The sequence below is a fragment of the Schistocerca nitens genome, chromosome 5 (assembly GCF_023898315.1).
Source record: "Schistocerca nitens isolate TAMUIC-IGC-003100 chromosome 5, iqSchNite1.1, whole genome shotgun sequence".
Taxonomy (NCBI): domain Eukaryota; kingdom Metazoa; phylum Arthropoda; class Insecta; order Orthoptera; family Acrididae; genus Schistocerca; species Schistocerca nitens.
Genome location: NC_064618.1, coordinates 176,001,084 through 176,145,262, shown reverse-complemented (window position 1 = coordinate 176,145,262; position 144,179 = coordinate 176,001,084).

Below are 144,179 nucleotides of genomic sequence, written 5' to 3'. Positions count from 1 at the left end.
GACTTGAGTGCGTTTCTTGTTCAGTAGACTACGTGAAATCCCGGTTTCTGTAGCGTATTTACCATTCTGTAGGATGATTTGAATTTGTGTGTTACAGTGCACCCTTTTCTATTGTGAATCATGTCACATGTATTACTTTTATATGTGTTTATGTGTGTATACTATAGCATCTGCCTTGTTTTGTATGGATTGTGTGTTTGCTATTAATTTTCTTTTGTTTTGATATTTTGGTTGTCTTCGTTTTATATAATAGTTGTATCCACTACTTTTTCTGTGAGACGTATTGTTTCTAATTCTTTTTATACTTTTCTTTGTTGACCAGGATTTTGCACAATCTATGTATTATATGTTGGAATGTTTTTATGGTTTGTAGTTGGTTTAAAGAGGCACTGATAAGGGTGACTGCTGCTGTTGCCTTTCTGTACATATCACATTCTTGCTCATTTTCATCTCTATTTTTATGTCCAAAATATCTTTGTTTTTATGTTTTCTTTCTTAGGTGACGTGATTAACTTTGTATACACTGTTTACAACTGCACGCAGTTGATTTCATTCGTCTATTGGTTTATCTAACATTTAGATTATATTAACCACAAATGTTTAACAATTAACAAATTTGTATGCTATCTTTGAGATTATTGTATAAAAGACTGTATTTTCGTTGTGATTTATAAATATTTTTGCCAATCGTACTGATTTTTTGGGATCAAACTGATACGCCATATTATTGTAAGTACTTTTCCTTTGCAAGCTGGAAACTATTTCAACTATTTCGATATCTGATTATTTGATGTCTTTTATTACTTCTCCAATATTACAATTGGATGTTTTTTTTTTTTTTTGTATGTGTGTAGGTTCCCTTCGATTACTTTTATTGCATCTAGAGTTGGTACTGAAGTGCACACATTGTCCACATTAAAAATGTGTGGAACTGTTTTGCAATGTACAGGTTCTTATTTTTGCTGCACGATCATTCAGGTATTCACTGTTTAGTTATTCTTAATTTCTTAGAGTTGTTCTATGTTTCTGTATGTTGTGTTTTGCCACATAGTATGGCGTTGATCATTATATTCATGACTGGTCAAAAGGAATATTACGTTCATGAATTTTGGACTGGCTGCTGACCTTTTGTGTTACGTGTTGTTTCTGTTTGTCTGTGAATGTACGTTTGATGTGCATGAAGTACTTTTATGTTAGTCTGGAAATCTGCCATTAAGTCAGATTTAATTTCTTTATGTCGGAGGAGAACAATTCTTAGACTTTTTCTTAGTTTTTATTGATCAGCACTTAAATGTTCTGTTTATCGACTCTGGTGACAGAAGTGCTTGGAGTGCAATTTTGCTTTTACTCTTCTTGTGGTGAAGTGCCTTATTGTAGTGAGGCAATTTATTATACACTTTCTTTAGAGGTTGATCAAGTTGTTTATTTAATTTATCACCAATTCCCATTTTGGCCCTATATTTACAATGTCATCAGCTTGTTTCTCTTCCTCTAATAGGATGCTTAATGTTTGTATAACCAGATTTCCTACGTGATACTTGTCTTGATACTGATACCGTGATCGACCTCTTTCTCAAATAGTCATGTTTAATTCTCTGTTACTTATGTACCTGAGAGGTCTACAACTTTTGAGTTCAACATGTGGTGATGCATTTTTACTTTGTTGTATTTATATGCAGCTCCTGTTAATTGGCAAGTGTTTTAATTTTGTACATGCATTTGGTCAGTGTAAACTGAAGTGTTGATGTTCAGATGCGTTCAGTTTTCCGTACCATAAAAATCACCGCTGTTTGTTGTCAATTAATGCAGATTACTCGAGATGTTCGTCATACAGCTTGCTGCTAAGCATGGCTTTCTTGAAAAAGGGGCTTCTTCATTTTAATTTTTCAGTTAAGTCTCCTTTTCTGCAAAAGATTTCGATTTTTGTGGTTACAATGATATGTCTCCGACCTGCATGTGAATGTATCATGGGATTACATTACTTATTTTGCATATTTGATTCAGTCTGATGTGCTGGGTAGTTCTGTAGTATTCTTGATACTCAAGAGATAGAGAAGATACCTGGTACAGCTGAAATGTCAACATTTTTTGTGATGCTTTTCGTCATTTCGTCGTTGCTTCTATGTTCCTGGGAAATGATATGTCTAATGCTAAAAAACAGGAGCACCTGCGTTGTCATATGCATTTCGCTTTTTTTTTTCTTTTTTGTACGAAGAACATTCAATGGTCGGTAATGGAAGTTGATTTGTACATAAAACTTTCATATAATAGTGACAATGTTGTCCTTACACTACAGTCTTACTTTCATACTTTTTTTGTTAGAAACAAAGTTTTGTAGCACAATTTTTAATGTTTAAGAACTATTTGTTTCTACTTACTATTTAAGGCTTTAGCAGCACCTTTTTGCCCTCCTGGACTTGTATTGAGGTTGTTTGCCAACCCAATACGTTCGATTTTCGGGGTTATATGAACACATTTCGGCTAAACATCTCACATTTACGGTTCACAGACATTTTTTTTTTTTTTACTGTCGCTCTGTGTTTCTCATTCATTTGTAATGACTAACATAATCAGTGAGTTTTTACTTGTACTGATACGGTCGTTTATTTCTTTCTTGTTCATTGCAAGACTATTTGTAAGTGGAAGATTCGCAAAGTATAGTGAACAGGGGAAGTTATGTGTTAAGTAGAAATGTGTCTGTAAAACTCCAAAAACCGAACATTCTGTGTATGTAAACCGTAAGTAAAACTCCACGGTGGCAGATATACAGTGAACAGAAACAAGCGGTAGTTAAACCTCATAAAAAAGTGCTACAAAAATCAGTTTCTCACATAACAACGGAAGAATAACAGAAAACTGTAATGTAATACTAAAGCTTTATTTATCATATAATGTGATTATTGTACCATTAGTTAAGTTTTTCTGTTGGATAATGAAAGAAGCGAACGTGCCTCTCTCTGAGCCACTCCGACCGATAGGTGTCGAACTAGCGGCAGCAATCCTCGTTCTATATTCCTCACCAAAAGTTTTGGCTTGCAAAAAATTTTCGAGGTCTCTTTGTACAGAATATTTTAAATTCTTTTCTCAAATCTCTCTTCGCAGTTAAGCCTTCACACTCCCCTAGATTGGGAAATTTAAGAAAGTCAGTATAGGCGTTTGGTGAAATAGGGAAATTTTTTTAACGCTTGGGTATAGAACGATGGAAACAATTGGCAAAAGGCGATCACAACCTCCAAACTAGCAAATTACGGATATGCTGTCTCCGATCTTTCGCTGCAACTGTTCGCCATTGTTTCTTTCATCGCATTTCACGCCATCTCCACCCTCATTTTCGTTGGCCCCTTATGCTTTTCTCTCCAACGGCCGCTGTCTCCTACCACTGTCTCCTACATCTAATTTACATTGTCTCTTGTACTAACAGCATACCCCACTGCCACTACCACCTCTTTCAATTAAAATGTCTCCTTTTGTCATCTTTCCCAATGCCTGCACCATTCCTCAGCAATTCCAAACCTCTGGGGGTCTACCTAATTGTCCGCTACAAGGTCTCTACCGATGTCTCTTTTTCATTTTCACAGTCTACTCACACTTAGATCTTACTGATACTTACTCTATACATCCCTGGTTTTGTTTTACTACACTGTCTGTCACCGACCATAACTGTCTCCTCTCACTTTGATTTCCACCGCTATTGCCTTCATCTATCCATCTATCTCCTCCACTACAACTTTTATCTCCCATCATTACTGTCTCATTCTCCGTCACTGGCACTTTCCCGATGTGTTGGACCGTCTCTGTCTCCCTGCTACTCTCTTTCAGCACTGAAAGTGCGAATATGTTCGCATGCCAAGATCTTTGGTGAGGAAGGCGGCATGAGGATTGAGGCTGCTGGTTCCCCACTTACATGCCAGAGTTTTTTGAAGTAGAATATATTCGCCTTTTCTGTGCTCTTTTCTTTTACCTGCTACAGCAGAATGTGATGCATACGTGAAATAAATACTGTAAGTATAGTTTTGTCAGTGTCTTTGCATACTTCGAACCACTTTTACGCTTTGATACATATAAACAACCAACAAGTACACATATTGAAAGGACAACGCCAAATAGATTTCTTTGCACTTTTCTGGATGCTCTGCTCATCCATCACAATTAATCGAAGACGATACGTATCTTAAAGGAATAAAATTGTTACTAACATTACTGAATTTGTAGTCTTTCCAGATCTACATAATGCCAAGCCGTGATTGATGCATTCTTGGCGAGAGCAGTTCTCGCAAATCGTTGTCAAATTCCATCATTTTAGGTCGCACTGTAGCTAATTCTCCCCCTGGGGCTTTAGGTATTGATGAAGTGACATGACCTCCTGCATTTTGATTTGTGTATTGTAGCAGTGCTATTTTAATGTAGCATGGGGATTTCCGTGTCTTGCAGGACTGAAGGTACTTATTTGTACCTGGAAACAAACAAAAAATTAATATGGTAACTGCCTTTTTTTCTAGGTGATAAGACTTAATGTCTACCTCTCGCACATCACACACAATTTATATTATGCTTACACTAAGCCATGATGTAAACAGCAAAGCTATTTTGTTATTGTAATTTGTTGACCACACCATTTCCTTTTTCTGTTTACGAGACATGCTAATCAATTCTAATGTGCTATGCATGGTAATATGGTGAACAATATCTGAATACGACTTGAATTTATTTTTCATTTTACCTGTTGAACTCCACATCTGTAATAGTTTCGTCCCTACTCACTAGGCTGTGTTGAACTCTAATTGGAAAAATCTCTTCCTTTGAGAACTACAATTTCACTGAAAGTGGACTCTCCCTTAACTTTGATTAAACACATTATATACAGGCGCGTAGAAGAAATAGAATATCTCCAGCAATTAATGAACCATATAAGTGAATCACTAGGGTAGAATTTAAGTCTAGAATAATAGCATAGGAAACTGAAACAAACGCAGTATATTTGGAGAAACAAATGATTTTATAGTAGTCGAAACATATCTGAGTAAAAAAAAAAGAAAGATATCATTAGCTGCTTGGTACCTAATCAGCGATGGTCCATACATTTGCAGGGCTGACTGTATTGTGTCAACAGTTTTATGTCGCAGGGACCTAATCATTTATCTAAAGACAATACTCGCCGTAGTTGGAGGGTCCGAACGTACAGCTTCTTTTATGTCCACTTTTTAGAGCATTAATGCTGCCAAGTGTGATCGAAACCATGTCTGACGCATGCTGTATGACAATGTAACAGAAAATTTGCTGTATATTGTTAAGATATAATTGACATTCCATTTGGAAGTACCTTGACAGTGCCGAAATTCGTTGTTACCGTCAAGTGAGATACTCCTACACAAATTCCTTCTGTCATGTTATATATACTGGTTCTTATAGTCACGTTAGCTTACGCTCTTGTTTCACTGAATAAACATAAAAATGGGCGTCACACCTGAAACATGTTACACTTGACGGAATATTAAAGAGGCACTTTTAATAGCTGAAGTGGTGTCAATAACTCATCAAACAAAGTTATTTCATGTTTTCCACAATACACAATCATAGAAATCATACTTTCTTGGCAAACACGGTTAAAAATTAGTAACAGGAACATCCTAACTTCCCAAGGGTATCTTCCCAACGTCATTTCAAATATTACTTGAATGAAACAAATTAAACTACTTCGCAGTTATAGTAAATCTGAATAAAAGTAATGACAATTTTACTCAGAAAACTTTACCCACACGATGAATGGAACTCAGCTAGAAAAATTGCACTATATTAATCGCTTACGGAAACTATTTCAGTCTTGGTGGACAAAAAGAGTTCTTGAGGCGCATTGTGAATGGCAGCATAGGAAATAGCACTGTCAGTGTGAGCATGGAATTCAGAGACCGTCATCTTTAACCGCACCATAACGTTGTTTTTCTAGACGAACGAATATCTTCATGCTATCTCTGAAATGGTATCCATTTAGTTCTCCCTCTGTGAAATTAATGTCGAGGGCTCTCATAAATTTACGTGATAACAACGGATCCTTTTCGTTTCACCGAGGCATACACGAGAAGAGCGAATATAAGATCTCAGGTCATATAATGATACACAGTTTTCTTGCTAAATGTTACCTAATTTCCTCTGGTTTCACCTTTTATGATAATATGAAAGGTTTGGATCCATTTTTTTAAATGATCGCAATAAAAAAGTGTTACCGTTATCTACGAATATGTTTTATTTGGTTTATATTGCAACAAAACAGATTTAAAAATGAACCAAATTAAATAAGTAGATTCTTCACTGTACAACAAATGTAATATGACGTAAATAACTTCGGGTCCTGCGCAGAGCATATGAGGCAAACGTCGGTCGTAGTTACATTTTAAATTAGCTATCATGTTCACCCGTGACTGCGTGCGATCTCAGTATCCTCTGTATTTTCATTTGGTGTAGTTAATATTTAATGGAACAGCTCAAAACAGGATAAAATCTTTCACGACAAACATTTATTTTTAATGTGTTCGCTCAGTGCAATTAGGACCGGATGAATGATGAATGCGAACTTGAGACACAGGAGTTATAATTGAAATATGCACGTTATGGTTAGCGCTAAATGTATTACATGATCAGTGCTTTTGGTGGACGAGATGATAGATTCACAATCCCGCTTTTATATTACGAGATGCTAATTAGTACGTAATGGAAACCTCAATTACAGGTTTAATCATCAGCCCGAGACCATGAGAGTACTACGTACTCTGTCACATGTTCCATTCACAGCAACAGTTTTGCTAATGCTGATTACTGTTGTGAATTTTGTCATGGGCTTTGCGCATATATAGCGCAGCTTTGAAATGAACGAGAAATTACTTCAAAGCAATAGATAATTATGTGTTTCATTTCTCACGCGTTTTTTGGTATATCTTGGCTAATTAATACTCATGTCTCCTTCCCTAATATGGAAGTACGAGGGAGATACCAATAGTACTGATCGATGTATTAATACCTGTAATAGTAATGTTCTCCACCCTTCTCATAATTTCAAAATATTACATCTCCAGGAGGGCGATAAAAAACTGTATATCGTTATATATGTTTCACTCATTAATAGTATTTTCTTTTATATTGCTACCTAGGCATTCCTAACGCATTCTTATTACTTCTTCCATCCAGCCTACGAGTAAATGGCTTTCAAAGTAAATTACTTGCAGGTTTTTCTTTCACAGGATGTTGGTGTAAGTAGAAAGGGATAACAAGATAGCTGCTCTTGGTTTACTTTGATATCATGTTGGTATGCTTATATATTAAAGACTATGAGCTTAATTTTCCACCTGGTAGTTCAATAACTTCATTCTGTTTCTAACGTAAAATTGATACGAAATACTGATATTTTGGAGTCAGAATGACATGTCATGGAAAGGGATCAGTTATTATGATGAACAGTTTCAGGCTCTACACCACAATATGCAGACTAGTGCTATGTTCTGTAAGATATCTGAGTGACCAAGGAGGTACACGAGGCATGTTGTTTACGTCTCTCTCATATTCTTTAGAGGACTGTTGTTAGAGTTTTAACACTGGTGTACAGTGCGTGGCCAAACTCTCGAGGTTGGGTGATATGCCAGAATGCTGAACTGATGGCAGGTCGCTCTACTGCCGAAACTTCAGCAGTCACTTGGACTTTATCATAAAAAGGAGGTATTGTTTCTAGAGGGGAACGGGGGAGGGGTACCCTAGAGTCAACTTACACCACCATCTCTACTTGCTCTCTCTCCTTGCTGTGTTTTGCGTTATCTTCGGTGTTCCACATTATCAACCGTAGTAAGATCAGCTAAAAATGAGTTCTGAACGTTTTAAAATCCATTTTATAAAACGTCGAAGAAACTGCTCTCTTTGAACAGCTGTTGTCGATTGAAAGCAACCTTTAACCAATGGGAGTAGATAAAAGGTCACACATCTATTTCTGTCAAGATCAGCGGAAGGAAATACTTAGTGGTGGAGGTACGGTACACTTACAATTCATTAGGTGGAAACACCTCTGCTAACGTGGTTGGCGTGATCTTCACCCAATAGTTTCTTTTGTTTTATTACACTGTCCACTCTTTCTGTCAATTCTGGACACTGTCTTTAGAATTCATCACAGAATTAAAAACACAGTGCAGGCAAGAAGTAAACTGTAAGCCCAAGCAATATATATTCTGGTTGCTCTTTCACCAACTTTCGACTTAAACAAGCCCTGCCTAATGACAACGGCCGATTACTTCAGAAACGTATTTTTTTATGCAACTACATTACCTTCGAGTGGCAATATTTCTGAACAAGTGCTGATTTGGACTACTTTGGGAAATTTAGTGGGTCTGCCAGGATTCACTGTGTTTGTAACGAACTGTGTCACATGTCCCACTCACAGCAACAATTTTACGAATGCCTGTTACTGTCGCCAATCACGCCGTGCACGTTGCACCACAGCTTCCAAATCCAACGACATACATGGTCACACATTACAGCACAGTACTGGATTTAAGCAGCTTTTTACGTAAATCTTAGCTAATCCATCCAGAGATCAAGCAGATGAGAAGGAATATCTGAAAGGAGTAGACTGTATACGCACGATGGGATTGATGGCAATTCTGAATAAATACCAAACCGATAATCACCAGGACTAGAAGGAAAAAATTCGAACTGATTAAACACAGAGGAATTTCCTTAGAACTGAGACTGCTACATCTCTTTAACAGGTTTTTGGTAAAAAATGAGATACCAGCGAACACGTCATTTGAGTATACACTGACGCGAAGTACAATCGCAATAGCAAGATGGAATTTTTCTACATAAACTAAACTCCATAGCCGTGTTTCTACATCAGAAACATGATGTCTGTTAAGATTTCGTGCCAGTCGCACAACAGTGGCGGTAGTAGCGCTACTATCAGGATGAAAACCAGGTTTCCTTGAAATATACTTTGTAGCGGGCGTGATTTTTAGTTACCGTTGAGACTGATCGTGGTGAGATAATGTTAGCCAAGAATGCCTTTAAGGCGACAAAGAGTCCATCATCAACATCTCAATGGGTTTGAACCACGTCGTATATTAGGGCTACGAGAAACTGCAGGTTCCTTCTGCTATGTTGCAGAAATACTTGGTGGTAATGGAGCTACAGTACATGCTTGCTGGCAGCGGTGTGAGATTGTACGGCGACAAGAAGACCGGGTATCGGACGGCCACGTGGCACTACTGAAAGAAATGATTACCATTTTCGGCGTATGGCTCTGTCGCACCGTACTTTATCTGTAGCGGAAATTTGAGCAGCTGTGAGTGCTACAGTGACACAACGAACTAAAAAAATTCGGTTACCTCAAGGACATTATCGAACAGATGCCCTGTGGTGTCCATTCCACTGATCCCAACACCATCACCCCCTCCTTGCCACTTCAATGGTGACAAGAGATGGCTCACTTGAGGTCTGTTGTGCTTTACGATGAAACTTGGTTCTAGGCGGTACCAGTGAGGGCCGTGTGTAGGTTAGGAGGAGGCCAGCTGAGGACTTGCAGGCAATCTGTCTGCTTACTAGACACATGAACCTAAACCTGGAGTTATGGTCTTGTATGAGATTTCATATGAGAGCAGGAGCACTCTCGTGGTTATCCAATACACAATTGTTGCTAATTTGTACGTCAGTCTGGTGATCCGACCTGTTGCGTTCCAGGGGTGTTTCCCGACAAGACAATGCCCACCCAACTACCGTTGCTGTAATCCAAAATGCTCTATGGGGCGTTGACATTGCCTTGGTCTAACCCCCATCACCAGATCTGTCTCCAGTCGAATTGGGGCATCATCGGAAGACAAGTAGTGTTTCATCCACCATCAGCTTTAACTGTCCCTGTATTGACCGACCAAGTGCCACGGGGATGTAATTTCATCCACAAACAGACATTCGGTATTTGTACAACAGAATGCATGCATATTTGCATGCTTGCATTCAACATTCTGGCGGTTACACTGCTTATTAATGTACCAGAACTTCACAGTTACAATGGCTTATGTAGGGCTTACCTGTGATACTGCAATATAATCACTGAAATTTGTTACCTAGCAAACGTATTCCTGAAATTTCATAGCTCTACATGAACTACCTTTTAGTGTTGCGATTTTTTCCGTCAGTGAGTGATAAAAGCGAAACAATTAATAAATTTAACTACAAGACTATCAGTATTCCGAGTACAAACCAACAGAAAAATAACAGATGAAAGACTTAGAAATATCTAGGATATTTAATGGAGGAATAAGCAGTTTGTGAAAGGAAAGGTCATGCACGTACGATGTTTTCCCACTGAAACGGATAACACAGTGGGGAAGATAAATCAATCTGGAATCCCACCTAGAATTTGTGGCTTATGAAAAGGTATTTGATAGAATTCACAGAGGTAAGCTATGGCAAATCATGGAGGAATACCCTAAAATAAGTCTGATCTGTCGTAAAATGTCCGTATATGAACACCAGAAATATATTCTACACGCGTAAAGTGGTAACAGCGCCAACGACCTTGCCGCAGCTCTGTCGCGCGCTGTTGGTAAGCGGGGTGCACTCAGCCTTTGTCAGGCAAACTGAGGAGCTACTTGATTGAGAAGTAGCGGCTACGGTCTCGGAAACTGACATACGGCCGGTAGAGCGATGGGCTGACCACATGCCCTCCATATCAGCATCAGGTGACGTCTACGGGCTGAAGATGACTCTGCGGCCGGTCGGTACCGTTGGGCCTTCATGGCATGTTCGGGAGGAGTTTAGTTTGGTTTTTTAAAGAGATAACACCTGAAAGACATCCAAACAAGGTGAGAAAGGAATTCTGCTTTTCACCAATGTGAAAGGGTGAAGGCGTGAAAGCATTTCTGATACAGATAAGTATCTAAACAAATCGCAGCCGCAGTGGTTAAAGTATGTCATGCATTGCGAAATGGCACTATCCAAGATGGGTGCGAAAGCAGCTGTGGTTGACCAAGCGCCATAGATTGCAACGGAGAACAACAGCTGCGGAGATTTGTGCTGTAGAGCAACTGACCGCCGAGATGAACCAAGGGACTACCAGCACTGTCCCCTCGACGACTTTTGCTGCAGCCTCAGGATCATGCAATCGTGCCGAATGCTTTAAACATCGGCGATGGTTACTAGAATTTTCACTCGAGTACCGTAACTCGACGTCGTGTGAGTAGCGACTGGCGACCTTATCAGTCGAATCACGTTTTATACTCTATCAGGCTGATAGCCATTGGCGTGTATGGCCCTGCAAGAATCTTCGTGAGGGTCCAGACGGGAGGAGGGAGCGTCATGATCTGGGGAATGTTTCCTTGGCATGCCCCATGTGATCTGATCATACTGTATGGCACAATGGATCAACACGTGAATGAATCTATTCTTGGGGCAATCTCCATCTTTCTATGCATTTGTTTCTTACTCGTCACGATGGCATCTACCAGCAGGACTATGTAAAGAGTCACACAGCTCCCACTATACGTCCGTAGATCGAAGAGCAACATGATAAGTCTATCGTACTCCCCTGGCCACCAAACATACCCAATTTAAACCAAATCGAGAATTTTCAGTGGCAATAAAATTCACCATCTGCCGTGTACTTTAACATATTATTTTATTTTATTCTGAAAGCAGCCAGTCTCGGCATTTAATTATGCCATCTTCAGGCCCCATACTCTTCTAACTAAATAACCGAAGCGTATGGGGCCTGAAGATGGCTGAAACTCGTTGCCTTCTGGATAAAATAAAATAACACAACACCTTAAAGCACACTGCTGTTGGTGAATTTTATTCACATTGACTGTTACTTAACCAGTCCATGTTCCCTGGTCATTATGGACCAACAGAAATCGAGAATTTGTGTGACCACCTCCATCTGGCTGTTTGCGCCATGGATTCTCAACAGAGAAACCAAGCGCAGCTGGCCACGGCACCCTCTACCAGGCACTGTTTTGTGAATAGCAGAGTAATCACGTAGATGTAGATGTAGATGCAGATGTAGATGGGTTCGACATGGCACACATTCCAGAACTTCACTGACCTCCGAGCTACACGTCTTGTAACGGTCTGCGCTGCAAAATGTGGTAATCTGGGCGTTTGACAGATGGCCATGTTAATGAGAATGGACAGTGTAGATGACATGATCAGTGAATGGAAAAGAGATATAACACCATCAGGCATAAATACCGGGAGGAGTAGACATATCAACACGATGTTATTCACTGATGACGAAGTTATTATACAAGGCAGCGAAGATAAATCACAAATGACGTTACAAAGTCAAATGGGTCTGAGCACTATGGGACTCAACATCTGAGGTCATCAGTCCCCTAGAACTTAGGACTGTTTAAACCTAACTAACCTAAGGACAGCACACACATCCATGCCCGAGGCAAGATTCGAACCTGCGACCGTAGCGGTCGCGCGGTTCCAAACTGAAGCGCCTAGAACCGCTCGGCTACACAGGCCGGCAATGACGTTACATAAACTAAATGAAATAAGCGCCACCTGCAGTATAAATATATTTGTAACATTTTTAGATATTCACCCAGTATGACCAAAATCCGTCCTCGATAATACACCGATGGAACATGTAGGCAGTTCCCAGTATTTAGGATGCGACAAATCATATAAATATATAGATATACAGAAAAAAATACGTACCAGCGTGCGTGTGGAACTATTAGCAGAACACTTAAGAGTAACAGAAAGAAAAGGTAACCACTTAAATTTTATAAAATCATGGCAGTCCCCACTACATTACATTGGGCTGAAATTTGGTCGCTGTAGAACAATGATTTACAAGAATTAAGAGTGAAACATCTAATATATGAAAATGGCGGTGCAAGGGAAGACAAAAATGTAATAAGGGAAGAGTTATGGAAGCAACCAGTAACAGGAAAGGTAGTCTACTATAAAGACAAATAGAACGATCATGTACTTCATATGGTACCACAGAGACTTCCTAAGCTAGCAATAGAATATAAACTACAGGGCAAGGGAAGTGTGTAAAGAGTGTAGAAGAGATGGTAAGACCAGACAAGGCACTAGGCATAACATGGAGTAGTAGAAGACTAAGTAGATATTGGCAGATTTACACGCATCTCTTCTCTACTTGCATGAAAGTACGAGTGAACTACAAAAAGCACACTTAGATTTAGTAATATTGTTGCAACGCTCTCTAACGAGTTTCGATTTATACAAAAATTTTCGTTTACTCTGTACGTAAATGTGTATCAGGAGAGGTGACATAAAGACAAGTGGTGGAAAACAACCTCGCTAGTAGATTGTGTAGGCACAAATGGAAATATGTAGTTACAGCTTTGTATGAAATACTCGAGATATTCAACAGGTAATAATGGTGTTGCTTCTGTAGCGATGGAAGCAATGGAGATGTGAGATGCTTGAAGAATAAGAACTTGCAGAATAAGAACTTAGACATTTGATGAGCAGATGATGGTTAAAGTAACAGCTATAGCAAGCAGAAATCTACAGGTACCAGTATTCGAATGCTGGCCCCTATTTTGACCAGAACCGAAATTTTCCTGTAAGTCAGGCCTGAAGATGGCGTAGCAAATGGCCGAAACTGGTAGCCAAATAAAATAAGTTTTGAGACTAGACGACTGAAAGGTGTTTGATATAACATTCTATGTCAAACAGCCGAATCCCGCAACGATCTCTGAAAAGATGGACATACAGAGATTAAGTCCCATTGTTATTATAGCATTGTATTGTACAAAAAGTTGTGTTCATCTTTATCCACTATTTGCCATCGATTTCAAAAACCGAAAGACTTCATTCCTCAGGCACAAAATGTGAGGCTGGTCGTGCACAGCACAATACTATTAAAGGGCTACGTTTTTCAAAAACCTTCTTGTGGGCATGTAGAGTTACGTGGTGTCAAAACAAATTGCCTGCCCTCAGGCGCTAAAGTTGCAGTGGAGCTTCACTCAACTAAATAGGTGTAGAAGTATCTGTACAGTTAAATTTCTAAAGTGCTCAACAAAGGTGCACAGGAGGCAACGAGGGTTTGGCCTAACTGGGCAGTCTTAGGGGGGGGGGGGGGGAGGGGGCGGTTTTACTCATGCACATGTAAATGTCACCCCATACTCCCCCCTGATCAAGCTACAGGAAGGCACGAAACAGCAGGGCTGAAAAATCATTAACGCCGTTTCCTGCTTAGACTTACATTGAAATTTCCATTGCTTCATCCAAGTAATCTTCCGCAGCAGATGTGAACGACCATTTAGATTTGACACATTTCAATTGTGGAACAGTCTTGGTAGCACAGTTCATTATTAAATGCTACACGTTTCGAAACATCGTCAGACATAGGTTATGGGATAATGTACAGAGATTATGAAAGTAAGTAACACATAAAAGTGTAATACACGATTAGGACAAACCCTGTATGCGCTATTATTTTAATTCCTACATGTACTTTTAGTTTTAGACTCAACAAACTGAGAAAATTGACTGTATATAATAACAGAATTCTTATTTCATAAATAAGCCATGTGGTAATATAGTGAGTGTTAAACTGGCTATAGCTTATTAAATGGTCAAAGCAGTAAACAACAGATGTCGTAATCATTAACTGCAGACTATTCACATCGACGAATAAATAGATTTAAGATTTCTTTCTCTGCAAAACGACATAAGAACTTTCATGGAAGAAGATACTTTAAATGCCGTCGTTGGCTACAACTAAAATGACAAAATGTTTACCGATCTATATCAAGGACACAATTTAAAGTTAAATGACAATAAAATGTACATCGAAGTATAACAGTAACACAGCAGGTGGAAACTATTCAACTACATGAGCTTCGTGTACATGGGATGCCAGTTATAGCACGTGTTGCTGCACCCATAAGTATATTAATACAAGAAGTTCCAAAACGTATGCGATGAAATCTAATACATGTGACGTAACATCAGAGACAAAAGTATTAGATTCTATCCATCAACAGCATCAAGGGTGTTTTCTATTTTTACTTTTTTTCATGAATGAATTGTACGTCTTGGCACTAGTGAATAAATATAAAATCTTACTATTCCCATTTTACTCTTAAAACGTGAATAGGTTATCACAGGCAGTTACTACTGACGTTTCTTAATAAACAATAATGGGAAAGTTAGTACAAGCAGTAGTAACGACAGTTCAGTATGTGTTTTTTTTTTTTTGTTAAAAAAAGAAGGGTCGGTACTGTACTAATTGTGTGTAGTGTATGTATTAGAAAATAGTGGAAGTGAGAATATCATTACTGTACGTAACGCGGTGTAGAAATTCAGGCTACAAAAAGATTACAGTAAAATGGTTAAAAAGAGGAAAGTGAGGGTAGATTTGTTAGTCTAACATACAACGGCCCCCATATTGATAAAACTATAAAAGTCTTGCATAAACTTACACATGTCATTAACGCATGATGTAGGACCAAACTCGAAGTATTTTTGGTAAACATGACGTATGTAAGATACGGTACAGTGATTGTGGAAATTTTTACATTGATCGGAAGGGGAGGAAGTTGTTCACAAGATATAGGGAGTATTCATATCCCAGCAACGCTAGGGCTCTGGGATTGCGTTTGAGAGCGGAGAGTAACAACTTTCTGCCTTTCAGAGATGGACTTGAAGTTTTTCATGTCAGTCAACCACAACCAGTACTAAACGAGAAGAGTATTTCAGTAGAGGCTGGTTTCTAGACATATTCTAACAAGGGAACCTCCCCATCGCACCCCCCTCAGATTTAGTTATAAATTGACACAGTGGATAGGCCTTGAAAAACTGAACACAGATCAATCGAGAAAACAGGAAGAAGTTGTGTGGAACTATGAAAAAATAAGCAAAATATACAAACTGAGTAGTCCATGTGCAAGATAGGCAACATAAAGAAGAATATTAGCTGATGAGCGCCATGGTATCGTGGTTAGAGTGAGCAACTGCGGAACGAAAGGTCCTTGGTTCGAGTCCTCCCTCGAGTGATAATTTTACTTTCTTTATTTTCGCAAAGTTACGATCTGTCCGTTCATTCATTGACGTCTCTGTTCACTGTAATAAGTTTAGTGTCTGTGTTTTGCGACCGCACCACAAAACCGTGCGATTAGTAGACGAAAGGACGTGCCTCTCCAATAGGAACCGAAAACATTTGATCGCAAGGTCATAGGTCAACCGATTCCTCCACAGGAAAACACGTCTGATATATTCTTCACGACACTGGTGACGGCATGTGCGTCACATGACAGGAATATGTTGTCGACCCACCTAACTTGCACACTTGGTGAATGGGTAAAAAGATTCTTCTACCTTGCCCGATTTAGGTTTTCTTGTGGATGTGATAATCACTCCAAAAAAAGTGATGAAAACATAAGATTTTGTCACATAAACTGCATCAAATGAATGCAACAGTTTCAGAGTCGCACAGTTTTCCCTGTGCTCTGTCAAAACATATGTTTTTTACGTTTTCAAATGTTTCCGTGCGTAGACCGTCAAATTCTGTATATGTCCAAGCAAATCTGAACATGTCCTGGAATTTTGGAGAGCGAAGTTGATTATGTGTGAGTGCCTGAACTTTGATAATTATCTGAAAATAAAAAATTAAAATTTTCACCCGAGAGAAGATTTGAACGAAGGACCTGTCGTTCCACAGCTGCTCACGCTAACCACGGGACCACGGCGCTCGTAAGCCAACGCTCTCCTTGATGTTGCCTACCTTGCGCATGGACTACTCAGTTTGTATAGTTTGCTTATTTTTTTTCATAGTTCCACACAACTTCTTCCTGTTTTCTCGACTGATCTGTGTTCAGTTTTTCAAGGCCTATCCCTGTGCCAACTTATAACTAAATCTGAGGGGGGTGCGATGGGGAGGTTCCCTTGTAAGATACCTTAAAAATAAATTTCAATCTTCTGCCAGAAGCACGAACAGTTAACAGACAGTCCAATTTCGTATTAGCCGGGAATGATCGATCAACTGGTCGTTCCTGTTGCATGTTCCTTGGTTTTTCTTCAGCTCTAAGAGATGGAGCCACGAACTGTGCTGACCATTAGGTACCGCGGCGTTGCACTAGACTCTTCCTCATACGTTCATTTCACACCAAGTGATTGTGCCCCTACCACCAGACATCGCTAATGTAAATGTCTGTCCTACCAGGCATGCTCAGTGCAGTTATGACGATCCTCTTGTCTACTTTACAGTACCGGTGCTAAATCTGCCACTTCTAGCTGTTACATGCTGGAAATAAGGGCATATTTACAATGTGGAACACAATTATAGATTACCTCATGACATTCGTAGGAACGTGTTCAGTTATCCCCGTTTTACTTATGTCTCTGGTCGCAACTCGATACTTCATAATTTTAGACTCATTATTATTACCATTTTCTAACCCGGATCTCTTTACCATGTTGCATATACTAACGATATTCGCATTGCACACATCCTCAAATATATTTAAACCATCAATTTGTACAGATTTGGCCTTTTTATTCAGGTAAAAAACCCAAATAATCTGTTGGTACTCCTGTCTTTAGTAATCTTCACGTTATAATTTGTTAAAAAACGGTTGTTACTAATGTCTTGGCCCGAAACTAGTCATCGAATGAATAAAAAGTAATAGTTTGCGACATGGGTTGGTTTTTCGCTCTACTGATTAAAAGAAATTCCAGACACAAGCTACTCCAGTACCCTGGAGGTTCGTTTTATTTTCGTTTTATGCTCTGACATTGATTGCATATTATAAGTGTACTGCATGTGTGTGCTATACAAATTGGAAACTGGAAATTTGTGCTAAGGTCTTATGGGACTAAACTACTGAGGTCAATCGTTCCTAAGCTTACACACTACGTAATCTAACAAACTAACTTACGCTAAGGACGAGACACAACCATGCTGGAGGAGGACTCGAACCTCCGACGGGGGGAGCCGCGCCGACCGTGAGAAGAGGCCTCGCACCGTGACAAGACGCCCCAGACCGCGCGGCTACCCTGTGTGTGTGTGTGTGTGTGTGTGTGTGTGTGTGAGAGAGAGAGAGAGAGAGAGAGAGAGAGAGAGAGAGAGAGAGAGAGAGAGAGTGAGCGAGCGGATGCCATAGCATAAAGTGGAAACATCCAACTATTAGCAGTTGACATCGTCCAATACTTCCGATACAACTCCTATATTTGAATAACCTCTGATAGTGTAACACTTCTGACACTAAATGTAACTGGGCTTCCTCTTTTAATGCTAGTCAATTGTCAGGATGAGCAGTACTGCAAAGGGCATTTGATTCTAAAGCAATATGTCAGGGTGAAAAACACTAAATAAATTACTTTTTCTCTCTTAACAACGTGTCGGCAGGGTGGGTTCTTCCTTGGCTCGGGTATGAGGTAGAATGAAACCGCATTTTTACATAAGATAACTTTTATTGAAAGTTTTGTACAACTGTTTCCTTACTGGATGTTCAGGCTGGGAGAGCGGCAGCTGTGTCGTTTGCGAAGCCTTCTGCTGCGGCAGCGGCGGCGTCTGATTACGCGTGGCGGTGTGTACCTCGCGTCGGCGTCTCGCCCAGTTGACTGGAGATGCGGTAGCGTGCTGTGGCCGTTTAATTATTGAGAACGAAGTAGTGAATCGGATGGTGATACCTCGGATGTGGCGTCCCAGTGTTTCTCTTCTCTATGAGGCCGCGTGTGACAGTGTTGTGCGTCGGCCAGCGGAACGGCGCGGCGAGGAAAGGCCAGCGTCCCGGACTCGAACAACGGACTCCAGCTTGCCAGTCTTCGGCTGTCAGATCTTCGTCCCAGGTCACAGGTGACTGCTGATGTGAGGCCGTCTCCTTACCGTCCTCACGAGTCACCCGGGTACGTAACAATCAGTCTTCAAAAACATTTTGACTTCTGTCTTCTGGCGGCGAGGCTGCTGCTTGCTATTCCATCACAGCGGCGGACTTGGTACTTCTGTGTACGATGTAGTCTCTTCTTGCATGACGGTCTTCAACACCGGAACTGACTGAAAACTACTCTTGTCGGGCCCACTGCGTCTCGCGTATTTATTCACTTCAGTTCACTGGAGGTGAAGGACTTCACGGTCATTACCTCTTCTGTCACGTTGAAAAGCTTCTCGAAGAATGTTCTTAACGTCGGTCATTGGGTCTTGGAATGTAGGAGAGGGCCTTTGATCACATGTGACAATTGAGAAACACGTGAGCCGGTCGGGCGATGCCCTGACGGCTGGCTGAATCGACAGCTTCCGCTTATGTGGGGAGTGCCTTGGCTTCTCCTGACGTGCTTACTTCATGATGATTGGATCTTCTGTCACTGCTGCTCTGCCCGCTGTTTGCCAGTGTGTAATTCTTCTAGACTAAACGAAGTTTTTCATTTATTTTCTAATTTCTACTTCACTTCACATTGATTTTACTAATTTATTTACCTATCTTAAGTACCACTCAACAATAGTAACGGAGATGCATCGCAAGCAGAGAGTTGTCACTGAGTTACGTTTGGCGGAAAACGAGAGAATGGTAGATATACATCGGCACTTGCAGGCTGTCTACGGAGACTAGGCAGTGGACGTTCACACGGTGTGTGTTTTGGGTGGGGTGTCTGCCATTACCGCAACAAGATCACGCTGACCTGTCCGATCTCCCTCGTGCCGCACACAGCTGCGACTCCTGCGATGTTGGAACGTGCGGACACTCTCTTTCGAAATGATCAACGAATCACAGTGAAACACCTCACAGCTAAACTGGACATCTCTGTTGGTAGTGCTGACACACTCGTCCTGCAAGATATGTGCCCGCTGGGTTCCTCGCCACTTAACAGAGGACCATAAAGAGCAATGAAGGACCATTTGTGAGGAATTGTTTGCACCTTACGAGGCCGAGCGTGATAATTTTTTGTTGAACATCGTCACAAGCGATGAAACGTTATTGGCCTCTTCTTTCTCAAACGAGATTTTGCATCTTTTGAATTCTATTTATTCAGCCAGTGAAGCATTACGTGGATGAAGGTTACTGATGCAGCAAGACGATCGGTAGAGTGGTAGCAGGCGGGCATACAGGTCTTCACAATAAGCTGGCGTATGGCCGTCTTATTGGACAGAGAATATGTTGAAAAACAGGGTTTTCTAACCTAAGGAGTGTGGAATAATATGGTATATTGGAATTCTAATAAAATCAACCTGCTAAAAAAAAGTGTTGCCTTACTTATTCAACAATCCTTCTAACATTTTACGATGTCCTCAAGTAGGAAATTCATAACCAGTTATTAGAATATAATAATATCCTCTCCGTTTGCGACACACACACACACACACACACACACACACACACACACACACACACACACACACACACACAGACTTGCTCTACTAGATTTATGAAATATCACACTTTGTCCAAAAATGCACAGCGAGGTACCACGCAGGAAAGAAATCCCCGTTAAAGATAAAAACAAGGTGGAATTAAAGAAACACGAACAAAGCCTGGCAAATAATTCCCTGCAAATCTGTCGGGCGCTACCGTATAAAAGGATTTTTTGCTCAGTATACATCAGACATCGCAAATGCGTACAACATTAACATCACACATGTAATGTCCTCTGGATCCTGTGAGATTGGAGGAAAGTATTCCATGACTCACCAAATAACAACAAAAAATTTAGTTAAGAGTTGTAGAATTTCTGTTTGTGACTGAGGACAGTTTGTCGACCAAAATTGCAATTTACGCTATTTTCTGACTAATAATTATAGCTATTACAAGTATTACGCTTTTTAGGTTGATTAGTACTTCCAGGTACATGTGGGTAGAGCAAGTCGGTAATATGGGGTTCCTTTGGGAAGCAGGTCAAGTGTTAAAGTTTGGATATGTGCACAAAAAACGATTAGCCTCTACTTACAGGCAAAGTCCACTTGGCGCTGCAATTACGACATTGCAGAAAGTCTCAGGTAGTAACGTTTGTGACGCAGGAAGAAAAAGACAACCAAAGCACTGGTGTGTATACGTATTAAGGTATCACAAAGAAAGGTACCTCCACTAAGACGTTATATCCTGTACGTGTAAGAACTCTTTCCTGGTTTTGGTATGATGAATTCACCTCCAAGGATTGTAAAAGTAATTCTGATGGACCATACCAATATGAGCCAAAACTTTTGTAGAAAAAGAGACATGACGATGATCCTCTCCAGCTCTAAGGTCTGAAATCCACTGCTGTAGCATTTGCAGGCTGTTAATGGAATCGGAGAGGATACAATAGGAACTGTGCACTAGGTGGTCCTCTGCCGCCCTAGTTCGGCCTCGGTTTGCCTCCCCATTGGCTGACAGTGCCGCGATGGAGTTCCCGGCGGCCTGCCGTGTGTACACTCAGGGGCCCCACAGATACCTGCGCCGCCCGGGGCTGTTTGCCAAGTCTCTCCTCCGAACACCGATTAGGGTCGTGGTAGGGCGTGTATCTCCGCCGTAGACGACGCTAAGCCAGTCTTCTGCTGGCCACCGTAGACAGTGCCTTTGAAGTTGGCACCGAGTCGCTCTTATTAGCAACCATTATTACTTACATTCAGTCACACAATAAAATCCTTATAGCACGAGAAATTAGAAGGACCGATGTATGTTTTACTTGGTACAAAAATTTTCAATAGCGAAAATCGAATAATCCGCCTTCATTTTTGTCAACCGGTTTCGACAGCTACAACCATCACCTTGTGGTACTTCAAACATTTTTTTGTTGCAAAACGTTTTCATTGTGACTGAGAACGTCATGTCATGTTGTCATGTCATGTTGTCATGTGATGATGTCATGTAAAGTCATCGTCTTCAAAATTTTTTTTGCTACAAAAACCTTTCATTCTGAATGAGAATGTCATGTCATATTCTCAATATGGTGGATAAGACGTAGCACATACAATGGTTAGTCAGAAAACATGGCCATGGCCATATATATGTAGCGCTCACAGATGATTATTAACACTTAAGTTTCACAATATGCAGTAAAACAGATTCGTAAATGTGCATTTAATGTATGTTGTGATTTTTTTTAGAAATAACGAACATCTATGACTGCTACCGAAAGGGACATGAGTATGTCCACATGGTGATTTCTGAGTATAAATGTTTTCTTTGTGATAATTCTTTGTATTAGGTTGTTGCATAAGTTCGTAGCGTTTTTGTTTTCCATGTTGGTACTCCGGTCACTATGAGTTTCTTCATCGATTGTCATGTTTTTGTTGTTCCCTGTTGCTATCTGAGTTTACATATTTTCATTTGGAGACAGTAGGTGGAGCTATGTACGCTAGGTAATGGAGTGCCGAGTGGAGAAATAGAAACATTTCCGACACATCCTGAGTTCAACAGATGGCTGGCAGCAGCGATGGAAGCCAGAGACACTTGGGCCGCTCGTGGGGATAATGACATTGGGCAGATCACGACCAGAAAATGATTTTCTCGTTCTAACGAGGATCGTTCTGACATTAGTGATTGTCCACGTCCAGAAAGAAAAATGGTTCAAATGGATCTAAGCACTATGGGACTTAACTGTTGAGGTCATCAGTCCCCTAGAACTTAGAACTACTTAAACCTAACTAACTTAAGGACATCACACACATCCATGCCCGAGGCAGGATTTGAACCTGCGACCGTAGCGGTCACGCCAGAAAGACCTTCAGGTTTTGATTATCGTTTCAACGTATTAATCCACAACGATCCACGTAAGTTCATTGGAGAACAGGCAAATGTGATAAACTGTCATCATTCCAACATTGAGTTACACTGCATGCAATAAGGAATGCTCAAAAATCGAGTGTATCGGTACTGCATGATGTATGCCACAATAACAAAAAGTAGCGGGTGATTATACGTGCATCACTGATTGATCGTCATCAATTGACTCGTGAGCAACAACCAATTATACCTATCCTGTATCATTACTGGTGACGAGAAATGGCGTCTTTATGCTAACGTAAAGAAAAGAAAGTAATGCTTGAGCCCAAACCAAGCGGCAACTCCCCGAACAAAAACCTGCTCGCATCCACAAAAGGATCTAAAGGAACAGCGACAGCTACGGATTGCTTCCCTGAGGTGTAAACATCACAGCTGACATTTATTGTCAACAACTGAGACGTCTTGCAGACGCAGCCCAAGAACTACAACCAGTAAGACTGCGTGAAGTGATGCTACTCCGCGGTAACGCCCACCCGCATTCTGCTGTATTGATAAAAAACGATACACACGAATTGGATTGCGGAGTTATTCTGCACCCACCTTATTCAACTAATCTTTCGCCTTCAGTTTTTCACCTTTACCGCTCTCTATCCGACAACATTCAAGGAAATTCAGTTCCCGATGAAAATGCGCCCCGAACATGGCTTGACAAGTTCTTCGCCTCAAAACCACTTGATTTCTACATTGGCGGAATCGAAAAGTTACCGCAGCGTTGGCAGACTGTTATAAATAGTCAAAGAGACAATATTATGGATGAGAAAAGTTCCTGTTACGTGTACCTGTTGTGTTTAATGAACTTATGGAAAAACTCTAGAAACTTATGCACCAGCCCAATATAACATGCTATATTTCATACACCACAATGAACATGTTTTGTAACAAAAGCTTTTTGAATATCACAAGACGATAGTTTTATCTGCAGAAACATGTTGTTGTGCGATCTAAGCTCTGAAGGTTTTTCGCTTCAATATAGTTGCGTTTCAATAGGTTTGAAAGCCATGTTCCGTATCCACTGATATTTTCAATACTCGCATGTTGTGTTCTCCAGAACATACAGATCACAGTCTACACAGAAGAGCACCATGCAACCAACAGCTCAGGTGCAGCATTGTTAAAGTTAAGCTCCAAAGAGCTCGCACTTGAGAAAACTTGTTACACATATGCATTACGTCATACAAATAGTTCCCCAGTGGATATTCACGCACCAAACGTGGACATATGCAGATTTACGACTCTTCTCTCAAAGCGACCACACTACAGTCGAATTTTCGTGATTTTGTTCTAACTTATGGTACCTGCAGTTCAGAACTAAAGTGTATCTCTCGCAATGCAGTTAGATGCAACTGTCAAAAATACGCAAGAAAATCGACTTTCAAGTTTCCCACAATTTTTTGTATGCTAAATTAACGTGGTGTTCTTTCAACAAGTATGATGCTGGCATAATGCATGGGCGGCCTGGGTTCCTGGGCTGCCTTCCTCGCGAATCAAATTCTTAAACAAAGGAGCATTTCCATGAAAAGAAGGAGACAAAATGATACGAAAATATTTAATTTGTAACTTATTTTTTAATTGTACAATCTTAATTGACAATCTGTCACAAAAGATCGTTAATGAATACTATTTGCTTGTGTGCGTTGTATAACTAAAGATACGGGGTCTTGCTTGTTTCATAAAAATGACACAATTATAATGAGCATATTTTTGAAGAATTTTATATTTAAATCAAGTAGATATTCGAACTGAATGGAAAAGCACGAAAAAATGACCAAAATGAGACTCGATCTAGAGATTACGTCTCGTGTGTGTGTGTGTGTTTGTGTTTGTGTTTGTGTTTGTGTGTATGTGTATGTGAACGTGTTCATCTGTTATATCTGAAATTGAAATAAGATTTTTATATATATATATATATATATATATATATATATATATATATATATATAGTGCAAGAAAAGGTAAACACATTCAAATCGATATACTCACCATCCCGAATCCCGAAGTTCGCGGAAAATAGACGAAATCTAAAAAAATACAAAACGACGAGAATCGAATCTACAATCTCTACGCTTTCTCTAGTCGAACTGCGCTACTGGATACTCATCACACTGACGTAGACAAGTTGGCACAGTTCCAGGGGGCCCATTGCGCTGTTTTAACACATTAAACATGCTGGGGGCAGAAAGGAGGACATCTTAGCTCCAGAGCTTGGGGCGGGGGGGGGGGGGGGAAGTGGAGGGTGGGTGGGTGGAAGGAGGCTCGGCTCTGAGCACTATGGCTCTGAGCACTATGGGACTCAACTGCTGTGGTCATAAGTCCCCTAGAACTTAGAACTACTTAAACCTAACTAACCTAAGGACAGCACACAACACCCAGCCATCACGAGGCAGAGAAAATCCCTGACCCCGCCGGGAACCGAACCCGGGAACCCGGGCGTGGGAAGCGAGAACGCTACCGCACGACCACGAGATGCGGGCTGTGGAAGGAGGGACGGGAGCGAAGATGTAAGGTTTTTAATTAGGGATGTTTTTGGGTCCCTCATGACTCATTAGACAGACCATCATGGTGCACGCCCGTTCATCGACTACTGGTGGCTACGTTCTATTGTACAGCACAGTCCATGATCTGCACTCTCGGCCACAATGAAAATATGGTTCCATAGAGAAAATGCTATCCCATGTGTTACCCCTCGTCTCATAGAATTTGTTTTTGAGCATAGTTACAACACAGAGAAAGAGGGTTTACCTTAAAGGAAATTAAGAAGATCAACTAAAATAAATAGTCCACCATGAAATACAAATTCAGTACAAAATTCATTTCATCCCACACACTTAAATTTTGTTTTCTCTATTTCCTTGAAGGAGACAGAAAACACTTTTGGAAGCGAGGAGGTCGGTCACTCGTCTCAGAAGGAGGACCCTTTATCAGAGAGCGAGTCGGCCGCAAATTTCTGGAGGAGACAAAAAGCAGAAGCGTTCCCGTGCCGACAGTTATACTGCCGCCGGCAGGCAGATAAAGGCCCGCCTACAGCCAGAGCAGGCCAGATACCTGGTGGGGTGAGGGCAGAGAGGTAGGGAGAGAGAGAGCGAGAGAAAAGGCTCCCCTCCGCGGAATTGCCCGGGCTTTTGTGCGCAGATGCAACTATTGTGGGCCGAGATAAGGAAGCGAGATGAGACGCGCCGGATGGCAGTCAACTGCGATGGGGATCTTTCCCTCTCATTTGCGTGTGTTAATCACGTGACGCAGGCCGCCGCCACCGCCCGCATGCCGCGCCTATCTCAGGCCACGGCGCCGGTGCGGGGTTAGGCTGGGGTGGCCCCAACCTCCGAACCAGACAGCCGCCTCTGAGCTGTTGCGTCCGCAATCACAGCGCCTGGCACTGATGCTGGGTCGCTGTTGCATTCACGGGCAGGCCGCAATTATTTTGCTGCACTTCTAAATCACGTAAAAAAATACATAGAGTAGAATCTGAAGTAAAACAAGCACCTGGAGGGCGGTTATATGATGCACATAATTTTTGTATTTAATTCTCTTGATCGCAAAATTATTTGAACAAATTAACGGTTTCGGTTATGCAGTATACATCTTCAGAATCAAAGGTAAAACTGAAAGACAAAAGCTTTACTGTCTATTAAATTAAGAGAAGAAACATAACTGCTATCCATACACATTATAAAAGTGGATGTGTGTGTGTGTGTGTGTGTGTGTGTGTGTGTGTGTGTTCCACATGTCCTAAACCACTGGACTGATTTCAGTCAAATTGTTACACCTATCACTAGTTGTCATGCAGCTGTCACCCTGGGGTTAAGAACTACCTTCCGATCATAGTTCAGCAGACAGGCGTCATAATGAAATGAGCGAAAAACTGCCGCAACAAGCACAATGCTTAAATTAATTACCTCTGTGCTGCTATAGTTCAATTCTTTTATCTTGGCGGTTCGCGCATTCCCGCCCAGACGCGGGAGATAGCTGCGTTGCCAGTTGTATGCGTCAAGAGAAGCAGCGTCATAGTATAGTTCCTAAACTTACGTTTAGGGGGGGGGGGGGGGGCGGTAGTGCGCTGTTTATGAAGTAAAGCCACCATGGCCACATTAACCCTTTCGCTGCTACAGGGACGAGCTCCCCACATTCCGCGATATGCGCGATTTTGTCATCATTCCATTGCTCGCCTGTGCAGACACATGGTCTTTCGACTGCTTTGACACATTTTACCATTCGATTTCACAAAAACAATTTGGCCCAAAAAATTTGATTTTTACACATCTTCTTGACTGATACTTTCCCCCCCATAAATGACTTAATTTTGTTTCGATGTTCAACGCAGTTATTGTGCAGCATTAGATGTAGTAAACCATTGCACGAAATTTTGAAGAGTTTGCAGAGGTAAACGTCCATAGCGTATACTTTCCGTATGGTGGATTTTAGTTGCCACTAGAAATTTCAAAAAATTACATTCAAACGAATAAAATTCATGAAATAAGACACTTCGATATTGTTTTTAAATAAAGAAAATATTATGCTCCGATCAAGGATTGAACTTGCAACCTTTCGCTTTGCAGCCATTAACTTTAACCATTGCGCTAACGCAGCTCGTCATTTCATATAACTCCCGGAGTACTTTAAAATATCACGCAAAATACCGACAAACACTGTTGGTATGATTATGAATTACTCACGTTTCGTCGAAGTACAATAGGAAATAAACAAGTACCGCTGTTCTTTATTGCGAAAAAGCGGTTAGTGAGAATGATACAAACACCTTTCCTTGCTATCGCCTGAATTAGGAGGCTTATTGCTTGTTTGGTTTAATTAATTAATAGAATATGAAGCAACTGGTATAAAGAATGCTTTTTCCAAACTTTCTATAAAAGAAAGTCTGCTATCAAGACATTGCTTTTGTTCAATTACTTTATTTATGGCTGAACGTTTCTAAAACTGAAGACACTCGTCCGTGCTCTGCACTGCAGTCGAGCTCTGGCTACGTCGTTCTCTGTTCATTGGCTGATTGTGTTTTGTGACGCCAGATGCGCAGAACGAACCTAAACTCGGCCGCCGTCATAAATAACGCGCACTTTAACGCATTTCGGAATAAATTTCGAAGACAGTAGCCACTTATGCCGCTGAAGGTACACACAAATTTTTGTAATTTTATGACACACGGACCAGGAGATACGACGTCATAAACACTGAGATAATGAAAATTTGTCCCATCGTGCATAATGTTTAAATTTATTACTACTTCTTTGCTAATACTCGGAACTTTTTTCGCAGACAGTATTCACACATTCCACTGAATGTACCTACGCAAATACATGTTTTTACGACATATGGTTCGAGAGATATGAAATTGTAAATACGGAGATGAGTGAAAAAATGCTCTATAATGTATGAAGTTTTAGTACATTTATTCTTTGCTTCTAAAACACTCCTGACATCTGCCAGCGCTATCGACAGTTTTCAAATGCGTGGTAGGCGAGAACTGTAGCTGTCAACAGAACTATGAAGAGGCGCTGCCATAGAGACGTTTACAAAATCGCGTTGTAGACACGCGAAGCAGCTGTACTTACGCATTTGCATGTTATGGGCGTTTATTTATGGAACTGATAGAAATGATTTCGAAAGTGATTTCATAAATACGCGGAAATGAAATTTTTTCGGTATTGCACCAAAAAAAGATTTGTTTTGGTTTACGTTTCTAATATAAAATTGCCATAATGAATACCCAGCAATGCCGGGTTTGTCAGTACTTACAAAATAACCCCGATATACATCTCATTCTGTAGCACTGCAAGCTAAGTAAAAATAACACGAGTCAAAGTTACAGTGGACGCTTCAACCATTGGCACCTAGCGACGACCGCTACATTTCACTACTTTCTCACCGTAAATTATGCTGCCTTTCATTTATTTTATTGAAACTTTACTGTAACTTATATTTTTCTGTCACTCCAAATTTGCTATTCATTTTCATTTTTATTACCTACTGTTCCAACCACAATGTAATTGGAATACCAGAAACAGACTACTATGCATCTCCTAAAAATTTGTTCGATCTGCTTCACTTACAAGTAAGTATTTTAGAGTCATCTCAACATATTTGATTTTAGTATGATTTCTGTAAACAAATTTTGCTTGTCAATATTTGTTGAATTCTCATCATCTGTAATTTGTCAGAAGAATGATAGTTTATATTATATGGATAAATACAATATAGATTATTTACATAAACTGAAAATTATTTTAAAACCTATATTTACCTCATTTTAATTACTCTATGTGATCATCTGTGCATTCTGCTTGCATAATTAACCTCGAGGTTAGCATTTGAACCAGTATATACTCGTTGAAGCATGCATGGCAACTTAGACTCGTAATTTTTACACTGTTATGACTTGTTGGAGAGCAGCAGAATGAGACGTACTTCGTATTTCGCTTATAACGTCTGTTTGCTTTTTTCGAAACTCTTACTGTATTAGACACTAATAATTTGTGCTTTTACTGATTTTGCATATTGGTCGATTTGGCGGAGAGGAATAAACAGAAAGATCATCGGTTCCATCGGATTACGGACGGATGGGAAAGGAAGTCGACCGTACCCTTTCAAAGGAACCATTCCGGCATTTGCCTCAACCGATTTTGGGAAATCAAGGAAAACATAAATGATCATGACTGGACGCAAGTTTGAACCGTCGTCCTCACGAATGCGAGTCCAGTTCGCTAACCACTGCGCCACCCGGTTAGATCTTTTTTTTTTTTGTATATCCTGGGGACAGCTATTGTATTGCTGAATGGGTAACTCTCTTCAATGAAATTTGCAGCCAAGACTATTCAAAAATATGAAAAAAGATAACTAAGTGTCAAAATATTATATCTCGATAGATGAGTGGACGTAAAGGTTCGAAAGCATGACAGTAGCTGAAAAGTTTGTGAGACAAGTGTTGCATGGGACAACGGGGGCCATACTATCATAATATCACGGTGGTTTTCTGTTGCTAGGTGTGTTCGCATCAGAGATATGAGGGTCAACTTCTTTTTTTAAATGGGATGCTATAGTTTGGTACTTATTTTCGAATAGTGGCAATCGAGACGAATCCAGTGATGTCTAATAGTAAGATCTTTGAAGTTCAACGAAAGTCACAAAGGTGGCATGAACGTCCATTTACAAAGATGCTCGAACTGATGACCATTGGTATAAATTCAGTGCTGCAATCTTCTTAGAGGGTGTTTCAAAAATGACCGGTATATTTGAAACGGCAATAAAAACTAAACGAGCAGCGATATAAATACACCGTTTGTTGCAATATGCTTGGGACAACAGTACATTTTGAGGCGGACAAACTTTCGAAATTACAGTAGTTACAATTTTCAACAACAGATGGCGCTGCAAGTGATGTGAAAGATATAGACGACAACGCAGTCTGTGGGTGCGCCATTCTGTACGTCGTCTTTCTGCTGTAAGCGTGTGCTGTTCACAACGTGCAAGTGTGCTGTAGACAACATGGTGTATTCCTTAGGACAGAGGATTTTTTCTGGTGCTGGAATTCCACCGCCTAGAACACAGTGTTGTTGCAACAAGACGAAGTTTTCAACGGAGGTTTAATGTAACCAAAGGACCGAAAAGCGATACAATAAAGGATCTGTTTGAAAAATTTCAACGAACTGGGAACGTGAGGGATGAACGTGCTGGAAAGGTAGGGCGACCGCGTACGGCAACCACAGAGGGCAACGCGCAGCTAGTGCAGCAGGTGATCCAACAGCGGCCTCGGGTTTCCGTTCGCCGTGTTGCAGCTGCGGTCCAAATGACGCCAACGTCCACGTATCGTCTCATGCGCCAGAGTTTACACCTCTATCCATACAAAATTCAAACGCGGCAACCCCTCAGCGCCGCTACCATTGCTGCACGAGAGACGTTCGCTAACGATATAGTGCACAGGATTGATGACGGCGATATGCATGTGGGCAGCATTTGGTTTACTGACGAAGCTTATTTTTACCTGGACGGCTCCGTCAATAAACAGAACTGGCGCATATGGGGAACCGAAAAGCCCCATGTTGCAGTCCCATCGTCCCTGCATCCTCAAAAAGTACTGGTCTGGGCCGCCATTTCTTCCAAAGGAATCATTGGCCCATTTTTCAGATCCGAAACGATTACTGCATCACGCTATCTGGACATTCTTCGTGAATTTGTGGCGGTACAAACTGCCTTAGACGACACTGCGAACACCTCGTGGTTTATGCAAGATGGTGCCCGGCCACATCGCACGGCCGACGTCTTTAATTTCCTGAATGAATATTTCGATGATCGTGTGATTGCTTTGGGCTATCCGAAACATACAGGAGGCGGCGTGGATTGGCCTCCCTATTCGCCAGACATGAACCCCTGTGACTTCTTTCTGTGGGGACACTTGAAAGACCAGGTGTACCGCCAGAATCCAGAAACCATTGAACAGCTGAAGCAGTACATCTCATCTGCATGTGAAGCCATTCCGCCAGACACGTTGTCAAAGGTTTCGGGTAATTTCATTCAGAGACTACGCCATATTATTGCTACGCATGGTGGATATGTGGAAAATATCGTACTATAGAGTTTCCCAGACCGCAGCGCCATCTGTTGTTGAAAATTGTAACTACTGTAATTTCGAAAGTTTGTCTGCCTGAAAATGTACTGTTGTCCCAAGCATATTGGAACAAACGGTGTATTTCTATCGCTGCTCGTTTAGTTTTTATTGCCGTTTCAAATATACCGGCCATTTTTTAAACACCCTGTATGATAGATTCAGTGATATTCCTCATCACTTCGCCAACCGCTGTGGCCGAGCGGTTCTAGGCGCTTCGGTCTGGAACCGTGCTGATGCTACGGTCGCAGGTTCGAATCTTGCCTCGGGCATGGATGTGTGATGTCCTTAGGCTAGTTAGGTTTAAGTAGTTCTAGGTCTAAGGGATTGATGACCTAAGATGTTAAGTCCCATAGTGCTTAGGGCAATTTGAACCATTCCTTATCACTTCGGCACTTTTCGAAGCACATGCTCTGACAATTCTCTCTCATGTACCGTGCGAATAGTAAATTTTCGGGGAACATGTCGTATCCATCTAACGTGCCATTAACATGTAAACACCATTCGACGGTTTCGCAATACAACACAGACAGGAACGGTAGGACTAGTATCGTCGAATCAAGCGAATGTGAATGATGTATTCCTTCGAAGAACAAGTCGATACGCTTCTCATTTGCGCAGAATTCCAATGAAATTCAGTGAGAGCTAGAGACTTATACGCAGAAAGATACCCGCAACGTGCTCACCCTACACGTTGTACATATAAATATGCGTTTGTAAATTGAGAACAACTGTATCCTTAACGCATCGGAACCATATCCGGGAAAGGAAAGTTAGTAACGATGAAACGGAAGTTGGTACTCTTGCCACAGTGACTCAAGAGCCTTGTGTTTGTCCGTGTCAAAACGCAAGCGAATCTGGCATGAGCCAGAGTAGTGTTGTTCATGTTCTGCATCGCCATCACTATCATCCTCACCATATCAGTCTTCACCAAGAATTAGCTGTTAAGGATGGTATGCGTAGCATTGAATTCTGCCGATGGGCTCAACTTCAGCTTGAGAGTGAAGACGAATTTATTAACTTAATTTTATTTACTTACGAGGCTACATTCACTAACCATGGAAATTTTAATTTGCACAACATTCATTACTGAGCAAATGAAAATCCACGTTGGCTGCGGCTAGTTGCACACCAAAAACTATGATCGGTGAATGTACTGTGTGGAATTCTGGAGGACAGAGTGATAGGCCCCTATTTCATATAAGGAAAACTTTATGGTAGGAAGTAACGTATACCACGTTCCTGCAAGAAACATTAGGTCTGTTATTGGAAGAACGGAATGTGGTATCAACAAGATGGGTCTCCGGTACATTTTTCGCTGTTGGCTGGAAATGTGTTGCAGAGACAATTTCCAAATCGTTGGATTGGACGCGGAGGAGATATGTCATGGCCGGCTCGTTCGCCATACTTGACGCCTCTAGCTCTTTTCTTGTGGGGATTCGTAAAACACATTGTCTATAAAGACGTTCCAACTACAACTGAGAGAGAGAATTGTCAGAGCATGTGCTTCGATAAGTGCCGAAGTGATAAAGAATACGATTCAATCAATGATAAGAAGATTGCAAAAACAAAAAAAAAAGAAGTTTCAAATGGCTCTGAGCACTATGGGACTCAACATCTGAGGTCATCAGTCCCCTATAACTTAGAACTAATTAAACCTAACTAACCTAAGGACATCACACACATCCATCCGCGAGGCAGGATTCGAACCTGCGACCGTAGCGGTCGCGCGGTTCCAGACTAAAGCGCCAAGAACCGCTCGGCCACACCGGCCGGCAAGAAGATTGCAGCATGCATACCAATGGCCATCACTTCGAACACCTTCTGTAAATGAACATTCATGCCACCGTTTTGACCTTCAATGACCTTACTGTTACACATCACTGGATTCGTCTCCATAGCCGCTATCAGAAAATAAGTATGAAACTGTAGTATCCCATTAAAAAAAAAGTTGTGCTTCATATCTCTGAAGCGACCGCACCTAGCAACAAAAAACCAAAGTCATACTATGGCCTCCGTTGTCCCATGCAACTTTTGTTCCACAAATTTTCAGCTCCTATCATACTTTCGTTGGTGGTTGGGAGGGTCCATTCTTCCAACGTTTCGGACAGACACAGATTGTCGTAAACGTAGCAACGCTCTTGGTGTGTTGGTGGAGGGGGTGGGGGGAGACCAGATTTTTGGGGGTTGGACATTGAGTCTGGAATCATTTAGCTTCTGATAGAGTGTGATACGTCATGGATGGGCACCCTGCTTCCTCCGTTACTTCTCATGCGACAGTATTCTGATGTCATTTTCCAACTGAACGTCACTCGTCTATGAATTGTCTGCAAGGTATTGAGGTACTCATAAGGCAGCAAAATCCCCAGGCCTGTCCCCGAGTGTTACATATGTTGGTTCAGGTTCGACGAGCATTCCATCCCCGTGGTGTATCCGCGGTATCAAGCACCATTTACAACAGTTTTCGGCCAACGTGCCTCGGGAGAAAATACAACGGGTTTATGACACCCATCCCAAACAAACAGCTGAACATATCCCGGCCGTACGTATGTGGCGCTCATACACCTTATTTCTTTGCTAATGTGGCTCTATTTGATTACCTGAAGTGACAACAAACACCCTCTCTGTCTATGAAGCTTCGGTTCGTTTCACCTTCCCCTTTTCCGAGCGCCGCTTTAGAAACCTATAGTGACCATACGAGGTGTGGCTAGAAAAGAACGGACTAGTACTGGTGAAACAATAAAACGAATGCAATAAGGCTGAAAGTCGCGTGGCCTGTCACGTGACTCTCGCTCCGCCTACTGCTCGAGTTTCATCTGCCTCCTGCACTCAGTCTGCCCGTGGCGTCTGTTTTAAGTAGTTGACGTTTTGTCTGTGCGTCGGAAAATGTTGAGTGTACAGAAAGAACAGCGTGTTAACATCAAATTTTGTTTCAAACTAGGAAAATCTGCAAGTGAAACGTTTGTGCTGACAATGGTCTGCCAGTGCGAGTGTCATCACTGGTGTCTTCGCGGCCATCTTTAAATCGTTTAAACCACTCAAACACTTGTGTTCGCGATAAGCAATCATCGCCGTACACTTGTTGTAACATTACAAACGTTTCACTTGCAGATTTTCCTAGTTTGAAACAAAATTTGATGTTAACACGCTGTTCTTTCTGTACACTCAACATTTTCCGACGCACAGACAAAACGTCAACTACTTAAAACAGACGCCACGGGCAGACTGAGTGCAGGAGGCAGATAAAACTCGAGCAGTAGGCGGAGCGAGAGTCACGTGACAGGCCACGTGACTTTCAGACTTATTGCATTCGTTTTATTGTTTTACCAGTACTAGTCCGGTTTTTTTCTAGCCACACCTCGTATTTCAGTCTTTGTATTGTGTTCTTCGTATTTTTTTAAAAAAAACGACTCTTTCTACTTATTTGAACGAGTTGTTGGACTCGGTGAAATTGAAGGCGGTTCATAGTACATTGTAGAATCATAGTGATGCTTATATTCAATTTATATTGATATTCTCTTCATATTTTCTATATAATCCTTCACTGTGTAGTACGGAGTAGTTAAGAGTTTCACTGAGTTTATGAATATCTTGACTATAGTTGTTTCCTTGATATCCCTAGACAATAATTGCACGTTTTTACTCCCTGGCAGAAAGCAGTTTTCATGATTCAGCTTAATTTTCCTCTGTAAATGTGTCTTTATCTGATTCCCCGGTTATGAACAATGCCGTTATTAAAATTTACACTGATGTTCTACTCAATGTGTGCAAAATACCGTAAGATGTTCACACATGGTGCGCTATTACCTAGACATGCGTGGGATTATTCACTCCTTACTTCACGATATAGCATCACTCTGAACAGTTGCCCCTCGGAGGTTCTATGAAAGTTTGCAACTACCGAGACTTGGAGGAAGAGGATGGCGCTGTGGAACTCATCGACTCAGACACCGTTCGCTTTGACGGCTTAGGCTAACGCGAACTGTTCCTCCAGTTGAGGTAGTTGTCGAACAAGGCACGCACACACTGATCCTTCAGGCCAGACACTTGGAGGCAACAAATTTGCATTTCATCCGCCAGTCCCCGATTCCGCCGCGGGGCAATTCACCAGCATTTCCAAGGGAGGCGCTGTCGGCGAGACTCATCCTGGTAATTGGCCTTTGTGCAGCTTACTTGCTTCCTCGGGGCTCTATCCGTCCGCTGCAGTGGCCGCTTTGTCCACCAATCTGCTTCTAACAATAGTAATCCCGTCAGAAATGGTCAGGCGCTGTGTAAAACGAGATCCTAACCTCATGAATTTTATTTCATTTGGTATATCAGCTTTACAATCCGTCCTTTGGAATAATTCCACTTCGAGCAGCAAGATGTTACGTCGTCCGACATGATTTTACTCTTCTCATCTCGGCAGATTTATTATTGTCAGTAATCAAGGCACGGTAATTCGAACTGATAGTTACACGTACCACAGCACTAACGATGTCTGATGTGTACTTGTGTTCAACCTACCGAACTGTGTCTCTGTGCATAATAAACAGCCTTCGTTACTAAACTGGATTTTTGTTAATTATGCTCCAACTACGCCTTTCGCCGAATACAAGAACTCTTCAGATTATCTAATACGCCAGCCAGTGGTTACAGTACAGAATAACAAACAATCATGGTTGTAAAAGCGGTTTTTTTATTTTATTTGTTCTCCAATTTTGCATTATACAAGGCATCTTCAGACTGGAAAAATGGCTAGTCTGACGATGCCTTCTATAAGGCCAATAGGCCAAGATGAAGATGCCTTTGCCGGCCGCGGTGGCCAAGCGGTTCTAGGCGCGTCAGTCCGGAACCGCGCGACTGCTACGGTCGCAGGTTCGAATCCTGCCTCGGGCATGGATGTGTGTGATGTCCCTAGGTTAGTTAGGTTTAAGTAGTTCTAAGTTCTAGGGGACTAATGACCTCAGATGTTAAGTCCCATAGTGCTCAGAGCCATTTGAACCATTTGAAGATGCCTTGCATAAGGCGAAACGCGCCGTTGGACGGTAAATATAATAAAAAATCCAGTTTGGCAACCAAGGCAGCTTATTCTTTCATATTGCTTCCACTGGTTGCCGACCACACCGCCAAGGATTGAAGGAAGATATGTGTGTTTTGTTCGGTGCGTTGCTATTTGCCACTGTTTCTCTCGGAAGTTGACTCCCGTAGAAAGGGACGATTTCTTGAGTGCCTATTATAAGTCCAGTATCATAAACTTTCTTCAAAGAGATGAAGCGAAACTCAGCTTTCTATTTTCTTACATGATACAGAGAGGATCGTGGATGAAGGGCAACGGTTTGGTCCCGTGTTCCTAGATTTCCGGAAAGCCTAAGACACAGTTCCACACTGCATACTGCTAACGCAAGTCTGAGAATACGGAATAAGTCCTCAGACATGTGAGGAGCTCCAAGACTTTTTAAGTATAGAAGCGAATACACTGCCGTGGACGGCGACTGTTCACTAGAGAGACAACTTCAGGCAGGACAGCTGCTGTGCCCTATTTACTGAAAGTTCTCAACCCTTTGTTAATGAAACCAACTAGTAGTAATGCATGACGAGAGAGTGGAATGCTCATTGCAGTCACAAGATGAGACGTGTAACCAAATCGTAGTGTTGCAAGATGATCGAGTGCAGTGCTCGTTGCTTTCACAAAATAATAAACAAATTATCCTTGTAGTTGCTCACAGTGACAAGGTCTACGCCGACACAGCGTAGTAATTCAACTGTGTAAACAACACATTATGATAATTTTTAATGGGTCTGCCTCCTAAACACAAGTTTTAGAGCTAGATAAAGGATCTCGAATCAGAGTGAAGACAGTAATCAACAGTTACTTGTTGGTCTAATGATGAAATTAACAGAGAAAAAATTTCCGTACAATTCAGTTCAAACGACAAAATGATACCAGCACAGTGTGATACTCTATGGAATAACTGCAACAAGATCTGTTTATCTGGGCAGCTTGGGAAAGCACGAATTACAAACTAACTAAGGAACACAAGCTGAGGGGCAATGTAAGTAAGTATTAACCTTCACTGAATATGGATCACGCTACAGGCAATGTGAAACTTACATTCTCTCCTAAACAGCTAGTGTGCACTGATTACGCGTCGGCCGCATACGGCCCCTTTTCTGCGACGGCCCGTAGCAGAATACCCAGAGTCTAATTGGCTCCACTCCCTGCTTTAAAAAAAATTTACATGGAGGGGACGACTCCGCGCTGCTGCAGTTTTGTTGGTGTTGTTGATGGTGGTGTTGTTGTTGCGCTCTTCAGTCCGAAGACTGGTATGATGCAGCTCTAGATGCTACTGTGCAAGCCTCTTCGTCTCCGAATAATTACTGCACCCTCCATCCTTTTGAACCTGTTTACCGGCTCATCTATTGGTCTCCATCTACAAAATTTAGCTGCAGACCTCTCTTCAGTTCTAGATTGGTAATCCCTTGATGTCTCAGAATGTGTCCTATCATTACCCCTTCCTCTAGTCAGTTTGTGTTACAAATTTCTTTTCTCTCAGTTCTGTTCAGTACATCTTCGTTAGTTACGTGACCTACCCACATAATCTTCAGCATTATTCTGTAGCACCTCATTTCAAAAGCTCTTACTCTCTTCTCATCTGAAGTGTTCATCGTCCATATTTCACTTCCACATATGCCTACACCAAATACAAATACTTTCAGGAAAGCCTTCCTAACACTTAAATGTATATTCGATTGTAACAAATTTCTCTTCTCTTCCTCAGGAACGCTTTTCTTGCCGATGATAGTCTACATTTTATATTCTCTCTACTTCAGCATCAGTCATTTTGCTGCCTAAATGACAAAACTTTATGCATACAAAGCAGCGAATCAAATCGCTCTTTCAAATCATTGTGCTTTACACTTTAAATAGGTCTCTTCTCTCCACTAAAACCCAAGTATTCTTGGGATGTCTACCTCTTCCTCAAACTCCAAATATTTTTCGTGGTCTGCGTAATCCATATAATCCGATATTTAAGGTGCAGAAACCAAAGAACTTACTCTTTAACATTACTGCTACTACTGCTTAGAAATAAAGTTTGCCCTTATTTCCACCTTAAGTTACTAACATAGTACGCCCGCATCTCGTGGTCGTGCGGTAGCGTTCTCGCTTCCCACGCCCGGGTTCCCGGGTTCGATTCCCGGCGGGGTCAGGGATTTTCTCTGCCTCGTGATGGCTGGGTGTTGTGTGCTGTCCTTAGGTTAGTTAGGTTTAAGTAGTTCTAAGTTCTAGGGGACTGATGACCATAGATGTTAAGTCCCATAGTGCTCAGAGCCATTTGAACCATTTGAACTAACATAGTAAAGTACTCTTTGATGATTCTCTCGATCACTTATGGAGTAAATAAATTTAGTTCAGGAGTAAGTGAAAAATATACTCCTCTAGTAATTTACTCCTTTGGTTTAGTACTCTCGGCTTGGAGTCACGGATATCCTTCTCTCTTAGTAACTTACTACTTTAGTTTCACTTACACTTGATAGGTGCTCACCACCCTAAGTGTCTCGTTCCTTAATCTAATTCTGTCAGCGTCAGCCTATTTATCGGAAAAGTTTCGCTCTCTGAACTTTAATTCGTATTCCAAATTTTTCATTGTTTTCAAATGGTTCAAATGGCTCTGAGCGCTATGGGACTTAACATCTATGGTCATCAGTCCCCTAGAACTTAGAACTACTTAAACCTAACTAACCTAAGGACATCACACAACACCCAGCCATCACGAGGCAGAGAAAATCCCTGACCCCGCCGGGAATCGAACCCGGGAACCCGGGCGCGGGAAGCGAGAACGCTACCGCGCGACCACGAGATGCGGGCTTTCATTGGTTTCCTATACTGCTCGGTCAGTGTACAGATTGAGAGACTACAGTTCTGTCCCCACTCCCTTCTCAATCACTGCTTCCCCCTGAAACCCCTCGACTCTTGTAACTACCGTCTGGTTTCTATACAAGTTGCAAATAGCCTTTATCTCCCCGTCTTTCTTCTAAGAGAAGTCATAGGGTCAGTGTCGCGTCACGTCTCTCTGAATTTCTCCGGAATCCAGGCTGATCTTCCCTGAGGTCGGCTTCTGCCAGTTCTTCCATTTGTGTTAGTATTTTGCTACAATGACTTATTAAACTGATACGAGCGTTACACAGAAAGTAATGCACTGCATTTTTATCTCACAAGGGGAGACCGCCAATTGTGAAATTCAGATTCGATTCATACTGCGCATAATAAAAGCTCATGGCCAGAGGTGTAATGTGGCAAAGCACCAAGATGCACTTCTCAGCCGTTGTCGAGAAAATCGACAGTTAAAAGAAACCGTTGCGGTGAAATACTCTCTACGACAAATAATTTTCTACAGCGTCGTGGCGCAGCGGTAAGCGCTCGGGTTCGTCATCCGAAGGTCGCCGGATCGATTCTCGCGCCATGCAACTTTTTTTTAGTATTTGTTTTTTGTAATTTATATATATATATATATATATATATATATATATAATTCCCTGCAATCAGTTGCAACAATTATGCATATAATAGGTTGTTGAAAGTCGTTTGTCGTGGAAAAACTGGCGACTTCGAACATCATTATGTTTTCCGCAAACAAAGTTGTATTTCACAAATGTTATTGTCTTCATAATGTTAACCACGTATAGTTAACGGAAGACGTAGAAACGAATACGTATTGCGTAAGTCAAACGTTCGAATTAGAATAGGGACCCCACGAACACAAATTTGCTGTGCCAGGTATGAAATATAAACTCCGTTACTCGCTCGTTACACTTGAAGGACAGATGTTGAGTGGGCCGAAACGAGCCGCCGCATAACAGCGTAGTTGCCTGCTAACTTCGAAAGAAGGTAGATGCGGTCCCTAGCGTAACTTATAACATCGTCGAAAATCAGTGCGGACGGGAGAGCTTTGGTACACCCTGTTAAAAAAACGGAAAGATGGAGGCGGTACAATTGGAGAGCGATCCGTCTTCACCAACATGCATAAGCAATTCATTAATAGTATATATATATATATATATATATATATATATATATATATATATATATATATATATATATTTGAATTACAAAAAACTAATATCAAAAGAAATTGCATGGCGCGAGATTCGATCCGGTGACCTTCGGATTACGAACCCGAGCGCTTACCGCTGCGCCACGAAGCTGTTGAGAAGTTATTCATCGTAGAGAGTATTTCACTGCAACGGTTTCTTTTAACTGTCGATTTTCTCGACAACGGCTGAGAAGTGCATCTTGGTGCTTTGCCACATTACACCTCTGGCCATGAGCTTTTATTATGCGCAGTATGAATCGAATCTGAATTTCACAATTGGCGGCCTCCCCTTGTCAGTCGAAAATAATGCAATGAATGAGAAACGTTACGTAAGTATTATATGAAGTCTCCTGAGTGAGCCCGCCAAGGTTCCGTCACTTCCGACAGATAGCGTAGCTGCAGGACAGTTTAAAGATGGCTTCTGTAGATGATGTAAGTTACAAGCAACTTGCCGTCATGAAATTTCTCACTGCAGAGAAATAAACTGTGAGGATATTCACAAACGCTTGCGCAAAGTATAAGGAGCATCTTCTGTCGACAGAAGTACAGTTAGTCGCTGGGCACGGAGGGTGAGGCCATCAGAATGCGGTTCGGTGGAGGTCCACGATTTGCAGCCGTCCGGGTGACCATCCACGGCTGTCACACCTTACCTAGCCCCCTCGGACTTCCACTTCTTTGGGCCATTAGAGGATGCCATTCGTGGAAGTCATTTTGAGGATGTTGAAGAGATGGTTCTCACAGTGAAGCATTGGCTCCGCCACCAGGACAAGGATTAGTATGGACAGGGCGTACGCGCCCTTGTTTCGCGCTGGAGGAAGGACATAAAACGGGATGGAGATTACGTGGAAAAAGAGGGTGTGTAGATAAAATAGCTTTCATTCTTGTACGTAATTCTCATAATGATCAATAAAGAATTGCTGAAGAAAAAAAATGCGATGCGTTACTTTCTGGGCAACCCTCGTAGTTCGCTAGTATTCACAAATGTCAGCACCCAATTTCTTTTGAACTGGAGTTGTTACATTCTTCGTGAAGTCTGAGTGTACTTTTCCTGTCTCATACATCTTGCACACCAGATAGAAATGTTTTGTTATGACTAGCTCTCCCAAAGCTATTCTGACGTAATATCGTCTGATCCAGGAGCTTTGTTTCGACCTAGGTCTGCCAGTGCTCTGCCAGATTCTTCTCGCAATATCGTATCCCCCATCTCATCTTATCTGCGTCCTCTTCCATTTCAATAATATTGCGTTCTGGTCTATCTCCTTGCATAGAACGTCCATCCACTTTGTTTCCCTTCTTGCTTAGGACTGGTTTTTCGTCTGAGCTCTTGATATTCATACTGCACTTCCAATGTTACGTAAGAGAATTGTAACTAAATGTATGAAAAAACCGGAGAAAACGCACAGAACTTGCCTTCTCCTGCACACAAGAGTCTCATTTTTGAACACGATCTTGGTACTGGCCCGGGGCAGTTTCTTCATTACTGGTCAAGCTTGCGACAAAGAACTCATTCCAGAACAAAACAATACCATTGCCTGAGACAGAGCTTGGAGAGAGAACACAAACTGTGTATCCCATGCTGGACCGATGGTGCCATTGAGTATGGCTCTTTGACATACTCACAGAAAGGCATCTGGGTGACGTAGGACGGCTGTGGCGTTTACTGTTCCAAGTGGGTGCAGACATATGTCGTGGATTCATTAGCGGGTCGGTTCCCAACGTCCGCCAAATTGACCGTATCCACAGTGGAGGCCCTCTTGACCTAATGACATACACAGAATGGCTTCTGCTGATGAAACAATCCAAAGAGATGTTTCCGGCGACGCACATCCTCATTGTGGAGGGCCTTCCCATAAAAACTACTACAGTATTCTCACTAAAATAACAAATAGCGCTAGAAAATGAATTAATGTCACACGGCGAAATGTGACAGTAATGTAACAGCACATAAACGACGTTGTTAATAGGGGGGAGCAGCAATCTGCTACTGTGTACTGATAACGCTTTAGTGTACGGAACAAAGTCATTGTTGAGTGACTGTAGGAAGTTACATAACTTTTATTTGGTGTGATGAAAGTGGAAAAATGTAAGTTATTTCTGATGATTAGGATAATCAGTCAGGTTATTTTCGAATACAGTATTAGTGGTGTGCAGCTTGAAACCGTCATGTCCATTAAATATTCGGGCCTAGCGTTGCGAAGCGATATCTAGTAGAGGGAATATATAAAGTTCGTTGCAGAGAAGGCGAATGATCGACTTTAGTATATTGGGAGAGTACTAGCGAAGTGTAGCTTGTGTATAAAGGAGAAAGCGTACAGAACACTTTAGCGACACTTGTGTACTGCTAGAGTTTTTGTAATCCCCATTAAATAAAACATTGAAGCAATTTAGAGGGGTGGTAATAGGTTTGTCACCGATATTTTCGATCAGCGGGTGAGTATTACCGAACAATTAATGAACTGAAATGAGAATTTGTCGAGGGAAGGAATTGACCTTTCGGAAAAAAAAAAATACTTGATAAAGTTTAGAAAACCGGCATTGTAACAGACTACGTATCGAGGCTACTGATAGCACCATACGTCTCGCATACGGACCACGGAGACAAGATAAGAGAAATCAGAGCTCTTACGGAGGCATATAGACAATTATTTATACCTCAATCTATTTGCAAATTGAACTGGAACTGGTTTGCAGTGTGTGTATGACGAGGTTGAAACGTTACTTTTGGCTTTCTTCATCAAGCACAGCACCTCAACTTGTAACATTTAATAGAAGTAATAGTAGTTTAAAGACCCAGTCGTATCTATTCAAAAATTGAATGCTTCCTTGTGTGGAATAAGTTTATTTTTATATACATGAAGCATAATCCATAAATTATCATTTATGATAGAAATAAGTTAATAAAAGTCTACTCCTTCTCCCTCTGACGTTTGTATATTTTACTTATAATTTAAAACCTTTCATAGTATAGCGCCAACTGCATTGTCGCAGTGGTAACACAGATTTCCGTCGGATCAGTGAAGTTAAGACACATTGGGCTTGGCTACACTAGGATAGGTGACCGTTCTGATCTGCCGAGAGCTGTTGGCAGGCAGGTTGCACTCAGCCCTTATGAGGCCAAATGAAGAGACACTTGACTGAGAAGTAGCGGCTCCGAACATGAAAACTGACAACGGCCGCGACAGTGGTGTGCCGACTACACGCCCCTCCATATCCGCATCCAGTGACGCCTGTGGGCGAGGATGACATGGCGGTCGGTCGGTACTTTTGTGACTTCAAGGCCTGTTCGGACGGCGGAAAGAGAGAGAGAGAGAGAGAGAGAGAGAGAGAGAGAGAGAGAGAGAGAGAGAGAGAGAGAGAGATTCATAGTGTAGATGGTGTATCATAATTATTGGCGTGCCGGCCATTGTGGACGAGCGGTTCTAGGTGCTTCAATCTGGAATCTCGCAACAACTACGGTCGCAGTTTCGAATCCTGCCTCGGGCATGGATGTGTGTGATATCCGTAGTTTAGTTAGGTTTAAGTAGGTCTAAGTTCTAGGGGAATTATGACCTCTGATGTCAAGTCCCATAGTGCTCAGAGCTATTTCAACCATTTTAATTATTGACGTAAATATATACAGTTGAAAGCCCACGATACTAGAAGCAAAAAAGTCTTAATAAAATCGACTATATCACATTCTCCTTGTAGCGTTGCCCTTGGGGGGCGGAAAGAAAAAGAATTTTTTTATTTTTTTTAATGTCGAAAAAGTGAATATTTTGGTGGGCCACTTGGCAACAGAATCAGGGATTGATTACACTATTATAATTGTAGTGGACTGACAAGGCAGCCAGTCCACAGAGACGGGTAGCCGAAAGGGCACACGTACACACACGCCGACTGGCGCGAAGTCTGGAACAGGATACGTGATGAATGTGATAAAGAAAAGAACGTAGCTACTAGAACACTTAACTTTTATATCGTCCTTTGGTATACAGCATTCTTGATGATACAAGTGAGACTATCTTGAGATACATGCAATGGTACAAATGGCGCCTTGCTAGGTCGTAGCCATTAACTTAGCTGAAGGCTATTCTAACTGTCTCTCGGCAAATGAGAGAAAGGCTTCGTCAGTGTAGTCGCTAGCAACGTCGTCGTACAACTGGGGCGAGTGCTCGTACGTCTCTCTAGACCTGCCGTGTGGTGGCGCTCGGTCTGCGATCACACAGTGGCGACACGCGGGTCCGACATGTACTAATGGACCGCGGCCGATTTAAAGCTACCACCTAGCAAGTGTGGTGTCTAGCGGTGACACCACAATAATAACATACGTTAAGCATTAATACCTGAATAAGAGCAGCAGATTGATTTATTTGAGATCGTTCGGAAGAAATAATATCATTTCTGTGCATTTTTACAGTCGTGATGTAGTCAACCCGGAACAACACTAAGGGACCAGAAGATTTATAGACTTTAAAAGAAATGCAACAGTACAGAATTACAAAAAAATAGAGTTGATTCAGAAGTAATAGGAAAACGATAATATTCCTTCTGCCTCATGCTGCGTTCGGCCCATCAGCGTGATCGTAATTTCTGGTGATGAACTAACACAAAATGATTATCATTCAAGTAAAGGAGGAGATGGAAATCATCAAGGGTAATTTACTAAAATAAGTACACTTATCTTTAGCACATGTTTTTTTAATGCTACGTACCTTTTCATATTAAATTACAATATATGACCATTGTGGTTAAATACTTTATAAATAACAGTCGAAATGTCCTCTTGATGCTGTCTGTTCGTAATCAGTTACAAGAAACTACATGTTTTCTGATTGGAAAAATAACAATTAGCTTATTTACTGAATATTTTCACATAAAATACAAAATACCGATGCGAAACGCAGCAAGTCCGTGTCCGCCTTCATGGAATACAAAGAGTAAAAGGTGAGGCGCCCAATGCCTCATTTGTCTTGAATGAACAGAATTCTTTTCTATATCATTAATCGATACATGTAAGTAGAGTTTTACAGGCACCGCTCAAGAACGGCAAAGATAAAGAATAATAGATTCTGCCGCTCCTATGCGATGGTTTATTTCTTTTACTTTTCAATTTTTCGATAACTTTCGGCCATCAGGCGTTTACTATTGAGCGTATATTAATGTTTGTGAGGCGATAGTGTGAAATAAATCTCTTGTACTGCGAGTTCTTTCTTTCCATGTTTTGGGAGGAGGTGGTATGGACCAAAACAAGATAAAAATGTGCAAGACACATGGGCTCTAAAGTGCATGCCTTATGAGCTACGAGCACTGGTTCAGGAGAAGAGATGTTTCACAGTAACAAATAGTAAGATGTGCAAACAGCTCTTAAGGTATGTACTTCAAAACCCATCTTTACTGGACATTGTACTCTTGTTCTGACCCACACTATCAACCCCCAAAATGGAGAAAGCATAGAGCTTGTTGCAGAAGACATGTTTCACAGTATCGCAGATGAAGGAGCGGTCACTGCTCGTAAGGCATGCGTTTGGTAGCCATGTTTACTGAGATAATTTGGCCTGTATATCTTATAATTTCAACTGTATTCGTTTACGCCGTTAATTATACTAGGTATACTATAAAAAGTAACAAAAATTTGGTTTTTAATTAAACGGGAGAGTATACTGATGTCATTTCGTTCTTACTTCTTCACGCTGTTCCCCGGAAAATATTTTGATATTTTCCATTTATTTCCTTGTACATCACATAAGCTGCTTACTCATTTAGGTTTGCACACCATATCGAATTCCTGACGATGCAGTGCGTCAAAGCCGTAAGTATTCGAAGACATGACACATTGCACCCGATGTAGTGGTGTGTGTGTGTGTGTGTGTGAGAGAGAGAGAGAGAGAGAGAGAGAGAGAGAGAGAGAGAGAGTATAAGAGGGAGAGGGAGATAGCGGGGAGGGGAGGGTGGAGGTGGAGGATAAGAGAAGCACAGACAAAAAACGTGATTTTTCTTGACGAAACGCTTCACTAAAATAGATCTTGGTCATTCTAACAAACTTTTTTCGGTTGTAAACTGCTTTCGTGAGTAATTATGTGGCTGCACTACCACTCTCCAGTTGGCTGGAAATGCGCTTCCGTACGAAATGTGATTTAAGTTTGAAATTGCTTGAGTAGCCGAGTTAAAAGTCATTCCATGTCACAAAGCTGCTGGCTGCGTGGCGTGCTTCTTTAGCGGAACTGCCGAGAGCTGCTCGCCTGGCTCACGGACGCAAAACTTGCACCGGACAGTTTATTAATTCTGCAGCGGGAACAACGCCGACCCACCCGCAGAGTCGCTGGACCGTAACTTGCTCCGCTCGGCTGTGGCTGTTTGTGTTGCGAAGTTGTCGGCTCGAGTACGTTTACTGCCACTCGCCGTGGTTCCGCCTGCCAATATCGAAAGACAGCGGACCAAAATAAAAGGTGGATATCCACCGCAGCTGCTATACCGGCTTCGTGTTCTCATCCGAAAGTTAGCGGCCTGTGAGCGGAGGATACCGGTTATGGATTTCTTGCGTCCTTGTGGCAAGCGGCTGACGACAAGCCGGAATAATTACACATCTGCGCGAAAGCTAAAGCTCTAGCGTTGATTTACGGTATAATCCATATCACAAATAATTCAGAGCCAAAATTCTGCTGATCTTGATGATGATGTGCTCTACCCCATTAGGCATGTTTGTCATTGCAAAGTAAACATTCCTCGGTCTCCTCGGATTCACGCCATTCTTTTCTTGATTTTGTTTAATGCATGTACTTTATTCTTCGCTTGATCTTATTTCTAATCACCATCACTTACATAGCATTCTTTATTTTGAAGTCTTTGCCTATCGGGAGCCCTAGGCAATTTCTTTTTGTCCTCTTAAATCTATCCGGTATTTGTCTTGTTTACTCGCTCTGTGCAAAACACATCATTCTCCGTTTTATCTTCACATTTCATAGCTTTTCCATTTCTACATCCTAAAAGCTTCCGTCCTCTCCTTCGTCGAGTGCATGATTCCACACCATAGAGCACGAGATCCCGTACGGAACATATCACTAATCTTTTTCGTAGTTGTGTAATTAACGAACCAGGAAAGCATTTCCCCTCATGTAAATAATTTATTTTACTATAGCTAGCTTGTTTTTAATTCCTGACTAGTTGAGTACACGGTGTTACCGAGGTGTATAATCACTCCAGTCTTCTATTGGTCCACCTCCTCTATACCCTCGTCTGCTTCCCAGCGCCCCCTCACGCTGTCCTCTTCTCCCTCTCTATTTCCTACTCCCAATTTCTGTCCATTTCCTCCTCCATCTATCTGTGCTCATCTCATTCACTTCACTATCTATCTACGGCATCTCACTACCCATTTCCTTCACCCCTCACTCTCTCCTATCTGTCTGCCCATCTCCTACCCCCCTCCCCCGCATTTGTCCTCCCTTGCGCCCCACTCTCTGTGTCCACCTCCTCATCTCACCTCTCTCTGTTTCCTCCTCCCCCCTCTCTCTCCATCTCCTCGCCGCTCAACCTCCACTTCCCTCAGCTCTCAGCAGTTTTGTCAAAATCCTTCTTCCCGCTTTTTCCATCTCCTCCTCCCCTAAGAAAAGTTATGTTCTCTGTCCAATCCTCTGACCTCCTCTTCCTCTCTCTCTTTGTCCATTTACTCTTCCCACTTCTCTCTGTACATCACCACTCTCCCTAACCATCTCCTTCTCTTCCCTTTCTATCAGTATCTTCCTTCTCATTTTACTTTCCACCTCCTCCTCTTCCCCCTGTCTCTGTCCACCTCTTCCACCTCTCTCTCTCTCTCTCACTCTCTCTCTCTCTCTCTCTCTCTCTCTCTCCGTCCATCACCTCATCTTTCCTTTTTATGTCAATCCCCTCTGTGCTCTCTCTGACCATCTACTCCTCTTTCATTTCTGTTTTCCATGCTCCTCGACCCTGTTTGTGTCCTTCTCCTCATTCCCCCCTCTGACTTTTCATCTCCTCCTCCTACTCATTCTGTGTCCATGTTGTCTCCCCTACCCCAGTTGCTGTTCCATATCCCCACACTATTTCTTTCTTCATAGATAGGAATCGATCCAGGGCATTAGAACGAGCTTTTTACTCGTGGCTTTGCCCACATACTCACACGCCACATATTTCGCATATACACAAAGATTTGGACGCATAGTTCACCTATGTATTTTGCGGAGTACGTTCTCTAGTGTCGTTTCCATGCAGCTCAAAGTTTATGACGTCATACTCCTGAAATATGGGTTCTGCAACGAAATAATGTTTCCCGCTTGTGAGTACTGTCTACAAATCTGCTGCGAATACAGTTGATAGGAAATAAATAATGCATTGAAACGCTATGCTACATGTGGCGGTCTCACAGCATGATCAGCAAAAATGTGGTAAACGATCAACTGATTGTCTTCACTATTTTTACGGTGTTATCAACGAAAAAAGTTTTGTAATTTTGTGTCAAGTGTGTTACAAGTCATTAAGTGCTCTCATTATGAAATACTGGATGAATAAACCATGGGTATTCGAGTTTCATAGGCTACACTTCTATTTCTCCTCCAGCCCCACCCCTTTGGCAGACAGGTTATTCTTATCACAATCGCGAATATTTCCAGTCTGGAAGTGATACGTGTAATAAATTTAGGTTAAAACGTCCGGTGATTTAGGACGACATGTGGAACGCATCTAGATAAATACATACATACACTGAGTCCATAATTAGTGTCCTAGATTCAAAACGCTTTAGAAAGAGAACGATTGCTGTGAATGACGTCAACGATGATATGCATACTATTCATGCAGGGGGAAACGCCATGGAACAAAAAAAAAGTAAAGAAAATTTTACCACGGAGGATAATGTAAGCGTCTGCAAGTAAATGGGATCTGCTACAAATGACAGATAAATCATACGATGGCTATGGTTTGAGTTGCACTTTACACCATCTGAACTGTTCAGTGTGCATGACTGCACAAGTTCGGCAGTCGATAGTTGTGGCACTGTCAGTTAGGTATGCCCATCCACCACGGCACGGTCGTATCATGCCCGGTGTGAAAAACTGGCTTTTAACTGTCCTGAGGCCATAAAGTGCATTAAAAGAAAAATGACAATTGTTTTTGATTGTCGTCGGCCTGGCGCTTGACATATTCAGTATGCTGTCCACCTTTTCCTGTCACAGGTTGAAGTCGAGAAACAACATGTTTCACAACAAATCGGTGGTCACGTTCAGAACCATCAGGAGATCTGGACAGTCAGGCTGTAGGGAAATGAAAACTGATAATTCTAGCATTCCCGAAATGCTTCTGCAGCAGCCGGTCCACATATTGTGCAATGTGTGGAAAAGTACCGTCTTATACAAAAGTGATCCTACCCACACACACACGCTGTTTAAGGCTTGGAATAATGTTCGTGGGCAAAGAGCCTCATTGCGTTTATCAGTAGTGGTAAAGGTAACAAGACCTGCAGGACTTATCTCCTCGAAAAAGTAGAACCCTACAAAAAACGATGCATCACACAGCCACCTTTGGAAAAAGCAGTGGCACAGGTTGAAATGCGTGCGGATTTTCCGTTGCCCATGGCCTACAGTTCAGCTTTTTGGCATGTCTTTGGAGATGGTAATGGACTTCATCTGTCCACGGAAAGTTCCATTGCTATCCATTGTCCGCTACTATGCGAGCGAGATATTCCATAGCTAACATTTGTATTGTTGCCAGGTCAGCAGGGAGCAACCTTTGAACGTTGGTGGTTGTGTATCGATAACATTCCAGGTAGTTTCGTAGGGTTATATACACCGTGCTCGCAGGTGTGTGTGGCGCTTGGAGAATATCCCACGCACTGCAAGTTTGCACACCACGACTCGACCTCACATGCAATGCTGTGGCAGCATCTTCGAAAGAATTCGGATCAAATGTTTTCCGCCCTCTGCCATAAGCACTTGAAAAGAACTTTTATAATTTTGTAATGACTTTCTCCAGACCCTCAGCAGACATCAGACCAATGAATTTTTTCACACCGCTTAGTATACGGAAGTTCAGCATGGCTACTGCCACACAGTCACCGTTTTTGTAAAAGAGCTTTATCAACAACGCGCAGTCAGCCCCGATAGCTGAATGGGCAGCGTGAAGGACTGCCGTTCTAAAGGGCCCGGGTTCGATTTCCGGCTGGGTCGGGGATTTTCTCCGCTCAGGGACTGGGTATTGTGTTGTCTTCATAATCATATCATCCCCATCCTGCGCACAGGTCGCCCAATGTGGGTCGAATGCAACAAGACCTACATCAAGGCGGCCGCACCTGCCCCTTAAGGGGCCTCCCGACCAGTGACGCCAAACGCTCATTTCCAACAACGCGCAATCACGCAAAACAAGGAGCACTCATGTGCCACGCGTCTGATGGTCTGCTTATTCCGACGCCTACAGATCCATCTATCGGTCAAATGTTTTTTTTTTTTTTTCATGGTGATTTCTCTGAGTCATTTAAGCACACAGTCTTTTATACAGGGTGTTTCAAAAATGACCGGTATATTTGAAACGGCAATAAAAACTAAACGAGCAGCGATAGAAATACACCGTTTGTTGCAATATGCTTGGGACAACAGTACATTTTCACGCAGACAAACTTTCGAAATTACAGTAGTTACAATTTTCAACAACAGATGGCGCTGCGGTCTGGGAAACTCTATAGTACGATATTTTCCACATATCCACCATGTGTAGCAATAATATGGCGTAGTCTCTGAATGAAATTACCCGAAACCTTTGACAACGTGTCTGGCGGAATGGCTTCACATGCAGATGAGATGTACTGCTTCAGCTCTTCAATTGTTTCTGGTTTCTGGCGGTACACCTGGTCTTTCAAGTGTCCCCACAGAAAGAAGTCACAGAGGTTCATGTCTGGCGAATAGGGAGGCCAATCCACGCCGCCTCCTGTATGTTTCGTATAGCCCAAAGCAATCACACGATCATCGAAATATTCATTCAGGAAATTAAAGACGTCGCCCATGCGATGTGGCCGGGCACCATCTTGCATAAACCACGGGGTGTTCGCAGTGTCGTCTAAGGCAGTTTGTACCGCCACAAATTCACGAAGAATGTCCAGATAGCGTGATGCAGTAATCGTTTCGGATCTGAAAAATGGGCCAATGATTCCTTTGGAAGAAATGGCGGCCCAGACCAGTACTTTTTGAGGATGCAAGGACGATGGGACTGTAACATGGGGCTTTTCGGTTCCCCATACGTGCCAGTTCTGTTTATTGACGAAGCCGTCCAGGTAAAAATAAGCTTCGTCAGTAAACCAAATGCTGCCCACATGCATATCGCCGTCATCAATCCTGTGCACTATATCGTTAGCGAATGTCTCTCGTGCAGCAATGGTAGCGGCGCTGAGGGGTTGCCGCGTTTGAATTTTGTATGGATAGAGGTGTAAACTCTGGCGCATGAGACGATACGTGGACGTTGGCGTCATTTGGACCGCAGCTGCAACACGGCGAACGGAAACCCGAGGCCGCTGTTGGATCACCTGCTGCACTAGCTGCGCGTTGCCCTCTGTGGTTGCCGTACGCGGTCGCCCTACCTTTCCTGCACGTTCATCCGTCACGTTCCCAGTCCGTTGAAATTTTTCAAACAGATCCTTTATTGTATCGCTTTTCGGTCCTTTGGTTACATTAAACCTCCGTTGAAAACTTCGTCTTATTGCAACAACACTGTGTTCTAGGCGGTGGAATTCCAACACCAGAAAAATGCTCTGTTCTAAGGAATAAACCATGTTGTCTACAGCACACTTGCACGTTGTGAACAGCACACGCTTACAGCAGAAAGACGACGTACAAAATGGCGCACCCACAGACTGCATTGTCTTCTATATCTTTCACATCACTTGCAGCGCCATCTGTTGTTGACAATTGTAACTACTGTAATTTCGAAAGTTTGTCCGCCTGAAAATGTACTGTTGTCCCAAGCATATTGCAACAAACGGTGTATTTCTATCGCTGCTCGTTTAGTTTTTATTGCCGTTTCAAATATACCGGTCATTTTTGAAACACCCTGTACCTACAATTACGTAAGCTACATGACACAGATAGCATTAATGCTACCTGCGTGACTCGATACATATTAAATCTTACCCTGTTTTGTAAATCTACATCTAGGACACGAGACACTAGCGCAGAATTATCTGCCTTACTTTCAAGTCCAAATGCTCGAGTCCTGCAGCGAGTATCTGTCTTACTATTATGCACCTGAGAAAAATCCGAGCAAGGAGAGAGGGGAACGCCGAGCCGGTTTCGCGGCTGGTGTCCATCTGCCATCAGATGTCAGGCCGGGCGGTGTGCCACTCTGCGTGTTGCCTCGACAGTCCGGAATTGATTCCTTTTAATGATAGCCGCCGGGGCTGGCGGCAGTGACTGCCTGAAACATTAAACGAGCTGCCGCACTCGGGGCCTGGGTACCAATCAACGCGCTGTTTGCCTATAGCAACGCGCGCGTATAGCCAGTGCGCTGCTTCCGACTGCGCTGGTACTGCCGTGCCGATACACAATTCGATGCAGTGTTTGTCTTCACGATCAACACCTGAAATTTTATCAGCTGCTTGTCAAAACAGAAAACGTAATATTGATAAGTACGAGGAAACCCGCGATTCTTAAGTGTCGAATTTCCACGAATAAAACAGCTTCAAACGTCTGATTACTTTACAAATGAGTTAATGTGTCAATTATTTAACTTCAAGCATTTGAGTGAGGAAAATTTTAGGAAAGGTTTACAATCATGCTTGAACATCTTCAACTTTTGTAGTCCTGTCTTCCTCAGTTGCGTGTAATACTACGGTGTACTGATAATTTTTACTTACGGACCGTCGGACAGCAACTGAATAAAACACAATTTTTGTGCCATTCGCGTTTCTCGATAATTTTCTGCAAGGCATCATCAGTGGCAGGTTGCGTGGACGATTTCTTAAATATTACGCTCCTGTTGCAGTTTTGGTATGGTTCTTCTTCTTATAAATGCCAATTTGCGGTTTTCCCAAATATCACAGCACTATGAACTGAACACTTGTTTCGATGCAATGTTTTGGTATCTGTTGTCGACTGTAAGATGTTTTTGCTGTCAGACGGTCCATAAGCAGAAATTATCAATATACTGTTATTGTGTTTGAAGTTGGATGGAGGTCGCCATGTGCTCTCATTATGAAACATTGGACGAAGGTAGTCCACGAATTTGAGTGCCATCAGCTATGCTACATCGAGTCAACAGAAAAGAACTTAGTAATGCTTCTTATTATTTATCGATGGAGAATTTGTGCGGAATGTGTCATTCACATGTTCTTGGCAAGAAAATGAAAAGATTGATACTGTATAGCTGAAAATCAGTACGTTACTTAAAAGCGTAGGGGTTCAATTAAAAAAACAAGTTTACAAACTGACATGGCATATCGAGAATACAAGCATACAACAAAGATCAGTAATCACAATGGATCCGGGGAATGGGAACGCCACGAGAGGGCGCTACGGTCACGATATGACGTAGCAAAACAAATACGGGCGGAGCGCAAGAAGACCGTCACCACTCATGCCGTGGAAGCGTTTGGAGCTACGTGGCTAGCTACAAGTACAGCTAAGTGGCTGAAATGCAGTTGATTTATGATGCGGCCAACTACAATGGACTAGAAGAAGTGCGATTGTATCGTGTGAAATATCTCGATAGATAGGTGCCGTGCCACACACTACATGCCACCCTGCACTGCCCATCCTTCGAAACCGGCTAGTCCCATGTGCACAAGACATAATCGGGTCGTCAACGATCAATATGGACAATAGCGGCGGAAAAAAGCGCTCTCTAGAGGGCGCGGCATACGTCGTCAACAAGTACACGAGCTGTATCCTGTTCCACCAATATTCACCAACCCTCCGTCAGGTGCATCCTACACGATGAAGGACTGCACCCATTTCTATTAATTTTCTTCATAGTAATGCCCATTATAATTGGTGGATTTGGAAATTGACTTGTACCACTAACAATTGGTGCACCAGATATAGCATTCCCACGAATAAATAATATAAGTTTCTGATTACTACCGCCCTCATTAAACCTTCTTCTTACATCTTCTACAGTAGATAATGGTGCTGGTACAGGATGGAAAGTTTACCCTCCTCTAGTAGGAGCAGTTTCATTTCCAGCGCGTCCGCGTATTGCAACCAGGGGACTACAACAAGCACATGGGATTTGCGCGATGATTTCTGCTGGAATCCACTGCAGACCGAAGCTTCACAGCAAGTGTTCTCCTTACCGATGACGCTGTATTCTCACTCGATGGTGTGATGAACGTTGACAACCTGGATGTGTGGGCAGATGTGAACAAACATGCTATGTGTACGCTTGTCTCACAACGCAAATTTACCCTAGACTTACGGGCTGGCATCTTCGGAGACTATTTATATGGGCCGTACATTCTCCCGGACTGACTTAATGGTCGTAAGTATCTCGTATTCCTGTGAGATGTTCTGCCAGACATGCTGCATTATATTCCAATGCCTATGCGTCGCCGCCTTCAATTCAGCTCGACGGAGCTCCCTCCCCTCCACCCTTCTCCTCCCCTCCCCCCCCCCCCCACCCAATCCCTCGCATTTCAGAGCAGCCAAGTGAAGGCACATCTGCAGGCAACCTATCCAGGTTGCTGGATTGGCCAGGCTGGGCCAGTCGCATGACCACCACAATCAGCCGATGTGCACCCAATCGATTTTTTCCTTTGGTGTTTCCTGAAGAGCATTGCGTATGGAACACCTGTTACATCGCCAAAGGGCTTAGCGGGCAGGACTGTTGAGACAGCAAGGTGTTTTCAAGATACACAAGGTATCTTTGAGAGGAAGCACCGTTCAATGCAGTATCGACGTCAGGAGTGTCTCGAGTCATTTGGACAAAACTTGGAGCATCTCCCGTAGTGGCTAAATATCTCCAACACCATTTAGTAAGCGCGGATGGTCTTCGCGACACCCGATTCCTATTTCATTACTGATCCTTATTGTGTGCCCGACGTATCAAGTCGGTTTGTGAAGTATGTTTCCTATGACAGCGTGTACTATGACGATCTGATGGCAGAGGTATCTCGCTCACGGTCCGCTGGAAGATGCAGCCGGCGCTGGGTGGGATGGTAATGGCCTGTAGATGGCAATGGGCTTTCTACAATGATTAAGTGATCGTATCTGCAATGCGTAATGATGACGTGCTTCTTGTTTATTGGTGTATTTTATTAGAACGATTTGCTACAGTCATGGTTAAACGTTCTTTCCTAGAATGGAGCATGGGTATTGGGGGAAATTATAACAGATAGCCATGGAAAGGCAGAAAATATTGTGGCGACATTGTTGTATTTCGAAATGATAATGTTGCTTATCTCAGTAATATTTCTAAGTAGCATAGTTGTGGTGCATAGACCTTGATTGATGAGGTGGCGGGGAGAGGTTGAGAAAAATTATAGTTAATATTAAACCTGATTTTAATTTGATGTTGTTTGTAAGAAAGGCATTGCAAAAAAGCATGCTCCTTTCACTGCGGAGTGCAGGGCAGTAATTAATGACAAACTCACTCAGTTGTGATAATGAATTAAGGCGGAGGGGAGGTTGATCAAAAGAAGGGAGAGGATACATGTTTCCTATTGGCCCAGTTACCTCGGCGTATGAGAGGAATAGTCATTTTTCCCTGTCGTTCGTTGACCTCGCCGCGTGTCGGGAGGAGGGGAGGGGATGGGAGAGAGTTGGGGTGGTAACGTTAGCACACTGGAACAGTGGGCCACATTGCTTAAGATGTGGTAACTCTCATTTATTGTTCCGTCTCAGCTAAACATTTTTTAATTAGATTACATGTTTCTATAACTCTAGGTCATCTTTAGATCAAAGACAAAGTAAAATTAAATATAAAGCATTTAATATTTTACAATAAGTAGAAAAGGAAAGAATTTTACATGAACGTAGAATTTACTTAAGTAGTTGCGTCAACGACCCGTCTTGACTGCTCAGAACCACGTATCAGAGTGCTGTGTTTTGCAACTGCAGTGAATGTTGTAAACAGGTATATGTTGGCGGTAGTGAGGAGGGTGGAAGGGCAAATGGAGTGAAGCTGATTGGAAGAGGAGGTGGAAGCAGGGAGAGGGTGATGGACATCTCATTAGTTTAGCTAGAGAGATCGTGCTAAGGATACAGCGTGTATAATTATGTAAGATTCTCGTTGTAACACTAATAGCGTAGAACAGTGCATATGTGAAACGTAAATAGCGCAAAACAGTGAAATCATAAAATGGAGCGAAGGGACACTGAGAGCGGGTAGGAAGATGACAGAGTGAATTCGTGAATCTTTAAACGGGGGTAAAACTGTAGAGTATAAAAGCGGAAATAAAGTAGCGAAAACGGAAGTAGTATCTGACATCAGCCTGAATGACCACCTTTTGAAGCGTAGGCCGGCGCGAGATCTGAGGAAAAGTCTGTGAGGTTCCGGAATGCACCGACAGGGAGGTGCAGTCGTGCAATTGCAAGTCGTTCTAGGTTTCCGGTTGAGAGTCCTTACAAGGGAACCTTCCCATCGCACCCCCCGCACATTTAGTTATAAGTTGGCTCAGTGGATAGGCCTTGAAAAACTGAACTCAGATCAATCGAGAAAACAGGTTGGTTGGTTGTTTGGGGGAAGAGACCAAACAGCGAGGTTATCGGTCTCATAGGGTTAGGGAAGGATGGGGAAGGAAGTCGGCCGTGCCCTTTCAAAGGAACCATCCCGGCATTTGCCTGGAGCGATTTAGGGAAATCACGGAAAACCTAAATCAGGATGGCCGGACGCGGGATTGAACCGTCGTCCTTCCGAATGCGAGTCCAGTGTGCTAACCACTGCGCCACCTCGCTCGGTGAGAAAACAGGAAGAAGTTGTGTGGAACTATGAAAAAATAAGCAAAATATACAAACAGAGTAGTCCATAGGCAAAATAGGGAACATCCAGGATAGTGTGAGCACAGCAGCTCCGTCGTCCCGTGGTTAGAGTGAGCAGCTGCGGCAAGAAAGGTCCTTGGTTCAAGTCTTCCCTCGAGTGAAAATTTCAACTTTTTTATTTTGGCAAAGTTATGATCTGTCCGTTCGTTCATTGACGTCTCCGTTCACTGTAATAAGTTTAGTGTCTGTGTTTTGCGACCGCACCACAAAACCGTGCGATTAGTAGACGAAACGACGTGCCTCTCCAATGGGAACCGAAAACATTTGATCGCAAGGTCGTAGGTCAACAGATTCCTCCACGGGAAAACATGTCTGGTATATTCTATACGACACTGGTGACGGTATGTGCGTCACATGAGAGGAATATGTAGTCGACCCACCTACCTTGTACACTTGACGAATGGGTAAAAAGAATCTTCTACCTTGCCCGATTTAGGTTTTCTTGTAGATGTGATAATCACTCCCAAGAAAGTGATGAAAATATAAGAGTTTGTCACATAAACTGCAACAAATGAATGCAACAGTTTCACAGTCGCACAGTTTTCCCTGTGCTCTGTCAAAACAAATGTTTTTAACGTTTTCAAATTTTTCCGTGTGTAGACCGTCAAATCCTGCATATGTCCAAGCAAATCTGAACATGTCCTGGAATTTTGGAGAGCGAAGTTCATTATGTGTGAGTGCCTGAACTTTGATAATTGTCTGAAAATAAAAAATTACAATTTTCACTCGATGGAAGACTTGAACCAAGGACCTCACATTCCGCAGCTGCTCACGTTAACCACGGAACCACGGCGCTTCAAAGTTTAGACTCTCCTCGATGTTGCATATCTTGCCCATGGACTACTCAGTTTGTGTATTTTGCTTATTTTCTTCCTGTCTTCTCGACTGATCTCAGTTCAGTTTTTCAAGGCCAATCCACTGTGCCAACTTAAAACTAAATCTGATTGGGGGGGGGGGGGGCGATGGGGAGGTTCCCTTGTTAGCGGGAAGAGGGCGATCGAGGTGGTCCCACACATTTTCGATTGGGTTTAAATCCCGGAATTCGATGGCCATGGGAGTTCCATAAACTCACCCTAGTGCTCTCTGAACGACAAAGCGAGTAGTTTGATACGTTGCATTGTCCTGCTGGTAGGTGCCATCGTGCTCAGGAAAAACAAAACCACTTAGCGGAGAACATGATCCCCAAGGGTATATGCATATTTGTGTCTTCCACAATGACGTGATTATCCAGAGAATGCCACGAAAACATTCAGTATGTGTTATGTCCGCACTATAACACAACAAATATTCCGTGATAACCAAATTTATTTGACCTTCTGCTACTCAAAACAAAACTTAAGTTCGACTACACAACACTTCGCTGGCTATAGCGCCAAGGAGAAATCAGAGTCACTAGTAGAGAATACAAGTCCAAACCACTGCCAACCAGTCGATACCGACGCGTCGTAAGTTTCCAGCCAGGGAGGACACAGTACGGTTCGGTCGTCATGAATCCAGCAGCCGGGTAGTAACACAGTCATCGGCGAAGATTGAACTTGTTACACGGGCTCAGGGAGCTCGCTTAAATCCTCAGGTCCGGCTAATCCGAGCGTTGGTAGATGGCGCCCTTAAACGGTTGCTCCCTCTGGTGGCAAGGGCAGCGCCGCCGGGGCAATCCGTATCGATAGTGGTGTGTACGCTGCCGCTAATCCCCGCGACGACTCGTTCACTTGCTCCAGTTGTTGACATCGTGTGCGGCGCCAGCGGTTGTAGCACGCCGCGCCGTGTTCACGGCTGCTGTGCGGCGCCCGATACTACAGTAGGACATAACGCTCGCTCCATTGTTGTGGGATGTCTTCTGTCAGTGGTTCACGCCGTACACGCCGACGGCCACATGTTCGACGTGGAGTAAATATGATCCATCCAAACAGACCATTTGTCGCCCCTCACTAGACGTCCAGTGGCGGTACTGGTGTGCCGGCCGGAGTGGCCGTGCGGTTCTAGGCGCTACAGTCTGGAGCCGCGTGACTGCTACGGTCACAGGTTCGAATCCTGCCTCGGGCATGGATGCGTGTGATGTCCTTAGGTTAGTTAGGTTTAATTAGTTCTAAGTTCTAGGGGACTGATGACCATAGCAGTTAAGTCCCATAGTGCTCAGAGCCATTTTGGTACTGGCGTGGTGATTCCAGCCTCATCGCCAATGAACAGCAGTTAGCTTGGGCGCAACAATCAGGCGCCGACTGACCAGGCCGATAAGCAACAACGTTCACTTGATGGCCGTTCAAGAAGCACTGTTGGTGGCTGTTTGATTGATCTGGGCGGTTAGCTGCTCGCCAATTGCACACTCGTTCGTTCGAAGAACTCTCCGGAGACGTTTTTCATCCCTTTCATCTATTACTCGCCTTTCACAACAGTTACCTGGACGCCGATTTCCGCCATGTAGACATGACGGATAGTGAACAGTTTACAAACATAGTCGCTTCGCAAATGCTTCAAACTTTGTCCCGAAAGCCAATGATCAAGATCTTTTGGGCGTCAGATAAATCTGTTTCCGCGGAAAGACAACGACTGCACTATTTCCCGCGTCTCTCCGACTGGTTTTATATACCCTCCGCAACAGTTGTTGCCACCTGCAGTCTGTGACCGGTTATTACACATTGATGTTGAGCATAGGCGAGGGTCGTGTTGTTGTGACTGGACGGCGTATTACCTGGACCACGTATTACGTTTTTATTTTTCTTTGTCTATTTATTTTTCAGTCATCCGTGTTCTGACTGATTTGATGCGGCCCGCCCGGGGTTCCTCTCCTGTGCCAAACTCTTCATCTCAGAGTATCACTTGCTTTCTCTACAGTTTTTGCCGTCTGCAACTCTCTCAAGTGCCACAGAAGTAATTCCCTGATGTCTTAACAGACATCCAATCATCCTGTTTCTTTTCCCTGTCAGTGTTTTCCACATATTCCTTTCCTCTCAGATTCTGCGCAGAACCACCTCATTCCTTACCATATCAGTCCGTCTAATTTTCGATATCTCAAATGCTTAGATTCTCTTCTGTTCCGGTTTTCCCCAGAGTCCATGTTTCACTACCAAACAATGCTGTACTCCAAACGTACATTCTCATAAATTTCTTCCTCAAATTAAGGCCTATGTTTAATTCTAGTAGACTTATCATGGCCAGGAATTCTCTTTTTGCCGGTGATAGTCTACTCCGTCCATCACTGGTTATTTTGCTGCCTAGGTAGTAGAATTCCTTAACTTCATCTACTTCTTGACCATCAATCTAGATGTTAGCTATCCCGCTGTTCTCATTTCGGCTACTTCTCATTACTTTCGTCTTTCTCCGATTTATTCTCAATCCGTATTTTGTACTCATTAGACTGTCCATTCCATTCAGCAGATCATGTAATCGTTGTTCACTTTCACTCGGGATAGAAATCGTATAGCTGATATCCTTTGGGCTTGAATTATAATCCCACTCTTGAACCTTTGTTGTATTTCCATCATTGCTTCTTCGATGTATAGATTGAACGCTAGGGGCGAAAGACGACATCCCTGTCTTACACCCTTTTTTAATTCGAGCACTTCGCTCTTGGTCGTCCACTCTTATTATTCCCTCTGGTCCCTTGTACATACTGTATACTACCCGTCTCTCCCTATGGCTTACCCATATCTTTCTCAGATTTTCGAATATCGCGTATTACGTAATGATCCAGAAACGTATAGAATTTCGTAAATGCACAAACGCGTCGAGTTATTGTGTGGGAAACATGAAATTCATTCTTTGTAGCTCAAAATCGGAATAAAAATTACTGACAATATTGTGGTATCGCGTATGTCTGTTATCTCAATTAATTACTGCAAATATTCGCTCCGGTTTGATGACACATCTGCGAAGCTGATAAGTGTACCTATGTCTGCATTTTTGAAGTTTAGAGAAGTACTATCTCCCTTAAGAATGTGGAATACTGCTCTTAAATATTCAATATGAGAAGACAATTTCTTCTGTGTCTCTATGAAATGCTCATCACCGCTTCATATTCTACTCTGAATGCAATTAGCATCCGACTTGTCAATCTCTCTCTCTCTCTCTCTCTCTCTCTCTCTCTCTCTCTCACACACACACACACACACACACACACACACACACGCACACGCACATACATACATACATACCTTCACGATTCGTAAACGCCAGCGGCAAGATAGAAATCGAGTGGGAACTTCTGTACGGCGTCAGCAAGCTGTACATTCGACGGGTCTGACAGATGTCTGACGTAACTCGCTTTGCCAGTGCAGCCGGCAGCGGGCCGCTAACCCCTGGCTTCGCCCCCGCTTCCACCTGTCAGAAGCGCGCGTGCCTGCTGGGGCGGCGAGGGGGCACGCCTCAAAGGCGGGCGGAACAGGCTGCTGATGCGGTCAGCTGGATCGGATCACGTTCTGCAAGGTATCTCTGCCTCGCTCTTCCTCCTCGTCTCCCGGGAGACAGGTTACTTACAATCCACAGCATGCGTATAAAAAGAGTGTACTCTGGCGTCACCTCCGTGCACTAACAAAACGGAGCTACCTTAGCAACATCTGATCTCGTGTTACATGCAAATTTAAATTCTTTCATTCCGTCTTGTGACGGTTTTAAATATTAATAGCCAAAAATTTACCATTTTTTAGAATACGACCTCTAACTCTTACGAGGAGAACACGACAAGTGCATTAAACCGATTCCCTAGGAACTTCACTCAGTTAAAGAGGAGTCAAACAAAGCGAACAAGTCTCGCGGCTTACCCGTGGGCACTTGACCGTTTCTGGGACAACGATGGCCAAAGTTTTCGAACAATCTTCAAAGCTATATATGTTTGACATTACGTCAGTCGTTGGGGGCGATCTGGAAGTTATATTATTCTTGAAGAATCAGGTTCTGCCAAGATCGCTAGCAATTTTTTTCATTACTATTACCGTTTTCGACAGACCTACTATGTCATCATCATATCTTGTAACATTATTAGATACACATGCTTTTTACGTCACTATGTCACTTTGTGTTATGAAAAGCTTGTATATCTAACAATGTTACGAGATCCGATGAGGACAGAGTAGATCTGTCGAAAGCGGTAATAGTAATAAAAAGAATTACTAGCAATATTGGCAAACTTGATTCTTCAAGAACAATGTCTTCGAGGTACTGTTATCGCGACACCCACAGACGAAATTGTGGCTCAATGGTTTGCGCGGTCATTTATTGCCTTTATTTATTATTGTTGTTTTATATAAAAAAAATATTTTATTTTTGTTGTTTTCTCTTACCTGCCCATTCACATAGAAATTTACTGCACCAATATTTGTTACAAAGTTATACGATGCAAGGGTTCAGTATTAACTGTAAAATTACAACTGGATTCCACAATAAGGGTCATACATGTATTATATAATAAGTGTGTGTGTGGTGTGTAAAGGGCTTACAATCTTTCAGAATACTCATATTTTGATATTTCATTCTCATATCAGTTCTTATCTTAACTCATACATTTTATTCGTTTTTTTAACCTTCGGGAAAATTTGATGCATTCTCTTGTATGATACGGATGGTAGATACATTCGAAACACAGATATTCCGAACACTACGAACATTGTGCGAAGGCATGTTTGCCACAGTCTAATTTCTTCGTACGCATCTCACTAGGGAAAGAAAATTCGTTAACATTGTTGAAGATTTTGCACGTTGGCAGTAATTTCGCGGCAAACCATGAATAATGCATCACTTTCTCGAAAACTGGCAACTGTAATTGGTTATGAATTAAGATACACTACAGGAACTTCACCGAAAACACATTCAAATAATTTTCTCACTTTTTTTTTAAAGTCATTCATGTTACATACAATTAGTAGATTAATAAGGGATACGTTACATGAGTATTCGGGAAAACACTCGTGTAGTAATCTTCTAGAGATTATAAAGAGTGAAGAAAAATTCGCACGCTCGAACTTCGCAGAGGGATTTCTCACATAGCAGCAGTACAAAAACGTGTGTCACAAAATTACGTTCTGGGTAAATTTCCGGCAGTAAATGGACGTCAAAGGCTGACAGCCCTGCAACACTGTAATCGTACTATGGCAAGTATCTCTGTCAGCACGTAGCTGTGGTTCTTGGCAATTGGTGCAGTTGATAGCGATTTGTGTTTGCATGCAGGAGGTCGAAGGTTCCCGGGTGGGGCGAGACGTATATGTTTTTATTTGCTACATGTAGCCTGCGTGACTATCTCGGGTCTTAACCGTCATACCGCGATTACAGTGAATCTTCTATAAAACATTTGCACTTACACATTACGAACACAGAAAGGAAGTACTATGGATTTCATTTGTCAGCTTTTAAACAAGCCTGTTGTACGTCGTGGATGTGACTAGTTTGACACCACTGCGTTAGCTACCAAACTTGTTTTATGTGTACCCTCCTCCATCGATCCCATCGATTAGTATCTACTAGTATTTTTGCCACGTTGAAGTAAATTGCATTTCGTTACGACCTTACGTCACCAGCAGGGCTAGAAACGTGCTTTGTAAATACACTCCTGGAAATGGAAAAAAGAACACATTGACACCGGTGTGTCAGACCCACCATACTTGCTCCGGACACTGCGAGAGGGCTGTACAAGCAATGATCACACGCACGGCACAGCGGACACACCAGGAACCGCGGTGTTGGCCGTCGAATGGCGCTAGCTGCGCAGCATTTGTGCACCGCCGCCGTCAGTGTCAGCCAGTTTGCCGTGGCATACGGAGCTCCATCGCAGTCTTTAACACTGGTAGCATGCCGCGACAGCGTGGACGTGAACCGTATGTGCAGTTGACGGACTTTGAGCGAGGGCGTATAGTGGGCATGCGGGAGGCCGGGTGGACGTACCGCCGAATTGCTCAACACGTGGGGCGTGAGGTCTCCACAGTACATCGATGTTGTCGCCAGTGGTCGGCGGAAGGTGCACGTGCCCGTCGACCTGGGACCGGACCGCAGCGACGCACGGATGCACGCCAAGACCGTAGGATCCTACGCAGTGCCGTAGGGGACCGCACCGCCACTTCCCAGCAAATTAGGGACACTGTTGCTCCTGAGGTATCGGCGAGGACCATTCGCAACCGTCTCCATGAAGCTGGGCTACGGTCCCGCACACAGTTAGGCCGTCTTCCGCTCACGCCCCAACATCGTGCAGCCCGCCTCCAGTGGTGTCGCGACAGGCGTGAATGGAGGGACGAATGGAGACGTGTCGTCTTCAGCGATGAGAGTCGCTTCTGCCTTGGTGCCAATGATGGTCGTATGCGTGTTTGGCGCCGTGCAGGTGAGCGCCACAATCAGGACTGCATACGACCGAGGCACACAGGGCCAACACCCGGCATCATGGTGTGGGGAGCGATCTCCTACACTGGCCGTACACCACTGGTGATCGTCGAGGGGACACTGAATAGTGCACGGTACATCCAAACCGTCATCGAACCCATCGTTCTACCATTCCTAGACCGGCAAGAGAACCTGCTGTTCCAACAGGACAATGCACGTCCGCATGTATCCCGTGCCACCCAACGTGCTCTAGAGGGTGTAAGTCAACTACCCTGGCCAGCAAGATCTCCGGACCTGTCCCCCATTGAGCAAGTTTGGGACTGGATGAAGCGTCGTCTCACGCGGTCTGCACGTCCAGCACGAACGCTGGTCCAACTGAGGCGCCAGGTGGAAATGGCATGGCAAGCCGTTCCACAGGACTACATCCAGCATCTCTACGATGGGAGAATAGCAGCCTGCATTGCTGCGAAAGGTGGATATACACTGTACTAGTGCCGACATTGTGCATGCTCTGTTGCCTGTGTCTATGTGCCTGTGGTTCTGTCAGTGTGATCATGTGATGTATCTGACCCCAGGAATGTGTCAATAAAGTTTCCCCTTCCTGGGACAATGAATTCACGGTGTTCTTATTTCAATTTCCAGGAGTGTAATTTCCGAACTTGTTTATCATTTGCGTGTATTACCTTCACAGAACCACTAATTACGGCTTTCAACGCTGTCTGATAAGCGCAAGCAGACTAGTAAATAGGCTATCTCCATGCGTCATTATTATTATTCCTTTTTTAATTTTTTTTATTTTTTATAAAATGTGTGTGAAATATTATGGGACCTAACTGCTAAGGTCATCAGTCCCTAAGCTTACACACTACTTAACCTTAATTATCCTAAGGACAAACACACACACACACCCATGCCCGAGGGAGGACTCGAATCTCCGCCGGGACCAGCCGCACAGTCCATGACTGCAGCGCCTTAGACCACTCGGCTAATCCCGCGAGGCTATTATTATTATTGTTATTGTTATTGTCGTTGTTGTTATCATCGATGGAAATGTGGAAACAGCACGTACATAACTGTTAATTCTCAAACAAACATTTTCCAATTAGCAATGTCGGGATGAACCATACAGAACAAAAGGCGTATGATAGGTGATGCTCATTAGTTGTAACAGCCCGCTGCGACTAATGACGTGTTTATATTGTATGCGCTGTTCACCAGACAGGGACTAGTTGCTAGTGGAGTAACGCTCCCTTGACAGATTCAATGTACGTTCTTGCATATATCTTTTCTTATGTTATTCTATGGTCTATATAAACGATGAATTTGCAGATATGTTCCTGGTCGTTGGTGCATGTCATAACCAGGTTCATGCTGCCACTCTTGAATATGCTGCTATGTATCCAGATCGAAGTCATACAGATAAAAATGTGTACCGTCGTCCGGGACAGCTTACGGATGCTCTAACACGAGGTTATCAGCGTCGTCGTCTGGAGGGTAGCCTTCGAGAGACAAGTTCCCTCCTTTCACCATCGTCTGACAGAGGCCTCCCACGGCCTCGCCGTGCCCCAGCTACTGAGGAAGCTGTTACGGAGGTCATATATGAAGAACCCCCGCGAAGTACACGTAGCAATTGTTGACGTGCTGCATGAGAATGTGCTGCACCACTACCATTATTCTTTAACGCAACACCTGCATCCTGCAGACCGCTCCCTGTGGATACAAGAAGCCAACGACGACTCCATAAACACTCTAATATGGTCGGATAAATCAGCGTTCATTCATGAGGATGTCTTCATATGCACAATGCCCACCATGAATGTGACGTTAACCCGCAAATCACAAACGATCGTGGATAACAAGCTGACTTTGGCGTCAAAGTCGGGGACGAAATACTGGGATAGAGGAGTTAGGGTCCCTACTTGTTGCCTGACCAGTAAAGTGCACAAGACTATCATGCATTCCACTCAAACCATTTGCCTGGCGCATTGGAAGATGTTTCACGTCATGGTCGACAGAGTTTATAGTTCCAACACGATGTTGCACCTCGCCACTTTAGAACTAATCTGTGACGGTATTTAGACATAACATTTCCGGGGTAAATGGCTGGGTTGGGGAAGTCCATTTGTACAGCCTCCGTGTTCTTCATCTGACGAAAATTCCTTGGAGTTCTTTTGTGTAGACACTTGAAGGAGCACGTGTATTCTACTCCGTCGAAACACGTGGAAGAACTGATAGCGCGCGTTCACGCTGGTTTTGTGCCTGTCGATGGAACCATGTTGCGAAGAGTCCAGAGCTGTATGATCCAGCAGGTCGCCAGTGTTCGGACGTGCAGGGAGGTTGCTTTGAGCATCTGCCCGGAGGATAACGTATTCTTTTGTGATCGTCATACGATAATTAACGTGGAAATTATTATTTTCACTGGTTGCTAATGTTTTACATCTGACTATAAGTTGTGTAACTTGAAAATAGATGTTGAATTATTTGACTTTGCAGTCATCTTCAGCATCTCAAAACTGATACTGTTTCTGCAGCTATTCTGTACTATGGCAGGGCATTTGTTTCAACTGCCTATTTCTGGCGTGCCTGACTACGTTTTTGTTATGTTTACGAAACACTGTACTATGTAAATGTTGGGTACATGTGGCATAAGAAACAGTTTATACTACAGTATTATATGGAAAATAAAAACAAATATACCTCGGCCTAAAATCGAACCCTCGAGGCACTGCGCGTCTTGGTTCTGGTGAGACTGATCTTCTGTAGTGTAGCCCGAGGTCTAGATTAGTTCCATTCGGTATGTCGCAGCCTTCTCCAGTACGCAAACCACGTGCCACGCCTGCACTAAACTACTGATGAAAAGCATGCGAACACTTAACAGGAATTGAATGTGAATACTGCCTGAGATATAAGTGAATGGAAGAAGCAATAGAGAATGTAATAAGCAACATTGGTCTGGAGAGTGAAAGTGAATATACAGCACATTATAGTAGCAGTGATATGGAAACTGACACGGCAGTTGAAATTGGAACAGATGCCAGTCAAACAGTTATAGCAGATGAGGAACGTGGCGTTTACTCCTTGTCTGATTTATAACTGTTGTTGTATCGTCCTTTTCCCTTCACGACCACGATTACCCTTTCACTCGTGATAAGCTCGTTTCCAGGTGAAGTAGTACTTCTGTCGACTAATATCGGTACGTGAGCGCGTGCGCGCTTCCCAAGACGGAAGGTTACTGTCGCCTTTCAGACGAACAGTTCTCTTAGACATTCATTAAAGACACAATGAACATGTGCATAAAAACAAATATGGTAATTAAGGAGTAAACGAAGTAAACTATCAAAACTGTCAGAGCACGTATTTTGTCGAAACCGGAATACCGTTCAAAGTACATTATGAAAGAACACTGCAACTTTAATTCCTACCGTACGGCATTGGGTGAACATTTGAAGACATCTAAGCATACTTTGTGCGAAATTCGAGCATGAAAGTTATCCGCACCTCTGATAAACGCCCTTTTTAGATGTAATGGAGGAATTATATTTTCGTAGGAAAGAAGAGAAACCAGCAAAATTTATTAAATGAACAACAGGAATTTACGGTATATTAATAATTTTTACTTATGGACCGTCTGACAGCAACTGAATAAAACACAATTTTAGTGCCATACGCGTTTCGCCTTTATTTTCTGCAAGGCATCATCAGTGGCCTGGAATATGTACATATGTTAGCTATTTTATTTACATTTTTGTCATTGTGCCTATAGGTTATAAACAGTTCTGGTGGTTGGTATTTCCTATTAAGTAGTAGTGTTTTGAACTGTACTTACAGGTTGCGTGGACAATTTCCTACATATTACGCTCGTGTTGCATTTTTGGTGTTGTTCTTCTTCTTATGAACGCCAATTTGCGGTTTTTTCCCCATTCCACAACACTATGCACTGAACGCTTGTTTTAAAGCAATGCTTTGGTTTCTGTTACCGACTGTCAAATGTTTTTGCCAAAGATCGAATGTTATTGCCAAACTTATGAGTGTAACTATTGAAGTATCTGTGGTTTGTTCGTGTATGCATTTGTGTGTGCGTTTGTGTATGTGTGTGAGTGTTTTTTGGTGTGATATATATATATATATATATATATATATATATATATATATATATATATATATCACAGAAACAATAGAAATCATAGAACAAAATCTCTCATCCCACAGCAACCTCACCACAGACGCAATAAAAGAAATAACAGATATGCTCAGACTGACAACTGAACAAAACTACTTTCAGTTTGAGAAAGAATATTATCTACAAACTGATGGACTACCCATAGGATCCCCAATATCAGGAACACTACAAACATTTTCATCAATCACCTAGAAAATCAGATATTTGATAAGATAACCACAAATGAAAGTTTCAAAATCATATATTGGTACAGATACGTGGATGACATTATTTGTCTGGTAGATAAGCCAAGTGAAAAAATAGACGAACTCCATTCAGAAATAAACAAAGCTCATCAGAACATAAAATTCACACTTGAAAAAGAAAAAGAAAATCAAATAAATTTTCTTGACATTACAATTAAAAAAGAAAATGGTAAACATACATTTAACATCTTTAGAAAACCAACAGACACAGACACAATAATACATTCCACATCCAACCACCCCCACAGCCAGAAACTTGCAGCACTAAGACACATGTTACATAGATTAAACAGAATCCCACTCAGCAAGAGAAACTATGAACAAGAAATGATTACTATCATACAAATAGCTAGGAACAACGGGTATGACACACATGTGGTACACAAGCTCAATCAAAAAATAAAAACACAATTAAAAAACAAACACAACAGTTAAACAATACAAAAGAACTCACAAGCTAAAAACTTACAAACACACTCAACAAACACACACAATGACAACACCACACAGAAAAGAATCAGATGGTACACCATGACCTACACACATAAACTAACACACAGAGTTGCAAACATCCTAAAGAGACAGGGCTTCAAAATAGCATGTAAGCCTGGGCAAACCCTTCAATCACACCTAAGCCAGCCAGCTACCAAGAGAGACATTCCAACAATCAGGAATATATAAACTTGAATGTCAAAGTTGTGATGCAGTATACATAGGCATGACATGCAGGAATTTTGAAACAAGATACAAAGAACATATCAGATGTTGGAAGTATGAAACAAACCATTCCACATTTGCAGAGCATTTAAAACACTACAACCATCATCCTACAAACATGGAACAAGAAATGAAAATAATGAGAATAAGCAACCATGACAAACATCTTATACAAATGCAAGAAAACTTCCACATACAGAAAGCCATAGCAGAAAACAAACATGTGATAAATGAACAAACACACATCAGCACAGGCTCCCTACTACACTTAGTAAAGGAAATGATAACATAAAACAAAAAAAAAAACTCTTCCCCACATCATCTGGAGACACACACACACACACACAGCAATATATATATATATATTGCTGTGTGTGTGTGTGTGTGTGTGTGTGTGTGTGTGTGTGTGTGTGTGTGTGTGTGTGTGTGTGTGTGTTTGTGTGTGTGTCTCCAGATGATGTGGGAAAACACTCACACACATACACAAACGCACACATAAATGCATACACGAACAGACCACAGATACTTCAATAGTTACACTCATAAGTTTGGCAATAACATTCATTTTTGGCAAAAACATTTGACAGTCGGTAACAGAAACCAAACCATTGCTTTAAAACAAACGTTCATTGCATAGTGTTGTGGAATGGGGAAAAAAACCGCAAATTGGCGTTCATAAGAAGAAGAACAACACCAAAAATGCAACACGAGCGTAATATGTAGGAAATTGTCCACGCAACCTGTAAGTACAGTTCAAAACATTACTACTTAATAGGAAATACCAACCACCAGAACTGTTTATAACCTATAGGCACAATGACAAAAATGTAAATAAAATAGCTAACATATGTACATATTCCAGGCCACTGATGATGCCTTGCAGAAAATAAAGGCGAAACGCGTATGGCACTAAAATTGTGTTTTATTCAGTTGCTGTCAGAAGGTCCATAAGTAAAAATTATTAATATACCGTAATATTACACGCAACTGAGGAAGACAGGACTATAAAAGTTGAAGATGTCAACAGGAATTTAGTTTCCGTGGATTCTTCCGGTTGTTTGACTAACTGCTGTAGATAAACAATCAAGGTAGTTAATCTTAACTACAAGCCGTAGTGTTATCAAACGTCTAATTTTTAAACGTTTATTGTTAAAGGTTTATTGTGATTACAGTTTAAAAGATGGATTTTATGAAGATGTATTTGAACAGATATTTCAGCATAATGAATTACGTATAATTCCGAATGACGTGTCTACAGATACGAAAAAGCGTATATTCCAATTAAAATTGGTAATTCTATTATAATTTAAAAAATATTTCATAAAAAATTGCAGTTATTTAACATAATTTTATAACAATGCCGTAACTGAATCAAACTGATTTTGAGTTGCTCCATAAAATATACTGCGTTATCTCTGGTATGAATAGTGTTATAAATGTATACGACTAACTTAATCTCTGACATAAGGAATGTAAGCAACCAACTGACCTGAACGTAAGTTATCATACTCCAAATGCTCTTTCTTGTCAATTTAATGTTGCGTATAGCTAGACTTCGCAAACTCGGCAGTGTAAATTCTTAAATTCTACAGGTTCTGACGACGCTCTTCTTAAACTGAGCGAAACCGGCCAACAAAAAGTACTGCGTGTGACTTGTGGCTGTCCTACGAACTTAATCCTTCTTTTATTTCATTGCAGACTGCCGAAAAGTCTAAAATAATCGTGGTAACTATTTATTATAAAAAATCAGTTGAAAAACAAACAGTTTTAGATGTAGACCTCAGACTACGCTGCAGATCAGCCTGAGACAAAACCTTCCATTCAAACAGTAATAACAAGTCATACTACGATGTAATCTAATACTTCTTTTAGTTTTTGAATATCGACTCACTGCAAGTCGAACGGGTATTCCTAATAGAGTATTTACATTACTTCAGCCATTTTATGGTATTTGTCAACACCAAAGCCGTTTCAGTCGATACGTTTAATTTCGGCAAGCTGAAATATGTTCGTGGCTTGTGCCGCAATTTTGGAATTTCTAATGACTAGCTATAACTTCATTGTGTACAGGACACTTCTGCACATTCTTCTTTGATGAAAAACAATATCAACAGCTTTTTTTTAATGGTTAATCACCTATTTTTACAGACTACAGGAATAGCGCAATATGTTTCTTTCCGTAGCACGATAGTCCACAGAGCATCGACAGCACAGAATATCCTGTATCTGGCGTTATTTCTTCCCATGTAGTGTTATTGTCAATCATTTCTCACAGGTGATTAGCGCAAGTGGTCAATAGCGCGTAATGGCTTCATGGCGGTGAAACTACCCGTTCGCTCTTCTGTAGACAGGTCTTCCCCGGAGCGACGTACACAGTGACTTACTTAAGGGACTTCAGACCCTCTGGTTCGTCTGCCTCCCCTCTATGTCGCCAACCCTGGCCATTAACTTGGGGCAGGACGGACATTCCGCGTTAATAGCGAGGCCATCTGCAGGCCTCGCCAAGCCATTAGGAAGTGCGTTTGTATCTGCAAGTTAAGACGACACTTCGCTGCTACCAACTGTGGCGAAGACCCCTGCCCCGGAATGTGTTGCTACTGTGAAACAGGGCGCACCAACGTTATCACACTACCGCCGAGCAGCTTATTGAATGAGGTATCAAAAGATTTAACACGAATCTCTTGATTTTATATAACACCCTTCTATCTACGTTAACATGATTTAAGCAACAATGTGTTATGGGCTGGCTCCTCTGTAAAGAAGGAGAGAGTAGAACCTTCTTCAGTCATTTAGGACTGAGTGGAACGGAGACAGTTGTTATTGCTTTAGGATAAATCATATTAGGAACTGTTCTAGATTCCAAACAGGTATTGCGTAGTAGTCCAATGATTTACACCACATGTTCAGGGTGGGAAGAAACAGTCCGAAAAGCTTGTAAGAGTGTTGGAGGGTAGGATGTCCTGAGACACAATTGTCAAGAAAAAAATAAATACGTTGCGTCGTTTCCGAGTCAGCCATTCGGACCGTTGGCGCACAAATACAAGCTGCCCGTCAGAGACGGTGTCGCCAAACGCGATCGTCTTTTGCGACACAAAAACTGGACAAGCGTCGGTCGTAAGGATCTAATGCAGCCACAGACTGAGCAGTCATTTGAGCTATCCTCTGCGCTATGAGAACAAGTGTCACTAACTGTATCTGACGCGCCGATTGACTTTGCACGTGACACGGCCTGAGTGGCTAACTTCAGTGCTAACAAACTCAGACACGATGCAGCGTACTGAATTTTTCTCTTAACAGTTTTTCCTCAGTACATCCTACCCTGCAACACCTTTGCGAGCAGTTGAGATTGTTTCTCACCACGTACACATCTTATTAGGAGAGATGTTTTACATTGGGTTCGCTCTTACGGTTCGCTGGACTATCTCCTTCATTACACAGTTCCGTTATAGAGAACTGGTACGATTCCTCTGCAAATACAAGCCATCTTCAAGAAACATTAATTACGCTTTCCTCTCCCGCTGGCGTTGCATACACCTCAAGTCGAACTTCGGTTAATCGTTATTCCATCAACCTGTAACAATATTTCAGGATGATCATTACTAATTGAAATCATTCTGCCACTGAATTAAATCTCCACTCGCACCTAGACTATAACCACGGAAGACAGTAAATCTTTCCACATCTGTTTTCAGTTTCTGCCACACGAATCCCAGATGAAATTACCAAGAAACCTGCGTCTGAACCAAAAAACACTATTTTCCTGTTATTATGGGCATACATTCCTCCATGGCATATCTCAACTGTCTTCATTCTCTTCAACGGGGAACTTGTGTCACACTGTCAAAGCTGCCACACTGTCGTGATCAGCTATTTCTGTGCTTTCCTTCCATCTCACAAGTATCCTGCTAAGTTCAGGCTATTTTACCTCTCCTCCTCGGACCCTTCAACTTCTTTTCCAGATTTTATTTATTCTACTGCTGCCTTGTATTTCTGTTGCTGTGTCACTGCTCCCATTCGACTGGTACGTTATGGTATGATCTTAATACTTAAAACAGTGTTAATAGGACTGACGTAATCACTCTGCAAATCACATTTAAGTGCCCGGCAGAGGCATCTTCGAATCACTTAAATATGTAGTGATTGTTTTGTTATCATTATTATGTACTGTTAGTGTGATTCGCTAATTTTATTGTTAAGACCCTAAAGATCTATGCCTAGATATAAGAAACGATTTTACGGTCCTAAATTTGAAGAGAAAAAAATATATATAAGTAATAATAAATAATGTACTTTTTTGTGCTATTTCTTTACTTTAACTCTCTTCTCATATAACGAAGTATGAATTAAAACTGTCAAAAATCCGTAAATACTGTTGCCAAGTGTGTAACGATTTAAACGCTAAAATTCTTTTAAGATATCTTAAACGGGGTAACTGCCAAGACTGTTTCAAATAGGCTGCAGAAGATTGGCTGGGAAACCCTTACACATCCTCCATACAATCCCTATCTCTCCCCATAAGCCGCGCGGGGTAGCCGTGTGGTCTGAAGGCGCCTTAACACGGTTCGCGCTGGCTGCCCCCGTCGGAGGTTCGAGTCATCCCTCGGGCGCGCGCGCGCGCGTGTGTGTGTGTGTGTGTGTGTGTGTGTGTGTGTTGTCCTTAGCGTAAGTTAGTTTAAGTCAGATTAAAGTACTGTGTAAGTTTAGGGACCGATGACCTCAGTAGTTTGGTGCCGTAGAACTTACCACAATTTTCCAAATTTTTCTCCCAATACTATTTCCGATTTTTGGCGCCCTGAAGAAAGACGTTCGTGACCGTCGATTTGTTTGGGACGAAGAGGTGCACGCGTCGATAGAGTAATGGTTCTGTAGGCAACAGCCTCCATGAAGGCACTTACCATCTTGTCTCAATGCAGATAAATATATTAACAGTTATGGCACTTACTTTTGAAATACGAGGGTCATTCAATAATGGAAGAGAGAAATTGATCTGGAGAAAGAAGAGTTTATTTTTACAGGACTTTTTCTACTTCTCAACATAGTCCGCTTGAACATTTATGCACTTGTTCCAACGGGCTACAAGCTTTATTATTCCGGCTGCAAAGAACTCTTTATCTTGATGTTTGAACCAATTTCCCAGAAACATTTTCATGTCGTCGTTGTCCTGGAACCTCTTCCCACGTAATGCCTTCTTCAATGCACCAAACTAATGGCATTCACTAGGTGCTAAATCAGCACTGTAAGGGGTATGAGGCAGTACTTTCCAGCCCACTTTGGTGATGGTTTCACGGGTTAACGTTGTCTTTCTGGTGAATCACACCTCTCCTATGAGATCCACGGCGCCTCCCCCTCTCATGGTTGTTGCCACCTTGTTAAAAAGTAAATCCGAGTGGTATTGGCTGTTCATTGTAGGCTACTCTTCGACATAATCACAAAAAACTGAACCTTCAGCATCCCGAAACACCGTCAACATGACTTTTCCTGTTGATGCTTGGGTTCTGAATTTTTTCTTGAAAGGTGAGTTGGTGTGTTTCCACTCCATGCTTTGTCTTTTTGATTCTGGCTCATAATAGTGAACCCAAGTTTCATCGGAAGTTAAAAATTTTGTTGACTAAGTGCTCACCTTCTCTTTCATAATGTTCATTTAGCTCTGTGCACACTGTCAACCTTGTTTCCTTTGGGACCCATCTTGCACATGTTTTGCGGTACTTCAGGTAGTTCAAGATAATGTTATGATCTGTACCAGTACTAACATGAACTTGTGTTTCGATAGTCACACTGCGGTCGGCACGAATGTCGTCAATTCCACTTTCCAGGGAGTGAAATGTATTTTTGACGCTATAAACAAAACAATGTTGATACATCAGCTGATCAGGGCTCATCCCAGCTATGCCAACTTAGAAGCCATAAAAGTACCATACTTTCCCTACTAACAGTTTTTTTTTCCCAGACCAATTTGTCTCTTTAATTATTGAATGACCCTCTTAATAATCAGTTAAACACCTTTTTCTCTCTTTCTCGTTTTCATTTGACTGCCGCTTATAAGTACACTATCTAATATCGTAAAAGACTTCAGCAACCGAATTTTCACCAACTGTTTACAATAATAAGAAGAAAATCTGTTCTCTTGAGCTGTAGCGTTCAAATTATTCTTTGTTGCTCTCACCCTATTGTACTAATGGAGCTTCTCGAAAACGCCTTAGTAGATTCGCCTATTCTTTATGAATAGGACTTAATTCTAGATTTTGTTTAACAAGTTATTCCACCCGTCTGCACTTATGCCTGAGGATCCACTGCACAGGCATAATACACTCCTGGAAATGGAAAAAAGAACACATTGACACCGATGTGTCAGACCCACCATACTTGCTCCGGACACTGCGAGAGGGCTGTACAAGCAATGATCACACGCACGGCACAGCGGACACACCAGGAACCGCGGTGTTGGCCGTCGAATGGCGCTAGCTGCGCAGCATTTGTGCACCGCCGCCGTCAGTGTCAGCCAGTTTGCCGTGGCATACGGAGCTCCATCGCAGTCTTCAACACTGGTAGCATGCCGCGACAGCGTGGACGTGAACCGTATGTGCAGTTGACGGACTTTGAGCGAGGGCGTATAGTGGGCATGCGGGAGGCCGGGTGGACGTACCGCCGAATTGCTCAACACGTGGGGCGTGAGGTCTCCACAGTACATCGATGTTGTCGCCAGTGGTCGGCGGAAGGTGCACGTGCCCGTCGACCTGGGACCGGACCGCAGCGACGCACGGATGCACGCCAAGACCGTAGGATCCTACGCAGTGCCGTAGGGGACCGCACCGCCACTTCCCAGCAAATTAGGGACACTGTTGCTCCTGGGGTATCGGCGAGGACCATTCGCAACCGTCTCCATGAAGCTGGGCTACGGTCCCGCACACCGTTAGGCCGTCTTCCGCTCACGCCCCAACATCGTGCAGCCCGCCTCCAGTGGTGTCGCGACAGGCGTGAATGGAGGGACGAATGGAGACGTGTCGTCTTCAGCGATGAGAGTCGCTTCTGCCTTGGTGCCAATGATGGTCGTATGCGTGTTTGGCGCCGTGCAGGTGAGCGCCACAATCAGGACTGCATACGACCGAGGCACACAGGGCCAACACCCGGCATCATGGTGTGGGGAGCGATCTCCTACACTGGCCGTACACCACTGGTGATCGTCGAGGGGACACTGAATAGTGCACGGTACATCCAAACCGTCATCGAACCCATCGTTCTACCATTCCTATACCGGCAAGGGAACTTGCTGTTCCAACAGGACAATGCACGTCCGCATGTATCCCGTGCCACCCAACGTGCTCTAGAAGGTGTAAGTCAACTACCCTGGCCAGCAAGATCTCCGGATCTGTCCCCCATTGAGCATGTTTGGGACTGGATGAAGCGTCGTCTCACGCGGTATGCACGTCCAGCACGAACGCTGGTCCAACTGAGGCGCCAGGTGGAAATGGCATGGCAAGCCGTTCCACAGGACGACATCCAGCATCTCTACGATCGTCTCCATGGGAGAATAGCAACCTGCATTGCTGCGAAAGGTGGATATACACTGTACTAGTGCCGACATTGTGCATGCTCTGTTGCCTGTGTCTATGTGCCTGTGGTTCTGTCAGTGTGATCATGTGATGTATCTGACCCCAGGAATGTGTCAATAAAGTTTCCCCTTCCTGGGACAATGAATTCACGGTGTTCTTATTTCAATTTCCAGGAATGTATATGAACAAGACTGAAATAAAGGAAAAAATCCAGATAATATACAAGTCGTGCACGAATTACTTGAACATCGTCCGCTCAAACCTGTGTTAGATGAAAGATTAAATCAGTTTTATAGTAATAAGCGAATGAATTTCCCATTTTTAGAGCTTTAATGTACTGTGGAATTTGATATTCGCTTGGTCTAACTGAATTCTCCCTCCTTCACAGAACGTGACCGTAAAATGGAAAGTAATGCGCCATACTAAATTACAGTCAAAAACTTCGCTTTCATTAATTGTTATAGCTGTGATTTGACCGATAAAGTTCTACAGGAAACATTCGTTCGCTGGCTGACAAGAACCAGAAGCTAATGCTGGGCTGCGTATTACAATACCAAAAATATCACTCCGTAGTAAAGCGCCAACGACATCTTTGGCATAAACTGTCTCGTCTGAAACCACCTGCAAGCGTAGCGAAAAACTGATCGGAGATGAGACGTTTCGGAGCCGAGAAAAGACAAGTTCAGATATCCTTAAAGAAGATAGCATCCATTCGATGTCGCCTGTGAAATTTTGTATTCAGTTTAGAAAAGTAGAATGAGGTAATATTTCGAACAAAATAAACATTAGACACAGAATGTCCGTTTACTTTTAAACAAATAACCCCTCCTCCCTTTCCCCACCCCTTGACACTTAAAGAATCGAACTCCATTTATAAAATAGCTTGAAAAGTGCTATTACTTTGCAAATGACTTGACATTTTAAATTTTTGACGTTAAGCGTGTAAAACCTTTATGGTTGAAAACGTTGCAGATTTTCACAAATCTGGAGGTGTCCGCGATAAATCGTTTCAAAAGGGTTCACAATTACGTGTAAAGCTAGTCGTAAGTCGCTAAGCACTCTCATGATCAAATAATGGATGAATACAGCCTGGGTATTTGTGTGCTGTGAGTTATTCTGCCTCAAAAGACATACACGGTCGCCAACTTAAATGCTTCTATCACTGTAATAAAATATTAACGTAACTTAACGTATCATTAGTAGATTAAGAGGCAGCATTTTAAATTTAGAAAGTCGGTCAATAATTATAATTAGTGGCAGTAATTCTCTTTTTATTTTTCCCCCTGGAACCTATTAGACTGGTAGCTTCCCACTCCATTGCGTGACCGACTAACCGTTTCAGCCGTTTGGTGACATGAGTAAGCGAACAAAATTCCTCTTTCTCCATCTGTTAAAATAATTCTCAGTTATGGAAAGCATAATCGCAACTTCTACTTCACCTTTATACAAGAACATACCTTATAATTTAAGAAATGTGAAATTTTCCCGCCGGCCGGTGTGGCCGTGCGGTTCTAGGCGCTTCAGTCTGGAACCGCGTGACCGCTAAGGTCGCAGTTTCGAATCCTGCCTCTGGCATGGATGTGTGTGATGTCCTTAGGTTAGTTAGGTTTACGTAGTTCTAAGTTCTAGGGGACTGATGACCACAGATGTTAAGTCCCATAGTGCTCAGAGCCATTTGAACCTTTTTTTTTTTAATTTTCCCTTGTAAACACTCTGTAACTTGGACTCTGCTACAACTATTTCTTTAATATATCTGTAAAGTCACATCATTGTATCTGTGGTTGCGAATTTCAGTTATCACCTGACATTGGTTTAAGAGAAGATCCAGATGCTTCCACTTGTTTCATTGTTCAGTGAGAACAATAAAATTTAATTTCATTGCAATTACAGTTTTGGAAAATTTTGGAGTAGGAGATGGGAGTTGGATAGGTTCTCTCTTTACTTCAGTAAGTACAGCAACCAGCCAATTTGTTATGTATTTTCATTACAGCTAATATGCGTTTCGGGCTCTCGCCTATCTTCAGTTAGCGCAATACCTATTTGAGTCTTCATTCAGAACATTGTTACATCGATAGTATGCTGGATGCTGCAGCTGTCTTTCCACTCTGAGTGTTGTTTTTCTCGGATTATGAATATGGTACAAACACTTTTTTGCACTAAAACAGCCATGTCTCCACTGACATCGTTGTTTGCAAGGACACTGGATAACTACGTATATTGTGCAAAATAGAAGTAAAAAACTAGTTGCGCGGCATCCACAAACGCGAAAACCGAAATAACAAGCAGAGTAGAAAGGCTACTGTAGCCTCCAATTTGCCGTCGTTGTTGTAACTATGTACGTACTGAAGGTAAAATATACATTACACTAATCGAAGTTTGGGAAAGCCTGAAACGCTTATTAGCTTAAATAAAAATCATAACCAAGTGGCTGGATGCAGTATTTATCAAGATAAAATAATCCACAATTACGGAGCTCAACAGCCAGTAAAATGGATGACCTACTTTTTTTTACTTAATTTCCTCATATGTGTGGCCATATTTTGCGTAGTTACTTTACGATTCCTGCGGGTGTTTTTGATTGGTCTTGACAACTACAAGAAAATGCGTGTTTTTCTCACCGAAGGCACTTCGTTTTATTGAAGTAAAGAATCGTCAGTGGTCAGCAATTACAGATAGTCTTACGCTTCATGCAATGTGCCTCTCGACTTCGCAGATGGAATAGGAATAGTAGGTTAGGTGTATTTCTGCTGCAGAATATCGCAGATATGAAATAGCGTCGTATACATTTAAAAGTTTCTAGTCTTCATAAGAGCCACATCTGGTTTCGTCGCTACTTAGTGGAGAGCAATTCTCTTCGCAGCCGCTGCGGCGATAGTGCAGTGTGACGTCACACTCTACGGATCGGTTAATGCTAATATGCATAATGGCGTCCCTTTATGGGGACCCGGGAAGCCAAGACGATATCTAAACACTAAAGGGCATATATCAACACACACAAGCCACGTGGAAAAGCCATTTGCGTCTCTAAAGATGGCGGCAGCGGCCGTGTTATTTTAGTCCCAGGGGTTATGCGTCCCGCGGATGAAAACTCCCCCCTTCCTCCCCACGCCCATCCGCCGCAGGGCGCCTGCTCTGCAAAAGAGACTTGTTAAGTCTCCACGCAAACAGAGGAATTCGAGACTGCGTGGAAACTGTGCGGCTGTGAAACTCAGCTAAAGAGCGGAGGAGGAGGTGGAGGTGGAGGTGGAGGAGGAGGAGGAGGAGGAGGAGGAGCAGGAGCAACAGCAGTCCGCACATGAGACGGCTTTATAGGAGAAGGTCCACGGGCGTTCCACCAGTATACGGGCAATTGGAGCACGCCCTGCTATTTAAACCCAACAGTAAACATTTATTTCTACGCGAGGGGACTGAAGTTGAGAGGCAGTCTACAGATCGTAACACGCGAAAGTGTTATTTATTCGGAATAAATGTTTCATAACATCTAAAAAAAGTGTTAAAGTTCTGGAAGTATCATACTATATGTCTGTCAAACAGAGCTGACATCAGATTTAAATTTATTAGGCAACAAATTCAAATGTACCAGACAGACATTTTCGAAAATACTTTTCTGGCACCTAGCCTTGTATAGAAGTTGAACTTGAATAAGAAACATTATAGACAGGAAGTGAGTAGAGCATTTTGGAAGGTGAGGATGTCAAATTAAACACCTTTCAGCCGTCAGTTGTCAACATAATTTTATTGGACAACCAGATTCAGCTTTTCATTACGCCATCTTCAGGCCAATGACCGAATAGTCTACCTCGCTTGTCACCAAAACAGAGGCCAGCAACACTGGTATTAGTAGATATTTGCTACAGTGTCAACTTAACTATGACCTGCCGATACCTGAACTGGTCACTGCAACAAATGCAACCAGTGTTGCTGGCCGCTGTTTTGATCACAATCTAGATAGTTGCCCAATAAAATAAGGCTGACAATTGACGTCTGAAAGGGGTTTAATTTGACATCCCCTATCGAACCGTCGAGTCCCACAACAATCGCTAAAAAGATGGACATACAGAGAATTTTAAAACGTTGAGCTACAGAAAATTCTGAACCTTTAATGTTAAATCGGATAACAGCTGAAGAGGTCAAATGAAACTGTATGGTTCCAGAGGCCTCCGTATCGAATGTAACGAGGGATTTTGTCTAGGAGCAGTAGACACGGCCTCGAATCCTAGCCTAGGTACAAATATTCATTCGTCGCTCTAGACTGTCTACACACATCGTAGGTGTTAAAGACTTGAAAAGACCCCTGAAATCATATAGTTTCACTTGAGAGCATATGTGCCAAGGATACAGGCAGGATCCGTCATTTCATTCGATAGGGAGGTGCTATTCTAATATGTGTGGAAAACCTCTACAGCGCTGTTTGAGTTTAGGGTGAATAGGAAGTGGGCGAGACATGAATGGGAATCTGGGCTGAGGAGGGAGATGCGCCGGCTTAGTCCGTGCAGCTATTGAAAGCTACTGAGACAGGTGTGGCGCAGTGGTTAGTGCATCTGCCTAGTGGGCAGGAGACCCAGGTTCAAGTCCCGACCGTGTTATAAATTCTCAATCGTTCCTTCTGTCTGCTTGGAGCAGTTACCGAAAAGGAATTGATTCGATTATGGGAGACATTAAAGGTACGGCCAGGTTGATAGTTTCCTTCCTAAATCATTACGGAATGATCAACTTGGCAAGAGAGGGAAGTGCGAGGAAAAGAAGTTGTAACAAGCGAGCCGCCGCCCCACTACGATAAGCAGATTCAACTGGGTGTCGGATGCAACGGTTACGCAAATACACTGAAGCGTCAGACACTGGTAAAGGCATGCGTTCTTAAATACAGAGATATATAAACAGACAGAATTTGGTGCTGCGGTCGGTGACGCCTATGTAAGACAACAAGTGTCTGGCGCAGTTGTTAGATGGCTTACTGCTGCTACGTGGGAGGTTATTAAGATTTAAGTGAATTTGAACGTGGTGCTATGATCTGCGCACGAGCAATGGGACACAGAATCTCCGAGGTAGCGATGAAGTGGCGATTTTCCCGTACAACCATCTCAGGAGTGTACCGTGAAAATCAGGAATCCGGTAAAACATCAAATCTCTGATATCGTTGCGTCCGGAAAAATATTCTGTAAGAAGGGGACCAACGACGACTGAAGAAAATCGTTTAACGTTGCAGATGCGCAACACTGCCGCAGATTGCTGCAGATTTCAATGCTGGGCCATCAACAACGGTCAGCGTGCGAACCATTCAACGAAACATCATAGATATGGGCTTTCGGAGCCGATGGCCCACTCGTGTGACCTTGATGACTGCCCGACATCAAGCTTTACACATCACCTGGGCCCGTCAGCACCGACATTAAACTGTTAATGAGCGGAAACATGTGGCCTGGTTGGATCAGGAGCGTTTCGAATTGCACTGAGAGGATGGACGTGTGCAATTGTAGTGATGTGGGACCCTCGACACGTCTAGATACGACTCTGACAGGTGATACGTACGAAGCATCCGATCTTATCACCTGCATCCCGACGGACATGGGCAATGCCATCAGGACAATCCGACACTCTACACGTCCAGAATTGCAACAGAGTGGCTCCAGGAACACTCTTCTGAGGTTAAACATATCCGCTGGCCACCGGATTCCCCAGACATGAACATTATTGAGCATATCTGGGATGGCTTGCAACGTGCTGTTCAGAAAGGATCTTCACCCCTTCGTAGTCTTACGGTTTTATGGACAGCCAGTTCCCTCCAGAACTACTTCAGGCATTAGTCAAGTCCATGGCACATCGTGTTTCGTCACTGCTGCGTGGTCGCGGGCCCCCTACACGATATTATGTAGGTCTATCAGTTTCATTGACTCTTTAATGTACAAGGAGGATTCCACAGGATAGAGAAGCGTGGAGACCTGGTTCAAACAAGCGTTTGTGATATGTATGCGAGCTAGTAAAAGCAAAAATTTTCTGATATATAGACTATCGTAGCACTCCCGTTTTTGTGTTATAATCCTATCAATTATGTAATAGCCACATATCTTGCCAAATAATTTTGCGGAACATTATTAGTCTGAAGTTCAGTTTCTTAACAACGACTGGAATGGAATGTTTGTGATAAATTTCTCAGTTTGTGATAGAAGGTACTGTAAAGAGAAACACAATTACACAGTTTTAGATTTTACAAAAATATTAATTTTTCTCTTACGTGAATCGTATGCAGAATTCTCTTCAGGGACCTCATAAATGCTTAAAAATGCATTGATCCTTTGTGCTACACTAGGTAGACCAGAACGTGAAATACAAACGAACCGCACATTCCATTATACTTCTAACAACCTTGTATAGTAAGCCTTTTCTGCCTTGTTTCTAGTTCTATACATGATATATTTGTGATATTATTTACAGCAGCTAATAATTTTTTCCCTACAGTAACATAATTAATACTCATTCCTCTGTACCATTCGGTAATTTATGTTTTCCACATTAATATTTGTTAAGATGTCCTGCTCAGGTGCGGGATTCAGCCAATACACCTCCCCGTTGTCGTATAAGCAATGAAATTTTTAAATTAAGTATAATCAGTACGCATTAGTGTTCCAACAATACTCTGTCAGCGGAGACGAAATTTTAGGGCACATAGTACTACGAAATTTGTATATCTTTTTTAAAAATAAAAGTTTCTCATCGAAACTGAATCCATTACAGGAATTTACAAGACCTAAATTACTTTATCAGTACTAAGAATAGTGAAAACATTGATTATGACGTAATTCTTAGGTAAACTATGGATGCGATGTTCGAAATTGAATTCCAAAATGGGAACAGGCATTTATTTGCTTAAGGAAACGTATCAGAAAAACTGGAGATATTCCATTTAGCTGTGTTTCAAGCTCAGCATGTTAATTCTAGGGAATCGATTTTATTACATTGAAGAGCAAGGGGAACTGAAACACCTGCCTAATATCGTGTAGGGCCCCCGGGAGAACTCTGAAGTGCCGCAAGACGGCGTGGCATGGACTCGACTAATGTCTGAACTAGGGGTGGAGATCTCTTCTGAACACTACGTTGAAAGCCATCTCAGACATGCTCAATAATGTTCGTGTCTGGGGAGTTTGGTGGCCAGCGGTACTGATTATACTCTGGAAGAGTGTTCCTGGAGCCACTCTGTAGCAATTCTGGAAGTGTGTAGTGTCGCCTTGTCCTGCTGGAATTGCCCAAGTCCGTCGGAGCCGTCGGAATGCAGGTGATCAGACAGGATGCTTACGTACGTGTAACCTGTCAGAGTCGTATCTAGGTGTATCAGGGATCTCAAATCACTCCAACTGCATAGGCCCACATCATTACAGAGCCTCCACAAGCTTGAACAGTCTCTTCCTGACATGCGGGATCCATAAATTCAAGAGGTTTTCTCCATACCCGTACACGCCCATCCGCTCGATACAATTTGAAACGAGACTCGTCCGATCAGGCAACAAGTTTCCAGTTACCAACCGTCCAATGTCGACGTTGACGGGCTCAGGCGAGGTGTAAAGCTTTATTTCGTCCTATCATCAAGGATACATGATTAGGCCTTCGACTGCGAAAGCCCATATCGATGATGTTTCGTTGAATGGTTCGCACGCTGACACTTGATGGCCCGGTATTGAAATCGGCAGAAATTTGCGGAAGGGTTGCATTTTCGTCACGTTGAACGATTCTTTTCAGTCGTCGTTGGTCCCGTTTTTGCAGGATCTTTTTCCAGCCGCAGCAGTGTTGGAGATCTGATGTTTTACAGGATTCTTCATATTCACTGTACATTCGTGAAATGGTCGTACGGGAAAATACCCACTTCAACGCTACCTTGGGGATGCTCTGTCCCATCGCTCGTGCGCCGAGTATAACATCACGCTAAAACGCACTTAAGTCTTGATAACCTGCCATTGTAGCAGCAGTCAGCGATCTAACAACTGCGCGAGACTCTTGTTGTCTTCTAGAGACGTTGCCGACCATAGCGCCGTATTCTTCTTGTTTACATATTTCTGTATTTGAATCCACATGCCTACACCAGTTTCTTTGGCGCTTCAGTTTAGTATGCAAACGTCTTACCGTTCAACAATCTGGATACGACACGATGGTTGTGAGATGTTCACTAGCACAGATGAATAATTGCAAGGGAAAGTGTAAGTACGACCGCAGCATTCGGATCTGGTGAAGTTGTGATTATCAGAAAGGAATTTGAACCGTGCGCCTCATGGATTCGTGTTCAGCATCGTAGACTGCGTGCTATTTTACTTGCACAAGCTCCCCTCAGTAGTGCTTACCAGTAATACTGGTGTTATAGAGATTTTTATTTATTTATTTATTTATTGCCAAATTATAGACCTGTTACCTAATGTTTAAAACAGGTCGTACATCTTACAATTTTCGTTTTTCATCTTTTTACAGTTTTCTTTCCTTTTGTTTTATCTACAACATTTACAAAGAATAATACTTTTCAAAATAATAATAATTTAAGGTTGAAATATAAATAAAATTTTGTTGTTTTTTAAGAAGAATATAAAAAGAAGATCGAATAGGTGAGAGATTTGTTAGTACCATCACCAAATGTGACTGACGGTGAATACCTCGGAATGGTTTCTTCGAGCCGTTGACCGTCAGTCACACACACGCACAAATTGTTATTAGTAGAGAAATAATGTTGCTTATCCTATTTATTAACTACTTTAGGTGCCCATCCATGTACAGCATTTGGTGTTTTCTCGGCCAGATTGCCAGCACTTCTGCTTATTTACTATCACATCCCAGCTTCCTACTCCTGTTCCTCCTCATTCTCACTATTTTCGCTGTCACTGTGGGTATCGCTCTCCATCCTCTGGAGATTGCTGTTACGCTGCACATAGGCATGTCTGTGATGACTGTCCGCATATACTCCTCATGTGTTATTTACCGAGCGGGGTGGCGCAGTGGTTAGACACTGGACTCGCATTCGGGAGGACGACGGTTCAATCCCGCGTCCGGCCATCCTGATTTAGGTTTTCCGTGATTTCCCTAAATCACTCCAGGCAAATGCCGGGATGGTTCCTCTGAAAGGGCACGGCCGACTTCCTTCCCAATCCTTCCCTAATCCGATGAGACCGATGACCACGCTGTCTGGTCTCCTTCCCCAAACCAACCAACCAACCATGTGTTATTTTTGAAATACTGTTTGTCAGTGCGTTTAATTGTGCCCATTGTTCTTCGTCTCTTATTGCTGTGTATATATCTATGACTGTATCTGTATAGTCTAAGTGTAGTACATGTCTATTTTTCGCGTATTGGCGCAGAAAAAGACAGTGTTTTCTGGGGAACCTTCTTCCCCGCATGTGCATGTAGGTGTCTGCCTCAGACTCACGTGGTTTAAGTGCGTGGGATAAGGTCCGTGTCCGGTTAAGAAATGTACCATACAGCGGCTGGGATCGATATGTCTCATTCTCAACCGCTCCCTTATGTCAGGGGGGAAGTCGTGCCGTCTAAGTCCCTTATCACGTACATCCCACTCACCTTGCTATGTATCCAAACACCAACTTTTAAGGTGACGTATCGTCTTTATGGGCACACCGGTTATTGTGTGTACCTTCTCTATTCTCCCCACCTTTAACGAGTACCTTGCAGCACTGTATTTGATCGTGATATCTATGGGGCATATTCCGAGCACCACACACAGTGCATCCGCTGAGGTGGTAGCGAAGGCTCCAGATTGCCTAAGTAGGACACTTCTCTGCCCTCGTCTGACGGATGCTTTTTTGGTGACCATGTTCAGTCTATGTACTCACGTGCTAGCTGCGAAGCTGAGTATATAGTTATAGAGATGCCCCCCCCCCCCCCCCAGCACCACCCGGCGCCGGATTTAAACGCAATCAAGAGTCAGTGGGACCAACTCTATCGGGGTGTTCGCGCCGTACATCCTCAACAGAGTGCAGTTTACCTAGGCACTGGAGTCGTCATGGCTCCATAACCCTGTCGATACCTTCCTGAACTTCGTTGTGTCTCTTCCTAGACGTCTGCGCTTCAAAACGTGGTTATTCAGCCTTTTGACAGGTGGTCACACCAACGTGACAGGACGGTGTAGTTTGAGTTAGGTTCTCGACTGGCGTGGAGGTACGCGCTTCCTGCGATCGCAGCGGCTACTGCGACCGGGGACAATGGCGAATCGGTGCTGGGCGTGGGTTGAGGTAATTATGCCGGCAACACGGTTAGGCCGTAATGTTGTTGCGATGGCTGGGCGTGGCAGCGGTGCGTTTAATTACAGGTGATATGATTGCCCCCGATGGCCGGCAGAAGCCGCTTGGGGTATTGACCTCTGTCCGCGTCATCTCTCGTTCGCTACTGCGGGCGGAACCACTGTTTTCAATCGTAAAGAAGCATACCTAAGTTAAATGGATTAACGAGATGATACTAGACACGTCACATATCAGAGAGAACGTTATTCCCACACTGAAATTCACTGCGAGCCATTAAAATTACCACGCGAAGTAGCTACACGCAACGAACGAAGTGGTATGAAGTCTAATACATTGTTTACCTGCATCTAGATACATACTCAGCAAGTCACAGCACTGTGCATGGTTGAGATATCATATAATCGCTACTAGTCATTTCCTTTCTGTAGCACTCGCGTATAGAGCGAGGGACCAATGACTATCTAAAAGACTCCGTAGGAAGCCTAATTTCGCTCCTGAAATCAGGATCGAGTTACATTTACTAATTTCTGTCATTTTCAGGACCTAACGCGAAGTATGCGATGGCAGCAGTACAATCGTTCTAGAGCCGACCTCAAATACCGGTTCTGTAAAATTGCCGCAATAATGCCTCGCGAGAAAAGCTTCGTCTATGCTCCAGGAATCCCATTTTAGTTCAGGAAGTATCTGTGTAATACTTCCACGCATATTGAATCCATCGGTAACAAATCTAGCAGCACGCCTCTGAATTGTTTCGATGTCTTCGTTTAATCCGACATGGTGAGAATGGCAATACAGGCGAGCTGTTTTCATGAACGGGTCTTCCTAGCTCTGTACACGCCGTCTCATTTATAGATGAGCTACACTTCCCCAAAGTTCCCCCAACAGAACGAAGTCGACGTATCTCCTTCCCTAGTACCAGCCTCGCGTACTCGTTGAATTTCACATTGCTCGGCAACGTTACGCGTAGATACGAGGGCATACTTAGAAGTAATGCCACGGAATTTCTTTTGTGAAAACCGTTAAAGCTTTTTAAATCAAACTTTGCTAACTTTTTACATCTTCTTTCTTCATCTCTGTATTTACTTATTTTTCAATAGTCACCCTAAAGAGATGGGGCCCCTCCACGCCCGCACCAACGAGGTGACCAAACCAAAAGTACTACTGTCACCTGCGTAAACATGTTAGTTATCTAGTAAGTGGATCACAGGATGCTGGGCTGTGATGTTGTCCGTGCGTCTGGGTAAGACTACGCATTAACACGGTCCATCAGGTGATAGATAGTGGACGAAACGCGAGTGAGCGTAGAGATTTGAAGAGCAGAGGGAAAAAAAGTGCCATGGCTCGTGCCGTGGGAAAAAACCTCTGCGACAGTGGGATGGGTAGTAAGAGCAGTAGTGGCTTACTAGCTGCGATAGTTCATGCAAGGTTGGATTTGTTAGTATAGGTATCATGCATCATTACCGTGACAAGCGATGGCGATGTGTCCCAGTTGCTGCAGCCGCTACATTCCTGGAACAATCAAGATCGTTATACAATAGTGGGAGATCAGCCATAGATCATCTCACTGTGTGGGGGATATGTGGAGCTTGTTTGCATGGAGTGTACGGTACGGCTTCCCTGTGTGGTGCCAGTTATTCAGCAGTGTATTTCAGCTGGATATTCAGTAATGGCGTCTGATTAACAGGGGCTCGCCTGTGCCGTTACGTTTGTTTATGCTTGGCCATAGATGTTATGTCCTTACAAGTACGTCTTTTGGTCTTTTATGTTTCCATCTATGGTTGTGGTCGTAGTTCCCCAGATTCAGAATAAACGGGTTCTGCGAATGTCTGGAGTTTCTGTATAGTCTTGTGGTGAGTTTGTGGGTTACCTCCGTGAGAGTCTCAAGTCGGTATTCCCGGTAAAGGTCCGCGATGCGCGTGTATCGTGGAGCATTGCTTGTGATTTTCAGTACTTTGTTTTATATGAACTGCAGACGGCGCAGGCGTGTAGGCGCAGCGTATCCCCAGACAGGAGCTGCGTACGTCATCAGGGGTCGGATAAGTGTCATGTACATGGACCTCGACACACTTCTGTTCAGTGTGCTACGCCTGTTGAGCATAGGATAGAGCTGTTTGAGCCTCGCGCTAGCTCGGTTGGTCATGTGTTGTATGTGGTCCCCCCAGAGTAATTTCCGGTCCAGCCGGAAACCGAGGTATTTGACTTTCTCGCGGAAGCGTATTGGACGTGCATGTAGAGTTATTGGTCTGCAGTAGCGGTGTTTGCGCAGTTGCTTCGGTCTTCTAGTGAACAGAACGGCTTCGCACTTGTCGACGTTTACTCTAACACGCCATTTCTCCAACCAAGGCTCAGCCACTCTGAGTGCAGTCTGTAGGCTTGACGTAATGTTTGATGGTTTCCAATCTTGCGCAAGGATGGCTGTGTCATCCGCGTAGATTGCCATCGTTGTGTTGTGTGTGGTTGGGAGATCATTTATGTAGAGGTTAAACAGTAGGGGCCCTAGGATGCTTCCATGGGGTACTCCCGCGTGTATACCGTGTCGTGTTGATTGTTTTCCCTGCACGTCAGTGTTGAAACTCCTGTCTGTGAGGTATGAGTGTATTAGACGCAGCAGCCTCTCGGGGAATCCCGCGTCGCTGAGTTTGCGGATGAGGCCGTTGTGCCATAGTCGGTCGAAAGTCTTTTCGATGTCCAGGAACACCGCCCCTGTAGCTTTGCTTATGTTGAAGCCATATGTTATATGTCCAACGACCCGTAGGAGTTGTTGTTGTTGTGGAGTGGTGATTCCTGAAGCCGAATTGCTCCGGTCTCAGGATGTAATTTGTTATGCAGTGCCTAGTGATGCGTTTGAGAATCACTTTCTCAACAATCTTACTGAGCAAGCTCAGACGGCTGATGGGTCGGTAATTTTGTGGGAGGCTGTGGTCTTTCCCCGGCTTCCTGAACATCAGGACATTGGCCGTCTTCCAAAAGGCGGGGAAGTGTAGGTGTTGATAGTCACCCTGATGACGACCACATTTCTCCCGACGAGAGTCTTGTTTGTTGATAACGTGGCTTCTGATTGTTTTACTTTTTTAACGGAGGCACAACTTCACCTCTGCTTGCACCACTTAGTTGCTATCAGAATAAACATCTCGTATGTGCTATTTAAGTGTTGCAAACAAATGAAAATCAGACAGGGTCATGTGGGACTGTATAGCAGTTGATCGACGATGGTGAAAGAAAGACGTAAGCTAGTTAAAGATCGATTTACAGTATTGGTTGGTAGTCAGAATATCGTGTTAAGGCTTGTAGAAGAACGAAAAATGTCTACCAGCTCGTGTCGTGATTCGACTGCAGCTTGATCGTTTCTTACGGATAATAAGGTTAATCGTTCTGTGATATTGCAGCTCGTGTTAATCGTGAAACCACAACTGCTATTACGTTATGAAATCGGTAAGGTCAGTGGGGCCCGTACTCACTGCCATGCAGGATGTCAAAGGTCCCATGCGACTAACAGCCGAGGGGCAGACCTCTTGTTCGCTCGGTCATCCAGGGCCACATAGCCAGAGCTCGTACATTTTCACAGGCAGTTGACATCCTTGCAGCAAGACAAACATTCACGCGGACAGCACCATCGCCTGCCACTACTGCGACCATTGCTGCAGCTTATCTTCACGGGGCAGCTCGTAGAGGCGAACCAACAGTGGAGTGCCCACCGACAACGCTGGACTCAGAAGTGGTGCCATGTCATCGTCTCAGACGAGTCCCAAATACGATGGAGCGTAAGTATTTTTCGACATAATAACGAAAGACCACATATTATCAGTACTGTGCTGGCCTATCTCGATACGAATGGATTCGATTGTTTCTATGGACAGTACGTTTTCCAAATTCCTCAGCAGTTAAAAACATTTCGTCGTTGGTTGCCTATGGACTGACGCCTGCTCGTACGATTGATGAACCATCACGTAGAGTTACATCGGTGTGGAGTTACGTACCCACAGCTCAGTTTAAATCCATGTCCAGCCGTGCCAGAGACATCGTTAGCCTTCTGGCTGGACTGGCAGCTGAGTGTACTAAATTGTTTACACTGTATACTCCAAAAATATCTACAAATACAATCATATTTTCCTCCTACTATATTGTATTAGCACCGTTAATAAACTCCGTGGTTACCCTTGCCGTTATGTCCAGAGTATTATTTCTCAGACTTCCGTGACGTGATTGAAGAACGGAGTTATTTCTGTGTAGTTGCTCTCTCTATTTTTTGCACCACATTTCGATGACCGACGTAGTTATCTTCAATAGAAAGAGTCACGAAAGTTATTTACGGCTGTCACCACTTCTCATTTTCCACGTATTTCTATCCAACCAGTCTGCTTCCTAGCAGCCACTTCCTCGTAAACACCTTCCTCTTAAGTTCTAGATGAGAGGTTCTCGACCCTTTTGAGACAGGTACCCCTGAGAGCAACTAGCTATTAGTAAATACAAGCCTCCATGCCCCCTCCTTTTTCTCACCGCAATCAACTACACAAAAATAAAAAAAAATATTAGAGTGAAAGAGTTTTTTTGAACTCCTGAATTTTTAAAAATACGAAAGATAAATGGGATTTACAGAACGAGATTTTCACTCTGCAGCGGAGTGTGCGCTGATATGAAACTTCCTGAGAGATTAAAACTCGGGACCTTGGGTAGCTCACTTGGTAGAGCACTTGCCCGCGAAAGGCAATGGTCCCGAGTTCGAGACTCGGTCCGGCACACAGTTTTAATCTGCCAGGAAGTTTCAAATGGGATTTAGTTTCTGCAGATTTTTAATAACTGAGACTACTGGTACTTCTAAGAAAGATTTCTTTTATAGAATGATAAAGTAATTCTCAGTACTACCTGCAAGTCCTTCTCAGAAAAGCATGTTAAGTAACCTCATTAAGGGGAGACACTTATAAAACAAACTATCTCTGCTCAGTCCTCTTCCCAGCAGCACTTACTTCACCCACACGCTACTCCTCCTATTTAAAATCATCCAAGTTAAAAAAAGTACGCTACGCTTACTGGATGCAAATCTGTTGACTACGGGAGTCGTTACTTCTCAACTGGCTGAAACGTGACTAATTAAAGCTGCCAATGCATTGTCCGACTACTGCCACTACTACTACTAATAATAGTAATTAGAATAATAATAATAATAATAATAATGATCTAAAACTACTGGCAGCAACAAATCAACAACTCAACCAATTACTAAAGATAACAGAAGTATTCAGCAATGATATAAATATGGCTTTTGGAACAGACAAATGTAAGAAAAATAGCATAGTCAAGGGAAAACACACTAAACAAGAAGATTACATATTGGATAACCACAGCGACTGCATAGAACCATTGGAAAAAACAGATGCCTATAATCTAGGATACAGACAAAAAATAGGAATAGATAATACAAATATTAAAGAAAAACGAAAGGAAAAATATAGACAAAGACTAACAAAAATACTGAAAACAGAATTGACAGCAAGAAACAAGACAAAAGCTATAAATACTTATGCTATACCAATATTGACCTACTCATTTGGAGTAGTGAAATGGAGTAACACAGACCTAGAAGCACTCAATACACTTACACTATCACAATGCCACAAATATAGATTACATCACATACATTCAGCAACAGAAAGATTCACATTAAGCAGAAAGGAAGGAGGAAGGGGATTTATCGATATAAAAATCTACATTATGGACAGGTAGACAATTTAAGAAAATTCTTTATAGAACGAGCAGAAACTAGCAAAATACACAAAGCAATCACTCATATAAATACATCGGCTACACCACTGCAATTTCATAACCACTTCTACAACCCTTTAGATCACATAACATCAACAGATACGAAGAAAGTAAATTGGAAAAAGAAAACACAACATGGCAAGCACTCGTATCATCTAACACAGCCACACATCGATCAAGACGCATCCAACACATGGCTAAGAAAAGGCAATATATACAGTGAGACGGAAGGATTCATGATTGCAATACAGGATCAAACTATAAACACCAGATATTACAGCAAGCATATTATTAAAGATCCCAATACCACAACAGATAAATGCAGACTTTGCAAGCAACAAATAGAAACAGTAGGTCACATCACAAGCGGATGTACAATACGAGCAAATACAGAATACCCCAGAAGACATGACAATGTAGCGAAAATAATACATCAACAACTTGCCTTACAACATAAACTTATAAAACAACACGTTCCCACTTACAAGAATGCACCACAAAATGTACTGGAGAATGATGAATACAAATTATACTGGAACAGAACCTTTATAACAGATAAAACAACACCACATAACAAACCTGACATTATACTCACCAATAAAAAGAAGAAATTAACACAACTAATCGAAATATCCATACCCAATACAACAAATATACAAAAGAAAACAGGAGAGAAAATTGAAAAATACATCCAACTGGCTGAAGAAGTCAAGGACATGTGGCATCAGGATAAAGTTGACATTATACCAATTATACTATCAACTACAGGAGTCATACCACACAATATCCACCAGCACATCAACGCAATACAGCTACATCCAAACATATATATATATATATATATATATATATATATATATACAACTACAGAAATCCGTAATTATTGATACATGCTCAATTACCCGAAAGTTCCTAAATGCAATATAACATATACCGTACAGTTAAAAGGAAGTCACGCTTGATCAAGGTCCGCGTCACTTTCCATTTTTGACCAGACATAATGTCTGAGAAAAGAAAGAAATAATAATAATGTGCAGGCCTAACAGAAATTTAGTTTCCATTGCATAGATACTGTTGCAGTGTGCTGCCAATTTCTTCGTCTATCAGTAGCGAAGTGATTATTGAAGTAATTTCTGGTCCACAGCGAGATCTGCCTACAACTGAGAGAAGACATTTTTATATGTTGCGTTAACTACTATGGGAATCAGCACCGACACAGCAAGGAAGGGGAGAAGTTGCTGCGGCAGGAATCCGAAATCATCTGTACACAAAACTTTCCAATTAATAGAAAACTTTATTTCTAAAAAGAAAAGAAACTTAAATTCTTAATTTCTGTGTTTCCTATGCCTCCTACACACAAGCACTTCACTCTCTGTTACTACTCGTAAAACGCAGGCTAAGTAACGTCTTCCTATTAATCAGTACCGATGCTCTCGAAGTCTGTGACCAAATTGGGCAGACCAGCGCTGAGCGGCTGGTTGAAACAACGTTGGCAGGTGGTGCTGAACTTGTCTTTCTGGAGATGTTGCGCTGCCCGCTCTTTCCATTGACAGGCGGGTCATCGCCTCCTTGATGCCGTTTCGCGGCTCGGCGCTGGTCGGTGTGCAGTCGATGCGTTAGGACGGCACAAGATATTTGAACCCTTATTTTTACCCCTTAGAAAATTTTGTTTTACAGCTCAGGTGGTAATTATTTTCAGATTGGGAACTACTGTTCCAGGTGCACAGCCTTTCCTTTCGTCATTTGGAGTCGGGTTGCAAACTGATATTGATATCGGGTCATCAGTACTTTGTGGGTGTCAGAGCCGCAATGCGCAGAATTGTTTCTACTGCATCGATCGTAAAGTTAGAAAAGCTCACATATGACGAAATACAGCTACAAAAGTGGAATTACAGGTAGGGGATATTCTGCTATAAACATTCTTCTTTCGAATTACCTGATGTTTTTCTCTGTCTATTCTATTTTTCAGATAACATCTTTGAGGGAATAAAATTCTTCCGGTCTTACTGGGAAGTCATGTAGTTAAAAGATCAGGCTCCTTCGACTAAGCACCCCTCGGCCATTGTCAAACTGGAATGGGTGCTAGTACGGTCTCATATACTCAGTCTGGCTGCATTGAAGTCTTCGGTGCCCACAATACGGCCATCTACCGATGAAAACAAAAATAAGAAGGGGAAAGAAACGGAACAGTAAACCTATAAAAGCATAATGTGATCTAAAATAAATGTCACAAGACAGATAAATAGCCAGTAAACTGAACTTTACTAGCCCTTTGGTCGGAACTCTACACCATAATACACAAATTTATTTCATCTAATTTTATTTGTAATGGGATCTACAGGCATGATAAATTACTTTAATGTCATTAACCTGTCGCACTGGCTGTAATTGCTGGTTAACTTTTAAGGGGGGTAGGACGTCAAACGGGCTGACTTGGAGCAGGAGAGGCACCAGAGGACATTTTAATTTCCACTGTCTATACATTTACAAGTAAATTTATAAAACTTTGTCAGCATGACCAGGAAGGTTTCAGGATTCACACTCGTAGCAGCGGAAGTTCAAAAACATTACAAAATAATTTTTTACATGTGAAATTTCATCATTTTTTCACTTACGATTGGCTGCATTTGTTGCTATAGATGCACTTTTCTTCATAAGTAAGAGAGACTGTTCGATGAATTTTGCACAGCATACAAACCATACTTACAGGTGTCTTAAACTCTAGAATCTATATAACTTATGAAAAAATGAATGTGCTGTTACGTTTTAAACTTTATCTTTAGAAAAAAATCAAATTTTGTAGTTAATTGTTTCAATTTTTACCACAGTTATAATAGATTTGGAAAATTCTGGAGTTTCATACACCTGTAAGTATGGTTTGTATGCTGTACAAAATTCATCAAAGAATCTCTCTTATTTGTGAAGAAAAATGTACCTATAGCAACAAATGCAGCCAACAGTAAGTGAAAAAATGATGATATTTCATATCTAAAAAAATTGTTTTTTTATGTTTTTGCACTTCCACTGCTATGAGTGTGAATCCTGAATCTTTCCTGGCTATGCTGACAAAGGTATATGAATTTATTTGTAAAAGTATAGACAGTAGAAAATAAAATGTCCTGCGGTGCCTCTCCCGGTCAAAGTCGGCCCGTTTGACGTCCTAACCCCCTTAAGTGGATCAGGAATGCCAGTACACCATACATAGAACGCTAAATGGCGGAACAGTAAGGTAATACACGCCCAGATGGCATACGCGCGACGGACTGACGACCACTGCCGGTGCAGACACCAGCCTGGGAGGAGATTTTAGGCGGCTTCCCACGCTCGATTAGGCAAATGCTAGTCTGGTACCCACCTTCCGCCTCGGACGTTAGACAAAGACCACTTACATAATAAAAACTACACAGGATCTGACTTGTTCCCATAGGTGGTCAATCCCGCGTCGGGCCATCCTGATTTAGGTTTTCCGTGATTTCCCTACATCACTCCAGGCAAATGCCGGGATGGTTCCTCTGAAAGGGCACGGCCGACTTCCTTCCCCATCCTTCCCTAATCCGATGAGACCGATGACCACGCTGTCTGGTCTCCTTCCCCAAAACCAACCAACCAACCAACCCATAGGTGGCTGATAACTGCCACTACAGGACGAGCATACGGCCACAGAGTTCAATAAAATGAAAACTGCCAAACTTGAGTACAGATAAAGTTGTATCTTAGACGCAATAGACACCAAAGAAAAAATGTAAGTGGTTCCTACTGTTTGGCCATACTCATTTGTAAAGTACAGCTCATTAAATGTGACCGAGCGAGGTGGCGCAGTGGTTCGACACTGGACTCGCATTCGGGAGGACGACGGTTCAATCCCGCGACCGGCCATACTGATTTAGGTTTTCCGTGATTTCCCTAAATCGCTCCAGGCAAATGCCGGGATGGTTCCTTTCAAAGGGCACGGCCGACTTCCTTCCCCGTCCTTCCCTTATCCGATGAGACCGATGACCTCGCTGTCTGGTCTCCTTCCCCAAACCAACCAACCAACCAACCATTAAATGTGTTAGTAGGTTGTTGTAAGTCAAGTATGTGTGTTTAAGTGGATATATTTTACAGTTGACAACGGCTACATAGGTGAAACTGGATAGTGTAAAGGATTTCTTTACGTAGCAATGGAGTTCGAACAACTGATGACAAAGGTGACTCAAGTGTAGGAACCGCTGTACTGAACGAACTGTATTAGCCACAGAATTTCAAGTCATATTGAATCCGTGGTCTAACTTGCAAGCAGAGAACTTGCTGTGACGTAAGTAGAGCAAATAATGTAAGTGCTCAGTGTGGGTAGTTCCACAAAGGACATCTACGACAAAACGTACACATTATTGCGAAAGACAGAAATATAGTTAATACTATTGACGTTACCGTTACATCAAAACTCATATCGAAAACGTATTTTTCTTTCGACATGTTTGTTGTTTTGTTATCTTGTTGAGATTAGAGACTTAACGTTCTCTCTTATGTCTAATCAAGTTTTCTTCATATTTACATCATATTCAGAATGACACATACGGTGAACGAGTTCGTGTGTCTAGTATGGAATCTAACACTTACAACATATGGCAGAAATAGTGTAAAGGACTTTTGCTATTTCGGGAGCAAAATAACTGATGATGGTCGAAGTAGAGAGGATATAAAATGTAGACTGGCAATGGCAAGGAAAGCGTTTCTGAAGAAGAGAAATTTGTTAACACCGAGTATAGATTCAAGTGCCAGGAAGTAGTTTCTGAATGTATATGTATGGAGTGTAGCCATGTATGGAAGTGAAACATGGACGATAACTAGTTTGGACAAGAAGAGAATAGAAGCTTTCGAAATGTGGTGCTACAGAAGAATGCTGAAGATTAGATGGGTAGATAACATAACTAATGAGGTGGTACTGAATAGGATTGGGGAGAAGAGGAGTTTGTGGCACAGCTTGGCTAGAAAAGGGATCGGTTGGTAGGACATGTTCTGAGGCATCAAGGGATCACAAATTTAGTATTGGAGGGCAGCGTGGGGGGTAAAAATCGTAGAGGGAGACCAAGAAATGAATACACTAAGCAGTTTCAGAAGGATGTAGGCTGCAGTACGTACTGGGAGATGAAGAAGCTTGCACAGGATAGAGTAACGTGGAAAGCTGCATCAAACCAGTCTCAGGACTGAAGACAACAACAACTACAACAGTGTAAATAATAGTAGCTGTAACAAGAAAAAAAATTTTCATATGTTTTATAATTGTGTTGCATGTTTACCATCGGTGGAGTTTGGTGTAACTTTGCCTACATGAATTGCAATTACTCTTCTATTTTGTCGTAGTTTGCTCTGCATTCATGCCTCTGCAACTTGTGCTTACAGCTTTCTCTACTTTTTAGTATTTCCATTGTAAATCTCAACCTCTTTCTTTATGTTTTATTTCTTGGTACAGCGATTTCCTTTGATAAGAAGGTTCGACTTTAACTCTGTGTTTACTGGTTCTACGTGGAACATGAAACTATAATCAGTTTAACAACGCAACGGACAGTCATAACTATATCTCGTACCTACACATTCAGTAGAGATGTCGGTAGCCTTTCGTTTTCTCATTGCCATAATTAATCTGCTACCGACTTTTGTTCTATTTACGGTTTAGCTATTCCTTCTGCAATCTCTTAATTTATTCTTCAGATTTTTCTTTTCAATAGTTTTGAACGCAATCGACATTGAATGAGGGAAGATAGTGGTAATTTGGTTACATCAATAGGAACAGTGATTCTTTACACTTATCTACATTTATAAATCTAAAAACAGCTTTCAGTATGGGTTTGTGTAGCACAGACTTTTTGTACGGAAAACACAGCTAGAACAGTAACGGAACCATAAAGCAAATAACGAAAACAGTTAAGACTTTTTCCCTAATTCGTCTCCTGCATACAAAAGAAAACTTCAACTACACTATAGGATAGAGGCATGAATCAATATCAGCATCGTTCAGCGTAGCAACATGCAACAGAAGCGTCTCACATGAAACTTTAAAAACTACGGAAACGGGGTGTGCGTGGTTGGTATTCTGGCTAACTGTCCCAACTTACACAGTCGTAAAACACAGCAAAACAGAGATTCCTTACGGTTTTCATGCACCTGCACATTGACGAATACCCAATTATGTTCACACTGTCAGGATGGGCCATCGTATCTAGTATTGTTCTAGTAAAGAAAGTTGGACTGGATTGATTCAACTCAAAAATCTAATGCGAAGCTTAAAACCTGAAATCCATTAGTGCATTTGACACTGACTGCCCACTATTTCATACCAAGGGATTCAAACAAACTCCTTGAACTAGTAAGGACCAAAAGTAGAGCAAGTGTCTCTGCAAATTTGGCTGTATTCTATCGTGTTGCTTGTGGACTGTCACAGTATGAAGAGTCCCCAGCTCGTGGCTAGAGTTGCTACCTCTGGATCACGGGGTCCCGAATTCGATTCGCGGCCGGGTTGGGGATTTTCTCTGCCCGGGGACTGTGTGTTTGTGTTGTCCTCATCATTTCGTCGTCATCATCATCATCATCATCCCCATCATTCGAGAAAGTGTCTAGATTGGACTTTGAAAGATATTCGACTGTGAAAAAATTGGGTCTTTGTACGGGCACTGATGACCACGCAGTTGAGCGCCCCACAAGCCAAACATCATCATCATCATCATCATCATCATATAAAGAGAAGGAATAACGAAAATCATTAAACGATAAGTTTCACAGTTTAATACGTATACACTTGTCAGCTTCTGGGATTAACGTACGCCACTCAATAACTTTCTTCAGCACTTCCATGGTGTTTGGAAGCGTTTACTTACATTTTGTGTACTGGGGGTGGTACAAAGTGTTGACAGACTTTTCACCTGTCTCTTCAATATTTCATTTGGGCTAAGGAAGGTTAAGCATTTTGATTAATAATTTTTGTAGTTTTTGCTGAGGTGTTTTTAAAATTGTGTGATATCAGGCATTTTTACTCTTGCTAAAGGATTTTAAATATTTTAAATTCCTTGATAAAGGAAATACGTTTTTATAACTTTGCTCCTTGTTAAAATTAGTTATCTGATTTGTTACCGATTTTAACTACATTGGCCCATTTCAGTCTAGATTCTTTCGAAATCACATTTTGGGAAAGATTTTTATTTCTTTATCTCTAATATTTTTACCTAGAATTCGTACAAACATGTTTATTTAAGCCATAGTCAAGAGTAAAGTTTTCTTCCAATGAGGGCCCTCTGATTTGAGATGTGTTCGAGCACTGTTACTTAGTTTTCAAATTACATTACTCAAAATGTATTACTGCCTTCCATCAAGGGCTTTTTCCGGAAGGTCTTTCTTTATTTTGTAGTTTAAAAGATTTCAATTCCTTGTTCTTAGACTTTTCTTGTAATTGGTTTTTGTGTGTGTCTTAAATCACTGAAGAGTGCGATCGTCTCTGGGTAGTAATTGATTCTTATCTTAGAAGGGAGCACGTTTGGAATGTCACACGCTGCAGTTTGGCTGTAAAATCTGTTGGAAAATGTTGCACCCACAAATGAACTGTTATCTAATTTAATGTCCAAACCGTATAAGTTTAAAAAAAATTGTTGTTCATCTTTGGAGGTCTTTATTGTCGTTACTCAAATTTTTAAACAGGCTGTTTTCCTACGAATTACTCGGTAAAATAAAATTATGAAAATCTTATGTGTTTATTTCTGAATGATGGCGGTTGGTACCTTCCACTACTGTATATTTTCTTCAGGTAATTTTAAGATACTAAAGGGGTGACTAACATTGCATAAGATTTTCAGGCGAAGGTGAAGATTGTAGCACTCCATGTCCAGAGGGCGTGCACATGCAATGTATCACCGTATTTCTGATGTAAAGGTAGAGTCATTGGCATGAGGGAGGTGGGACCAAAATGCCAACAGAGCACAAAGTTTATTGGAAAAAAATTTGTGGTAATCTTCTATGGGATCGAACTGCTGAGCTCATCGGTCCCTTGGCTTACACAGTACAGTAATTAAACTTACTTACGCTAAGGACATCACACATCCGTGACCGAGGGAGAACACGAAGTTCCGATGGGGAGAGCCGCGCGAACCGTATCGAGGCGCCCTAGACCGTGCGGCTACACCGTGCGGCACAGTTTCTTGTACAGCAGTGGCTGCAGAACAATTGGTGACAAGATGGTACCCGGATGACAGCGAACCAAGGAAACGAGACACCGATCCACTGAGAACGACTACACCACGAATGAGTCGGAGAACTGTTCGATTGTCTCTGACGAATAAAAGAATGGCAACAGCGAATCCTGGCTGGATTTTTATCCTTCGACTTAATTTGTTTTCCATGCTACGCGCTTTATCGTCCCTTCCGTATTATTTTCACTATGGGATCCTTTTTATCACTACAGTTTATGTGATTTGCGTACTTTTATAGTACTGTCCATTCCCACTACACGATAATATAGTCCTTCGGAAAAGCATGATACAACAGACTCTTAGGAGATTTATCCAATCCCAGATCCCAATGAAAACATCACCGACGGAATATAAAACGAGTGCAGAGGAAAATAAATTAAACTGAAGCACAGAAACCCTGGTTGTTACCGTATGCAGCAGACATATTGTTGCGGTTGATACATTTTTCTTATATTATTCTCCATGTTGGAAAATTTCCTTAGGCCGTCTACTTTATCTTGTCACTCTTTGTTTGACTACCATTCTTTTTAATGACTTTTCACAACAACATGACTTAGGCTGATGGGGTCATCTGATGCACTTCACGTTTCGCTGTAAATCGTTTGTGAGTATTATACTTAGAGCGTACCGGTTTTGCGCTCCCTGCCGCCTTTGGATAAGCAGCTGCCAGCAGCAAGTCGTATACTCTTAGCTCACTTATTTGTTACATTGTTTAATTCTTAATTTCTTTGCGTGTTTTTGGGTACTTGCATTGTTTAATTCATAAATTTCGGGCGTATTATAGTATTTGAGGGTTGTAGCATCGCGCTATAGTATATTGAATAGGGTAAAATCGCGTAGTCTCCATCTGCCGCTGAGCAGTGTGTCAGCAGTGCGCAAGTAGCAGCATTACTGCATTTACTACGCAATCTTGTATTTTAACAACCGTTTAAATTTTGTGTCGAATTGTTTGTGCTCTCTGTAGATTAGTTCAGACGTCCTTTGCACAAGTTTTTAGCATGGATAGGGACTGCGACTGCTGTCTTCGTATGCAGGCTGAGTTGGCATCCCTTCGCTCCCAGCTTCGGGCAGTCTTGGCCTCGGTCACACAGCTTGAGGCTGTTGCCAATGGGCATCACTGTGGGGGTCCGGATAGGGGTTTGTCGGGGACGGCCAGCTCGTCCCACGCATCCCCCGATCGGACTACGGTTGTGGCTGCCTGGGATACTGCTCACATTGAGGCTGACCCCTCACCCGTGGTAGAGTGGGAGGTCGTCTCGAGATATGGCAGGGGGCGAAAGACATTCAGGAGGGCTGATCGGAAGGCCTCTCCAGTTTGTCTGACGAAGCGGTTTCAGGCTCTGTCTCCGGCTGATACTGATATTCGGCCGGACATGGCTGCTTGTCCTGTTCCAGATGTTGCCCCTCAGTCTGCAAGGTCCCGGGCGGTGGCAGAGGGTGGGCTTACTGGTAGTTGGGAGCTCCAACGTCAGGCGCGTAATGGGGCCCCTTAGGGATATGGCAGCAAGAGAGGGGAAGAAAATCAATGTGCACTCCGTGTGAATACCGGGGGGAGTCATCCCAGATGTGGAAAGGGTCCTTCCGGATGCCATGAAGGGTACTGGGTGCACCCATCTGCAGGTGGTCGCTCATGTCGGCACCAATGATGTGTGTCGCTATGGATCGGAGGAAATCCTCTCTGGCTTCCGGCGGCTATCTGATTTGGTGAAGACTGCCAGTCTCGCTAGCGGGATGAAAGCAGAGCGCACCATCTGCAGCATCGTCGACAGGACTGACTGCGGACCTTTGGTACAGAGCCGAGTGGAGGGTCTGAATCAGAGGCTGAGACGGTTCTGCGACCGTGTGGGCTGCAGATTCCTCGACTTGCGCCATAGGGTGGTGGGGTTTCGGGTTCCGCTGGATAGGTCAGGATTCCACTACACACAGCAGGCGGCTACACGGGTAGCAGGGGTTGTGTGGCGTGGACTGGGCGGTTTTTTAGGTTAGATGGCCTCGGGCAAGTACAGAAAGGGCAACAGGCTCAAAGGGTGCGGGGCAAAGTCAGGACATGCGGGGACCAAGCAGCAATCGGTATTGTAATTGTAATGTGTCAAAGCTGCATTGGTAAAGTACCGGAACTTCAAGCGCTGATAGAAAGCACCGAAGCTGATATCGTTATAGGCACGGACACCTGGCTGAAGCCAGAGAGAAATTCTGCCGAAATTTTTACAAAGGCACAGACGGTGTTTAGAAAGGATAGATCGCATGCAACAGGTGGCGTGTTTGTCGCTGTTAGGATTAGTTTATCCTGTAGTGAAGTAGAAGTGGAAAGTTGCTGTCTATTATTATCGATGGAGGTTACACTCAACAACCGAGCTAGGTTAACAATTAGCACCTTTTACCGACCTCCCCACTTAGCAGCATTAGTGGCAGAACAACTGAGAGAAACTCTGTAATACATTGCACATAAATTTCCTCACCATGTTACAGTCTTCGGTGGAGATTTCAATTTACCAGATATAGACTGGGACACCCAGATGTTTAGGACGGGTGGTAGGAACAGAGCATCGAGTGACATTATACTGAGTGCACTATCCGAAAATTACCTCGAGCAATTAAACAGAGAACCGACTCGTGGAGATAACATCTTGGACCTACTGATAACAAACAGACCAGAACTTTTCGACTCTGTAAGTGCAGAACAGGGAATCAGTGATCATAAGGCCGTTGCAGCATCCCTGAATATGGAAGTTAATAGGAATATAAAAAAAGGGGGAAGGTTTATCTGTTTAGCAAGAGTAATAGAAGGCAGATTTCAGACTACCTAACAGATCAAAACGAAAATTTCTGTTCCTACACTGATAATCTTGAGTGTTTATGGAAAAAGTTCAAGGCAATCGTAAAATGCGTTTTACACAGGTACGTGCCGAGTAAAACTGTGAGGGAAGGGAGAAACCCACCGTGGTTCAAAAACAAAGTTAGGAAACTACTGCGAAAGCAAAGAGAGTTTCACTGAAAGTTTAAACGCAGCCAAAACCTCTCAGACAAACAGAAGCTAAACGATGTCAAAGTAGAGTAAGGAGGGCTATGCGTGAAGCGTTCAGTGAATTCGAAAGTAAAATTCTATGTACCGATTTGACAGAAAATCCTAGGAAGTTCTGGTCTTACATTAAATCAGTAAGTGGCTCGAAACAGCATATCCAGACACTCCGGGATGATGATGGCATTGAAACAGAGGATGACATGCGTAAAGCTGAAATACTAAACACCTTTTTCCAAAGCTGTTTCACACAGGAAGACCACACTGCAGTTTCTTCTCTAAATCCTCGCACAAACGGAAGAATGGCTGACATCGAAATAAGTGTCCAAGGAATAGAAAAGCAACTGGAATCACTCAACAGAGGAAAGTCCACTGGACCTGACGGGATACCAATTCGTTTCTACACAGAGTACGCGAAACAACTTGCCCACCTTCTAACAACCGTGTACCGCAAGTCTCTAGAGGAACGGAAGGTTCCAAATGATTGGAAAAGAGCACAGGTAGTCCCAGTCTTCGAGCAGATGCGCAAAACAATAGACCTAGATCTCTGACGTAGATCTGTTGTAGAATATTAGAACATGGTTTTTGCTCGCGTATCATTTCGTTTCTGGAAACCCAGAATCTACTCTGTACCAATCAACATGGATTCCGGAAACAGCGATCGTTTGAGACCCAACTCGCTTCGTTTGTTTATGAGACCCAGAAAATATTAGATACAGGCTCCTAGGCAGATGCCATTTTCCTTTACTTCCGGAAGGCGTTCGATGCAGTTCCGAACTGTCACCTGATAAACAAAGTAAGAGCCTACGGAATATCAGACCAGCTGTGTGGCTGGATTGAAGAGTTTTTAGCAAACAGAACACAGCACATTGTTCTCATTGGAGAGACGTCTACAGACGTTAAAGTAACCTCTGGCGTGCCACAGGGGAGTGTTATGGGACCATTGCTTTTCACAATATATATAAATGACCTAGTAGATAGTGTCGGAAGTTCCATGCGGCTTTTCTCGGATGATGCTGTACTATACAGAGAAGTTGCAGCATTAGAAAATTGCAGTGAAATGCAGGAAGATATGCAGCGGATAGGCACTTGGTGCAGGGAGTGGCAACTGACCCTTAACATAAACAAATGTAATATATTGCGAATACATAGAAAGAAGGATCCTTTATTGTATGATTGTATGATTATATGATAGCGGAACAAACGCTGGTATCAGTTACTTCTGTAAAATATCTGGGAGTATGCGTGCGGAACGATTTGAAGTGGAATGATCATACAAAATTAATTGTTGGTAAGTTGGGCACAAGCTTGAGATTCATTGGGAGAGTCCTTACAAAATGTAGACCATCAACAAAGGAAGTGGCTTACAAAACACTCGTTCGTTCTATACTTGAGTATTGCTCATCAGTGTGGGATCCGTACCAGGTCGGGTTGACGGAAGAGATAGAGAAGATCCAAAGAAGAGCGGCGCGTTCCGTCACAGGGTTATTTGGTAAGCATGACAGCGTTACGGAGATGTTTAACAAACTCAAGTGGCAGACTCTGCAAAAGAGTCGCTCTGCATCGCGGTGTAGCTTGCTGTTCAGGTTTCGAGAGGGTGCGTTTCTAGATGAGGTGTCTAATATATTGCTTCCCCCTACTTATACCTCCCGAGGAGATCACGAATGTAAAATTAGAGAGATTCTAGCGCGCACGGAGGCTTTCCGGCAGTCGTTCTTCCCGCAAACCATACGCGACCGGAACAGGAAAGGTAGGTACTGACAGTGGCACGTAAAGTGCCCTCTGCCACACACCGTTGGGTGGCTTGCGGAGTATAAATGTAGATGTAGATGTAAAGGATGAATGGAAAGCTGCTGCGATTTTTTGTAACTAAAATACATGCATATGTTTGGGCCTTTGGAGAAGATGGTTCAAATGGCTCTGAGCACTATGGGACTCAACTGCTGAGGTCATAAGTCCCCTAGAACTTAGAACTACTTAAACCTAACTAACCTAAGGACAACACACACATCCATGCCCGAGGCAGGATTCGAACCTGCGACCGTAGCGGTCGCGCGGTTCCAGACTGTAGCGCCAGAACCGCTCGGCCACCAGCGGCCGGCCTTTGGAGAAGAGGGCGTCACACCTGATACTAACGTTGACGATGTCCACATTTAGACAAATGCTAAGGAACAGCTGCCAGTTGCTACGGAACAACCGAAAATTGCTACGGGAAACACGACACATGTTAGTAAACGGAAGTGTAGAGTGCAGGACGTGTTAATTGTAGCGGAGCCTGTATACGAGCGCTCCGTATGCATTCGTCAGTTGATGGTCTTTGATGAAGGTTGTTGTGGAACCGTTTAGTAAGATATCCCGTATGATTCGGCAAAGTGTCTGCAGGACAGTGATTAGGATCGTGGACCAGCAGTTGGACGGCTCTAAAATGGTCAGAGTGTTATTGCTTTGTCAACAGTAATTTAAAAAAAGAAGAAAGGCGCTGTAGGTGGAAATTCTATGCGAAAGCACGCAGGTTGTCGTACCGCAAAAGAATTGACGCGTAGCACTAGCAGTCAAAAGGAACAGGCGTCTACCTTTTACGTGGATAGAGACCCCGCAACCGCTACCGATACACCTGTCTGTCAGACATATGGTGGCGATTAAATCAGGCTGGCGTGCATGATCGGAAGCTTGTTAAATGACTTCCATTTCAACCACACCACCTTCGGAAAAAAATCGTTCGTGTAGAGGGAATGTTGGTTGGGTCCAGCAACCGGGGTGGACAGTGATGTTCCCCGACGAATCCCGCTTCACTATGGCAAGTGATTGTGGCCAACAGGTAGCATGGGGAGAGGTTGTCGTCGGCATGATGGTGTGGGTGGATATTATGCGCAATGACTGAATACGCTGCATATTTTAGCGTGAGGTACCATTATAGCACGACGGTATTGCAGGGAGGTAAACCTGGGTCATACCCTGTTCAGGGGTGAGGTAGATTCCAGATTTCTGTTAGTGGACGACAGTGAACTCCCAGACAAGACCGCTGAATGTATGGAATGACCTGCGTACTCCTCGGATCATATAGAACGTCCTGGGAGGCTCTTCGCAGACGTGTTTTTCAACGAACACCTCGTGTCCCCTGACGACTGAAGAACTGAAAGTCGCCTTAAGAGAGGGGCAGGGCAATGTAATATCCCACAAGGATTCATAGTTAGCGTGGAAAGAGGTGCACTATGTGCATTAGTCGCGGAAGAGAGCATATTCCTTTCTGCGACCTTTATGTTGGGATTATGATCTGTGTCAAAATGAACGTTATTTATGTCTGTTATCCGGCTTTCCCAGGTGGTGAAAACTGTACAATTTCTTTTATTAATGTTCCACTGCACCTATTTCATTTGTGTACAGTGTTTCATGTCATCCTTGATTGCCACTGATTATTTCTGTTCCTTAGCAACTGAAAGCAGCATATATCTGTTCCGGATGTAATGAAATTTTAATCATTTTATATACGTAACGCGGAGTTCATCTCATCGGCAAACGTCGGACTGGGACTTCACGGTGCAACTTCCATTCCTGTCAGTACAGTTAGTTATAGCCGTGTAAAGAGTTTTCGCCCACGCCGTAAACATTCGGAAGCGACAGCGGTAAGGCACAGAGAACGGCCCCGGGAGGCAACTGCGCGTGAACTTGGCGGGCGCCCCTGCGTGCGCGCCCGTCGCGACGCCACAGCCACTTGGGCGCCAGACGACGCCAAGGGGTTGACAAAGTAACGCGCAAGATATGCAAATGGTATTCATTAGAACAGCGGCGGCAGCCTTATTGGTTTTTGCAGCGGAGGCTCTTCTCTTCTGTGGGGGCGCGGGAGGCCCGGTACCCCGCTAGCGGGCGACGCCGGTGGGAACACGCGGTGCCGCAGCGTCGCGGCGTGTCACTTAACATTTACGGTCGTGCCCAAACTATGAGACAGCGGCTCTGGTCCTACTGCGATACGACTATCTGCAACGAACATCGGAGGAAGGACAATCAATACCAGGAGATTTCCAAGCTATCGGATTGTTGTATTTTTATATACAGGTTGGTCAGAAACAATCTGAAAAGCTTCTAGGGGTTTGGCAGGACTGGTTACCCTGAGAAATACTTTTTAAGAAAAATATTCGGTACGTTCCTCCGTTTTGCACCGTTCCCGAGACAATTAGCATTTAAATTAGACAATCAGACTGTTGCGTGCTAATTCAAGCGGCCCGCCAGGTACAATTAGTGTCAGCTGTTCTCATATCGTAGCTGACAGCGCATGAGACTGCTCTGTCTTTGTATTGGGTTCTATGCGTACTACATCTACATCTGCACCTGCATCTACATCTACTGATGGCACGGGGCATGGCTCACATTGCAGTGGTGCCAGTTAAAGTCTATCAGTAGATCGGGTTTCACTAGGTATGGCCTGCATCTCAATAGGTATGGAAAGGGTCGACTGGCAAAGCTTATAGGTAACAGCGTAGTGAGCGGTGGTGGTTCCTGTTCTAGTTAGTGTTACAGTTGCACCGTTTTATTTAAACTGAAGTCCGCTGATAGTTATCTCTACTTAAAGAAAGTCGCTCTAGCAAGGAGATCATCTGCAGAGGAGGTCAGGTATCCAAGTAGAGACGGAATTAGCATATTTCATCAAAATATAAGGGGTGTTGTATTGTATGTTAAACTGAGACCTAGAAACGACGGAGAGGCTCCGTCCCCGCCGCAGCCGCAGTTGTCCACAACCTCACTGCGACTACCGCAGTCCACTTCACCCCTCCGCCGCCCCACACCGAACCCAGGGTTATTGTGCGGTTCGGCCCCCGGTGGACCTCCCAGGGAAAGTCTCACACCAGACGAGTGTAACCCGTATGTTTGTGTTGTAGAGTAATGGTGGTGTGCGTGTACGTGGAGAGCAATCACCGACATAATGTAACTGAGGCGGAATAAGGGGAACGAGCCCGCATTCGACGGGGCAGATGGAAAACCGCCTAAAAACCATCCACAGACTGGCCGGTTCACCGGACCTCGACACAAATCCGCCGGGTGGATATCGTGCCGGGGACCAGGCGCTCCTTCCCGCCCGGAAAGCCGTGCTTTAGACCGCACGGCCAACCGGGCGGACTGCAAACATAAGGGGTACTAGAGATGAAATTAGTATATTGCTTATCCATGACATTATTAGTGAATCGGAGCACCACTAAAATAATTTGACAATTCAGAGGCTTACTCCACCAGGATACAGATTCACTGGCTGTTTTACAACGAGTTCATTGTGGACGTGTACGTAAAAAATATTATTCCATTTGAGTCCGCCGATGTATCACGGCACTGCAATGAACGTGTATTTGAATGTTGTGCAGGGGCAGTTGGATTTAGTGAAAATTAACTCCTAATTGTTGTTGTTTTAGGTCCTCTAACTCTGATTTCAGAGCATTTCCGCTCAAGCTGGACAGTGTTTTTTGTTCACTTTATAGGAAATACCTAAAATTAGTTATATGTTGTGACTTCAATATTAATTTTGTTGATGATTGTGCAAGAAAAATGATTCTGGTAGATCGCCTAAGCACGTATGATCTGATGCAGCGTGTGTTTTTTCCAGACAGCGTCCAGGGAAACAGTAGCAGAGCCATAGACGTCATTCTTATTCATTCTTCATTACTAGATAGGTATGCTGTTAGTAAAAGGATGAATGGCCTTTCAGACCAAAATGCACAAATTTTAACACTAAAAGGCTTTTGTACTCAAACAAATGTTACATATAATTACTAACTCTGTACAAAAGCTAATCCAACGGCAATAGAGATTTTTAACCTCGTTATTTGTAGTGCCGATAACATAGACCACAAGTATAATGCTTTCCTTAACATATTTCTCATTGTCATTGAGAGTTGCTTCCCATTAGAAAGTTCTAAACCGGGTACTAGCAGTAAAAGCCAGCCTGGGTTGACTAGCGGGATAAGGATATCACGTGGAAGAAATCGGGAATTATATGGAAATGTTAGGCTACAGTAGCCAATTACAAACAGTATTTTAATGTGTTTAAAAATGTTATTAGGAAGACAAAGAAAATGTGGTACGCAATTATGATAGCTATTTCACAGGATAAAATTAAATCCATATGGTCAGTTGTAAAGGAAGTGTCTGTTCAACAGCACAAGGTTCACTATATAGGACGGCCGGAGTAGCCGAGCGGTTCTAAGCGCTTCAGTCTGGAACCGCGCGAACGCTACGGTCGCAGGTTCAAATCCTGCCTCGGGCATGGATGTGTGTGATGTCATTAGGTTAGTTGGGTTTAAGTAGTTCTAAGTTCTAGGGGACTGATGACCTCAGATGTTAAGTACCATAGCGCTCAGAGCCATCTGAACCATTTTTTACTATATAAAGTCAGTTCGTAACAAAAATATTTCTGTTACTGACAAGTTAGATACATGTACAGTATTTAACAATCATTTTCCGAGAATTGCTGGTGAATTAAATAGAAACTTTGCATATACAGAGAATCATACAACTCTTGGAAAACCCCTTTCCGTGACTGAAGTCTGAGATACTCCTCTGTGATAGCGACAAGGGGGAGATTGAGTCAGTAATTAAATCACGGAAGACTAAGGGCACTCACGGATATGACGGAGTGCCTAGCAGAATATCAAAGTACTGTGCTGTACATGTTACCCCTCCACTTGTGCTGTACATGTTAGCCCTGCACTTAGATATATTCGTAATTTTTCTTTTAAGAACGGTCGATTTCCTGAACGATTAAATTACTCAGTAGTAAGGCCGCTTTATAAAAAGGGAGAAAGGGATAATTTAGACAATTTTAGACCTATTTCTATGCCATCAGTGTTTGTTAAAGTTATTGAAAAGGCTGCACATATAATGATAATTGAGCATTTTATGTGACATAATTTGCTATCAAATGTACAGTTCGGCTTTAAAAGATGTTTAACAACTGAAAATGCTATATTATCTTTTCTCTGCAAGGTACTAGATGGATTAAGCAAAAGGGTTCGAACGCTTGGCATATTTTTTGATTTAACTAAGGCGTTTGATTGTGTTTCCACAAAACAGTAATCCAGAAGTTGGACCATAGTTCGGGCAATAAGTGTTGTAAGTTGGCGAACCTCTTTTCGAACCCCGTTCACTATTCAGGGTATTCTGACAACGGCCTGTCAATATAAATATTCTTTACCGTCGTTTCTTGTTAACAATATCAGCTTATTCCCAAGAATTAGTAAAAATGGTTCAAATGGCTCTGAGCACTATGGGACTTAGCATCTGAGGTCATCAGTCCCCTAGAACTTACAACCACTTAAACCTAACTAACCTAAGGACATCACACACACCCATGCCCGAGGCAGGATTCGAACCTGCGACGACAGCGGTCACGCGGTTCCAGACTGTAGCGCCTAGAACCGCACGGCCACAACGGTCGGCTCAAGAATTAGTAGCTTTCACTCAGTTAGTTCCAGGCAGAAATCCAATCAGCATTTGGATCGCACTTCCTGAACTTTTGTGCAGAAAGGTGTTCAGTATAATACTGCATCCATTTTCAATAAGCTGCCACCAGAATTCCAAAATCTTAAAAGTAGTCCACGCGCTTTCAAATCTGAACTGAAGTGTTTCCTCATGGGTCAATCTTCTATTCTGTCGAGGAGTTCTTGAAAGATGAAACTGATTCCTATGTTATTTTCTTGATTCCACTTACTTAAAATTATGGTTTGACGTTTTTAGATTCATACAAATTTTATTTTTAATTGTTACTGGTTCAAATGGCTCTGAGCACTATGGGACTCAACTTCTGAGGTCATTAGTCCCCTAGAACTTAGAACTACTTAAACCTAACTAACCTAAGGACATCACAAACATCCATGCCCGAGGCAGGATTCGAACCTGCGACCGTAGCGGTCTTGCGGTTCCAGACTGCAGCGCCTTTAACCGCACGGCCACTTCGGCCGGCTTAATTGTTACTACTTTCGTGTTGTAATTTCATGTACTAACGCGTTCCATGACATTGGGGATTTGCTCCTCAATTTGGTACTGTGGAACTAGACGTGTAAATAAATAAAAACATGGATAATCTGCAAATCGAACCAGCTTCACAATAAGTCTCTATTATTCCAATTTCGAACAGCGAGCGGAAAAATTGAACACCTCTGTCTTTCTGCGCGAGCTCTGATTTCCGTTGTTCTTTATGATGATCGTTTCCCCCTACGTAGGTCGGTGTCAACAAAACCTTTTCGTATTCGTCGATAGCTGGTGATTGAAATTTAGTGAGAATATTGCAGCGCAACGACAAACGCCTTTGTATTAATGTTGTCCATCCCAAATGCTACACATATCCGTGACATACTCCCCCCTATTTCTCGATAGTATAAATCCTGCTGCTGTTCTTTGAACTCCCTCGATGTGCCCCGTTAATTTTACCTGTTAAGGGTCCCAACAGAGGACGGACAACCATAGTGTTCGCAGTCTATTTAATACATCAGTTACAATTTCTAAGCATCCTGCCAATAAAACGCAGTCTTTGGTTCGACTTCCGCACGAACGACGCTTTTGGCGTCATCGTCTATGGAAGAGTACTTGCTTTGCGCCCGGAACAGACTAACGTAAATGCTAATTAACTCGGAAACACCTAACCATACTCATATCTACTATTTTTCTTGAAAATTATTTCTCTGTTAAATTTGCCCTGCATCATCCTCGTAAATGTTTCAGACTGTTTATCACCACCTTGAGTGTACGGTACTTGAAGATCAGAAGAGCAGAAATATCATTCCCGTCAAAGAATTTCGATGCAGCTCATAAATTCACGAAAAAAGAAAAAAAGATTGTATAGTATTCGGAGTTTCCTTAATAACCCAAAATAAAGTAAAATTTCCGACATAGAAGGCTGCTCTTCAGTAAAATGTTCGGCTGCCATATGAGTGGCCTTGTCTCGGTTTCTGGCTGATGCAATTTTTTTAAACTAAGGTGCATGTTCTACGAGCGTTTTCATGAGGCGTAAAATGCGTAAAGGTGAAAAAGAACTTAATTTTTAATGTTATTAATTCAAACAAACGTTGTTAACAATGTTCTATAATATATTGTAATATAGGCTTCATATTTGCAGTGACAACTGAATTTTTGCCTGTAGTACGTAATTAGAAAGAGGAACATGTTCCTATTTCCTAAAAATGAGAGTTACGTATGTGTTAAGTTTCAAATATTTGAAGAATTTTATATTTAAGCGATTTAGCTGTTCGAACTGAGGGGATAAAAATTGGCCAGGTGCGAGACCGATTCGCATTCTGAGGGTGCGCGTAAAAACCTAGTTATGTATGTAGCCGGTTAGTACTCGTACATCTCTGGAATCGAGAATCTGGACAACTTTTGCCTGTTGTCGACTTTAGTACTAGCAAGATATCGGTTACAGGAATGTCAAGATGTTCGAGACTGTTAAGAATTACACTATGCAATACACAATTGTATCAGTGAATTTTATTGGAGGCGATAGATTTCGGTTGAGTATCAGATCATTCGTGTCCTAAGACCATCTCAGTTATACATCTGCGTAACTGGAATAACAGTTATCAGATGTTAAAATCTAATCCTTGACCGAAGTCGAGGTGGATAAGAAATGAGGAAAGAAATACACTTTTCGTGTGATACAATTACACGTTTACACATCTAAGCGCCAAAGAATCTGTTATAGACATGCGTATTCAAATACAGAGATATGTAAACAGGCAGAATACGGCGCTGCGGTCGGCAACGCCTATACAAGAAAACAAGTGTCTGGCGGAGTTCTTAGATCGGTTACTGCTGCAACAATGGCAGGTTGCAAGATTTAAGTGAGTTTGACCGTGGTGTTATAGTCGGCGTACGGGTGATGGGACGCAGACTCTCCTAGGTGGCGATGAAGAGGGGTTTTTCCCGTACGACTATTTCACGGGTGTACCTTGAATATCATGAATCCGGTTAAACATCAAATGTCCGACATCGCTGCTGCCGGAAAAAGATGCTGTAAGAGAGGGACGTATGACGAATGAAGAGAATCGCTCAATGTGCAGAAGTGCAACCCTCCATATACTGTTGCAGATTTCAATACTGGGCCATCAACAAATGTGAACCATTGAACGAAACATCAGCGATATGGGCTTTTAGAGCAGAAGGCCAACTCGTGTACCCTTAACGAACACACGATACAAATCACCGCGTCTCACCTTGCCCCGTCAACACCGACATTGGACCGTTGATTGGAAACATGTTGCTTAGTCAGACGAGTCTCGTTTCAAATTGTATCAGGTGGACGGACGTGTACGGGTATGGAGACAACCTCATGAATCCATGGACCATGCACATTATCAGGGGAATGTTCAAGCTCGTAGAGACTCTGTAGTGGTGTAAGTCGTGTGCAGTTGGATTGATATGGGACCCTTGCTACGTCTAGGAACGATTCTGACAGGTGACCCCTTTGTAAGCATTCTGTCTGATCACCTGCATCCATTGAAGTCCATTTTGCATTCCGACGGACATGGGCAATTCCAGCAGGACAATACGAGACCCCACACGTCAAGAATTGCTACAGAGTGGCTCCAGGAATACTCTTCCGCTGCCCCCCAAACTCCCAGACATAAACATTATTGAGCATGACTGGGATGCCTTGCAATGTGCTGTTTAGAAGAGATCTCCACCCCCCCGTACTCCTACGGGCTTATGGACAGCCCTGCCGGATTCAAAGTGTCAGTTCCCTCCAGCACTACTTCAGACATTATTCGAGTCCATTCCACGTCATGTTCCGGCACTTCTGCTTGCCTTCGGCGGCCCTACACGATATTAGGCAAGTATTCAAGTCTGTTTGGCTCTTCAGTGTAATTTTCTGATTTTTTCCTTTTAAAAAGTTTGTTAACAGATGGAGTAACAGACAGGTAGTCGGATAACAAATGATTAATTTCTTTTTCGTGTGGAGTAATTACAGTTGGCGGATACTTTTTGTACATGTACTGGATAATTAAAGAAAGTGAAGAATCTGTTAATAGTGACACCTACAGCATTGGAAATAAAAATCTGAGATACCTTTAGGATTAGTGACTTCATAGCCATACAGACGTCCCAGTAGATGTTGGCGTAGGAATGAACAGCAAAATTTTTTCTGTCAAGCTTTAGGACCATACCACACAAATTTTGAAGACGATCCTGAGGCCATCAGAACTGCTAAAAGTCAGTTAAACAACTATTTACATACATTAGAAAAAGCAGTTAAATTTTTTAATGCCAAAGCATGCATTAGCGGCAGTTACCAACACACAAGATGTAAAAATTTCTTAACATAAAGAAGTCTAAGACGTAACTGAATGCCTACAACAGAAGAACAAGACAATGGCAGTGCAGTTCATAGCATCTCACTGTGGCTTAGATGGTAACGAGAAAGCAGATTTTCTAAACAAAAAGAGCACAAAAGTCAAAGAGACTGAAGAAACTAATGTGCAGTATTTTGCAGTGAAACGCATTATTATCAACACGTTCCATAAAGAATTAAAAGGAAGCAATAAAATTTCATATAAGGGAAATCTCTGGAGAAACCTCATGGGCTCCTCGGTATTTACTGATGGACCAAGAAGAGAAGCAGTAGCCATATTTCTTTAGACTCATCTACATGACTGTGTGGTCTCCCATGTGCATAATATCTCCGGCCTGCCGGCTCCAGAATGTGTCCTGTGTCGCAAGATCATAAACAAAGAACATTCAAAATAGCGCTCAAAAATCAAGTGATTCTAATTGAGACTTAAAAACGATGTACTGGGTAGCAATAAGGCGAATGACAATACGACAAGCAATGGAACAATTAAATAATCATTTACAAGTAGGTATCGGAAAGGTTTTCTGACTGCAAATAGGTGTAAGGTAACAGAATGGCACCGGTTTGCAGGAAAACTGCCTCCACCCCCCCCCCCCCCCCCCCCCGCCAATTAATTCTCGAGCAGTGGTAAATTTCGAGGGAACAGCGAAGTCGAGGGAAGACTCACTATTATGGCGTGAGGCAGTGAGTTTTAAATTACGAATTATTAGAGCAATGACCGAACTTAAGAATGATCCATATTAAGGGAAATGTCTAACGTAAAAACACTGAATGAAAAATCAGTAGTTTGGAACGAGGGAAGATGGACTTACTTGTAATGGAGGATTTAGACAATTCGCATTGGTTCAGTTCAAAATGACATTATAGTGAAATGCTAACGCCGGGTCGCTCAAGCCGCTGGGCAGAATGTAACACTTGGCTGCAATCTTATAGAGGAATTAGGTGTCATAAGTGCTCCAACCGATAGACTGAGCAAAGCTTTCTGTGAGTGTTAAATTCCATGGAAGTGCGTTAGTACAAATGGATCCTTACCTAAGCTTTGATGTGTAGACAGTATCTCACCATAATTTACCTGTTTTAGTGTTTCTAAGATGTGTTCATCAGTACGTGTAGGAAGTGGTAGGATTACACGAGGTGAATGTAGAAATAGTAGAATAATCTTATCTGAAAATATTTCATTCTTTTTTTTTCTCCCGTGTTGTTTGTAGAGTAGCATTTTCCATGGTGCTTAAGGTAATAAATTTATTCAAATTAAATGCCAAAAAATATCTTACACTGTTTCACGGTACGACTGTATCATTATAACTTACGGTTAGAGTACTGAAATTACTCCAGTTAATAGTATATGCTGTTAGGGAGGCTGGTTTGATGCTGCAGAACTTTTCTCATTTTCTGTGTAGTGAATCCTAGTAACAACACTCTTACGCAGTATTTACTTTTTTTGCCGCATGGAGTGGCCGCGCAGTTAGAGGCGCCATGTCACAGACTGCTCGGCCTCTCCCGCCGGAGGTTCGAGTCCTCCCTCGGGCATGGGTGTGTGTGTTGTTCTTAGCATAAGTTAGTTTACATAGTGAGTAAGTCAAGGGACTGATGACCTAAGCAGTTTTGTCCCTTAGAAATTCACATACATTCGAACATGTTTTTACGTTTTTTATATTGCGAAGGTACGAGTTGACTTTGAACAGGATCTTATTCAGCCTATAATTTAGGAAGCTGTGGAACAGAGTGGAAAAGTGTGGAGGTAGTAAGCTAATAAAGAAGCTGATACTGGAAAAGTCTGTAGATAACCAATCTCCAGTTTCATATTACCCCAGAAGGAGATTTTGGTTCTATAATATTTACAACTCTTAAACATACCTTCTGTTTTCTTCTGAAGACGTTAATCGAGATAATCACAAAAAACTGGGAGGCGCAATTTTATTTAAGCTTTCTGAAAAATTGGCTCATATCCTGTGAATAACCAATAGCCTGTAAGCTAATATCAGAGTTATGAAGAATTAACATGCATGTCCTAGTTGACGCATTACTACAACAGCATCAAGAGAATCATCTCGACGTTGAAAAGTTTAATGGCAAGAAAAACAGAAGCAAGTAATTGTACTTGTTGGTTAGTGTGTTACTGTTGTTAATTTTGCTCCAAGTAGGGATAGCTAAATAAGACGCCTGGTTATTCAAAAAAATTGTAGGCTTCACTGACAGCAATAACGCAACAGAAATTTAATTGGAATCTGATAACCTAAATGAGTGTCTCAGTGATGCTGACACATAACCACGATTCATAAATCACCGCGTTTGACACTATAACAGAAGAAGCAGTAGAAAAGGATGACTTTGTTACAGTTACAGACAGAAGGCAATCCAAGAACATAAGTAGAAAAGCATTCCCTCCTACAATGTGAGTAAAAGAATTTTGTTCAGTGTCCCATAACTAATTTCTTTTAAGAAGGCTATTAAAGACTATCAGAAGGAAATTACATTGGAATCTGTAATACCTTTCTGTATTTTTAAGGCGAACTGTTGTTACTGTACATAATTTTGAAATGTGGTCACTGGTTCCTTTATTTATTTAATTATTTATTTTATTTATATTTTTTGAGACTTAAAAGTCTGCAATTATTTGCTTCTATTTCTGTGTTTTATCAAATACCACAAGCATTTGCAATACTAAAACTCAATATTTACTTTGAATGCAGATCCAGCCAGATCGGTAATAACAAACATACAGTATTGTCAATGTGGACAACCATCATCCCACGTCTGGGTGACATTCATCCTCAAATTTCATGCTCTGTTTCTTAATGCATCTAGAATAAATCTTATTAATTAAATTATCAAGTCAATTCTGCATTCTACAGCAACGTATAATACAATGTTTATTACATTAACGAATTTGGTGTTACCACTAAAAAACTGAAACATTGGAACCTCAGATGTTAAATTAGTATTTAATTTAAAAACTCCACGTTTAACCAGCCAGCCACTAAACTGACCATGACATAGCTAACTCGATTGCTTTATTTAGCACACAAAATTAGCACTTAACCTTGCTCTCAATATATCGATAGGTCTCCTGAAAACCGTACTATAACCGTCCTAACAAAAGCAGAATAGTGGTAACGTTCGTCATAGGCGTGTCCTCGACTGGGTCCTTGGGTTTAGAATGTCGGAAAGAACAATACGCATGAGACTATGATCGAAGCGTGTCTTCAAAATTGTTGGCGTTTCCAACCAGCTCTTCCGTTTTTACATAGCGCGTTTAGTTATTTAAAGTGGCTTTGTTTCTATTTAGATCTTTTCGAGAGGGACATAGAACTGTAAAGATGTGTTAGTGTAACGCTAATAGTTTGCTTAATAATGAGATTCACTTGTGCAAAAACAAATAAATAAATGAAAATAAAGAAGTTATTGTGGATTTTGAATCAGATTGTTTCCTTACGTAATTGGTTACAACAAAGTACACAAATACTAAAGGCTCTTTTGGATTCCCAGCACAGTGTAGAAAGTGACACTCTTTTATCTGTCTTGGAACCCAGTTCCTATGTTCATACAGGCAGATCCGACACCATCTGATGTTCAACATTTGGTTATATTTTTACACTGAAAACTTTCATAGTGTTAAAGTCCTGTTCGTGTATACAATATTTTCCCTAATTTGTAATAAAATACTTGAATGGAAACGTCTTATTAGCTTGTTTTACTCCTTGTGCGACATTCGAATTGCCGCCGCTCTCAGCTGGCTGCAGCCGTCCGCTGTGGCCGAGCGGTTCTAGGTGCTTTAGTCCGGAACCGTGTGGCTGCTACGGTCGCAGGTTCGAATCCTGTCTCGGGCATGGATGTGTGTGATGTCCTTAGTTAGGTATAAGTAGTTCTAAGTCTAGTGTTACTGATGACCTCCGATGTTAAGTCCCATAGTGCTCAGAGCCATTTGAACCACTTGAGCAGGTGGCTGCTATGTTGACGCCAGTGACTCATGGTAGTGGCGATATGTGCAGATTAATTTGCTGAAACAATAATGGGACGTACACACAGTATTAATGTCGAACGATCGACGCGAAATGGAAACCACAGTGAAAATCGAAACTTTTTATTTTCAACAGTTAGGTAAATCTTACAGCTGTGTATCCACACGGTCACCGCTCCGACTTATACATCTGTCGTCGCATTATACCAACTTTCCAATAGCCCTGTCATACAAGGCAGCCTCCTGCGCTTTCGGACAAATTTCTATGCTGGACTGCAGCTCGTTGTCTGTGCCAAAATGTTGTCCGCATAGTCAGCGGTTCATTTGAGCAGAAATGAAACTCAGATGGTGCTAAGTCCGGGCTGTAAGGTGGGTGATGAGACACTTCTAATCGGAAATGCTGCAGGAGCGTTCTCATTGCCTCAACAGCCTTGAAGAAAAATGCATGACAGTTCCTTTTTTGGGGTTGCGTGAAATCAAGCGACATCTTCTGGCGGTAATCTATACTTGCGTGAGACATCATTTTCTTGACATCTTTAAGTGCTCATTGTGTCCTCAGAACTGTGAAGAGCGATGCGACGCTATCTACGGGCAAACTTGAGATAACACCTTACACTGTGGTTGTCAGTTCGCGACTGATCGTTTCTTACTTTACAAATAGTCCTCGTAAATTCAGATACTACGATACACTAAATTTAAACATCTGAATGCGGGTTTCAAACGGATCTCTGGTGGTAGACTTGTGCAGTTTCGTAATCTCAAAATTTTTCCCTCGTGATTGATTTTCAGGGTGCTTTGTTGTTGATTCCTTTCTTTTGCACAAATTATTTCGACTACTGACCCAGTCGTTTTCTTCAGGTGCTGCAAGTCGTGTCATTATGTGTACTCGCTGCCGGTACTCCATTCTGGTTCAAGTCCAGGCAGCAGGTACATTACTAACTCACGTGGCAGCTCCTGAAGGAATCAACAACTCTGCTGAATACTCAAAGAATACCGAAATCTTACAATTTTTCAGAAACGGGACGTTCGCGATCACCTAGATCATTTTCCGATTTGAAAGCCTAAGCTCCAATCGGTGTCTCCCTAGTTAGATGAAAAAAAAGACAGTGTGTATCACTTTTACGAACATACACGAAGTCAGATCATAGACAGTACCTTCCATAAAGTTAAGAATCAAACTGCATCAAAGATTTGTAAAAAAATGTTTCGATCATTTATGACAATACGAAAGTTGTACGGTATTTAGCTCAACAAAACATTCAAATAATTTAGAACCAAGAGATAATGAAACACAGCTAGTCTTCTTACTGCTTATTTCTTGTGTTTTCTTGTATCGGGATCGTCGTCTAACAATGCATACCATAGTCCGCAGCTCGTGGTCGTGCGGTAGCGTTCTCGCTTCCCGCGCCCTGGTTCCCGGGTTCGATTCCCGGCGGGGTCAGGGATTTTCTCTGCCTCGTGATGACTGGGTGTTGTGTGGTGACCTTAGGTTAGTTAGGTTTAAGTAGTTCTAAGTTCTAGGGGACTGATGACCATGGCTGATAAGTCCCATAGTGCTCAGAGCCATTTGAACCATTTTGAATGCATACCATACCCGAAGTTCATCTGGTACCTCACTTTCGTTTCAAATATACTTTTGTTCTAATTCACTTTCATATCTGTAAGCTGTAACGAACGGATACTGGATTGTACAGGCTTTAACTCAAACGTTTCCAGTTCTATCATGATCTATAAGCTAAATGAGTTGCCATCACAGACACCTAGAAATTGTACTTGGGCCACAGTTTCCCTATATGCAAATGTTATATAATTCCCTGAAGGTTCTCACGGAACGCTGACACTTTCTGGTCGTCTTTTCAAAACCAGGAAGGTAACCACTGACGGAATTTAGTAGTTATGACTAATGCGGGCTATTTACGTACGTGACTGAGCACATTTCAGTCATTGCCTCGTACGTTATTGTCCGTTCTGGGAATACCGAAATGTCCCACGCTCCCGTAGTACACACAAAATTACCGGATAGAATTACTAACTTATTTATGTTGCTGAATCATTCACCATATTTCCTTGCAGGCCGATATTAGATGTTTTTATTTCTCTAGAAAATCCTCAATGCATGGTTTGAAAATAAAGATATTACCAGTTATATTGGTTCAGAAGGCAAACTAATGTCTGATTAACGAAGTAATGGGCCGCAGGCAAAGCGACAACACGGTCGCACCGCTGGACGCAGTAAGCCATATGTTCGCCAGTTGCAGCGATGGGCAGTGTAACAGCACGGCTTCCCGCACATGTGTTTATTTGGCCCAACTCCGGAATGCTGTGGAAAAGTTTTTGAAAAGTAACAATGTTTCACCCGTCTTCGCTAAGGTGGGGGTGTCGGTGACTGCGTGTAAATTCCAAATAACGTCGTTCATACATTAGTTTGACTGGCACTACATATACTGACACCGCATCAACCGTTAGTGATAGCAATTCGAATACTTTGTACAAGGTGTAACTCATAAAAAAAAATCGTTCAAATGGCTCTGAGCACTATGGGACTTAACATCTTAGGTCATCAGTCTCCTAGAACTTAGAACTAGTTAAACCTAACTAACCTAAGGACATCACACACATCCATGCCCGAGGCAGGATTCGAACCTGCGACCGTAGCAGTCGCGCGGTTCCGGACTGCGCGCCTAGAACCGCGAGACCACCGCGGCCGGCTGTAACTCATATTAGTGCAGATATTTTTATGTATAGTTCCTTAATATGTAGAGACACCTGTGTGTTGGTTGCTCTTCCCTGCGTCGAACAGTCTTCCGACAAAACGGTCACAAACTTTACCACCTGATATTTACTGCACTGGCTATGCATTTCGGTATAGACTAACCATGCGTCCAAACTTCAACGCTTCCCAGGGGCAAACCGGCATTAATTTCTTGCTCTTGACACATGTATTGAGATGTACTACCCAACCTAAAAACGTGGGAGATATAATGGGTACAATTATTAGTCAGCAAATGATGCAAATAGTGATGTAATGTTCTTCGACACACCTTTCCTTCGTCGTCAATAGAAGTATCTGCACTTATACTCCTTACATCCAATATGCTTATTGGATACTAAATATCAACGAAATACTAGTATAGATATATTACGTACGATTTCTTTTCTAATATATCAGTTTCTTGATCGAAGAATAGTTACAACTTTCATATATCACTGTAGCCCACTGGTGCGAGTCCCCTATACGGTTCTATAGGATTTTTTTAATACATCATCATATAGAAAACCCTACAAACTCTGTAATCATCTGGTTTACTATAGGTTTAAGAACAGCGGCCCTGCCATTTACGTATTCCACATGCGATTTGCATCAAACAATTGTCATAAACACTATACTCTCGTATAGTGAGTTAAGCAATCAATGCATTGACAGTGACCTGCTCACACCACATACCCACAGCGTGCTACCTTTCGAGACATGATAATGAGATAGTCCGTGACCGAATCCTCGCAGCGGGTTAATGACTGTAGGCTGGTACACAAAGAAGCCTGACTGTGATTTTTAGGCTATTCCTCCTGCTCGTTTAAATGCTAGGCTGACCTCACATTTTACCTCAGAGAAAGGATAAACGAACAGCAAAACTACGAAAACAGAGCAGCATTTACATGATTTACAGATGCATGGCATACCTGACTTCCCTCCGTTAAGTTAAATTGACGACTACTATGTCAGAAAGGGCTTCCGTCCATCAAGTCAAAAATAACATACAAAATTGTCAAATGATGAAAAATTGGATCCCTCGTTAGGCAGTATATGCTAGAGAACATGCAGAAAGAAAATAATTGCTGAGGCAGAAGTGTCGTTATCATAAATAATAGACTTTTTTAGTACAATAATGCATGTGTTATAACGTTTAACTTCCTTAAAAGTAGTGTGTATCAGGGACGATGTTTGACCTAGAACTCTGTTAGTCATCTGTGAATTGTACTAAGTTGTATGTTATACTACAAAATCAAGGATGTAGTAACTACATTATTAATAACTGAGCGAGTCAAAGGTGCAGATACTTTATTTCAGAAAATATGCGTTACATGTTTTTTTTTTCTTTTTTCTTTCTGTAAGTAACCTTTGTGTACGAAAAGCTGTTATCTATCCTATACTTTTCCCCATGACTAATAGCAGAGGGTCATATTCAGAACAACATCCGTGGAAGGTGAAATGGAGCTACCGTTGAGCTGACTTTTAGTTGCAGACAGTTACTTCATCGATTGATAAAACCCGACTTCTAATTATAAACTCACACATAGTTATAATCTTTAAGAAATTTGAACCTCAGTTACTTCCTACTGATCAGCAATCAATTGTCGTACGTTGTTTTCACTTGCGTGACCTTCTTCTTCCTAGTATTGTTTATTTCAGTCTGTTCTAGCTCCGCTTTGTAATATGTGGCCTGCTTGAAACTCGATGAAAAATTTTGTGCTTTTTACAGCGAGCCAAATGACCCTTGTCTTTGGAGATGAGTATCAGCGCGACTTATAATGTTCGTATACTTACGTATTCGCAAAATTGTCTATAAACCGTTCTTTACGGAAATTGAAACTTCGAATCTTTCATATCCATGTTCCTTGTACTGCAATATGTTTTTCTGTTGATGTCGTACGAAAACTCCGTACATGGAGCTAAGTAACGATCAAAATTACAAATGGATATTTAGCTGTATGAGAAATCTACCTCAGCATTTTCATTCAACTACGAAATATTAAGGATATACACAACAGAGTTATTCATCGCACTTTGTATGAGCCATTGGAAAATATCAATATCGTAGATGTTCAACTGCCCCCAACGATTCGTTTTATGCAATACGCACTACGTCTGTATCAGGATCTGTATAGAGACAGACGACAGCCACGTAATCGAAGTATGTTCGGTCTCAAAGCTTTGGGCGACTGTTAGTAAACAGAATCATTGTGTAAAAAATACAAGCAAGGATTGGCCACGAGTTGCTTGGTATTTTTGGACCAAGATATCCGTTATTTCTACCTTAACTATCTACGAGTTTCCAATATCTTTTTGTGTAATTAGCGGTGTAACCATACCAGTTCCTAATGTCTCTGTAACTTTTTTCCATTTACGGTATTTAGCTCTTCGTAAATGGTGCAGAGGTTATACACTGGAATGTTGTTACTTCCCCGCATCCCGGTTTTATAACTCCAGTTAATTTCGTTGTTTCCCACGGCGAAACAAAGATTATAAGGCAACGTTTCTGGACTATTGATGGAAGATTAAGTACTATAAGCGGAAGGAACTCAGATAGATCCGAGACTTGTACGACTACGCAGCTAATTACAGAAAGAAAGATTGGAGACACGAGGATAGGTAAGGGTGAAGTAAGGTATATTTTACTCCCAAAATACCGTGTAACTCATGGCCAGTCCTCACTACATGCACTATTATTCCGTTTGCTAACAGCCGCCCAAGGCTCTGAGAGGTAACCTCTGTGGATCACGTGGCTGTCGCCTTCTAGATACAATACCTGATACAGACGTAGTACGGGCTGTCTAAGACGATTTGGCAGGGTCAGCTGAATCAGCCTGTGTAATTCGTACGGAGACAATCATGATTTACTTATTTATTGGAAAAAATAAGTAATCAGTTACTTGGCCGTTTGCAGGCACGTGTCTGCCGTCGTATTACAGATTGAAATACGCGCTCCACAGTGCCATAGTGGAAATGCTGCAGCTATATCAGAGCAATCCCGATGCCATGTTTAGGCGTTTGCAATGACATGTCACGGCTGCAACATTGCCGCTGCTGCCGAGAACGTAGCACACGATACTCCACGTTATCATTGTGGTGGGGCGGTATCATTGTTTACCATGACTGCAACGCGGAAAAAAACTAACAGAAAATGATAATGACGCAACCTGATTTTTTTTGCAGGGGTTAATTAAAACTCTCTAACTACTGTTTGAATACAAGGCCCTTTCTGTGCCAGTTCAAGAGTGATACAAATCAAGTACACTCCTATGGTTGTTGTTGTTGTTGTCTTCAGTCCAAAGAATGGTTTGATGCAGCTCTCTTTCCTACTCTATCCTGTACAAGCCTCATCATCTACTGCAACCTACATCCTTCTGAACCTGCTTACTGTATTCATCTCTTGGTCTCCCTCTAGCAGTCCGCAGCTCGTGGTCGTGCGGTAGCGTTCTCGCTTCCCGCGCCCGGGTTCCCGGGTTCGATTCCCGGCGGGGTCAGGGATTTTCTCTGCCTCTTGATGACTGGGTGTTGTGTGCTGTCCTTAGGTTAGTTAGGTTTAAGTAGTTCTAGGGGACTGATGACCATAGATGTTAAGTCCCATAGTGCGCAGAGCCATTTTTTTCTCCCTCTAGTATTTTTACGCCTCACGATTCCTTCCAATGCTATGTTGGTGATCCCTACATGCCTCAGAATGTGTCCTGCCAATCGATCCCTTCTTCCAGTCACGTTGTGCCACAAATTTATCTTCTCTCCAATTCGTTTCAGTACTTCCTCAGTAGTTACGTGATCTACCCATCGAATCTTCAAGATTGTTCTATAGCATCACATTTCAAAAGCTTCTATTCCCTTCTTGTCTAAAGTTTTTAAAGTCCACGTTCCAATTCCATACAAGGCTACACTACTTGCCAATACCTTTAGAAAGGACTTCCTGATACTTAGATCTATACTCGATGTTAGCAAAGTTCACTTCTTCAGAAACGCTTTCCTTGCCATTGCCAGTCTTCGATCTTCATCAATTATTTTTCTTCCCAAATAGCAAAACTCATTTACTACTTTAAGTGTTTCATTTCCTAATCTAATTCACTCCGCATCACCTGATTTAATTAGACTATATGATATTATCCTTGTTTTACTTTTGTTGATCTTGGTAACTTATATCCTACTTCCAAGTCACTGTCCACTGCGTTAAACCGCACTTCCAAGTACTTTGCTCTGACAGAATTACAATGTCATCGGCAAAACTCAAATCTTTTATTTGTTCTCCCTGGACTTTAATTCCCACTCCGAATTTTTCTTTTGTTTACTTTACTGTTTGCTCAGCATACAGATTGCATAATATCGGGGGTAGGCTACAACCCTGTGTCACTCCCTTCACAACCAGTGCTCCCTTTCGTACCCTTGGACTCTTATAACTGCCATCTGGTTTCTATACAAATTGCAAATATCCTTTCGCTTCCAATATTTTACCCTTGCCAGCTTTACAGTTTTAAAATTTCGAAAGCTTTCTCTAACTCTAATGCTATAAACATGTGTTTGTCTTTCCTTAACATATCGTCTAAGAGAAGTCGTAGGTGGTATGTGCTTTATCTGTGGTGCGTATTCTAACTGGATCATGTTGTCGAACAATGTAATGAACACGATTTTCTGGCGTTAACCGCTAATGAACCACAGGGAGAGCCACTCTTTGACGCTGGTGCTAAAGCAAATTCGCTGTAGGATTCTGTGTAGACAGTGTTTCAGGTGTGGAGCCATAATGCTGCTCCTTTGCATCGCGGATGAAGTTTTTCCCTTTTATTTTCATGAGAGCGCGCCGTTGCACCCGCTTTATCTCTGACCTCCGCTAGCGCGGCCTCAAAGGCGGCACATAAGCGCCGCGTCGGGCTTCAATCGTCAGTCATGCGAGACGACAAAAAGCAGCGCCCGTGACGTGGCGCGCCGTGGCCCTCTCTTCCGGCCCGGCCCGACAAAAGCAGCGCGCGAGTGTTAATGCTCCGCGGCTCGCCGGGGCCTTTTTGCGGCCGCCAAACGAGCGTCGGGTCTCTGAGCGAGGCGAGGCGACGCGGTGTGACGCGCTGACCCGCGCGCCGCCGCAGACGCCGACGCCGACCCCAGCGCCGGAAGAGGGGCGCCTGCCCTAAAAGGCGGCCGGCGCAGAAGCAACGCGCCTGCTCCATTTCCCCCACGTGGCGAGGGCCCGCGTGGCTGGAGAGTAAGGCTGGTTGCGGCTCTCTCAGGGGCCGCCTCCGCCCTCTCTCCGCAGCTACGCTCAGGAGCACTGAACGGGAGAAGATTCCCGACAGGCTGCTGCTAATCTTCACGTTTACCTCTGTAGTGCCAGAGCGTACAGTGAGGCGTGTCCAACGTTCTCAAAGCTATCTTCTTCTAACACCACACTTGTCCAGCAAAAAAAAAAAAAAAAAAAGAACAGGTGGGCACAAAATATCACGCCCTTACATTCGTTTGAATATGCAGTTAAGGAAATCAAGCAATAACTAGGAAAGGAAATTAAAGTTCAGAAATAAGAAATAAAAAACTTCTAAATTTGCCGATGACATCAAGTAATCCACTGATAATGGGACGGAATTAAATTATGTGATGCTGAGGGAATTAAATTACGAAATGAGACACTAAATTCTTAGAAGTGTTTTGACAGTTGGGTAGCAAAATAACTGAAGATGGTCGATACACAGCGGATATATGGGGGTGCGCTGGAAAGTAATGCCTCCAAATTTTTTATTCTACTCTCAGTATCGATTGAGGTATCACATGTCATAAATATTACTATGTCGACTTTCCAACTTGCCGGCCGAGGTGGCCGAGCGGTTCTAGGCGCTACAGTCTCGAACCGCGCGACCGCTACGGTCGCAGGTTCGAATTCTGCCTCGGGCATGGATGTGTGTGATGTCCTTAGGTTAGTTAGGTAAAGTAGTTCTAAGTTCTAGAGGACTGATGACCTCAGATGTTAAATCCCATAGTGCTCAGAGCCATTTGAACCTTTTTTTTTTTTTTTTTTTTTTTTTTACTTCGCTGAGGAAAGTTTCAACCCTCTTTTTGCTAGTGGGCTCCGAGTTGTAGAATGGAACATGGCGGTGTGTAACGTAACTACGTTGGTGCGTGACAAACAGTTCTCACAGTTTGTGCCTGGTATGCTTGCTGCTAACATGAAATAGAGAAGCAAGTGAGACTGAAGACTGGTCAACATTTCTTCCCCGTTTTGACAGTGAGGTTAATGGGTTCCTTGACAACATTACATTTGGTGAAATCTGTGTCTACTATTTTAGGCCCGATTACGAGAGAGCGCTAATGGACTTGCGCCACAACGGATCACTGACGCCAAAAAATTTCAAGACACTACCATCCATTCTAAATCATGCTCACAGTGTTCTGGGACGTTCAAGTTGTGATGCATTTGGAATTCATTCCTAAAGGCTCCAACATAAATTCTAAAAGATACTGCGCGACCGTTAGAAAACTGAAAGCGCGAATTCAAAGAGATCGTTCAAATATGGAACACTTCCTTCAGCATGATAACGCCAGATATCTGCAACAATCCGACGCCTTGGGTTCCCATCATCGATCATCGTCCGTAGAATCCCAACTTGGCTCCATCCGTTTTGTTTTCCTTCTGTTTCCAAAACTTAAGGAATCCCTTCGAGTATTTCACTTTGATAGTGATTAAGCGGTGCAAACAAAGGTGAGGATGTGGCTGCATCGAGAAGTCAAGAATTCTATAGTGACGGTATCAACAAACTGCTATCTAGTGGGGAAAAATGTGTTCACCGCCAAGTAGACTATGTCGAGAAATAAATATGTGACCATGAAGAATAAAGATGGAGATGTTAGCAAAATTTGTTTTATTTAAAAAATTTTAAGTTTATCAGATAAAAGATTCTGGGACATTACTTTCTAGCGCAACCCCGTGAAAAGCAGAACGGCAATAGCTAGGAAAATTATTCTGAGAAAATGAATTTGTTAAAATGGAACATAAATTTAAGCACTGTCTTTCATGGCGATATTTTACTGGGGTTAGTCTTCTACGGATGTGAATCATGGACGATAATCGGTTCGAAGAAAAGGAGGATTGAAACTTTTAATACGTGGTGACTCAGAAAATTTTGAAGATTGTACTGGGAGGTTGAAGAAGTTATGAACAGGTAATAAATCGAATTAAGGAGATACAAATGTGTGGACAATTTGACTATAGGTATTGACTAGTTGTTACGATACATCATGAGACGTTAAGGAAAAGTCTGTTTGGTAGTGGTGGAAGTGCAGAGGTAAGAATTTGAAGACCGAGGTACGAGTACAGAAATCAAGCTCAAATGGATGTAGGACCCAGTAGTTAATCAGAGAAAAAGAGCACTGTGCAGGATAGACTAGATTGGGGATCAGCATAAAAGCAGTCTAAGGACTGAAGGTCACAACAACAATTACTATTCATTTTACAATTTTTAAACGTTTTTCTTGGTGCAGTCACAATTGTACGTTACACTGGTCGTATTTCAGAGTGATCTCTGTGATGCGAAAAGGAATCAAAGATCCAAATTTAATTGAAGATCAATACAATAGAATAACAGTACCTTACTGTTTTACAGAGGAGATTTTGCTTATGAAGTAAACTAAAATATTAAATGTAATGGATTATGGGAAAAATGTAAAATTCATGACCGATTTAGATTTACATCACTCAGAAAATAGAATTAAATGCATGTGAACAGTGTGGTTTACATTTTACAAGTCTCATACAACGTGTCACCGAATCCTTCGCTGTGGTAACGTGAAATTTCATCAGGTTTCTCTGAAGAAAGTCTTCAGTGAATCAGAACGTGTGTTGAACAGAAACTTCTTTAAATAAGTCATAAAGTCTACAGCACTATCTACTGGACTTTTAAAGTCATGTGAATACATGTGGACTGCTGCGTCGTACTGGCTCATGCACTACCGTTAATCCCTTGAATTTTTGTTGTGTTTAATCTTAGTGTAATATTCATGGTATCTTTCGTAAAAAGAGGAATATTGGTAATTACAGAGAGCATTGATGAGTTTATTGATATATACACTCCTAGACGAAAAAACTGAAGCAACCAGAAAGGAAGGAGGAAACGAAATTATACTTTACTGATTGAGATGGTATGTGATGTTACTGCAGTGATTACAAAATTGTGTAAAACTTACAAAACACTGATCCGTTTAACTTACAAACCACTGATCCGTTTGACGTTGTACCCTCTCTGACCTGGATGGATGCACATATTCGATTGGAAATGATGTCGTAAAATCGTTGTAACCTCTCCTGAGGCAATATAGCCCACAATAGTCGTAACTAGTACTTGATATCCTAGACAGTGGCCCTAGGACGGAGTTGAGATCCAATTACGCTCAGTACAAGTTCCATCGGCGACAGATCTGAGGATCTTGCTGTGCACAGGAACACCTCATCACAACACCGGGATGCTGACAGTTGTAAGAGACGCGTGTCCTGTGTGCTGTTCAAAAATGGCACCACGATACTGTAAAATGGAAGGTAACACATGAGAACGTAGGATCTCCATGAGGTACAACTGTGCCTTCGGAGTTGCCTCAGTCACTACCAACGATTTCCTGAACTTATGCTACCCGCACCATGAAGTGAAGCCAGGAGCAGCATCTATGTGCCTCTTTATACTCGTAGCTCGCCTTTATGCTTGCTGATGACGGCCACCAGGAGTACAGCAGAACCGCGATTCATCGCTGAACACACCGCGACGTTATTTCATCAGCAGTATTCTAAAAATGTTTCCGTAAATCGAATATCCCAAGGAAACGATACAGTAACCCATTAGTGAATGGAAATATGCGGAGGCCGGCCGAAGTGGCCGTGCGGTTAAAGGCGCTGCAGTCTGGAACCGCAAGACCGCTACGGTCGCAGGTTCGAATCCTGCCTCGGGCATGGATGTTTGTGATGTCCTTAGGTTAGTTAGGTTTAATTAGTTCTAAGTTCTAGGGGACTAATGACCTCAGCAGTTGAGTCCCATAGTGCTCAGAGCCATTTTTGAAATATGCGGAATATAACATCCGTTTTGGTTCCAGACGCATTGGGCTCTTTACATTCAAAACTCTTCGCACCGTAATTTTTATATGAACAGGACAAGACAGACGACTGAATGTAAGCAATACATTATTCACGTAAATACTGTGAATTTAACTGAGTGGAATCTTAAAGAATCGTACGTAAGAATTAAAAGGAAATGCGCCTTGAAGTTAAATAAATTTTGTATTGCAGCAAGAAAAGGGCATCTGGATTTACAAAACATATATTAATATACATTATTCATTCATGTGCTTTGGTGTCCGCAGTTTCTGTACTTCAGGTGCTTCAAATCCTTGTTTGCAACTAGTTAAAATATCTGTTTATTTTACCTTACGAGTTTAGTTTTATTCACCTAAAACCACGCCAGACGTTTGCAACCAACCTTATTTAAAACTTTGCTCTTGGTTTTCGATTTAAAAAAGATTCTCATATTAAGCTACTGCAATGTGAATTTCATTTGCAGTATGTCCTTCTGATTTCTGTTTTAATCTGGAAGCACCACTCTCAAGCAAATATTTTTCAGTTATTCCTTAGTTCATCATTGGTTTTTAGGCCGTTCATTACTTAATCCGATCTGCACAACACGTAATGATGTTTTATCATTTGGGTACTGGGAAACTCGTTTTCGATACGAAAGTACTGTGAACTCCACTTTCGCAATAAGTAAATAAAACTCCAAAAAGTTAGATCACAAAAATATCATGAATACCTTTGTAAAATAAGGCAGAGACATCATAATGTTCCCAATACATTTTGTAGAAAACGAAGCAAGCTCGGTTACTACTTCGGGAAAGTTCAATGTGACGCGTTACAGTACGTTCCTGTCATACTTCGGTTGCCAGATTGGGAATTCGTGCTGTATGAAGGCCTTGCATCAATGAGAAATAACCTATCTTTTGCATTCGGTCGGTTCCATAAACCTAATTGCGGATGGGACAGCTCGAGCGCATTTTAGCAGATACAAAATTTAAGTACTTAAAATGTTCTAAAAAATCACTTAACTCATACATATTGGAGCACAGAACAATACATAAAGGACAAAGGTAAACAGAAGGATATAGAAAAAGTGACACTGGAAATCACATGTATTGGTTAATAAAACGATCATGTCGATATTGCACTACGCATCCATCCGGCCAGAGGCCCAAAATGAGACCCCTATAAAAATCTGTCTGCTGCTGATAACGCTGTCTCATACGAATATGCTCGGTTTCAGCACGTCTTTCATAATGGTCACTCTGAACGGTTCCCGCCCCTTATACGAACTTTCGCGGATGACATAGAAAAGTAAAAGGTATGCGGCACTGGTATGGAAACGACAGAGTTGGAAGTTTTAACGGTAAAACTTTCTCATACCTGTGACAGAGGATATCCTCTACTGCAAGCTCTTTGATTATCATATTTTGGGAGGAGGTACTGTGTACCAAACACGCGCTCTAAGCTGCGTACCTTAAGATATATGAGCTCTTTTCAGTAGAAGTACGTTTTTCACAGAAGCAAAGATGATCGAGTGCTCAAAGCTGTTCAGGTATGCACTTTAGAACGCATGTTTAATGGACTTTTTTCCTTGCTTTGTTTGATAATACATCCTCCTAAATATGGAAAGCAAAAACCCTATAGCAAAAGAGGTCCGCAAAGCCAAGTTGTCACAACGATTATCGGTTCTAAGTTTCGATTCTGACTTTCCCCGACCAGGGTCGCTTACCCCAAACAGTTTGTCATCGCTGAAAGTTTGTAGTATCATCACGGAGTCACACTGTACAGAACACTCGGCGTGGTAGCAACACTAAACACGAACGAAATCAATGCAAGCTGGTGGTATTTTCACCTGTCACATAGAATTAGAACTCTAATCATTGACGTACCAGTGTACATCTACGAAGCTACATTGACACCTGACTACTTTCATCGCATTTGTGTCGATGAGATGAAAGTCTGTAAGACATGCCCAGAGGAAGGGACAGTACGATAGTGCATGTGTTACGACATAGTGGAGTAACTTCCACGGTTCTACAGGGAGCTGCAGAGGGGTAAAAACATTAGGGGAAGGCAGAGATTGGAATACATCCAACAATCTACTGACACGTTACGTGGAAGTGCTCCTTCGACATGAAGAGGCTGGTGCAGGTAATTTTATCGGGCCACATCAGCCAGAGGACTGACGATCCAACAGTATGCCCAGTATCTGTGGCAGTAGTGTGTGGCTAACGTTGGCGGTGTTACGGGAGACGAATCGGGCACGATGCGCTACCACCTGGCCGCATATAAGTCGGTAACCAGGCGCGACAGTGACATCCACATTCACGGACTGCAGCTGACGGCGGCAAGGCACGACAAATTCGCTTCACGCCCTGTAAGTCCGTATCGGCTGCGGCACAGCGTTTCCAGCGCTAGACTCGTATGTGTAACGCACGTCCCTGCACCCGCATATGATTTCCGAATCTGTCGCCTACTGCCTGCCATGGAAACGTAGTAGACCCGTCAGCACCTGTCACAGTAACTCTCAAGGAAGAAATATTGAAAAGGAGTAAATGTATCCCTGTACCCACGAAGATCTAGGTAAGGGCGTTTTTCTCTGTAACGTACCAAAATAATACGTGGTATGAATATTGTTTACGGAGGTAAAAGTAAAAATTTTCATTGTTTCTTCGGAGACGTGGACATTTTAAGAAGCTCGTTCCGAAAGTAACGCCTCCTACTTTTATTCATGGAAACTACAGGAGATACGTAAATCACAACATCACAGCTAAATCGAGCAATAATTCAGCTACAGACTGTCGTTTTGCCTCGTAGTCACCACCATTCGCTATGCACATCGCCAACGATCAACCAGAGCCTACATGCCGCGCTTGTAAAATTTTGAACCAGCTGAGTCCAACCTCTTCGTTACAGATTTGACAACAGCATCAGAATCTTGAAAATACTCGCCACGTAGTCCATCTTTGAGAAGCCCAAAGAGAAGGAAGTCAGAAGGCGCTAAATCGGGACTGTATGTGGATGTTGTAAGACAGTGCAGCCGAATTCATTAATAAGTTGCTTGGTCGCCAAACTGACGAGGGGCCCGGCGTTGTCATGTTCCAAGTGAAAGTTGGTCTTCTTCTTTGGCCTTACACTGGAAATTCGGGCTTTCAGCTTAGTCAGCGTCGTCTTGTAGCGTACTGAATTGATCGTTTCTCCAGGCTCTGTGACATCCAAAAGAACCACTCCCTGGCTAACCCGGAAGACTGTTCACACCATTTTGCCTGCAGGCGGCTGTGTCTTGAAGTTTTTCTTTAACAGAGAATTCGCTTGTCGCCATTCCGTGGACTGTCTTTGGGATTCCGGCTCTAGTGGTGACACCACGTGTCTTCTCCAGTGACGATTCTATTCTGAAAGTTGTCACCTTCAGTTTCATATTGGTCCATCAGGTCCAGAAAAATTTCCTTCAGATTATATTTTTTGTTCTACAGAGGGGCCAAGCGGATGACGCCTCTGCGCGATGTCAGGAATCAACTGGAAGCGCTCCCGGCGCTAAAAAAACATGATTATTCAGTGACTTGTTCATTGTGACAGCTTGACAAAGGGTGGTGTACGTTTGGCCATAGTTGCCTCTTGCCCTGGTCACGGACAGGCTTCCGATGTTGGATGCTGCGCCAGTCCTTGCGCCTGCGTCCTAGCGAGACTCCGTTCCTCTTTCGCCGATATGGGTGCTTAGCCCACCCTGCTACAGCATGGATAACTGCTACGGACTGAGGAGAGTACCGGATCCCACTCCGTGCATCTTCTTCCTTGGACCACACCACCCGCGCTCTAGTGTAGGCGGCAGGCGTTGAGCCCAGTACTGCCGGCCTGGTAGACCCCGCAGCAGGATGCGCTCCAGCGTATCGGACGGTGGTCCGCCAGGAACACTGGTCGTCGTCTTCCGTCCCATACTCAGAGAGCACAGCACCTGGTACTATACTTCTGCTGGTAGTTCATCAGCTCTCCCATCACTAGTGGTAGGTGTGACACAGCATGAAGTTGGTCAGTTGAGTTCAGCTCTGCAGCAATCCATGGCTGGCTGGTACTGCGCTGGTTGATTTGAAACAAGAGTCATCATTCATTCACGCGATCAGGCCCAAAGGACCGCGCGCCACCACAGTTAGAGCTCTCCATCCGTCTCTGTCTTCTGCTATCTGTCTCCAGTTTTCCGTGACTCCCAGCTGCAACAGGTCTTCTCTCACTCCATCGATCCACCTCTTTCTAGGTCTTCCCACTGGTCTGCTGCCTGACGGGATCCAGTCCATTGTGATTTTGGGCCATCTTGTTGCCTCCATTCTAACAACATGTCCAGCCCATTGCAGTCTTTTGCTTCTCATCACTCCCACGATGTTAGGCTCCTTGTACAGCTCTTCTAATTCAGTGTTATGGCGTCTTCTCCATTCTCCAGTAGTCTGATCTTTGACTGGTCCAAATATTTTCCTGAGGACTTTCCTTTCAAATGTTAGCAGTCGCTTTAGGTCTTGTTTTCGAGTGCTCCAGGTTTGAGAACCATAAAGTACTACTGGCATTATTAATGTCTTATACAACCGTTGCTTTAGTTGTTGCGAGACACTTCTACATTTTAATATAGGGTCTAGAGAGTGATAGTATCTGTTTCCCGCCTGTAGTCGTGCTTTTATCTCTGCTTCAGATGATGTTACTTCTGTAAAAAATGATCCAAGGTATTTGAACTCTTTCACATGTTTATACCTGGTATTGTTCACAATTAAATCTTGAGAGTTCTGGATCTTTCTTCCTATGGTCATATACTCTGTCTTTTCAGAGCTAATTTGTAGACCGATCCTAGCTGCCAATAACTCCAAGGTCTGGATACTTCTCTTCAGATCTTCTTGTGTGCATGCTAATAGTGCAATGTCGTCTGCATAGGCCAGATATGTAATGTGTTCGTTACCAATTTGAATGCCCTTGATGTTTTCTTTGAAGAAATCCCGTATTACCTTCTCAAGTGCCAGGTTGAAGAGGACAGGTGATAGCCCATCTCCTTGGCGTAATCCTGTTACAACTTGGAAGCTTTCTGTCATTTGATTGCCTACCTTAACCTTAAGTTTTGTGTCATTTAGGCATACCTCTATCAGTTTGACCAACTTCTTTGGTATACCAAACTCTGTCATAGTTCTAATCAGGCTAGGTCTATGTATACTGTCGTAAGCCTTCTTGGAGTCTACAAACAGGAGATGTATCTCTCGTCCGTATTCGTACATTTTTTCACAGACCTGTTTTAGGACAAAAATCTGGTCCGTGGTTGATCGCCCTGCCTGGACACCTCCATGGTATTCTCCAATTATGTCTGTTGCTATAGGTTTTATTCGTTCTAATAGGCAGTTGGAGAAGATCTTATAACAGGTGTTGAGTAGCGCTATGCCCCTGTAGTTGTCCCATACGGATTTGTCTCATTCTGGAAACATCCCCTGGGCTGTGGCTAAGCCATGTCTCCGCAATATCCTTTCTTTCAGGAGTGCTAGTTCTGCAAGGTTCGCAGGAGAGCTTCTGTAAAGTTTGGAAGGTAGGAGACGAGGTACTGGCAGAAGTGAAGCTGTGAGTACCGGGCGTGAGTCGTGCTTCGGCAGCTCAGTTGGTAGAGCACTTGCCCGCGAAAGGCAAAGGTCCCGAGTTCGAGTCTCGGTCGGGCACACAGTTTTAATCTGCCAAGAAGTTTCGGATTTGTCTTTCTTTTTATATATGGGGCATATCACAGCTACCTTCCATTCCTCTGGTATTTCATGTTTTACCCAAATTTGCTCGATTAGCTTGTGGATTTTGAAACAGAGGATTTCGTTTCCAGCCTTGAGAAGTTCAGCAGGAATACCGTCCTCACCTGGACTTTTACCATTCTTAAGGTTTTTAATCTGGTTCCTTATCTCTTCAACGGTGGGTGGAGGATATTCTGGGTCTACTATTACTGGTTCATCAAACTCAAGTAGTTCGGTTGGTTCATCAGAGTTTAGTAATTCTCTGAAGTATTCCATCCATCTTCTTGCAATTTTTTGATCTTCTGTTAACATTTTTCCATTGGCATCTTTTATGAATCTGTGTTGATGGTATGTCCCTCCTTTAAAACTTTTCACTTTTCTATAAAGTTCTTTATACCTATTTCCATGAAAGTCTTGTTCAGCTTCCTCCATGATACTTTTAACATATTTTCTCTTTGATTTCCTCAATGTGGCTTGGGTCTGCCGTCGTGTTTCTTCAAACTTCGATTTTTCTTCTTCTTGCATATTGCTTTGTATCCACAGTAGTTTGGCCCGTTGTCTCTCCCTGATAGCTCCCTCACACTCCTCATTGAACCACACTCTTTTTCCCCTAGTTCGCTTTGGGATTACTTCTTGGTCTGTTTCTTTAATGGTCTCTGCAATCGCCTTCCAGTTCTGATCTACCACAGTATCTCCTTCCTCTTCATTCAAAGCCTCAAAACGGTTTGTTAGTACTATCTTGAAAGTTCTTCTTATATTATCTTCAGTCAGACTCTCATGGTCATATCGAGTGACTCTTTGCATTCTTTTGTGCTTCCTGGCTCTACATATTATTTTCGTCCTTCCTCTGGGAAGGAAGTGGTCTGATCCACATTCCGCACCTCTTGCCGTTCTAACATTTTGTATCCACTTCTTTATTCTCTTCTCTACAATTAGGTGGTCAATTTGGTTCACTGTTTTCCCATCTGGAGACACCCAGGTTCCTTTATATATTCTCTTCCTGTCGAAATCAGTACTGCTTATAAACAAGCCTTTTGCAGTCGCAAAGCTAACCAGCCTAGTGCCGTTATCACTGCTCACATCATGTAAACTGTGCTTTCCGATGGTCCCCATGAAGGCTGCTTCTTTCCCTATTTTCGCCTTAAAATCTCCAAGGATAATTTTGTAATGTTCACTTGGTACATTGTCTAAAACCGTTTCTAATTCCTCGTAGAAAATATCTTTTTTAATGTCATCGCTTTCTTCGGTTGGGGCATGACAATGTATATATGTGAGTTTGTGTTTTCCCGTGTCTATGGTTAGGAGTGAGATTCTGGGGTTGATTGATTTAAAATCTATGAGAGTGGTACAGAGTGATTTCTTCACTGCAAAATAAGAGTCACTAAAACAAAATGCTGATTGAACGGAATGTCGTCGACCAGCCTATCTTACGTTAAAGTGGCTGAAGTCCGATAAAAATTTTATAACTTGGAACCCGTACTACTCTGTACCGTAACAGTTCTGTAAGCACCCGCGGGACCAATCTCACACAGACTTCACGATAACTAAGGTATTCCGACATAGCTTCCAACGCATTACAGTCGCATTGCACACAATTCTCCGGTCGTTATCCGCCGCTCACCACGGGTGAGTTGATCAAGACGATCTTCACTGTGAGGGATTACAACTGTGGAAAGTCGATCGGGCTGTGGCTTGTCATGCACACCCTTTTCGAAAATTTGAAAATGCCGTACCCATTGCCTCACATAACGGACGTCTATTGTATCGTCCCTATGGCCCCTTAGTAGGTGTCGATGAATTTCAGTCGGTGCAATTTCTTCAGCAGTCAGGAATTCTATCATACATCGCTGTTTTAAACCCGCATCCATATCAGACTCATATACTTATATGGATATGGTGTCTCTTCTTTCAGATATATATCAACGGGAACAGGTGAAAATGTGTGCCCCGACCGGGACTCGAACCCGGGATCTTCTGTTTACATGACAGATACTCTATCTATCTGAGCCACTGGGAGCACAGAGGATAGTGCGACTGCAGGGACTATCTCGCTCACGCCTCCCGCGAGACACAAATTCTCACCTTATATGTCCACACACTACATTCCTAGTGTCCCTACCCAACACACTCATTACTCGTGAAACACGTTCTTACCAAGTCCCGTAAGATTTCGGGTAATATGTGTGCATCCGCACGAGAGGAGGTTATGGCCGGTATTGCCAGAACAGACACCGTATCCGTATAAGTATATAGTTTTAGCAATACCGGCCGTGACCTCCTTCTGTGCGGATACATAAGGAAAGTTATAGTTTGAGGCTGATAGTGAATGGGATCAATTCGTCTATTTAAAATTTGGCAACGTATCCAGCTTGCAAATTACGACGTATGGTTGGCAAGACAGACTCTTACGTGAAGATTCTCTGCCTCGTGATGACTGGGTGTTGTGTGATGTCCTTAGGTTAGTTAGGTTTAAGTAGTTCTAAGTTCTAGGGGACTGATGACCATAGATGTTGAGTCCCATAGTGCTCAGAGCCATTTGAACCAATCTTATGTGAAGAACTCGACGCAATTTATAGAACGCCTAAAGGGAGAAACAAGTTTACCTACGAACATCATGGTCAGCTTTGACGTGAAGTCACTATTTACGAACGTGCCAGTAGATGAAAGTATCCGCAACCTTCAGGAGCATGTCCCGCCAGACATATTCGACTTGGTTGAGTTGTGCCTGACTTCAACGTACTTCAAATGGCAAGGAAAATATTACGAGCAGACAGATGGCATATCAATGGGGTCTCCCCTATCTCCTCTGGCAGATGACATATTCATGGAAGCCTTTGAAACAGTGGCCGTCGGTTCAGCTGCTTTACGCCAACGTTGCTGATCAGATACGTAGACAACACGGTCGCTATATGGCCTCATGGTGAAACAGAGCCGTCAGCCGAGGTGGCCGAGCAGCTCTAGGTGCTACAGTCTGAAACCCTGGAACCGGGCGACCGCTGCGGTCGCAGGTTCGAATCCTGCCTTGGGCATGGATGTGTTTGATGTCATTAGGTTAGTTAGGTTTATTTAGTTCTAAGTTGTAGGGGACTGATGACCTCATAAGTTAAGTCCCATAGTGCTCAGAGCCATTTGAACCATATGAAGTTTCACGAATAGTTGAACAACATGCTCGGGAAGATACAGTTTACGCTCAAAGTAGAGAAGAATGGTGCAATTCCATTTATAGACGTCGAAGTATACAGGAGAACGGTGGGAACACTGGTGCACAGAGTATATCGTAAGCCTACACATACAGACAGATAGCTGCACGCCCAATCCTAGCATCATCCAGTGCAGAATAACTCTGTCATCCGTTCCTTGGCAATCCGTGCGCAGTGCCTAAATGATGATCAAAACATTACACCCGAGCTTAAAAGGCTACGCACAACGTTTCTAGCCAATGTCTACAGCCATAAGTCGATCCACACAGCCTTGTCGACGAACACAAGTAAGAAAGATAAGGAAGAAATAGACAAACTGCAGCCAACAGTGCGCTTACCTTATGTGAAAAATGTTACTGACTGAATAGGCAAACACCTTCTCCAGGCTGGGGTGCAGCCTGTCTTCTATAGTGGTCGTAGGGTCCAGGACGTGCTAGGTTCCACTAAGGACAAGGTGGATGCATTACACACTGCATGCGTTACAAGGTGGAACGCGAATGTGGAGAGGCATACATCGGCGAGACTGGTAGGCCAATAGCAACGCGCATTCGGGAACACAAGCGTTATATTCGTCTAGGGCAGGGCTTAACAACTGGCCGGTTTTGAGCACGAGTACTCGCGTCTGCTCATGCACGTGCTCCCGAGCAGCTGCAAGGTCGCGGAGTGGGGAGGGAGGGGAAATGCGCGCGCACGTTTGAATAGGGCCGCAGCGTGCCTATTGAATTCGCGCCGACTGTGTAACGTTTAAAGTACTACGATCAGCTCGTAACAGTCACTTCGCTGGTTAAGAATCATGTGAAGTCGCCGTTGTGTAACCCCAACCATGCCTTCGCAGTTCAACCCCCATTGGGAGGAATTGTATCTGTTTACTGAAAATGTTGGTGTTGCAAAATGATTAGTATGTCACAAAACGCTTAATTCTTTTACGATATTTAATTTGCAGCGACATTATATGCCGTACCACGCGAAAGACTACGGACGTGGAAAATGTGATTGACCACAGGAAGTTATTAAACTTAAAAGGAAGCTATCCGAATAAGATCTGGACGATGAAGAAAAATCAACTGAGGCACCTCTCAGAGTGGGTTACAAAACTGCTTTGCTTTTAGCAAAATCCCTGCGCCCCTTAACTGATGGCGATTTAATAAAAGAATGTTTGGTAGCTGCTGCGGAACATTTGTGTCCATCTCAAGTTGAACAATTTGTGATTGTGCCATTATCTAACATGACCATTATGCGTCGCATACAGGACATGGCAGACGACGTCCAGAGCCAGTTTGCAAATATCTGTAAAGATTTTATGGCGTATTCTCTAACTCTGGACGAAAGAGTTGATATCACTGGAACAGCGCAGCTTGCCATATTTATTAGAGGTGTTAATAGGGATCTTCAGGTGAGGAAGGAGCTCCTCGATGTAGTAGCCATGAAGAACACTACAACCGGAGGTGATATTTTAAGTAGTGTTGAAGAAAGTGTTGAAAATACAGGATTGTCGTGGAATTCTTTAGTTTCAGTGTCTACAGATGGTAGAGGCATACACTAAGCTAATAAAATTATGAGGCACGTGTACATTCTCCTTTATTTGTTTCATTTGTCGCAGTAATAATTCGTGAGTGATATCCCTGCAGGTGGCCGCGGATTTACATCGACTGGCGGCAGCTGTTGTGTACCCCACGTGACTCTCCCCACTCTCCGCTCTGGTCCGGTAGTGGGGTTAGCGTGCTCGCGCTGCTCCGTGCTCGCGCCTTGCTGCTCACAGCTTGCTCCGCGAGCACGTATGTTGTGAAGCCCTGGTCTGGGGCAACGAAACAAATATGCAGCGGCAGAACATCAGAAATACCGCGGAAAAGAAATAAAACTCAACGAAGCCTGTGTGTTGGCCAAGCAGCCGATTATGACGAAACACAAAATCAGAGAGGCCAGCGAAAAACGTAAACACCCTAATAACATGAACAGGTAGGATGGACTCAGGCTTGCCCTATCTTGGCTGCCAGCTATCAGAGCCCAACAGAGCGCACTGTCATAACGAGGCACGAGCACTACCGGCGAGTAACTGCCGCCGCGCTGCCGACGTCCAGCATTTGGTAAACAACAGCCAACTTCTCATTCGACGGTGACCACCAATCATGGCCCATAACACAAGAGCCAATGGACGACAGAGGTCACGTTCTCCCTCCACCGCAATAACTTATTAAAATAAAGTTCCCTCTCTTTCTTCGTAAGTGACCAATGAAATTAACTATATTTTAAATTATGACGTAATGGCATACGCAGTGAACAGTAACAACAAAATATAAAAGACACTGCGCAGTAGACCCACATAAGGCCGCTGCAACCGTAGCCGTAACGTTGGTTTTTTTCTAGTAGCAGTAGTTTCATATATTATGACGTGGTACCATACCCAGGAAACTTTTTTGTCGACTGAATCTGGCCGCGGAAGCCTACGCAATTAAATCATAAGCTTCATAGCCATACGGCTGTCCAAAGAGGATAGAAGGCAGACAGCAGTATGAATTCGTGTTTACACAGCAATGGATGATTCGATATTCGGCTTCTTCAATGACTTACGGGGAGAAGAAATAAAAACCTTGAGGTTCGCCGATGACATTGTAATTCTGTCAGAGACAGCAAAGGACTTGGAAGAGCAGTTGAACGGAATGGATGGTGTCTTGAAGGGAGGATATAAGATGAACATCAACAAAAGCAAAACGAGGATAATGGAATGTAGTCGAATTAAGTCGGGTGATGTTGAGGGTATTAGATTAGGAAATGAGACACTTAAAGTAGTAAAGGAGTTTTGCTATTTGGGGAGCAAAATAACTGATGATGGTAGAAGTAGAGAGGATATAAAATGTAGACTGGCAATGGCAAGGAAAGCGTTTCTGAAGAAGAGAAATTTGTTAACATCGAATATAGATTTAAGTGTCAGGAATTCATTTCTGAAAGTATTTGTATGGAGTGTAGCCATGTATGGAAGTGAAACATGGACGGTAAATAGTTTGGACAAGAAGAGAATAGAAGCTTTCGAAATGTGGTGCTACAGAAGAATGCTGAAGATTAGATGGGTAGATCACATAACTAATGAGGAGGTACTGAATAGGATTGGGGAGAAGAGAAGTTTGTGGCACAATTTGACCAGAAGAAGGGATCGGTTGGTAGGACATGTTCTGAGGCATCAAGGGATCGCCAATTTAGTATTGGAGGGCAGCGTGGAGGGTAAAAATCGTAGGGGGAGACCAAGAGATGAATACACTAAGCAGATTCAGAAGGATGTACGTTGCAGTAGGTACTGGGAGATGAAGAAGCTTGCACAGGATAGAGTAGCATGGAGAGCTGCATCAAACCAGTCTCAGGACTGAAGACCACAACAACAACACAATGACTTAGTTTCAATTTTCTCCAAGACAGCCAAAAACATGTGGACCAAATAACAAGTGCCCCAATCGGAAAGACGTGAGGTGCCTTAGAGCAGGCGAATGGCTCAATACCGGGATTCGAATGAAGTTATACAGGTCCAGTTTCGGATGCGTACTTGTCTTCAGTTGTAAATCGAGCATTGAAGGATTACTGGATCTTCAGTATCACACTTAACTTGCAGGTAGACTTT